This window comes from Adiantum capillus-veneris, chromosome 30 (genome assembly GCF_014529385.1).
Source record: "Adiantum capillus-veneris isolate H3 chromosome 30, ASM1452938v2, whole genome shotgun sequence".
Taxonomy (NCBI): domain Eukaryota; kingdom Viridiplantae; phylum Streptophyta; class Polypodiopsida; order Polypodiales; family Pteridaceae; genus Adiantum; species Adiantum capillus-veneris.
In genome coordinates this window covers 60,378,990-60,523,168 of record NC_140960.1, presented here as the reverse complement: position 1 = coordinate 60,523,168, position 144,179 = coordinate 60,378,990, and the positions used below count along the sequence as shown (strand labels likewise).

Below are 144,179 nucleotides of genomic sequence, written 5' to 3'. Positions count from 1 at the left end.
TCTCCTTCAGTACTTCTACCCGCTCTTCTTCTGGGTCAAATTGTAACTCCACGTCTCCTACATCTTCCTCTTGTGCCAATGGGCAATGCAACTACCAAAATTTGATGATTAGGAAGTCTCTGACTCACCATCCGTCCCAGGTACAAGTAACACACAAACCCATGGTTGAATTCCACTAAAGGGACACCTTTTAAAGTGCTTAGGAAATATTTCTTTGACAAGAGTGTATTGGAGGGACACTTTTCCAGACAGTGATTCAACCTTCTTGCAACACGCTTCTCAGGATCAAGATCTGTTGGATGCACAAATTTCTTACCATCAATTGATAGGGAGCTATCACAAAAACTGCTTCGTACTGTTGCAAATGCATTTGTAGGTACTCCATTAAGAAATCACTTATCCGTGGATACAAAACTCTACATTAAAAATTAGTGATAGCTCTGGTGCACGGTCATGAACACGGGCGCTGTATAGGAACGTGAGCAATTTTTCTTCACATGTATCCTCCCCTACATCGTCCATCTCTAGTATAATGTTCCGCATGTCTGAAAGAAATAACAAGACAAAGCTACTGTTACATAATGAACGTGACCGACATGATCATCTTGGTGCTATGCATGTTGTACCCACTCCGATTTGGGGTCATAACCAAGCGAATAGAGGGCTTGAACAATTCTTTGGTCCTTCTTTGCTTGGTTCTGACCCAAAAGAATCAATACAATTCACGGTATCTTTGTGTCCATTTGGCAAAGAGGGTTAGAACCAAGTGAAGGAGTCCCTTGTGAGATTATTGAGACCCCTATTCGCCGGGTTCTGACCCCTGCATTTAGAGGCCTGGTCAAAACCATGCAAGAGGCTTAGTTATTCCTTTAATATTCTAAAGGTATTTACTCGCTTGGTTTCGACCTCTTGTTTAGTAGAGTCGAGGATGTAGCAATAGTCAAAACCAAGCGAGTAAGGGCGTAAAGAATCCCCTAGGGCCCATATTTTCTTGGTTCTGACCAAGGTGATTGTCTCGTTACTATCCACGCATATTTGGGTTCAGAACCAAGTAAGGATAGGGCTTGAAGGATTCTTCAGACCCTTCTTTGCTTGGTTCCGACCCATGAGAATATATTAGTACAATTCACGGTATCTCCATGTCCATTCAACACAAAGGGTCATAACCAAGCGAAGAAGGGCCTAAAGAATCCTTAGTTTTTCATTTAATACTCTTTGCTTAGTTATTCATTTAATACTCTGTCTGAGAATAGTAGGCTTAGTTATCAATAACTGATAACAAAGCCTCGTGTGCCCATAGCCTATCTTAAGCCCACTCACTCATGATTCCCAAATAGAGAATTATTTATGAGAAACCAATGCCTTACATGGTCAGACAAGGGTTCACTATTCCACTATGCTTTGAGCCTCACAACTATGAATGGAAAATCTCAACCCATTGTTATCATGCTCCGACATTAACGACTACTCCACCCCTGTGTCCTAACCCCGTGACAAAGAGGCGCAAAAACATAAAACACATAGGCTGAGGAGAGCTAGTCGCGGGGGGGGGGGGGGGAGAGAGAGAGAGAGAGAGAGAGAGAGAGAGAGAGAGAGAGAGAGAACCTTTCTCTGCAATATCCAATGGCACCGAGGTGGATGGGGATGGGGCAAGTAATAGCATACGCAAATCTTTGGAGGTTGTTGAGAGCACGATCATGAGAGGTGGCTGAGAGCAAGATCGCAGAAATGCAAAGACAAGGGTGATGGTGACCTGGCAGTAATAGACTCAAATCTTTGGAGGTTGCTAAGAGCAATATCAAGAGAGGTGGTTGAGACCAAGATTGCAAAAAAGGAAAAGCCGATCTGTTCTCTATTTGGAGATGGTGATGCCAACCCCTAACTCTAAAAGGACACATGGGTTGGCCATCACACAAGGACAACTAGTGTAAACACAATAAATGGACTCGTATTCTCATGCAGTACGGTCCACCAAATGTCATGAAAATAGAAATGATGCTCATTAAGGAGGCACATGGTCCAAAGTTTAGAGTTAGGAACCCCGCCTTTGAGCATCAACCTGCTCCCAGCTTGCATTTCAACTCTACCCCCATCTTAGTTGAGCCTTTGCGTAGTGTGCAAACAGTAAAAGGACAAGTACTCCCGCCCAACTTGCCACATCCTCTTTTGCCTCGATTGGTTGACGCAGATCTATCTCTACATAGTGCTCAGGTATCCTATCATTCTTTTCTGTTGATCAAATTTGAAAGGTCAATACCAAGTGAATAGGGGAGGTAGAACTATGTTTTGGGCTCTGATTTTCTTGGTACTAATCATCTTCCTTGCAGTTGTGTTTTTGTTGTGCTATTTGTAGATCTTTTATTCTTTTCTTTGCCTGTAATTTGCAAGGTTAGTGCCAAGCAAATAGGGGTGTCATTACTATATTTGATGCTCTGGTTCGCTTGATACTGACCATAATTTTTGTAGTTGTGTTTGACACGTGGATCCCCTTATGTGAAAGTAACATTCGCTCACATAATGTGGTTGTTTCTTCGTTATGTTGTTTGTAGAGATGGCTCGTGGAAAGGCCACCCCTAGAAGGGCGACAGGTGATTCCTTGCATGATCAAGAAAGAAGACACCAATACAAGGTGCAAAGATGCATCCTACACGAGCTGTGTAGGATCAAAAGGCACATGCAACTAGATTCAACCAGTGGTGTGAGAGATATGCGAGAATTGAAGAGTGGGCATGCAATGGGCCAACAGTTCTCTTCTCTGCCTGCAGGAGATTGCAGAGGATTACCTCGCTAAATCTTTCAATGATGGCTACATCCTCGTGGCCCATGTGCATCGTGTCACGATTATGCCGAGGGATTTTGACACCCTCCATAGGCTGTGTTTCCGCTATGATGGGCTGCTTCAACCAGTGCCAATCCGGGACAGTAGGATAACACAAGGTCACGTGTCTAGAGGGAGGAGCCTAGGCAAGTCACGGAGGAGCTTGCACAGGTACAGAGATAGATCCCGAGCCCGCACAGGTAGAGACAAAGACCACTAGGAAAGAGCAACCTGGTTTAGAGCCTAAGCCAATGAGAGAGGAACCCGCAGAGGTAGAACCAGAGCCCAGCAGGGAGGAAAGAGAGGATCCCACAACCCTTAATCGAGATTCCAGCAGGGAGAAGCCCACCAATTTAGACCCAAAGCCGATAAGAGATTATCCCGATGAGGTAGAGGCAAAGACTTCTCAAGAGAAGAAACAAGAAAGTACCTCTTCGCAAGGGCCAATCAGTGAAGAGCAAGAATGTGTCCAAGAAGACTAGCATATTGTAGAGATAATCAACAAAGAAAACAAAGAGGAACTACAAAGTTTTATCAATTCAGCACCTCTTTGAGCACATATTCCTCTTCTCGGATGATCATAGGAGGCCTCCATTATCAACCTCAATCGACACAATTTTCTCTGCATGCACAACTTCTCCAATGCCAATGCAATGAATGTAGGTGTCCACACTACTATGTGGTAAAGATAAGATTCATTATGTGACGTTGTCAAGGAATTAGGAAGAGGATGGGGTCTAGGAGGGCCTCTTTGTTTGCCATGAGATCATGGAGTTGATTAACATTTTGACAAATACACGCACGCCATGTGTGCAATAATGGTGGGTGTGTAAGAGAGGTGTAAGAGTGGTCAAAGGATGCACTTTTCCCCCAAAAAAAGGGGGTGGACAACTTTATGATTTTTGGCCCTCCATAACTCCTACATACGATCTTCAATTTGAGTGGAGATTATAGATTTGTAATCTACATGCCAAGATTTTTCCATCGATATGTTACGTGATATGGTTTTGTCCGCCGCCGCTAAATATTAAATTTCATTTTGGGGGAAAATTTGAATTCAAATAAACTAGTCGTTTTGCCCATTTAAATTCAAAAGTTGTCTTTTGATTGCTTTCTTGATAGGAGAGGTTTGACTCCCTTAAGCTGCCAAATAAAGAGGCCCTCCTAGACCCTTTTCTCTTCCTAATGGTCAGTACCAAGCAAATAGGGACCCTTAAAAATTTACAAGGTTGTTATTCGCTCAATATTGATCATAGTTTGAGGTCAGTGCCAAGTGAATAAAGACACTTGGATATCTTTAAGGAAACTAATCACTTGGTATTGAACCGGGTCAAAGACAAGCGATTAGGGACTTAGATGACCATTTCAAGATCCATATTCTATTTGTTCTGACCTATCTCTATGTGTCCAGTAACCAATCTAAAGGATAGTTATTTTTCATGTAAGGCACGCTATCTCGCTTTTGTGCAAGACAAAATCTATGTAATAGACCCGCTTATATCACCTATGCTTCAAAACAATGGAATGTCATTTCTGACACTGTTGGACTCGTTCAACACTCTAAACTAGGATCTAGCCCGCTCTCTGGTCACTCCCTACAATCAAAGGTGAGTTTTGTGTTGATATGCAAAGCTATGTTGGATTTAGGGTCTTTCTATTTCTCATCATTGATAGTTTTTATGTTTTCTTTTTGTCTAGTGAACATTGGAGTCTGGTGTTATTCAACATTAAAGGGAAGGTCGTCTACTACGGAAACTCGGGGTAAAGTAGAGGATTCCATGGGCGTGTAAAGGCATAAGGATTATCTTTACGCTTTTGCATCTAGTGTTTGTTTCTAATGCCCTACTGAACAAGTGCTTATGTGTGTACGTAGTTCCAGGAGAAAAATTATTTGATGTGTGGAGCACATTTTGTTAGAACATGATCTAGGTGTTGCCACTGAGCATTGACAGGTTAGCATGCCCACTCAGATTGATGATTTCAGTTGTGGCTGGAGGACATGTATGAATGCTATGCTCCTTCTAAGCCAAATTTTGGATGTACCAAACGTAAGTACGCATATTGTTTAAGTGCTTATATCATTGCATATGAAAAGAAGATACTTCTTTACTTACTTTCTTATTGTCACGCAACTACAACCCCTATGATGTGCACAATTTTTTTGTGATGGCCATTCAACATATTATAATTTTGGTTCATAGTTGGTCAAGAGAGGAAAGCGCATGAGCTGAGGAGTTTGAACAAGCCCACATCCAAGAAATGACGCAGAGATACCATCAGACTCAAGATCAGTTTTGAGACATAGAAGAAGCAATCAATCAATATTATGCGGACACCACAAAAGTAGAGGATTGGGTTGCACGTCAATGTCAAGAGAGAGAACATAGTGAAGCTTCACAGGTTCAAGATGCATGGGACGCCATGGACGAAGCCCAAGCATTTCAGAGACATGAAAGGGCACCTGAGACCAGTGTCCCCCGAGGGAGAAGGAGCAGCAACCGAGGGAGAGGGCAAGGGAACAGTGGTAGCAATAGGGGCAAGGGGTAGGCGAGCGGTGGTAGCATCCAAGGGAGGGGGCAAGGAAGTAGTGGTAGCAACACGAGCAGGAGGAAGTAATCATCACCCCTTTGTATAAATTTTGAATGAAAAATTACAATGTATAAAGCCTTGAGACAATAGAAAGTTTGTGATTTTGAGATATTGTATCAATGGCACAAAGTGTCTTTGTATTAATCATTTTGGGGTGTACATCTTGGGTGCACTCATTGCGTGCACAGGGTTTGTGACAAGGGAGTCGCACAGGGACTCGACATAAGATGAAGAAGTGGAAAAGGGACATTAGAAAAGGTAAGGAAAAGCTTCAACTAAGGGAGTTTTTGACAGGTTTGAGTTGATCTCAAAGGATAGAGAGGGAAATCCAATTTTCAAATATGGTGTCTAGAGTGTGAGATTTCTTAATTAAGAGAAAAATTTAGTCAAGGATTTCTTTTTTTTTTTCAACAAAATAATAGGGTTAGTACACATAAGATAGGGGGGCTTTTGGAAGTACTCAAAAACCCATATGTAGAGGTTTATGTAATTTATATGATCTCCGTAGATAGGGGCTAGGTCAGTAGGGAAGTTTTGTCTTGAGGGTTGCTTACAGGTGACATCTCCTCATAGGTAATAGTGAATCCCTCGGGCTTGCATAGTGGGAAGGACTATGACAAAATCCATGTTGATATATTCTCACTTCATTTGGGGTATAACCACAATAGCTGCATTTTCCTAGCATTTTGATTCTTTCAACCTTCATTTGTTGACATGAAAGAAATTGCTTGACATATTGAAGACTTATTTTATTTGCCCCTATCCATAAGTAGCTTCTTCCAAGGACATTAAAAGTGTTTTGGCATAACCTAGACACCAAGATATAGGGTTATCAAGGGCTTTATACAAGAATTCCTTTTGAAGAGAATGATCCTTAGGGATGTACAACCTTTGCATATAGTAAATACATCCATCATCAATTGAATAATTTTGTATTATCGCATTTTCTTGCTGACCAAAAGTATCAGAATCTCCCCCTTGAGTCAAGAGTATGAGGCTTTGATAGTCAAGATCAAGTAGTGCTACACTTTTGACTCCATCAATAATTGGATTATTTGGCATAGATATTATATTCAAAAAATATATTTTTGGCTAAGTACGTTCTCCTTTCTTGCACTATACTTGATATCAAAATCATATTCTTATAAAATCTTTGTCCATCTTTGTTAGCACATATATCTTGATCCACCTTCATTGGAGCATGTTATGAGTGGGTTGGGTTTATAATCTTATGGCCACACATAAGTTAATTTTTTTGTCTCAAAATATAATGTATCCATAGCTTGCTTCAATGAAGTATAGTCAAGATAATTTTGGCTAACGTAGTTAGGCTTAAGCTTTTAGGATGTGTCAGCCCCTCATTCTTGAATGTTGAGATTATTGAGATGTCAAGCTCAACATGTACAGCCCTTATGTTTTGTAGACCTCTTATATTGTGTTTGTGAAGAATAAGAAGTACATTCTTTTGCCCCCATAATTGTGTGTGTGTTTGATTGCAAGAGCTCTCTCCCTCTTTATCACTTGACATGGTATCAGAACCTAGTTGTGGCTGAGGAGCTTGGAGCAGCAACAAGCAGGAGGAGTCTAGGAAGTGGCTTTGGTATTCTCGAGAGCCATTGTCAATGATCTTTGATTGAGGTGATTTCTTTTGGAGAGTGTGCATCTCTCGATTCTATACAGACCTAACTATGATTGTGCATCCAAATTTCCATTCCGGGCACATTTTGACCCTCGTTTTGGAGTTAGAGTGCATTTGCATGTAGAAACGCTAAGGTTCGAGATTTTATAGATCTACATATAGGTGGTGTAGAAAGCTTTGGCTTGGATGTAGTGTGCACAGACACTATTTGGTATATTGAAACATGTGCATGTTTGCAGATTGTGGTTACAGGTGGTAATCGAGCAGGTTGCTTGAAGACTATGTGAAGGGTTGGAAACATGTCGTCCAACAATGATGGGTTGAACTAGGTTGTCAGTGAGAAGCTGGACAAGAACAACTCCATGCTTGGAAGTTCAAAATGACCAATTTCCTTATGGGAAAAGGTTATTGGGACGACATTGATAGAGAGCATGAGGTAGCACCACTACTGCCAGAGGAAGGTGCAAGTGCTGCACAAATTAATACATTCAAAGATTGGAATCAGGGAGCTTGGAAGGTCATGTATTGACTTTTTGTTAGTGTATAGGACACTATGATTGGGTATATAGAGGATGCTCAATCTCCTAAGGAGTCTTGGGACACTTTGTTGTCATTGGATATGACCAACACAAAGGCAAGGAAGCTGCAATTGTTGAAGATTGAGCTGAATACTTTTCAAAAGAAAAGCCTACCCATCAATGGCTATTTGTTAAAAATAAAGAACATATGTGAGTCACTTGCATCGATTAGTGTTACAGTCAATGATAATGATAAAGTAGAAGTTTGTCTGCAAGGTTTGGGTCCTGAGTACAAACAATGAAAAATTGGCATCCATCTTTGAGAGAACATTCCCTCGTTTAAATATTTAGTGTCCTTATTGATTGTGGAAGAGAAGGAACTGAGGCAGACTCCTCTGCGCAGGGTGGAAACAATTTTGAACAAGTCCTTTTCAACAACAGAGGAAGAGAAAGAGGACGTGGTATAGGTCATGGACGAGGACGAGGAAGAGGCAACCAGCAAGCACAACAGCAAAACAAAAATCATGGTCAAAACACATGTGGCGTTGAGGAAATTTTTAAGGCAGGAGGAATCCAAGAGGTCGAGGAAATACATAGCGCAATAATGCAGGTCAACACGAAAATGTAGTATGTTGGGGCTGTGGAAGACATTATCACTTTGAACGTGACTTTCCAGACAAGAGGCATCAAAACAATTATGCAACTACTAGCAGGAATGTAGATGAGCCTTAGAGGCTATTTGTGGTGTAACACATGCTAAATACTATGTCTGCAAATGTGGCAAAATCCAATGATAATGTCTGGTATGTGGATCCTGGTGCATCCAATCACATGACCAGCCATGGTGAATGGTTTAAGGAAATGCAGACTTTACAAAGTCCTGGCTATGTAGAAACTGGGGATCATACTACACATCCTACTATGCATACAGGAAATGTGCCATTGTCTATCACACAGATGGTAAAGTGAAGTACCTAGTTGATATACTACATGTACCTAGCATCACAAAGAACTTGGTTTCTGTTGGGAAAATGGTTGAGCAAGGTTTACAGGTCAGATTCAACTCCGATGGTCTCTTTGTCAAAGAGTATAACAAGGATGGAAGCCTGATTGCACAAGGAAAAAAAGTGGGTTGAATGTTTACTTTGGATGTAAATCTGCTTGGGTGAATGCTTCCATGTTTGCACGAGGTGCATGTGTTGTTCTAGATATAGAGATTTGGCACAAATATAATGGTCATGTAAATTTACAAAGGCTGAAAATGATGTACACTAAAGAGATGGTAAGAGGTTTACCTACATTTTGAGTTGCTGAAATGCAAAAAGTACGTGAAGCTTGTCAATTTGGAAATCATGCAAAATCATCCTTTCCTCATGATAAGCATGTAAGCATGAATGCATTGTTGGGATTAAAGCCCAAGTGGCCTCTTATGTGGATATGGCTGGCCGCCCGCCTAACTCACTTCCCTCTAACTCTTTGTATATACTAACTTATACTTTGTGAATACTAAGGGAATTGGGAGATAACCCTTCTAACAGTTCTCTGCATACTGTACTGTGTAAGCTCACTGTGTGTGTGTGAGAGAGAGTCGACCCACGCTCCGCTCCGCGACTTCAATTGGTATCAGAGCCTTGGTTCGGTGCGGATTTGCGCAATCGCGCGCGCGCGCACTTTTCCGGCAGATCCTGGATCCGGAGTTCAAAAATTCACACTCGGCGTTCCGGGAGCGTTTCCAGTAGGTGACCTGGGGTTTTACCCCCCTTTCGAAGCCGTTTATGCCCTCAGAATTTCGTTCTGAGCACTATAGCAGAAGATAGATTTCAGCCGCAAAGAAATCTGTCTTGTGTAGATTGGCAAGCAGGAGGTGGCCGACATCAATATCAACATCGACATACATCACTCATTAGTCTTCAGAGCATCATCTATAGACCAGGTACACATATATATCATCAGATATATATATTGCAGTCTGCATTGTTACTTCTTGTGCTTGCCAGGTTCCAGGGGAGGTGTGGCCATACGACGGCTTGACACCACTGGCATGTATTGCAGATTGATGTACTGTGATTGTGGGTCTGCTAGTTGTGAGTCACGCTAGCAGACAGACCGCCACAGCGGTCATAGGACAGTGATTGGTCTATTATAGGATGTATGCTAGTTCTGGGCAGTTTGCTGAGCCATCTGAGAGGGTCGTGTGTGAGGTTTTTTGAAGCCAAGCACTGGGGGCTGGGTTACCCAGTGTGAGGTGGATTAGGTTGCTGGAGTTTCCCTCTACACGCATCCTCTTCGGCGACTTTTATCCCTTAGGATGTATGACTTTGTGTAGACACTGGATTGCATCTTATGCGTCAGGCCGTTGAGGCATTGTTCAGGGTTCAGTCTTGAGACAGATACAGGTTCTGTCATCGCCCAGAGAGGAGACAGTGTATGCTTACAGGACAGCATATTACAGAGATTTTTTAGATTTGTCACTGGTCAGCTATTTATGATTGTTTTTTGAGCTATCTTTTGGTTCCCAGAGCTCAGTTTACAGGGGAGACTCTGTCAAAAATTTTCAAAATACTGACAGTTCTTGAGGAGAGGTGTTCAGCTTGTTGATTACAGCTTGTTTACTGTGTACAGAGGCCAGTTTACAGGGGAAACTCTACCGGATTTTTCTCAGGAGTAAACAGTTTGGCAGATATGGCATCTTCTCAAAGTGAGACTCTTTACAACATAAAGAAGCTGGATGGCACAAACTTTCCATTCTGGAAGAAGCAGATTTGGCAGGTTTTGGTGCAGAAAAAACAAGTGAAGCCACTGAAGCTCAAAGGGGAGAGACCAGAAGGTATGGCTGAAGATGAGTGGGAAGAGCTTGACGAGTTAGCTTGTTCCACAATCATGCTGACACTGGCAGAAAATGTTTACTTCAACGTAGCAGAAGAGACTACAGCGTATGGCGTATGGCAAAAGCTATGTGATATGTACGAGAAACAAAGTGCTGCTTCTCAGATTTACTGGCTCAAGAAATTGGTGGATTTGAAGATGAAGGAAGGGACAGCCATGTCAAATCATCTGAATGAATTTCACTCAATTTTCAGCCAGTTAACAGCACAGGAGATAGTCTTTCCAAATTCAGTGAAGGCTATGTTTCTCTTAATCACTTTGCCAGACAGTTGGAATACTTTTCGTACAGCGTTAAGTAATTCTGTCGCGCCAGAAGGTCTTACAAGTGCCAATGTAGAAGGCAGCTTGCTCGCAGAGGAAGTGAACAGGAAGAACATTGACAAAGGCAAAGGCAATAGTGCTTTGGTCGTTCGAGGGAGACAACAGTTTAAAGAGAAGAAGGGTAAGAAGGCACGAAACCGAAGTAAGTCTCGTGATTCGAAGTCAAAGGATGACATAGAATGCTACCATTGTGGCAAGAAGGGTCACATGAAGCGAGACTGTACGAAGTGGAAACAAGAAAAAGGAAAAACAAAGAGCTCTGAGCAAGATGAAAAGAAGAGTTCAGTGAAGATTGAAGAGGTGAATGTCACAGGATCTGGTTCAGACAGTGATTCTGGTATAGCAGCTGGTGACATCTTCCTTACAAGCAATCTTGATTCTGTTTTCTTGACTGCAGAGGATGGACATGCTATGAGTGATTGGATTATCGACTCAGGGGCATCTTTACATGTTTCTCCGCACAAAGAGTGGTTTACATCATATGTGGCTACTAAAGATTATGTCAGACTTGGCAATGAGCAGGTTTGTGACATACTTGGAGTGGGAGATGTGCAGTTGAAGTTTCAGAATGGCTCTTCTTTATGGCTCAAGAATGTCAGACATGTTCCAGCAATCCGAAAGAGCTTGATTAGTACAGGGAAGTTGGATGATGCGGGTTATGTGACAGTTTTTGGGAACAACGCTTGGAAGATCTCCAAAGGTTCGATGACTGTAGCACATGGCAGCAAGTCAGGAACTCTGTACACTTTACATGTTTCAGAGGTTAAAAACCATGTAATTAATGTGATTGAGCAGCCAAGTGTGTCACTGTGGCATCGTAGGTTGGTACATATATCAAAAAGAGGAATGGAAATACTTTCTCATTATGGTTATTTTCCTGGCTTTTCATTTCAAGATTTCGAGTTTTGTGAGCATTGTGTTTATGGTAAGCAAACACAGGAACCGCACAGATCAAAGAGGAATCGTAGGGACGAACGGTTAGCTCTTGTACACAGTGATCTATGCGGACCAATGCCTAGTTTGTCACTAGGGGGAGCAGCGTACTTTTGTACATTAATAGATGACTATTCTCGCAAAGTATGGGTTTACTTCTTGAAGCACAAGGATGAGGTGCTCAAGGTCTTTAAGACATTCTTGCAGTTGGTGGAGAATCAGAGTGGTCAGAAGCTGAAGTGCTTGAGAACTGACAATGGTGGAGAGTACGTTTCCAAAGCTTTTCAAGACTTTTGTGAAGCAAAAGGGATTAAGCGGGAACTTACTGCACCATATAATCCTTCACAAAATGGGGTTGCAGAACGTATGAATAGGACCATACAAGAGAAGGTCAGAAGCATGTTGTCAAATGATGAGTTGCCTGATGGATTTTGGGCGGAAGCAGTGGCTACAGCAGTCCATTTGATCAACAGGTCTCCTAGTAGGGTTCTGGATAAGAGTGCAATGGCCGAGATGCTATGGACAGGCAAGGCACCTTCGTATAAGCATCTCAGAGTCTTTGGTTGTGAAGCTTATAGCCATATTCCTAAGGAGTTCAGAAATAAGTTAGAACCAAAGAGCAAGAAGTGTATATTTCTTGGCTACGGAGAATCGGGCGAGATGGGTTACCGGCTTTGGGATCCTGAATCCAGAAAGCTTATTCGTAGCAATGATGTGCATTTCAATGAAGCCAAGTTTCACGCTAAGCCAGAGAAGACACAGGAGATCAGAAGAGTTGTCTTCAGGGAAGATGGACCTAGTGCTAGCACATCAAGACAGCATGGTCAGGCTCAGGAACAGCCTATAGTGGCTAGAGAGGCAGAATCAGTTGTGGTGAGACGTTCTGAGCGTGTCTCCAAACCACCTGATCGTTATGTGCCATCTCTAAATTATGTCATGCTCACAGATTGCGGAGAACCATCTTGTTACAAGGAAGCATTATAAGTGGTTGACTCGAAAAAATGGCAGTTGGCCATGCAGTCAGAGATGACAGCTCTGCATAAAAACCAGACATGGAAGTTGGTTAAATTACCACAGGGCAAAAAGGCTCTACCTTGTAAATGGGTTTACAGGTATAAGATCACCGCTCATGATAGTCAGCCAAAGTACAAAGCAAGGCTTGTTGCCAAGGGCTTTAAGCAAGAACAAGGCATTGACTTTGATGAAGTCTTCTCTCCAGTGGTCAAGATGACTACATTGAGATGCTTTCTTGCATTGGTTGCTATATTGGATTTGGTGTTGCACCAAATGGATGTCAAGACAGCGTTCTTGCATGGTGATTTAGATGTGGAAATTTACATGCAGCAGCCAGAAGGGTTTGTTGAGAAAGGCATGGAACATTTGGTATGCCAGTTGTTAAAGAGTCTTTATGGCTTAAAACAATCACCGAGGGCATGGTACCATAAGTTCCACCAGTTTATGCTTTCTCAAGGCTACAAACGTAGTGAGTTTGATCACTGTCTATATACAAAGAAGGCTAACGATGGTAGTTGGCTGATCCTTATTTTGTATGTGGATGACATGTTGATTGCTGGCAAACACTTGCAAGAAATTTCAGCTTTGAAGTCAAAGATGGCAAAATCGTTTGACATGAAAGACATGGGTGAGGCAAGTCATATACTTGGTATGCGCATTGAGAGAGACAGATCAAAGAAGTTGATTTGGTTATCTCAAACAGAGTATATTGACAAGGTTTTGCAACGTTTCAATATGGAGAAGGGAAAGGCATTGAGTGTTCCATTGCCACCATATGTGAAACTTAGCAAACAAGATTGTCCTGTGTCTGAGGAAGAAAAGGCTGAAATGGATAAGATTCCATATGCGTCTGCAGTGGGTAGTTTGATGTATGCAATGATTGCTACACATCCGGATATTGCATTTGCAGTGGGAGTGGTTAGCAGATATATGTCAAATCCCGGCAAGAAACATTGGGAGGTAGTGAAAGGTATCATGAGATACTTAAAACATACAAAGAGTATGCGCATATGCTATGGTAGTCAGGATTTGAGTGTCAGAGGATACACTGACTCAGATTATGCAGGAGACTTGGATAAGAGGAGATCTACATCAGGCTATGTCTTTACATTGGCTGGAGGTGCCATATCATGGCGATCTCGATTACAAGATTGTGTTACGCAGTCTACTACAGAAGCTGAGTATGTTGCAACAAATGAGGCATGCAAAGAAGCTATTTGGCTTGGTAGATTGGTTGCAGACTTGGGAATCAAAGTAGATATGCCAGAGTTATATTGTGATAGTCAAAGTGCTATATAATTGGCAAAGAATCCAGTGTTCCATTCGAAGACTAAGCATATTGATGTCAAATATCACTTCATTAGGGAAGTACTTGAAGACAAGCAGATACAACTGCTGAAGATCCACACCAAGGACAATCCTGCTGATCTACTCACAAAGGGACTTCCAGGAGAGGGATTTGTGCATTGTCATGAGTTATTGGGCATTGGATAGATGGCAGCCATGTAAATCTTTGTACATTTATGTTCATAGATTTACAGTTACTTAAAGTGCCACATTGGACTTTAAGTGGGAGGTTGTTGGGATTAAAGCCCAAGTGGCCTCTTATGTGGATATGGCTGGCCGCCCGCCTAACTCACTTCCCTCTAACTCTTTGTATATACTAACTTATACTTTGTGAATACTAAGGGAATTGGGAGATAACCCTTCTAACAGTTCTCTGCGTACTGTACTGTGTAAGCTCACTGTGTGTGTGTGTGTGAGAGAGTCGACCCACGCTCCGCTCCGCGACTTCATGCATTGGATTTAGTGCATATAGATATATGGGGTCCAACAAAGGCTGCATTTGTGGGTGGATGTAGATACTATGTGAGTTTCATTGATGACCATACGAGGAAAGTATGGGTCTACTTCATGAAGCAAAAAAGTGAGGTGTTTATGCATTTTCAAAATTTCAAAGTTATGGTTGAAAAACAAACTGGGAAACATGTAAAGTGCCTAAATTCAAAAGGATGGGGATAATACTTCTCCCATGAATCCAATGATTTTCTTAAAAATTATGGAATTCAGAGGCAGAGTGCAAGGGTGTTGCAGTGGCGGCATGTTAGGTAGCATGGCTAGGATTGCTACTTCACGACTTTGGAGTACACGTAGAGAGGTCGGTTGTCATTTATTGTGCCAACCTTAGCAGCATACATTTGGCATGAAACCCACTGTCACCATGCCAAGACAAAGCACATTGAGATGCACTACCACTTCATCATAGAGAGGGTCTTAGCAGGAGACATTGACATGGAGTACATGGCAATGGATGAGAATGTTGCAGATATCTTCATGAAGGCCCTTGGAGCGGCAAAGCTACAAAATTTTGAGCAATTCTTGGCATACAAGAGATGGTGTTGAGCTTGAGGGGGAGTGTTGCGATGTCAAGCTCAACATGTATGACTCTTGGATGACTACCACCGACAGTCATCATCATTGGCATGCCTTGGTGGATACGCATATCTTCTAGTGATACTATAGCTAGACTACACCGAGCTGGTCTACCTACCGAACTGATGGCATACTTATCTACTCACCTCACTCACTATTGGTTTAGACTAGACCATTGTACTGGTTCCCCTTTTATGTTTTATTTTCTCTTATGTTTTGTAGACCTCTTATCTTGAGTTTTTGAAGAAGAAGAAGTACATTCTTTTGCCTCCTTCTTTGTGTGTGTGCGTGCGTGCTTGCAAGATCTTAAGCTCTCTCCTTCTCTATCTGTTCATAGAGATAATATACCTCCAAGAGCAAGACTACTCATATTCCTTAGTGAACTTTGGGAGATTTAAGACTCATATTGAAGTAAGGATGAACTTTAAGTGCTCATAACTTTGTCTATGAATAGGTAAATATTCTATCTTGGATTCCTTCTTAGGGAGATCAATCACAGATGCAATTTGTGTATAACCTTTGATGAAGATTCTTTTCCATCCAATGATTCCTAAGAATCCAAAAATCTCATTGACTGGCCTAAGAGTTTTACATTCTAATATATCCTTCAATTTTGCAGGATCTATTGAAATTCCATCCTTGGAGACAATGAATCAAAGATAATCTATTTTGGGTGTGAAAAAGTTACATTTACTCCTTTTAGCATAAAGCTTGTGCTCACATAAAATTGCAAGAATAGTACGCACATGGTTTTCAGGCTCTTTCTTTGACTTGGAGTGAATAAGTATGTCATCAAAGAATGCTTCTCTAGAGGTTGGAAGAGTCTTTAGTTCTCATGGAAAACATATGGAATTCTATAATCCATGGGGGGGCACACTTAGTGTTGGATTCCTCTACTTTGATGAGATAGATGTGTTGTCCCTTCCTTGCTCCCTTGAGAAGTTAATTAGCTTTGCACAAGGTGGGATTTTCTTCTCCGTTTCACCATAAACTATCACCCTATTTCCCTCTTGTTTTCAAATGAGATACTTGCCTTATAGTTATGAATATGTCCCTTTTTCACTAGCCAATCCATCCCAAGTATCCATCATAAATCCCCAAGGGTCTTTGTCAATGATGAGCATCATGGTGTTGTGGAAAGTGTAGCTAGGAGACCTACACAATCTCAAAGATTATTCAAGATAGCAAGAAGCGCAAAGACCTGCATACAGTCTCAAACATGAATACGGATCCAAGTGCGCTTTGAATTGTACACAACATTACTTAGAACAATACACATTACAAGAGACTATTGGACACAAAAAATTTCTATCATTAATTTGTATCCAAAATATGCACAATGTGTTTTTGGCCTAGATCCTATCTTGGTGTTAAATAAACCAAAGCATTAAATTCAACAACATCTATTGTCCTATAGTGGGGAGGATCCTTAGCTACTTCCAAAAGGAAATAGCTTTCTAAAAGAGGTGGTAGTCCCCTTTGATTATGATAAAAAAATGGACTAAACATCTCACGGCACTACTTGATCAGCTTCATTGTAGACCCAAGAGTTGTGGAGCGATTGTTGGAAAGCTCTAGAGAACGTATACTTAAACACCCAAAATTGTTTGTAGTAGGCATCCTGTCTTCATCCTCCTATAGATAACATAGGTTGTCTCAATCCTCAATCAAGAAAAAAAACATCAAGAAATATTTTTTAAACAATATGTTATGCCCTAATAGCAGTATAATGGCTCCTCTCAATATGCACTAAGAGGCTTATTTTGGTAGTCCACTAGGTCCAAAATTCCCCTTATGCATGCAGTTCAGCTCTCGTTGTCAAAATTTGCACCCACAAAAAAAATAGAAAAAATATAGCTCTACCTTACAAGGAAATGTGGCTACAAAAAGTCCCAGATTTGTCAAGGTCCTAGTCATCTAAGAGCAAGTTAAATAGTCTACTCAAATAATGAACACTTTTTCCGCCACATTTAATAGTCACAACTATCAATTTGTTTTGCAAACCAACCTTGTCTTAGACTCCAAATACCTAGCATCTAGCTACTGGAAAGTTACCCAACTCATTGAGTCCACTCGTCCAAAGGATGCCACTTTCAAGCATCCATCAACCCACTTTCCAGCTGCTTTCAAGCATCCACTCACTCGCCCAATAGTTTTGTTTTCTAAGTAACCTACCACACTATTGTGGCACACATATAAATAGGTTGCTTAATCAGGTAATTCCACAAGCTTGTTAAAATATCCTTAAACGCAATAGACATTGAAATGAAAACATAATTTGCTATTACCAAAATATTTTTACAAGTGTTTGTACTTGGGTCTAATTGGCCTCATCTAAGGCTACAAATTCTACATTCGTTGTGTATCCTAAGCATTTCTAGCATTATGGACTCTCAACTAAAACGTGTTCTACCTAATAGACCATACTGCCTCTTCTTAGGTAGTCAAGGGGGCTAAGCTACCTTGTCATTCATCCTCTAAGGGTCCGTCTCCTTAAGTGGTCCGTCTCCTTAACAGGTGGGGCTCCAACCCCACTAGCATGTGCTCATACAGTACTAGGCACCCTCTGGACACCTCAATCCATGAAAGGATGCCAAAAAACCTAGCAATGTGAGAGGGAAGTTGACTAGGGCCCCGCTCTTGGTCCTACTATTGTCCTCATTACCAAGTCATCTATGAAGGGGGAAGAGTACATGTTTACACATTTTCAAGCATTGCAACAATACAAAATATCAACATTTTCTCTTGATAAACACCTCCAAAGAATGATTATTCATACTCCTAGTTTTAGACGAATCCTAATTTAGAGGCAATGAGCTGCAAATCTTTGTCTATATGCAAACTAAGTGTGCACTTTGACGCGTTTTAGCATATTCTCTAATATCTATCTCAATCACAACGTATTTTGTTTTAAATTGTTTTTTACGTGACTTATGTTGCTTATTTGCACAAATGGGAAGATAACCATTACGCAATCAACCTCACTTGACAAAACAACACATCAAACAAAGCCTTTTTTTTACAATCTAGCATTGCTAATTTAAGCATTTCATAGTCTACGATAAGTGTATGTAGTTAATTACACAAAAGACATGCTAAATGCGGAAAAATGCCATGATATTCAAAGTATGGTAAAAAAAGAGAAAACAACAATTAAAACTAGCTTGACAATCATTTTGAGGATTGTTTTGGATAGCTGCATTCCTGAAAATAAGAGGAACATTTTGAATCTCACTGCTCATTCTTGCATCCTTTGCATCACCCTTTTTGTGCCATCTCAAAATTTGATGTTGTAAGTCAACAAGATATCAACAGATCTGTATATAGTGTAGTCTTGTAGAGCTCAAAGAAACAAATTTGACACACCAATAGGATTGTAAAACAAGCTTCGCTAGCTTGTGAAAGTGAGATCAAACTAAGGGCGACATTGTAATTTTTGTGCCATCTCAAAATTTGATGTTGTAAGTCAACAAGATATCAACAGATCTGTATATAGTGTAGTCTTGTAGAGCTCAAAGAAACAAATTTGACACACCAATAGGATTGTAAAACAAGCTTCGCTAGCTTGTGAAAGTGAGATCAAACTAAGGGCGACATTGTAAAAGGCATATCTAGTCATTTCTTATAAGGTTTAAGGTCTAAAGTCTCTTTTAATCTTCATGTCTGTGTGGCTATCTTGGGAGTCTCATGTGATCTTGAAAGCTACGTTGTTCAGTTTCCTAGATAAAGTTTTTGTTATCTTGCTCCACACAATCAATGAATAAGAAGGGTCTTGTTTTGTCTCATCTCAATTATTGTGTATGTTCCGTTGTCTATGTGGTTAATTACTTATGTATCATCATAGCTAACTATTAAGTATGGAGCCTGATTTACCCTTGTAATTTTCTGTGGTAAAAGCGCACATTTGTAAGGCCCCCATTATGAGGAGAAGCCATCGTGCGTGAAGGAAAATCACTCACCGGAAACCAAAATTTTCACGGACAAGAATCAGGGGCAACTTTAAAGGGCTCGGGGGCGGAGGCCCCCGAGACTTGTTTTTCGCCGGAATATTATGGCCGGACGGCGGCCAGAAAGTGGTCGGAAAACAACCGGTCGGTTGGCCGGTGGCCAGTAGTCAATGGCCGATGGCCGGTGGTCGGAAGTCAATGGCCGGTGGCCAGTGGCCGAATTCAAAAGCGGACTTGTCTTCTCAAGGGCGGCCACACATAGGCGGATTGGAGGGTCCGATTTGGACTTATTCGCACAAGGGCGGCTACACATGGCTGTCTCTCATAAGAGAGGGCAGCCCTTTTGGCCTATAAAAGGAGGCCATTTCTACACACATTTCATAGTGTGAAGTTGATGCAACAAGGTGAGTGTGAGGTGGTGAGAGTGAAGCAAGGTGGGAGCTCCATTAAGGGTATAATCCCTTTGTAAACTACTTCTTGTTTTGAAGTACTAAAGCCATTGAGTGGCTGCTTTCCCGTGGACGTGGCCCACATTGGGTGAACCACGTATATCGTGTGTACTCTCTCTCACCCTCTCTCTACTCTATAATCTCGTGTATATAAATCTGTCTCTCTCCATTAAGTAATCTACTCAATTATCTATTTAGCTACGTCTTATTTCCTAACACTAACATTGGCGATCCTACGGGTTTTTGTTTGTTCAAGGAAGATTAAGAACAAGCTCCAAAAAAGAACTAATTGAGAGGAATGTATGTCCGATAGGGAATCAATAAGTTTAGTGGATGTGTATTTCATGCACTCTGTAGCCCAAAAGCTGGTAGAAGGGGAAGAGGATGACTGTAGATGGGAGTAGCATAACCATCCATTTGATCAACCTGCCCCATTAAAATATGATAGGGATGATGGAGAGCAGACACCAATAAACAAGGAGGTTGAAGATGATTTGGAGTTTGGAATGAAGGAGAAATTATTTTTTAAAGAACAAAGAGCAAGGCACCATGTTCTTTTTGCCCAGATTACTAGAGAAGCGGTACTTACAACAAGAGGGAAGTTGGTTTTTAATCCAATAGTTTTAGGAAACCAACCTGTACCAAGGAGGATGGTTGTGGCACCAAACCGAATCTCAAATTTGATGGTCAAGTTCAGGACATTCAAGGGAAAAAAGAATGAAGACCTTGATTGTCATATAGGTCAGCTCCAAATAAAATGGGTTGTCGACGGATACAGCCTTCTGTATGGGGATCCGGAGAAATTGCAACAGTTTACAAGCAATCTTGGAAGGGAAGGCCATGCAGTGGCTTAATGGGTTTTCAAAAAATTCTTTTGTAAATTTTGTTGCACTAAAAGGTTGCATTCTTGGGATGATAAGACGCCCAATGAATTGCAAAGGAAGATCAGAAAGATAAAGCAGAAGAATTTGAAAGTGGAGGATTATGCCCAAAAAATTTAACCAATCTTGAACAAGCTGGAAGTGGATGAAAGACCAACCAATGAGATGGTGGCAGTGTATTTTATGTTGAGATTAAGAAAGGAGTTGAAGAATGCAGTAGCAAGTTATAATGTGTCCAGGGGATGTGATGGGTTGGTTGATTTGGCAATCAAGTAGAAAAGAGGCTAAGGCTTACGAGAGTAGGGGGATCAGATACGGAATTAGATTTGGATTCAAAAGATGAGGAGGATGATTTGCATTTAAAAAGAGATTCAAAGGAAGATTTTGAGGATGAGGATTCCAAAACATCAAGAAAGAAAGAAGAAGGGAAGGAAGCAGGATAAGAAATCCAAAAAAGATCTCAAGAAATTAAAAAGGAAGAAAGAGGAAGTATAGGAGCTTACTTTTTTGGTTCAACAATTGAAGAATGTGAGGACCATGCCAAGGAACACCAGTTGCACCATCTCTAAATGGATACACCACGATTCTTGTCATCCCTTCCGCTTGAGATGGACACCAAGACAGGTGTCCTCCTGCTCTTTCATGCCAACTCAACGGGGTGATAACATTCACTTTTTCTCATATGGAACCCTTAACCTCAAAATATCTTTTCTTATTGATTCAAAACTTTCCAATTGAATCCATTGAACTCTACCTTCCAGGTTCAAATAGTGAGAGTTCTTTAATTCACCCTTGGTTCAAGGTCACTGACGCTTTCTTCCTGGTTATGACCAAGCACAACTGCCACTGTGTTCCCTAAGATGAGTGTATTGACAAGCTACACAAATCCCTCGCTCTCAAGTTTGATCCCCACTTCGTAGATCGAAATCCCTTTCCCCCGTTCTTCACTTAACTTAATGGACAACATAAAATGGGGTTCAATTTTTTGGCCACCAAATTAACCCTCCAAAATCCACCCTCTCACTAAACCAATTTGTTAATGCACATTTCCAAAGTAGTCTATCATACTAGAAAAATAGTATTCCAAACAAGTTCAACCAAGAATACATTTCAAACATTTGAAAACAGCATGAAAACTATTGCATACCCTTGCAAGTGTGCATTTATCAAGTCGTTCCCACTTTTTTTTCTTTTTAGAATATTTTAATAAATTTTTATTTTATTATGTAAATGTATCTAGCTATCTTTCAAGCAATCACATATGATTCTTCAAGCATGTCCCTATTCTTGTTCCAAGACTCTGGGTATCATGTCTCCTCTACCATGTGTGGAGGCGGCACCTTTATACAATTTTCAATTCTTATTTTTCTTGTTTGGGAAAGGCTTACAAAATTGATATAGTCTAAGTTTCTTTTAAATAAATATTTCAACAAGAAAAGCAAAGATCCGGCTGTTGAGGATAATTGCGGAATAGCCCATTTAAGCTCCTAACATTTCCAAGGTTTAGTTTTAGCAAACAATTAGAAGAGTTCCTTAATTAAATCACATCCTCCTCCCTTATCTAATCCCTTCTTGGAATCCCCTTTTCCCTTCTCCTTTTTTCATCAGCATCAATCCTACCTGGACTAGGTCGATTTGCATACTCTTCCGCGGGTCTCACCACCCGGCCAGAACACACTCCCATCCAATCCCAATACTATTTCCTTGAATGAACTCGAGCTCAAAATATAGACTAAATGTTATTAGTCCTAGATATAAAGGACCATCCCCCGTTGCATCCCACAGGTAAACACCCATGTTGGCCTTTTTCCCATCATGTAAGACAAGTTTCACACTTCAAACTTCTATGTTATGCTAGGGCTATCCATGTCAAATCTTCTCAATAAAGTTTTTAATCCTAGTTGAAATTTAGGGTGAGTTTCTTGAGTTATAATCCGCTAGTTCCTATTTCCTTTTAATGTCTACTCAAACAAGACCTTAAGAAATACAACGAGTCTCTTGCAAGTTTAAGGTTTTGTCTCGAAGTAAGTTTCAATTTAACCACGTCTTGGGCGAATCCCATTTGTTTTTCTTGCATCATTTACCATCCATGGGGCATCTCCATAGAAGTGATGGGAGTTTTATGTTCAAGAAACACGGTTGTCACTTCCGTGAATCTATCCCCCTACTCCCCCCTTTCTTCATCATTGCAAAACAAATTTTAAAGTAGAAAAACTTGAAATGAACAATGTATATACTCTCTACAATGATCCTTTCTTTAGTATGAACCATAAGTTGTAAACACAAAACTTTAGAATGCACCAACTTGTAATGTTAAGGTAAATATTCTCAAAACTTCCTCATCTTCAATTGATTGTGCAAGAGTTGAGTGATTGATTATGCAAGAATAGAACCCTTCAATGAATGGTAGTGCAATAGTCAAAATGCAAAATTCCTAAGATTGGACATGTTAGTGTGGTGAGAAATATGCATGCAATGAAGTATGAATGATTAAAAAGTTCTTCTTTCATATGGGATTTAGGCATACCTCGCTACCTTGGAGAGAGGTATTTACGTAGCTAGGAGTGGTTTAAGGATTTGGGATTTTCCAATTGACAAAGGGGAGGGAGGATAACCTACTTGGAAGGGAAATCCTCTTTCAAAGAGAACTCCTTTGGTTATGATAAACTTACCCTTCAAAACTCAACTCCTTCTTGAAAGAAATAGATATTAACTTAAGTATGTCACTAAAACTTTCACACACATAATTCATGCAAATCAAGAAAAATTTATGGGCCTTTCATGAGAGCATTATGATTCCTCTTTTGGAAAATAAGTTTAGTTTGAACGACAGTTCCATTATTTAGTTGGCTTTGATTTATGGCATTTATCTTTATAAGAGTAACTTAAGTAAGAGAATAAAAGTAAGTTAAAAATCAATAAAAAGGGTTTTTTGTGGAAGATTAAGTAATAATTAAAGATATTATTCACCATTCATCATGGATACTATTTAGGTAAATATGATCTCCAATCACCTATGGTTAAAGAGAGTGTTTTCTACTCTCTCTATGGCATATTAGTCCGGTAATCTAAAGAACTTGAAATTACAAAACTTGAATAATATCGTGGCTAGTTGTTAACAATGTGGTTATTTATGATTAGTAAACATAATTAGAATATGAAAAAAACATTAAGAAGTTGTTCCTCTTCCCAAGCAAGCAAGGAAAAGGCTTGCTTGTAAGAGCTTAAGCATGAATTTAAGTAAGCATGAAAGGTAAATAAGGGAGATTCAAGCTATGGAAAACTTAAGGGTTAGGAGAAAGGAGAGGGAGAGTGTAATGGCAAGCTTGATTACGGTTTTGGCCATGGATTCTCTTGGAGAGAGGTGTGTGTGTCGGAGGTATGTGTGAAAGAGCTCTAGTTATGGCTTTCCCAATCTTACTCTTAAGCTTGCACTTTCAAAAATGAGAACAAAAGTGTTGAACGAGTAGAGAAGGCCTACTTTTATGCTTAATTTGCTAAGTCCTTAACTTATCTTGATAAGTTATTTTTACATATCTTGATAGATTTTCTTACTTTTCAAAACTTCTTCAACAAGCTACGTACTCACCTCATCCTTATCCTTATCTTGTCTTTCTTTTTCCTTTGATAACTTCCTTGAGAGGAAAAGGTAATTTCTCATGTATTGGTTATGTCCCTATCCCCATGGTGTAGGTTGGAGATGACTCATGGGTAAACTTTGGAGCTTGTATTTAGCATGATTGTATATGAATATTTTTATTATTATTATCATTATCTTTTTAATTTTCTTCCTTTGAGTCATGGCTTAGATGTGTTTGCCATGCATAAGGGCTAGGAGGAGGCCATTACAAACTCCCCAACAAAAAGAAAGAGTTGTCCTCATCTCGGAACAATAAAGGAAGGTTGTAAATCCTCAATTGCAAAGTTACATCTTTAACTACTAAGTAACACTAATTCAATTTTTGCTAGCTGGCTCATCTATATAAGGCACAAACTATCCCCAACTCTCACAATATGCTTACCTTCATCTTTATCTTTTCTTCCCATTAAATTGTCTCTTTTGGTCCTTTAGGGTGGCTCATTGCTCATTATCTTACTTTATGCATCGGTGGAAAGAGCTAGTTTTATTTGTAAACATTCCTCATCTTCAACAAGTAAGTGAATTTGTAAGGAGAGATTTTATAGAGATCTTTGAGCACGTGCTCTTCCCTCACTTGGGACTTTAGCAGCACAAACCAAATGGTGGACGTTTTGTGGCATAACAAGGGTAGCACTTTGGGGGTAGGATCACTTTCGCAACAATGTCGGCTTGGCTATGGTAATTGAAGCTATGGGTTTGGGTCCTCAGTAGTACTGGGTGATGAGATCAATGCATCAGGGGTTTTTTGAATGAGTCTTTTTGCTTAAACAATTCCTTTCTCATAAAAGGTTATATCTTTACCCTCACTTTGGTTTACCTCTTAGAGGGACCTTGAACTTCTCGCCTCATACTAGAGAGATCAGCAAATTCTTCCTATGGATGAAAGGCTTAATATGTGCCATGCTTGCGTTAGTTGCATGTGTGATCATGTGATAGATGGGTTTATTGATTTGTTAAAAAATCTATCTTTATTGTATCTTTTAACAACAAGTTCATCGTATATTAAGATCTTGGTTCTTGTCTTGAGTCCTTTCTATTACCATATACATGTGGTACTGATGTGTGTGAACACACTTAGGATCCTAGGGCATTTTTTCCCTCACTAGGAGGTTTTTTCCCCCATGCATTGTATATACGCCCACCATTCTAGGGCTATCTTTCATTCCATTGCACACTAAGTAATACACTCTATGTTGTATACCTTGAGCTTCCTTCGTCTTCTCCAAGTTGTGTGTTTTCCTGCAATCCTAATTCCAATAATTGGTATCAGAGCAGGTTGCATCCCCCTGAGTTTAGTCGCCAAAAGCTCCAGCACACACACGCCTGCTCACTTTATTCAATTTTGTTAAGCTTTGGTGAGTGTTTGCAGGTCAACAAATTAATATTTTGGGTGAGTGCAAAGAGCATATTCTTCTCAGATTTTTGATTCGGGCTCATTTTGGCCTCCGTTTCCACTATAGGCGTAGTACTATGTAGGCTCTTTTGTTCTATGTGCCATTTTTTGGGTCCATTACAGTCTTCTATAGTGTGTGCTACATAGCATGTGTTGTTTCCACTTTCTTTCTCCTCTTTTTGGGAAGTGTTCACATCGAGTGCAGCATTTACCATGGTTGACAACAACACAGATGTGTTCAAGATGTTTGTTGTTGAGGACAGATTGGATGGGGAAAATTATTCTTATATGATGCAACATGTTCTTGTGTTGAAGGGAGTTTGGATCATTGTGCAGGGCATTGATGTACGTCCTGGTTCTGAGGATACAGGCAATGTTGAGGATGTTTTAGGTCTTGCTCCAAAGGTTGTTATTGTTAGAGATGTTTTTTCTACAACTGAGCAAACTCGTTGGGATGCAAAAGATGCACAGGCTCATGCATTGATGTATTGTCTGTGAAGTGCACTATTACTCCCCCAATTTGTTCAGCAAAATTTGCAAAATAGGCTTGGGATATTTTGGTTGGGTTTTATGCAAGCTGCAATGAGACAAAAATTGCATTGCTAGTAAAGAGCTGGAGTCGAAGATTATGCATGAGGAAGATGAAATGGACACTTTCCTTGCTAGTGTCAAGGATACCAATGAGAAACTTATCTCTGTAGTTGAAGTCATTTTAGATAGTTCCCTTGTGCAGAGTGTTCTCTATGCCTTGCCAGATTCTTACCAGATTTTTGCTAATACTTGGAGACTTATGACCCAAGGAAATTCTAAAGTTGTCAAGTTTGATGCATTGTGCACATTGTTGTTGTAAGAGTCACTTTCTAAAAAAACAAAACTAGACAGTGTGCAGTTGAACAAGCTTTTATTGATGTTCAAATAAAAGGTGGTAACAAAAATGCAGCCACTTCTCATGGTTCTTCTACGAGTGGAAAATCACATGTTTCTAATTCTTTTGCTGACATCATTTTGTTTGAGAATTCTAGTGATAAGGGCAAAAAGAAGATGTGTTTCCATTACTATAGAGCTAATGATCACTTGATCAAGCAGTGTCCTAAGTTGAAGGCCAAAGAGGCAAAGAAGAAAGAGGTTGGTTCCACTACTAATGTTGGTTCCACTAAAACTGCAGTGAGGCAGTCCAGGGCGGGCAACAAGAAGAGCGGCCTCTAAACACCCTTCGAGGCTCCCATGCTGCTCAATTGGGGCTGGGGCAAGCACAATCAGAGACAACAACAACCCATAGCTAGAAACCAAACAAGAAAAGGGCACCACCTAGTTGTAGATGCGAACTAGGACGCACGTGATATTTCCTTGTACTCAAACGCACAAAGAGAGGGGAATGCAAGATAGCCACACACACCAAACACAAACATTCACCACGCCAGAGAGAGGTAAAGAGCACAAATCAACTTGAGCAACTCAGTCTTAGCCTTAAAGACTAGATGCACACAAAGCTCAATGAGAAATAGAGAGACAACACAAAACTTGACCTTGTTGCCAATACACAAATTCTCTTAGGGTCACGGGAGCCCTCTCACCGAGCACCCTCTTACAATTGACCTTTTAGGCAAACAATTCAACAAGCCCTCAAACCACCAAGGATGAAATGGCACAACAAACTTCAAGGACAATATACCTTCAACCACCTGATTAGCCAAATTATCAAGTCAATTTGGAGAGAAGAGTCGTAGTTGCAGCATACAATTGCACCCAAAACTATAAATCTTATTTATGCATAAGAGTAGGCTACAAGTGTGGTGAAGAGTATGGCATACACTCCATTCCTCTAGATGGCATAAATAACTTCAAGCTTCTCCATGCACCTATGTGTAATGATGGAATAGAGCACTCGCGATGCACACACTCTACATAACTAGGCTTGAAGAGTGGTGTGTTATGTGTTGAGAATGGTGTGGTGTAGTGTGATCACGTGATCTTTTACAAGGGAGAGAAGGGCTCTATTTATAGGTTTTAGAAGCCCCGATTAGGATTAGACCTAATCAAGTTTATTTGAAGGAATAAAAGATTATGCATTTTTTTATTTTTTTATGAGGGTGGGTCTCTCTTGTCCTTTGAGTCACATGGATGTGGGCTCAAGGGAAGAGAATTATTGAGGATGAAAAGACAGAGAATTGAGTGAATAATTGGGGAGTGCCCACTCTAGTAGAGAGTGCATTTTACAATAAGGTTAGTGGTTAGTAGTTAGTAATTATCACTAAAAAATATTTACAAAAGCATTCACCAAATGGTGAGATATATGATGAGAAAAGTTAGAGAAGGGATGAGCTTGTAAAGAGAGGTTGAAGCTTTGGAGAAGTTGAAGCTTTAGAGAAGGGATGAGCTTGTAAAGAGAGGTTGAAGCTTTGGAGAAGTTGACATTCACCTCTTTACAGCACCGGAAGAAGAAGCAGTCAGCATGGCGAAGCAGCGCGTGTCGATGAAGCTATGTTATTTAAAACCTTGGAAAATTCATGATAAAAGCCTTCATTTGCAGAGGTTATCCTTGGATTTTTGCTAATTTTTTGAAGTTCTTTACAAAGCTGAAGAGAGTATGGTAATATGGACATATATGTAGAGAGAAAGGGGGACACATAGGCTGTAGAAATGGAGGATGAAGGCTATGGAGGTGTGAGAGATGTGGCAATGGTGAAAAGGGTGAATTAAGACATGGGAGTTGCAGGTTTGGGAGTGGGAAGGAGAGGGAGGAATGTGTGTGAAAAAGGAAAATGATAAAGTGGAAGAGGGAGTGTGGCTGCATAGCATGGGCAAACTAGGATCCACCAATAAAATCGTAGCTCACAGCTCGTAGCTCAAAAAAATATGAAAACATTTGAGGTGCAAGTTCAGCTCACGAGCTACAACTTTTGTTTGTATCACCTTTTCAAATTCAAGGAGCATGTGATCTTCAAAAATTCAGCAAAACCGACTGTTTTTTTCACGGCACAAAGTTCTTGTGAGGTCCTTCTTTGGATGATTCTTTTGAATACCTCCAAGAGTGAGCTCCCCATGGTGCATGCATGCATGCCACATACCCTTGACCTTATTTGGTAGGTCTATAATTGAAGATATTATTGAGATCATGATATAAGTGAATAGTACAACTAAGAAAATCAAATATTGAGGGGTCTAAAAAAATATGTACATGTCAAATATAAATAATATAGGTAGAAAAAATATAAAGGGGTCAAAATAAATCTCTCTCATTATAAGTCTACCATAAAAAGATGAATATTTTTGGTGGTCTAATTTATGAGAGAAATAGAGAATAGATGTAGGAAGGAAAAAATCACAATAGTGAAAAAATATACACATAAATAGAACTAGTTTTTTTGGATTTTTGTTGGAATGGAGTTACACAAAAAATAAGAGAAGCTTGCATGAAATTATTTTTATATGGAATAAAGAGTATGCAAAATAATAAGAAAAAATATGGTAATGGTGAGTCAATGTACATAGCATAAATAACACACCATAGGTAGAAATATTTAGATAAATACCAAAACAATTATGAAAAATCCTTTTATTTAGACCCTATATACAATGAAATATTTACACACAAATAGGCCATAATATACTTATAATTTTATTTTATTTTTATTTTTTTTCTCAACTAACCCAGTGACTAGCTAATTGAGGGTTTTTAAGAAGATATGGGAAAAGTCCCCTAACTCACACACGCCTATGTACAGTGAAATGGTAGGGATAACCAAAATGTTTGAGTGATTTGATAGGGTGAGGTAGCTTACTATGCCAATTATGGAAAGCCGAAAAACGGCTATCAGCAGCTATTGTTGACTCTTCTGTGAAAGAAAAATGTGATGTTGATATTGATGTAGAATGGGCTTTTAGTGCAAAGTGTACCTATAATCCTGGTGTCCATGATGCATGCATGTCAGTTGTTGTTGTAGATTCACATGTGTGGTATTTTGATAGTGGTGCTACAAAGCACATTACCTCACATCGTGATTTGTTCACCTCTCTTGAGTATATCCCTCGTGGGGATTCAGTTACTTGTGCCAACAATGCCTCTTATTGGGTTTAGGGAGTTGGAAAGATTGTGCTTACTGCTGCAAATGACAGTTCTTTCACACTTGTTGATGCACTTTATGTACATGAGATCAAGAAGAACCTTTTGTTTGTATCTACACTTGCTAGACTTGGAATTGTAGTCAAGTTTGTGGAGGATAGATGTATAGTACATGATCTTAGTTTTGGTGATGAAATTGTTGCATTTAGCATTTTATACCGTGGATTGTATAAGCTCACTTTGTATGACAAGTGTGGGCAAAATTTTGCAGTTGTGGATTCTAAGGCTTTTTCAAATGCAAAACTTTGGCATGCACGTTTTGGACATCTAAATTTTGCCAGTTTGCAGTGTTTGCATAAATCTGATATGGTTGCTTCTTTACCACCTCTTGAAGCACCTGTGAAACATGTTTGTGAAGGATTTATTTTGGGTAAGATGCAGCATTTAAAGTTTCCAAATGATGGTTCAATTAGGGCAACATGCAGGTTGCAGCTTGTGCATAGTGATGTTTGTGGGCCCATGCAAACTCCGTCCTTGGGAAATTACCTTTACTTTGTGAGCATAGGTATATCTGCTTAAAGCAAAGTCCAAAGTATTTATGTTCTTTAAAAAATTTCTAGCTATGGCTGAAAATGTCTCAAAATGTGTTATGGGCACCCTCCGTTCCGATTGAGGGGGGAGTATATGTCTTATGAGTTTAATGCATTTCTGGCTAGTCATGGGATAAAACACCTATGTACATTACCTTATACGTCTCAGCAAAATGGTGTTGCTGAGAGATAAAAAATAGGTCACTTAAAATCATGGCACGATGTATGGTCAAGAGTCAAGCTTTACCGCATTCGTTTTGGCTTGAGGCCATCATGTGTGCCACTTATGTACTAAACAGGTTTCCTACAAAAACTTTGCAGTTTATGACTCCATATGAAGCATGGCGTGATAGAAAGCCTTCTATTGAGTACATGCATGTTTTTGGATGTTTGGCATATGATTTGGTTCCACAAACGCAGCGTAGGAAATTGGATGATAAGGTTGTCAAATGTATTCTTATTGGTTATAGTGCTAAAATCAAAGGTTATAGGTTGAATCATACGCAAACAAGCATATCTTGGTCTCACGGGATGTTGTGTTTGTGGAAGATTCTGTTCAATCCTTCCTGGCATGTACTAGAGATAGTAATGTAAGCTCACAAGACATTTATGATACTTTGTTGCCACTTTTCAGTGGTGAAAGTTTGAATGGAATTCCAATGAGGTAAATGTACAGCCTATGGGGGTTTCTGAAAATATTACAGAGCAGCCTATTACTGAAGCAGATGTACATGATGTACTTGATGAGGAAAGGGTTAAGAATGAGCAAGCTAGAGGTATGCCTAAATGGCTAGTGCATACTTTGTGTGACAGTAAATTGGATGCATCTTTGTCTATTTGTACTCATTTAGGTTCTTGCCATGCATCTTATGCATCAAATTTTTATGCTTTGGCTGTGTCTAGCTTACATGATGTTGAGGAACCTCTGTCTTTTGATGAAGCACAAAATTCAAAAAATCGGATGGCTGCCATGCAATCAAAATATGATGCACTTCTAGAAAATGACACATGTGAATTTCCTCCTAGCAAAAAGGCCATTGGTACAAAGTGGGTTTACAAGTTGAAACACAAACCGGATGGTGAGATTGATCGCTATAAGGCTCGATTTGTTGCAAAGGGTTATGCACAGCAAAAAGGCATAGATTATGAAGAGACTTTTGCTCCCACTTGTTGTTTGACTAATGTGCATTCTCTATGTGCATTGGCACCTCATTTTGATTGGGATGTACATCAATCAAACATTATTACCACTTTCTTGAATGGTGACATATTTGAGGAAGTCTATGTAACGCAGTCTCGCAATTTTTTCAAGAAAGGACAACAGAATAAAGTGTCTATATGTAATAAATCTTTGTATTGGTTAAGGCAATCTTCTCGTGCTTGGTATGAGAAAGATGACACTCATTTGTTCAAACGAGGCTTTTGTAATAGTCCAACAGAAAGCACATTGTATGTAAAGCGTGAGGGTGATGTACTTCTCATTATGGTTCTTTAATGGATGATTTGCTAATCACTGGACCAAATGAGAGACATACTACTGATTTAAGGCTGATTTGAATGCTACATTCAAGATGATACATTTGGGATTGTTGCATCATTACTTGGTTACACAATTTAAGTAGTGTGATGATGGTATTGCCTTGTGTCAAAAAAGTTACACAAAGACATTGAGGATTGCAAACCTATTTCCACTCCCATGGAAACATGTTTGAAATTGAGTCTTCATTATGTTGGTGATCCTGCAGATGTCACTCTTTAGCAAACTGTTATTGGATGCCTCATTTATGTATGCAACACGAGGCCAGATATTCAGTTTGCAGTCTCACAGGTCATCAGATTTATACATAGCCCCTTATACATAGCCCAAGGTCTAAGAATTGGCAGGCTGTCAAGAGAATTTTTTGCTACTTGAGTGGCACTTTACATCTTGGCTTGTTTTAAACCAAGGGGAGATCATTTCCTCCAGAAATACATGCTTTTTTGGACTTCAATTGGGCTGGTTGTTTTGACACGTGAGTGTCCACAAGTGAGTGTCCACAATTGGGCAGGTTGTTTTGACACGTGAGTGTCCACAAGTGGTTTTTGTTTCATGATTGACAGTCACATATATCATGGTTGAGAAATAAGCAACCTACTGTTGCCACTTCTCGTTGTGAGGTTGAGCATAGGGCAGTCTTCACAACTACGGTTGAGTGTGTATGGATTAGATGCCTTATGGCTGATTTTGGTGTTGGACAAGACATTGCCAACACTATCTACACTGACAATCAGAGCGCATTGGCAGTTGTGAGAAACCCATTTTTTTATGTTCGCACAAAGCACATTGAGGTGCATTACCATTATGTCAGGGAGAGGCTCTTCGTAGGAGAGATCAGCTTGGCTTATGTGCCAACACAAGACAACCTTGTAGACCTTTTCACAAAGGCATTGTCTCATGAGAAGTTCGAAGCTTTCCGCAAAGCTTTTAACTCACTCCCCTTTATGGACTGATCATGTCCTCAGGGACATGGCACTTCCCTTTACTCTATGTGGCAACTCTCGTTCACTGTATCACTTCCAGGGGGGATTTGTTACCATATACATGTGGTAGTGATGTATGTGAACACACTTAGGACCGCCGGGGCTTTTTTTCCCTCACTAGGAGGTTTTTTTCCCGGTGCATTGTATATACACCCATCATTCTAGGCTTATCTACCATTCCATTACACACTAAGTAATACACTCTCTGTTATGTGCCTTGAGCTTCCTTCGTCTTCTCCAAGCTGTGTGTTTTTTTGCAACCCTAATTCCAACACTTCCTTCTTTGATTTCTCTTTACAGATACAATTAAATTTGTTCTCAATTTCCTATATTTTGTATTTTGTAGAAATCTCTGAGATGTTTACAAACGTGACAAAATTTACTTACATATTTATTTTGCAATTCAATACAGTGATCTAAGCTATAAAATTTTAAAGGATAACACTAATCTTGTTATTATGTAACAAAAATAGTTAGGTTACATTGCTTGAGTGACACAAAATGGTAACAAGATGGAGCTTGTATTCATCAATTACATCGGTAGGGAAGATTAATATGATCACAAAAGGAGATATCACATTACAAAAGGTGAGGAAATTGAGAAATAAGATGGTTCTAGTCCTCCTAGGAAGCATCTTGAGTGGGATAGCCCTTCCATTAGACCAAACCTCCTAAACCATTTTGAGTAGAAGCTTCAGTTCCTTCGTGTCTGAAATTTTCTCTAGCTCCATCCTCATACTCTATCTTAGTCTTGAGAATGGGAAATTTTTTATTTCAATCATTAGCATTCAAGGCAACATCAACATTGGCTTGTTCATCTATCTCATCCTTTATTGAAACAAATTTTACTCTTGCTGACCTGGGTGGGTTGATGGTTGGCCCATGAAAATGAGTTGTAGGGGGGGTTCTTGCTTTGATTGGGTTTCTTCCTCTGGCTCTATGGTTTTTAAATTGTTCCCCTTGATTGGGGTGATTTTGAAAGTTAACATGGGGAGCCAAATTATTGGGGTCATTTCCTTGAGGGCATTCGGTCTTTTTATGACCAAATTATAGGCACTTGTAGCACTGGATTTTCCTTCTACTTTGAGTGACTGAAAGAGACTTCACATGAACAAAATGTGATGGTGGTTGGGGTTGGGCAGTTGGCTTCGGCATAAATGGCACTTTGGCTGCTCTAGAGGGCTGATTGGGTTAAGAAGGGAGTTCATGTTTCCTATCTATTGTAGTACCTCCCTTAAAAATATTCTTATACTTTGACTTGGATCGGATTAGAACGTCCGCCAATGAGACGGGTCGAAGGGACTCTACTTTAAGAGCCAAAGTTTCTCCAATCCCAAGGATGAAACGGCTCAACTTTTGTTCCTTTGTCATGAGAGGAGCATACCTTGAAAGTCGAACAAGCTCTTCATAGTAAGCTTCAACAAACATGTTCCCCAGCTTGCAAGAAAGAAACTCATTCATCTTAGTGGTGGAGTAGTCTGGGGGAAGATATCTCTCCTTGAGACCATGCTTTAACTCATCCCAGCTTTGGGTCACCTCTGCTACTTGAGGAGATTGGCACTTGAGCTTCCACCATGTTTTTGATGGTCCCTCTAGCTTAGCTCTCCCCATTATCCCCTTAGCAAATGCCTTGTAGCTGGCAAGAGAAAAGTAGTCATCCATTCTTCTAAATGAGTAGGCACATCATCACATGTGCCTAAAAAAGAACGTAGTTGCACAGATTTGAGTAGAGCCTTCAGATCCTTGCCACATCCAAAATTCTCTATGAGTGTTGTGGTAAGCGGCATTTGATTTGGTACAGGGACAACTTAGGTGTTGGTGGCATCGTGTATCAGGAAGCACCAAATATGAAGTGTTAGCTACAGGTGAGTCCTGAGAAGCTCTATCTTTTAGGAGTTTATGTGGCATATTTTATGGCTGTGGCAAAAAAAATCACTTCCTCTCAACGATAGATTCATAAATCTCACAAATATCCAAGGGTAGATTTAAACCTCTTAAAAGTCGACATTTCAAAAGATGGATTCTCTTTATCACATCCAAAACAACATTTGGGAGAATAATTAACGATCGAGAAAAAGCATTTCTTTAGCATGTTGTAAATGCTAATTTCTTCAATTTCATGTTTTTGAGAGCACTACCCTTAAAACCCTAGGGCTAACAGTGATGAAAAATACAATATTATAGACTTGAATAAAGTTTTTTTCTCATTTATTTTTGTGAATATACCTTGACTTCTTTTTGGATTCTAAGCCGGTGATTCCTTCTTGGGCTTATTTAAGTTGATGAAATACCTGAATATACCTTTCTTAAGTCTTTTGATTGACTGATTAATATTAACCACTCTTAGATGATCTTTGTCCATTCTGCTTTGTATTTGTATCTTGTTCCCTTTAATTATATGCAAATGCTACATTCTCTTGATTGCAATAACTTTATTTTTGCTCAACCACTTCATCCCTAAAATTTCTTATATATTACTATGATATTAGGAAAATAGTATTCCAAACAAGTTGAACCAAGAATACATTTCAAGCATTTGAAAGCAGCATGCAAATTTCTGCATACCCTTGCAAGCATGCATTTATCAGGTCGTTCTCACTTTTTTTCTTTTAAGAATATTTTACTTCCTTTTTTCTTTAGTATTAGTAGAATTATCTAGTTATTTTTCAATCAATCACATAAACTTCTTTAGGCATATCCTATCCTTGTCCCAAGACTCGAGTATCCTGTTTCCTTTTATTTTTCTTTATCACTTATAAAATTAATCTACCTTAAGTTTCTTTTAGATAAATGTTTTGACAAGCAGAGCAAAGGTAAGGTTGATGAGAGGACAATTGCGGAATAGCCCATTTAGGTTTCTAACCTTTTCAAGTTTCAATTTTACCAAACAATTAGAAGAGCTCCTTAATTAAATTGCATCCTCCTCCCTTATCAGATCCCTTCTTTGAATTCATTTTTCCTTCCTCCTTTTACCGTCAGCATCAAGCCTACCTGGACTAGGCCAATTTTTTTACGCTTCTGCGGGTCTCATCACGCAGCTGGGACACACTCCCATCCAATCCCAATTCCAAGGCCTTAAATGATTCCGTGCTCAAAATATAGACCAATGGTTATTAGTCCTAGACACAAAGAACGATCCCTCATTGCATCCCACAGGTAAACACCCACGCCGGCCTTTGTAAGATAAGTTTCACACTTCAAACTTCTATGTTATGCTAGGGCTATCCACGTCAAATCTTCTCGGTAAAGTTTTTATCTTAGTTGAAATTTAGAGTGAGTTCCTTGAGTTATAATATGTTAGTTCCTATTTCCTTTTAATGTCTACTCAAACAAGACCTTAAAAAATACAACGAGTTTTGGGAGTTTAAGGTTTGGTCTTGACGTAAGTTTCAATTTAACTCCGTTTTGGGCAAATCCCATTTGTTTTTCTTGCATCAGTTGCCATCCATCGGGCATCTCCATGGAAGCAATGGGAGTTTTAAGTTCAAGCAACATGGTTGTCACTTGCGTGAAGCTATCCCCTTACTCTCCCCCTTCTTCATAATTGCACAAAAAAAATAAATGAAAGTAGACAAACTTAAAATGAACAATGTTTATGCCCTCTACAATGATCCTTGCTTTAGTGTGAACCATGAGTTGTAAACACAAAACTTTAGAATGCACCAACTTGTAATGTTAAGATAAATATTCTCAAAACTTCCTCTTCTTAAATTGATTGTGCAAGAGTTGAATGATTGATTATGCAAGAACAAAACCCTTTAATGAATGATAGAGCAATAGTAAAAATGCGACATTCCTAAGAGTGGACAGGTTAGTGTGGTGAGAAATGTGCATGCAATGAAGGATGAATGATTAAAAAGTTATTTTTTAATATGGGATTTAGGCATACCTCGCTTCCCTACTTGAAAGGTAAATCCTCTTTCAAAGAGAACTCCTTTGGTTATGATAAAATTACCCTTCAAAACTCAACTCCATCTTGAGAAAATTAGATATTAACTTAAGTAGGTCATTAAAACTTTCACACACATAATTCATGCAAATCAAGAAAAAATTATGAGCCTTTCATGAGAGCATTATAATTCTTCTTTTGAAAAATAAGGTTAGTTCCAAAAACAATTCCATTACTTAGTTGCCTTTGATTTATCGCATTTACCTTTATAAGAGTAATTTAAGCAAGAGAATAAAAGTAAGTTAAAAAGCAAATAAAAAGGTTTTTTACGAGAGATTAAGATATAGTTAAAGATATTAGTCACCATTCATCATGCATATTGTCTAGGTAAATATGATCTCCAGTCACTTATCGTTAAAGAGAGTGCTTTCTACTCTCTCCATGGCATATTAGTCTGGTAATCTAAAGAACTTGAAATAATGGAACTTGAAATAATCTCGTGGTTAGTTGTTAGCAATGTGGTTAGTTATTATTAGTAATGAACCATAATTAGAATGGGACAACAAAATTAATAAGTTTTTCTTCTTCCCAAGCAAACAAGAAAAAGGCGTGCTTTGTAAGAGCTTAAGCATGAAATTAAGTAAGCATGAAAGGTAAATCACTTTCAAGAAAATGCAATAGCATAAAGAGAACTAGAATGCTTCGTTAGCCGCAGAGTCCGAGGGTAAGAGAAAACAAGAACCTCTAGAAGATAAAAACTTGGGGGACGAGGGGGGGGGGAGAGAGAGAGAGAGAGAGAGAGAGAGAGAGAGAGAGAGAGAGAGAGAGAGAGAGAGAGAGAGAGAGAGAGAGAGAGAGAGAGAGATGTATATTTTTTATTATCTCCACATAGGTCTCTAGCTTGCTGTCAAATAAGCCTGACCGATTCCCATTCCAGAAGAATGTAACATGTCCAAACTTTATTGTCTCGCTGTCTCAAGTGCCCAAAAAGATTAATTTCTAAATATACTGCATAGCCCTCCTTGGCATGAGGATTAACAACAAAAAGCTGACTCGTCAGGCCTCTTCCAACTGTACCTGCATGCAAAGGTTTGGAGTCCTTTCTTTGCAAATTATTCACCTGATGTCCGGTCAATTTCAAGAGGGATCACCAAGTACTTCCTAGGGAGCTTCAACTCACCATCATATTGAAGCATACCCGCATAGTGAATTTTGGGCACACACACCCTATCAAAGTTATCAAAGTTTACATACTCAAGAGCTTTTGCCAACATGATCATTCTGTCTACTCTAAAGTTGAAGGTTACAACTGCATCACCATCAACAATTGGACCAACAGATTTGTCATTTTTGTCCACAATCACAAATGGAGGACAATATTGGTCATTGAATTTTGGATTAATATCTGCCTTCAATTGCATAAGAGCTTCTATACCACTCTTGAACTTGTGAGGAGCTTCTCCTAGAACTTGTGCATCTCGTCCTCTTTTTACCAGATTCCACTCATTATATTTCACAAAGTCCCAACAAAACTAACTCTTCAAGACTGCATTGCAGACCCAAATCAAAGTGAAACAATCAACAGCGACAATTCCTATTGATCCTGTCTTGGCTCTTAAGGTGTTTTCATGGATGCATTAAGAACCATATTGAAATCTTAGCAAGCTCTTTCTAACCAAAAGGCAATTGTCGGTATTTGGTAATCACAAGGTACCTCATAGTGATCCATAGAAACATGCATACGCCCCCCTCCGAATGCCAGTGAGGCATCCACTCCTTGTTGCCATAACTCTTCTAGTTCTTTCTCGAGCAAAATATGTGTCATGACTAGGAATATACCAGGTTTTATGCTTATTTAAGTATGTTTACCACATCAATGTTAGGGTCAGTTCTCAACCCCAACTTAATACAGCTTAACGTATTTTGGGAGTTAGTTGGAATGTGTTCCTATCTATTAGTAGGTTTTTGGTTTGCTAGGTCAAGTGCCACAAATGCTTGTCAAAAAGCTTTTGTTACCAACCGCATAGGAGATTTTGGATTACTTTTAGGTATTCTAGGTATTTACTGGACAATTGGTAGTTTCAATATTTTCGAATTGTGTGACTGATTTGCCAAATGAAAGGAAATTGGATTTTCCAATCCAATCTTGACAAATATCATTGCTTTTTTACTCCTTGTAGTGTCAAAAATGTCAAAAATCACAGAATGTAATGCTTACTCACCCCGCAATTGAATGTCTGTCCTTGATGCACCTTGCATCAACGATGCTGGGCATCTCCTGCTCTTAACCCGCTGCAAGAGACGACAATGAAGGAGATAGGCTTGTGACTATTTGGGTGGAGAAACTTTAGGAAGATGCGGGAATTTTATTATATTTCAATTTGTGTCAATTCAGAGCCTATCAAAATTCGCTCGTTGCTTCATACGTCCAAATCTGGTGGAAGCAAGAAGGATGGTGCTCAACTGTGAAAGGCACATTAACAGTGGGCGATCAATATCAACTAGTGTAAAGAGTTCAAACTAGACTATTTTCTGCCATCTACACTATATGTACTCTTGTTCTGATTAGTTCCAAACTGAAAGTTGAAAACATCATAGAACAAATCAATCTCGTCCTTCATGTGCATAACTTGCTAACACCATAGTCCATGTTGTCAAGTAGTGTTTTGGACTCATCAAGATTGCCACATTGCCAAGCACAAAATGTTTCTTTAATAACAGCCCCACAATAGCCCCTAATTTCATAGGTGATTGCATTTGAAGAAAGTCCTTTCCTTCGCATCTGCTAAAAACATCTCAATGCTTCATTGCCACAACCATGTTGTGCATATCTCATGAAAACATCCTAGCCATGAAAAAGCGCCTTTCTTTTGCATCTGGTGAAAAATCTGATTACTTTATTATTGCCATATCCATGTTGTGTATACCCTATAGTGCACCACATTTTGCATACGTATCAACCAAGGCAATGTCAAGCACGACATCTTTTTCCAACAGCCTCTGACTAATAATATAATTGTGATTTTTCTTGTTAGTATCACTGTTGAAAAGCATACAAGCATGACTTCTTTTTTCAACAGCCCTTGACTAAAAATATCATCAATAATTCTTTTGCCCATATCAGTGTCTTGCGTAATGCCACATGCCTTCAAGATACTGTAAAGAAAGAGGATGCAAGAGAGCTACACAAGACAAGCACACACCACACAGAGATGGAAAGCTTCTTCTTCTTTTGCACAGAAAAGAGAGTACAAAATGACTAAGTGCTAAAACTAAAAAGTAGCACATATGTACATGCGTTCACTAAGTGTGAACTCGCTAAAAGCATACTAGGCTGGCACTATAAGTGTAGTCCAGCTGTAGAATCACTGGCAGAGATCCTCCGTGTCGATCACCTAACGCGCTGAGGCGGTCCGCGGCGGGCAACAAGAAGAGCAACCTCTAGACACCCTTCAAGGCTCCCGTGCTGCTCAATGGGGCTGGGGCACAGCACAACACAAACCAAAACAACAAACCCACAGCCAAATCCCAACTACACAAGGGGCACCACCTAGTTTAAGAGCGAACTAGGACGCAAAAGAGGAGAATCGTTAGAGCAACCCACAAACAAGCAAGGAATTTACACTAACCCTAACACCACTGGAACACTCTCACACACTAAAACACGAGAGAGAGAGAGAGAGAGAGAGAGAGAGAGAGAGAGAGAGAGAGGGAGAGAGATAGTGCTCGGGCTGCTTTGAAACGTATCGCCAATGATCAAGCAAACACAACTATATATTTAAGAAAGAGAGAGAAAGGGGGAGGGGGTGCTTGTTGCATTAATACCTTCTTACAAATCTGTCATGACAAATCAAAGTGAGATTAGTATTTGTTCAACATAGCTTGCGTAAATTTCACCACAACACATCACAAGAAAAGCCACCCCAATCACTGTCTTAAAGCCAGGGGAGTCCTCTCCACCCTGTCGCCCTCTTACAGTATGTGGGATTTATGGCTAGATTGATGACAACACCAGAGACAAGCTATCAAGAACTTAACAAAAAACACCAAGACACCTACGCATCATTGTTGTCCATTACTTCACGTTGGAAGGGAGACAAAGTATCCAAGCTTAGTCCAAATCCACCCTCCTTGATTCAGCAAATGTTGGGCTTACACTAGTAGGAGAAATGATAGATTTCCTACTCTCAATTGAATGATCACTCTCTCTCTTACAATGGCATAGAGTTCCCTTGCTAATCCCCTATTACAACACATGCACATGCATAAGACAATGAGCTTCCACTCAAGAGCTCCTTCTAGAGAGGTTGAGCTTGGCTTCTCAAGCTATAGCATAGTGCTCTTGCTTATGGCTCCCCCTTTTTGTGCTACCTACACCCTCCTTTTATAGCAATTTTGAAGGCTAGGGTTACTCCTCTAACCATGGTTGGGTTAGATTTTCAGCAATTTATCTAATTTCTTTTGCTTGGAATTATCAAGAAGTTGGTGGGGAAAGAGAGAGGAGAGAAATGGAGGTGATAGGACTTTTCATAGTGGGTTAGTGTTAGTAGAGTTAGTATTAATTTACAAATGGAATTGGATATTTACAATGGGAGTATCCATGTAGGATACAAATAAGGAAGAAAAAATCTTAAGAGGTAAGAAAAGGTGGATTTCTTACAAGGTTGATGCTCCAAGTGTCTTGAGTAGGGCCAATTTTGACGCTTGTTGATGGTCCACTAGCTTTGACGGTACATTTTTTCTCCACTCTTGACCTTCCTTGAGAGACAAGGTAATTGAAGCTGAGTAATCAACCACCATGATGCTGTCTTTTAAGAGAAGAGGCTGAATTTTGTGGTTTTTTTGATAGATATGGGTAAATTGGAGGAGGAAAAATGAGACTAGGTGGTCAATTTTGGAATGGAATTGTGTGTGGGAGGTATGAGTTCACCATGGTTTCTCTTATTCTTCAAGGTTGAGGAGAAGGTGAGTAGGGTGCAGAGAGGAGTGGTGAGAGAGGTGGGGATGATGAGTGGAGAAGTGTGTGTGAAAGAGGAAAATGATAAAGTGGAAGAGAGAGTGTGGCTGCATAACATGGGAAAACTGGGGTCCACTAATAAAATCATAGCTCACAGCTCGTAGCTCAAAAAAATATGAAAAAATTTGAGGCAAAAGTTCAGCCCACGAGCTACAACTTTTGTTTGTATCACCTTTCCAAATTCGGAGAGCAAGTGAACTTTAAAAATTCAGCAAAACCGATCGTTTTTTTCCACTGCACAAGGTCCTTGTGGGGTCCTTCTTTGGATGATTCTTTTGAATACCTCCAAGAGTGAGCCCTCCATAGTGCATGTATGCATGCCACCTACCCTTGAGCTTATTTGGTAGGTCTATAATTGAAGATATTGTTGAGATCATGATATAAGTGAATAGTACAACTAAGAAAATCAAATATTGAGGGGTCTAAAAAATATGTACATGTCAAATATAAATAATATAGGTCGAAAAATATAAAGGGGTCAAAATAAATCTCTCTCATTATAAGTCTACCATAAAAAGATGAATATTTTTGGTGGTCTAATTTATGAGAGTAATAGAGAATATACGTAGGAAGGAAAAAATCACAATAGTGAAAAAAATATACACATAAATAGAACTAGTTTTTTTGGATTTTTGTTGGGATGGAGTTACACCAAAAATAAGAGAAGCTTGCATGAAATTATTTTTATATGGAATAAAGAGTATGCAAAATGATAAGAAAAAATATGGTAATGGTGAGTCAATGTACATAGCATAAATAACACACCATAGGTAGAAATATTTAAATAAATACCACAATAATTATGAAAAAACCTTTTATTTAGGCCCTATATACAATGAAATATTTACACACAAATGGGCCATAATATACTTATAATTTTTATTTTTTTGGCTCAACTAGCCCAGTGACTAGCTAGTTGAGGGTTTTAAAGAAAATATGGGGAAAGTTCCCTAACTCACACACGCTTATATATAGTGAAATGGTAGGGATAGCCATAGTGTTTGAGTGATTTGATAGGGTGAGGTAGCTTACTATGGCCACTATGGAAAGCCAAAAAACGGCTATCATTAGCCCTCCCCCAGGATGATGGTATATTCATGTACCATCATAGAGCATCTTTTCCAAAGAGAGTGCTTCAGAGTCCTTGACGAGATTTTCATTGTTTGGCCCCTCACAATTTTGGCTGGAGTTACACTCATGCTTCATGTAACAATACTTACATGAGACAGCGGCCTTTGGACAGATCTTTGGTAGATCCTTTGGTAGAAGGCGACTCAAATAGGGCTTCAAGCGATACCCGTTTACCTTCCTGGAGTGCTCTTTACCATTCAAGTCCATAAGCTGATAGTAACTAGAATTGAAAGCCTTCTTGACTATGTATGGCCCTTGCCATCTAGTTTCAAACTTGGCATCAAAACGATTGTCAAGTCGATTGTCATACCTTAGCACAAGCTCTCCTTCCTTGATGCCTTTGTCCTTTAGTTTCTTGTCGTGCGTTTCTTTCGCTTGTGTGGCTTTCCTCTTGTAGCACTCATATGCTGCTTCTCTTTTCTACTCAAGCTCCACTAACGTAAGAAGTCGATCCATCCATACCTCTTGATCATCTTGTGCTCCTTTGCCATGAAGTCGCATTGTTGGAATGTTGAGCTCGATAGGCTGCAAAGCCTCTTGACCATAGACCAAGTGAAATGGTGTGAACTCCGTGGCTTCCCTATATGTGGTTCGATACGCCCACAAGGCACCATCCAAGAAGTCATCCCACAACTTTGTCTTGTTTTTCACCATCTTTCTAATGATGCCTGCAATGACACCATTAGCTTTTTCTACCAAACCATTTGATTGGGGATAGTAGGGTGTACTGTGACGATGTAGAATGTGAAGTTCTTCACAGACTTCTGTGAGCAATCCCTTTCTAAACCCTGGACCATTATCAGAAACAATCTCCAAAGGTGTGCCAAATCTACAACAAATGTGAGTGTAGACGAATTTGTTCACTGTCCTCTCATTTACCTTTGCCACACTTTGTGCTTCCACCCACCTAGTCATATAGTCTACAGCCACTAGAATGTAGAGTTTACCATTTTTTGTCCTAGGCAGAGGACCCATAGCATCAATGCCCCACTTTTCAAAGGGTCCATTTGCAAGTACGATTTTCCTTGGACCATAAACTAATCTTCTATTCCCATTTACCTGACAATTGTGACAACTTTTACACCAATGTTGGACATCCACATGCAGACTTGGTCAAACATACCCCGCAAGCAAAATCTTCTTCACAGTTAATTCTTGGGCAAAATGACCACCACATGCTTCTTCATGCAAACCTTTTAGAATGGCTGGAATTTCCTCAATAGTTGGTACTCTTCTGCATACTTGATCCCTCCCTCTTTGATAGAGGGAGCCTTCTAGGAAGAGATATGCGCTTGCCTTCTTCATGAGTCTCCTCTTCTGAGCCTTCGTGAAGTCTTGTGGAAACTCGCCCTCCAAAATGTAGCTAATAATGGGAGTCAATGACTCCAATCCCTGGTATCTCGGTTGCTTGACAGTTGCTGCCACCATGATGACCTGCACTTCTTTCTCAACACATGTAACTACTTGTTGTGCAAGTAAATCGGCATCTTCATTCTGTTTCCTAGGAATATGATATAGTTGCACTTCTTCAAATTGATTAAACAATCTACGAATGGCATGAACTTTTGTCCGTAAGCTTTCATTCTTGCATACCCAAATGCCTAAAATCTGTTTAACAATGAGAAGTGCATCTCCTTTTACCATGAGACGTTGTATCCCTTGGCCAATGCACATCTTCAAACCATGAAGTAGTGTGTCGTATTCTGCTTCATTGTTGCTAGTTGAACCTGGTAGATTGACCTTCTCTTTCATGACCACCTCTCCACTTGGGTTGAGCAACACTAGCCCTCCCCCTGCTTTCCCTGTGGCTCGTCGAAAAGCTCCATCAAAAAACAAGGTAAAAGAATTGGGAATACTTTTTGGTGGTGGCAATGGTAGGGTCTTTACTTGAGGCACCTTAATTTCCTTCTCATGTACCCTATAAGTGAGAATCCCTGCCAATTGTGCACGCACACTATCTTCTACCTTGAAAGAGTATTGGAACTCTTGCAACTCCATAATCCACTTTGAGATCCTAGTACTAAGATTCATTTGAGATGACACCCAAGGGAACAAATTTTCTGCAGTGAGAATTACAAAAGGTTTTGGTAGCAGGTAGGATCTAAACTTTCTCACCGCAAACATGAGAGAAAGCATCATGAGTTCTGCTTCTGTGTAGTCTCTCTCCAAAGCATTCATGACCCTACTAGCAAAGTAGATGGGTCGCATCCTTGTACTGTGGGGATCTTGTTGTAGCAACACAGCACCAATTGTTTCCCTTCCAACACTAGAGCTAACAAAGAATGTGTACTCCCAACAAGGAGGCATGAGTGTTGGTAGCTCTGACAAAATGACTTTAATGTTACAAAAATACTCTTCAAGCTCATCAGACCATGCAAATTCTACTTGTTGTGTCAACTTTTGCAAAGGATGAAGCAACTCCGAGGCTAAGTGAATGAAGCGTGACATATACTTTGTTGAGATGTCGAGCTCTACACCTTGAGCTGGCATCCACTACGGGTCTTGGCCGCTTACGGCATTTACTCACTGGCGCGTTAGGTGACCGACACGGAGGATCTCTGCCAGTGATTCTACAGCTGGACTACACTTATAGTGTCAGCCTAGTACGCTTCTAGAGAGTTCACACTTAGTGACCGCATGTACATATGTGCTACTTTTCAGCTTTAGCACTTAGTCATTTTGTACTCTCTTTTCTGTGAAGAAGAAGAAGAAGCTTTCCATCTCTGTGTGCTTTGTGCTTGTCTTGTGTAGCTCTCTTGCATCCTCATTCTTTACATGGTATCAGAACTTGGTGCAGGCAAGAGAGGCTAAGAGAGCAAGAGCATCACAATCCCTTCGTTCGCAATCCACGACCAGATGGTTTTTCGCACAAGTTTCTGAACAGGTCTCCAAAGTGCAGTATACAGAGATTTACTGTACAAGTACAGTGGTTGTATGTACGCTTGATTGTGGACACTCGTTGAGTGTAGAAAGCGTTATAGGAACCACGATAGCAGGTTCAGCAAATTTGCAGGTTTTTGCAGATTGCAACTATTTTGTCTTAGTGCTTCAAGATGTCTGACGGTTTCAGTCAGATTGTTACTGAGAAGCTTGAGAAAAATAACTACCCTGCATGGAAGTTCAGAATAACAAATTTCCTAAAAGCAAAAGGTTATTGGGACTATGTAGAAGGAGACAATGAAAAGGAACCAGAGATTCCCGAGGCAAATGCTACAGAAGAACAAAGGAAAGCTTTGAGGGACTGGCAACAAGGCCAGATCAAAGTGATGTATTGGCTGTCTATGAGCATCACAGATGGTATGATGGGCTATCTACAGGATGCTGAAACCCCCGCCATTGCATGGAGAAACTTAGGCAGAGTGTTCGAGGTGAACACCAAGGCCAGGAAGCTTCAACTAAAGTCGGAGCTAAATCAGGTTAAGAGGAACAACCTCTCAATCAATGATTATGCCTTGAAGATCAAGAGTATCATTGAGGCTCTTGGATCTATTAAAGTCTCAGTGGAAGACGATGACATTGTCCGTGCATGCTTGGATGGTCTAGGAGATGAGTATGTACATTTTAGGTCTTCCATGAATACAAGAGACGACATCCCCGTGTTCCAAGATTTGATTTCTATGCTTATTCTTGAGGAGAAGAACCTTGACACATCTTCTTCTCATGGCAGAAATAATTCTGAACAGGCCTTCTATTCTAACTCCAACAGAGGTAGAGGTAGAGGTCGTGGTCGAGGCCCAAGGGGTTGCAGGGGCCAATTTCTGGAAGGTCAATCAAATCAAAACAATACAGGTGGCAGGGGAAACCAGTCTCAAGGCAGGGGGAGTCAAAGAGGTCGTGGTGCAGGATCAAGCAGGCAGCAACATACTCCAGATAGTAGAGAATGTTGGACTTGTGGTGAAAGAGGTCACATGTCACATGATTGTCCAAAGGGAAAAGCAAGTAGAAAGAGAGAACAGGGCAACTATGCATCTACTAGCAGAGATGCAGATGACAGCAAAAATGAGCGCATGTTTGTTATGCAACATGTAATGAATACAATGACTGCAGAGAATTCCACCCAAGATGATGTTTGGTATGTGGATTCAGGTGCCTCTAATCACATGACGTCTCGTGGAGAGTGGTTTAGAGATATGCGCAAACCAGATGTGTCAGGTTATGTGCAGACAGGAGATGACACAGCTCACCCCATTGCTCATGTAGGGGACATACCTCTAAATACGAAGAGTGGGAAATCAAAGTACTTAGCAGATGTACTTCATGTCCCAAACATTACAAAGAATCTTGTTTCTGTTGGACAAATGGTTGAGCAGGGTTTGCAGGTTCGCTTCAATCCAAATGGCTGTTATGTAGAAGATTTCCAGAATGGCTGTAAGCTGATCACAGAGGGCAAATGTGTGGGCAGAATGTTTACGCTAAATGTAGACATGCCTGAGGTAAAAGCTGCATTATTTGCACAGGGCACAGGTGTTGTGGCTGATGTTGACATTTGGCACAAACGCATTGGCCATGTCAATGAGCAGAGATTGCGCAGCATGCAATCAAAACAGATTGTAAAAGGGTTGCCCAAATTCAAGGTGGATGGTATGCATAAAGTGTGTGCAGCATGCCAGTTTGGAAAACAGTCAAAGGGCTCATTTCCACATGAGCACAATGTATGTAAAAAGCCACTTGAGGTGGTGCACACAGATGTTTGGGGTCCAACCGATACTGCAAGTATACATGGTTGCAGGTATTATGTCTCTTTCATTGATGACCATACAAGGAAAGTATGGGTCTACTTCATGCGTAACAAAAGTGAAGTGTTTGGTCACTTTCAAGACTTCAAAGTCATGATTGAGAAGGAGACAGATATGCAAATCAAGACATTGAGGTCAGATGGAGGGGGAGAGTACTTCTCCAATGATTTTTCAGATTTTCTGCGAATGCATGGTATACGCAGGCAGTTTACATGCAGATATACTCCACAGCAGAATGGGGTCGCAGAAAGGAAAAACAGGCACATTGCAGAGGTTGCATGTGCATTGATGAATGAGAAGAACATGCCTCATCATTTCTGGGCTGAAGCTGTAAATACAGCTGTGTACATTATGAACAGGACACCTACAGCTGCGGTGCATGATGTAACACCGGAGGAAAAGTTTACAGGTACAAAGCCTGATTTGGCACACTTGAAAGTGTTTGGCTGCATAGCTTACGTGCATGTACCAGATGAGTTGCGTAGGAAATTGGATCCTAAAGCAGAGAAATGTATTCTTGTGGGATATTCCCTTGAACAAAAGGGGTACAGGTGCTACAATCCTACTACACAAGAATTACGAGTGAGCAGAGATGTAGTCTTTGATGAGATGAGCAGCTGGTACAGTAATGCACATGGCACTATTGGGGCTGATGTAAAAGATGATGTGGTTGTACAAAATGTGAGGCCACAGTCACAGGTTTTGAGTGGACCACAAGAGTCCTCTTCTCGTGGCTCTGTTGAGAAACCATGGAATGGTAGACTACGTACGCAGGTTACTCCACCAACAGGTACAGGGAATGTATCACGAAAAGGAAAGGAAAAGGTTGATGAACCTCCCTTTATGGTTGATGCATCATCAGGTTTTTCACATGTAGACATGGATTCAGATGGTTCTGAACAAAGTCTTGATGAGGAATTTGGAATTCCGGCTGTCAGGACACCTGGTGTAAGGAAAGTACAAGAAGATGCTAGAGGGCAAAGGAGTGACCCAGGACCGCGCAGATCTAATAGAGTCAGAAATCCAGTTCATAAATTGACTTATGATGGGTATCTAGCGCATCACCAAGCCTACATGGCTAAGGTGATACAGGATGTGGAGCCCACATGTTTTGAGGATGCAGTTGGAAATGTGCATTGGGATGATGCAATGAATGAAGAGATGGCTGCATTGGAAGCAAATGACACATGGGATTTGGTGCCATTGCCAAGTGGCAAGAAAGCTATTGGCTGTAAATGGGTGTATAAAACCAAGCATAAGGCTGATGGTAACATTGAGCGTCACAAGGCAAGGCTGGTCGCAAAGGGTTATACACAGACGTATGGCATACACTATGAGGAGACCTTTGCTCCAGTGGCAAAGATGACGACAGTGAGAGCTGTCATAGCAGTGGCTGCATCTAGAGGATGGATTATGCATCAAATGGATGTAAAGAATGCCTTCTTGAATGGTGAGTTGCAAGAGGAAGTGTATATGGATCAGCCACCTAGTTATGTCGATCCAGGTTACCCAGATTATGTATGCAGACTTCTCAAAGCTTTGTATGGTTTGAAGCAGGGCTCTAGAGCATGGTATGACAGGATTGCCAAGTATCTTGTCAGTATTGGTTTTAGGAGAGCTCATGCTGATCATTCACTCTATGTACGTGAGAGTGATGTGGGGATTGTGGTCATTACCATATATGTAGATGACCTTATTATTGTTGGTGGCAATGCTATGGAGATTGACCATGTGAAGGGTCTTCTCAAACAGGAGTTTGAAATGAAAGATTTAGGCGAGTTGCGCTACTTTCTTGGCATTGAGGTGATCAGGACTCCAGAGGGTGTATGGCTATCACAGAGACAGTATGCTTTGGACATGTTGTCAAAGTATGGTATGGCTGATTGTAAGCCAATTTCTATTCCCTTGGATGTGAATGCAAAGCTGAGTGTAGAGAAGGGTGATGTTGTTGAGGATGTCAACATGTACAGGAAGATTGTGGGTAGTCTAATCTACTTGACTATCACGAGGCCAGACTTGAGCTACACAGTAGGCTTGGAGAGTCAGTTCATGCAACTTCCGAGGAAGCCACATTTGGATGGAGTACGACGCACACTTAGGTATGTGCAAGGTACTCTTGACTACGCATTGTTCTATGCAGCAGATGCACCATTAGCATTGTATGGGTATACAGATGCAGATTGGGCAGGTAGCATTGTTGATAGGAGATCTACGAGTGGCTTCATGTTCTCTTTTGGGAGTGCTGCTGTTACTTGGAGCAGCAAAAAGCAGCCTACGGTTGCTTTATCGAGCACAGAGGCCGAGTACAGAGGTGCAGCAGTTGCGGCGTGCGAGGTAGCTTGGCTACGCACATTACTTGAGGACTTGGGAGTGCAAGTGGACCAGCAGATTTTCATCCATTGTGACAACCTCAGCAGCATGCAGTTGGCTAGGAACCCAGTGTTCCATGCCAGGACCAAACACATAGAGGTCCATTACCACTACGTTTGAGAGCGAGTGTTGGCGGGCGACATCGACTTGGTCTACGTCAGCACAGAGGAGCAGATAGCGGATATCTTTACCAAGGCCCTCGGAGCTGAGAAGCTTCAACGTTTCCGGACTATGCTTGGACTCTGCGACATGCAGAGCTCGAGGGGGAGTGTTGAGATGTCGAGCTCTACACCTTGAGCTGGCATCCACTACGGGTCTTGGCCGCTTACGGCATTTACTCACTGGCGCGTTAGGTGACCGACACGGAGGATCTCTGCCAGTGATTCTACAGCTAGACTACACTTATAGTGCTAGCCTAGTACGCTTCTAGCGAGTTCACACTTAGTGACCGCATGTACATATGTGCTACTTTTCAGCTTTAGCACTTAGTCATTTTGTACTCTCTTTTCTGTGAAGAAGAAGAAGAAGCTTTCCATCTCTGTGTGCTTTGTGCTTGTCTTGTGTAGCTCTCTTGCATCCTCATTCTTTACATACTTCACCTTCTGAATGAAAGAGATGACCTCCTTAAGACTCTTCGGTGATGGGAGCTCAATAAGAGCCTTTGCCTTTGAAGGATCCACCTCAATGCCTTTATAGGAAACCTTGTGACCGAGCAAGATCACTTCATCCTCACCTATGTGGCACTTGTCGGGGTTGAGTTGACCTCCCATGTCATAGAGCTTCTTTAATCCTTCTTCTACCCTTTGTAGATGCAATGATTTTGAGCTATAAATGCAAAAATCATCAATGAACACCCTAATTGACTTTCCAAAAAATGCTTGAAACACCATGTTCATGAAACGTTGGAATGTTGCAGGAGCATTTGTCAGACCAAATGGCATGACTCTAAAAGCATAACAACCCCAAGGAGTGATAAAGGTTGTTTTCAATTGATCTTCCAATGCGATACCTATTTGAAAGTAGCCTGAGTAGCCATCACACACAGTGTACTTCTCATGACCAACTACCTCATTTAGTATCTCATCCTGAAATGGGAGGGGAAAGTGATCTCTTTTTGTTGCCTCATTGAGTGGGCGGTAATCCACACACACCCTCCACTTTTCGTTTTTCTTAGGAGTGACAACAACAGGAGAGACCCACTCTAAATTCTCCACTGGATAAATGAAACCTGCTGCTAGAATCTTTCTTACCTCCTTGAGTAGAGCCTGCTCCTTTATAACTCCTAGCCTTCATAGCTTCTGAGCTTTAGGTGTGGCCTCAGGCTTTAACTCAATCTTGTGTTGAACAACATCTACCCCACGCACGTTGGTGTAGTCTTTAGCGAAAAGCCTAGGAAACTTCCTTAGCACACATTTGAACTCCTCTCTTTCATCCTTTGTAAGTGTTGTTGATAGCATACCTTCCAGCATCCCTTCATCTTGAACACCTTCGTTCTCTTGAGGACCTACCTCCTCCAAGCCTTGACAAGAGGTCTCTTGGTTGCTTGGCTTAAACCTTACCCCCATGACTTCGATGGAAGACTCCTCTTCCGTAATGTTGCCGCTACTTTCTTCTTCTAAAGTGCTATCGGTCCAACCTTCTTCCGTCTCACTTTGAGATGATTCTTCATGGAGCTCCTCTTGGCGTTGCTCCTTCATGTCAAAGACAACCTTCTTATGATTGTCATTCTTGCAAATTAATTTCCCACTCTCCCAATCCTGCAAAGCTCGCATTTTCATTAGCCATGGTCTTCCTAGGATAAATGGATAACCACTTCCCTTGGTCGACATAACATAAAAATCCACCGCTTTCTTAATGCCAAAGGCCTCTACAAAGACATTTTTACAAATGCCTACACACCTAGCCTTGCTATTGTTTGCCATCGACTTTGATTTCAGGTGTCTCATGGATGTGCATGCCTAGTCTTTGCATGAGTCCCTCTGTCATGATGCAAATTTGTGCACCCCCATCCACTAGACCTTTCCTAACCAATCTTCCTTTGATGTAACAGTCTAGCACCGGTGTAATGTCCTCATTCATTTCAGCTTGTGCAATTTTTACAACAGGCACACTCTCTTTTACCTTTCTCCTAGTGCTAACTGCCCTTGTTAAATCCCTCCTAACTTGTGGACATAATGCAAGAAATTGAGGCCATGAAATATCAGGACCCTTACCTCTCATGTCTTCCAACAAGTTGTACGGAGCCATACCATGTCCAAGAGGGAAGTCTTGGAGGTTGATATGACGTCGAGTCCTCTTGGTTTCCTTGGTTTCCTTTGCCTTCTTGCCTTGTCCATGGTCACTCTGTGATGTGACTCCTTCTTTCTCTTTACCTTTTCCTCGGCCACGCTTAATGCCATTGGCTTCCATGTCAAACTCATTTGAATTTGTCACCTCTACCACATGCACATTTGGATCTGGCAAAGGTGGAACTCCTTCTACCCCTTGTGGAGGTGGTCTTGGTCCATTTGGCCTTTGTAGAAGCCTTGGTTGTTGACCAGCTCCTTCTCCTGCATTCATCACTGGGTAATTCAAGTTAGGTCTCCCTGGCTCTCCACGGGGCCAAGGACAATTATACATCCCATGTCCAGACTCTCCGCTATTCCAACATTGCAAGACTCTCCTAGTTCGTGGCTCTCTCTCTCTTCTGACTTCTTTGCTTGTCCCTTTGGACCTACAGCTTGTGCAAGGTGAATTGACAGGTTGCTTAAAGATTCATTTAACTTCTCAATCACTTCAGCCGTTACCTCAGGAAGCTCCCTCGATGTTGATGCTTGTGACTTACCTTTGGGTCTAAGACCTTCTATTGGAACCTCTCCCCTTAAGCACTTGAGTTTCCTATATTTCTCAGCAGCCCTAGTTTCAGCTGCATCAAAGGTAGCAGGTGCACCCGCCTCAACTTTTACCTTAAGGTCAGGAAAGAGTCCGGCTATGAACCTCTCCTTCTTTAGAAATTCTGCACCATCACCAGGGTTAGCAACATTTCGTATCCATAGAGCCCAAAGACGTAGAAACTCTTGCTTGTACAAGTAGTAGTCATCTAAGTCTTTTTGCTTATGAGAAACAATGTCTTGCCATAATTTTTGAGTGTTTTGGGGATCAAAGAAGTATTTCTTGAAACGATTCAAAACTTCTGTGTAATTCCCCTTAACTTCCTCAGGCAAAGAGTCAAACCAAGTGCTAGCATCTTTCCTAAGGACCACCTCAAACATTTCTACACGTTCTTGATCAGTTATTATCCTCTTGATACGGCAAGACATCTTGAAATTCGCTAAAAATAATTCTGCATCCTCTCCAGGCTCTCCAAAGAAAAGAGGATACCCAGACATTTGGCGTTGGCTTTCCATTGAATTGATTTCAAAGTGACACCCGTTTTTGTTTTTCTTTCTTAAAAAGATTTACACAATAATGTTTTCTAGCTTGCAATCTATTCTACAACAAAATAAAGATATTCACATCAAACGACCTATGATAATCAATAAGAGGTAGGATGACAGGGTTTGGTGACGTGAGAATTTCTCCTACTCTTTGGGCACCAAACATGAACACCATACGTTGTTGAAAATGGATTTTCCTACTAATTGCAATGTTTATTCTAATGTGTGGAGTGAAATGGAAGGGGAAAACCTCTATTCCTGGGCCATTATCCATGGTCTATGCATGACCTAATGCTTAAAACAAAACAAAAATATAGACGTCCAAACTAAGGTCGTACCTAATGAGAGGCAAAATAAAAGGATTTACTGAAGCGTTTATCTCGGCCAACCTAAGAGGACCCCAAATTCTACGAATGACACGTTGAAATTGCAACTTAGTACTAACAATTATGTGTACCTTTTGCCTTGCAATGGGAATGAAGGGATCATACAAATTTTCGTGATTCATGCAAACTACTTGACTATGCTAAAGGTTGATTCTACACAAAAATACACAAGCCGTCCTCCGTGGGGGCACCAATTTGAGGCGGTCCGGGGCGGGCAACAAGAAGAGCAACCTCTAGACACCCTTCAAGGCTCCCGTGCTGCTCAATGGGGCTGGGGCACAGCACAACACAAACCAAAACAACAAACCCACAGCCAAATCCCAACTACACAAGGGGCACCACCTAGTTTAAGAGCGAACTAGGACGCAAAAGAGGAGAATCGTTAGAGCAACCCACAAACAAGCAAGGAATTTACACTAACCCTAACACCACTGGAACACTCTCACACACTAAAACACGAGAGAGAGAGAGAGAGAGAGAGAGAGAGAGAGAGAGAGAGGGAGAGAGATAGTGCTCGGGCTGCTTTGAAACGTATCGCCAATGATCAAGCAAACACAACTATATATTTAAGAAAGAGAGAGAAAGGGGGAGGGGGTGCTTGTTGCATTAATACCTTCTTACAAATCTGTCATGACAAATCAAAGTGAGATTAGTATTTGTTCAACATAGCTTGCGTAAATTTCACCACAACACATCACAAGAAAAGCCACCCCAATCACTGTCTTAAAGCCAGGGGAGTCCTCTCCACCCTGTCGCCCTCTTACAGTATGTGGGATTTATGGCTAGATTGATGACAACACCAGAGACAAGCTATCAAGAACTTAACAAAAAACACCAAGACACCTACGCATCATTGTTGTCCATTACTTCACGTTGGAAGGGAGACAAAGTATCCAAGCTTAGTCCAAATCCACCCTCCTTGATTCAGCAAATGTTGGGCTTACACTAGTAGGAGAAATGATAGATTTCCTACTCTCAATTGAATGATCACTCTCTCTCTTACAATGGCATAGAGTTCCCTTGCTAATCCCCTATTACAACACATGCACATGCATAAGACAATGAGCTTCCACTCAAGAGCTCCTTCTAGAGAGGTTGAGCTTGGCTTCTCAAGCTATAGCATAGTGCTCTTGCTTATGGCTCCCCCTTTTTGTGCTACCTACACCCTCCTTTTATAGCAATTTTGAAGGCTAGGGTTACTCCTCTAACCATGGTTGGGTTAGATTTTCAGCAATTTATCTAATTTCTTTTGCTTGGAATTATCAAGAAGTTGGTGGGGAAAGAGAGAGGAGAGAAATGGAGGTGATAGGACTTTTCATAGTGGGTTAGTGTTAGTAGAGTTAGTATTAATTTACAAATGGAATTGGATATTTACAATGGGAGTATCCATGTAGGATACAAATAAGGAAGAAAAAATATTAAGAGGTAAGAAAAGGTGGATTTCTTACAAGGTTGATGCTCCAAGTGTCTTGAGTAGGGCCAATTTTGACGCTTGTTGATGGTCCACTAGCTTTGACGGTACATTTTTTCTCCACTCTTGACCTTCCTTGAGAGACAAGGTAATTGAAGCTGAGTAATCAACCACCATGATGCTGTCTTTTAAGAGAAGAGGCTGAATTTTGTGGTTTTTTTGATAGATATGGGTAAATTGGAGGAGGAAAAATGAGACTAGGTGGTCAATTTTGGAATGGAATTGTGTGTGGGAGGTATGAGTTCACCATGGTTTCTCTTATTCTTCAAGGTTGAGGAGAAGGTGAGTAGGGTGCAGAGAGGAGTGGTGAGAGAGGTGGGGATGATGAGTGGAGAAGTGTGTGTGAAAGAGGAAAATGATAAAGTGGAAGAGAGAGTGTGGCTGCATAACATGGGAAAACTGGGGTCCACTAATAAAATCATAGCTCACAGCTCGTAGCTCAAAAAAATATGAAAAAATTTGAGGCAAAAGTTCAGCCCACGAGCTACAACTTTTGTTTGTATCACCTTTCCAAATTCGGAGAGCAAGTGAACTTTAAAAATTCAGCAAAACCGATCGTTTTTTTCCACTGCACAAGGTCCTTGTGGGGTCCTTCTTTGGATGATTCTTTTGAATACCTCCAAGAGTGAGCCCTCCATAGTGCATGTATGCATGCCACCTATCCTTGAGCTTATTTGGTAGGTCTATAATTGAAGATATTGTTGAGATCATGATATAAGTGAATAGTACAACTAAGAAAATCAAATATTGAGGGGTCTAAAAAATATGTACATGTCAAATATAAATAATATAGGTCGAAAAATATAAAGGGGTCAAAATAAATCTCTCTCATTATAAGTCTACCATAAAAAGATGAATATTTTTGGTGGTCTAATTTATGAGAGTAATAGAGAATATACGTAGAAAGGAAAAAATCACAATAGTGAAAAAAATATACACATAAATAGAACTAGTTTTTTTGGATTTTTGTTGGGATGGAGTTACACCAAAAATAAGAGAAGCTTGCATGAAATTATTTTTATATGGAATAAAGAGTATGCAAAATGATAAGAAAAAATATGGTAATGGTGAGTCAATGTACATAGCATAAATAACACACCATAGGTAGAAATATTTAAATAAATACCACAATAATTATGAAAAAACCTTTTATTTAGGCCCTATATACAATGAAATATTTACACACAAATGGGCCATAATATACTTATAATTTTTATTTTTTTGGCTCAACTAGCCTAGTGACTAGCTAGCTGAGGGTTTTAAAGAAAATATGGGGAAAGTTCCCTAACTCACACACGCCTATATATAGTGAAATGGTAGGGATAGCCATAGTGTTTGAGTGATTTGATAGGGTGAGGTAGCTTACTATGGCCACTATGGAAAGCCAAAAAACGGCTATCAGCGCCAGTGAGTAAATGTCGTAAGCAGCCAAGACCCGTAGTGGATGCCATCTCAAGATGTAGAGCTCGACATCTCAACACTCCCCCTCGAGCTCTGCATGTCGTAGATTCCAAGCATAGTCCAAAAATGTCGAAGCTTCTCAGCTCTGAGGGCCTTGGTAAAGATATCCGTTATCTGCTCCTCTATACTGATGTAGACCAAGTCGATGTCGCCCGCCAAAACTCGCTCTCGAACGTAGTGGTAATGGACCTCTATGTGCTTGGTCCTGGCATGGAACACTGGGTTCCTAGCCAACTGCATGCTGCTGAGGTTTTCACAATGGATGACAATCTGCTGGTCCACCTGCACTCCCAAGTCCTCAAGTAATGTGCGTAGCCAAGCTACCTCGTACACTGCAACTGCTGCACCTCTGTACTCGGCCTCTCTGCTCCATAAAGCAACCGTAGGCTGCTTTTTTCTGCTCCAAGTAACAACAGCACTCCCAAAAGAGAACATGAATCCACTCGTAGATCTCCTATCAACAATGCTACCTGCCCAATCTGCATCTGTATACCCATACAATGCTAATGGCTCATGTGCTGCATAGAACAATGCATAGTCAAGAGTCCCTTGCACATACCGAAGTGTGCGTCGTACTCCATCCAAATTTGGCTTCCTCGGAAGCTGCATGAATTGAATCTCCAAGCTTACTGTGTAGCTCAAGTCTGGCCTCGTGATAGTCAAGTAGATTAGACTACCCACAATTTTCCTGTACATATTGACATCCTCAACAACATCACCCTTCTCTGCATTCAGCTTTGCATTCACATCCAAGGGAATGGAAATTGGCTTACAATCAGCCATACCATACTTTGACAACATGTCCAAAGCATATTGTCTCTGTGACAGCCATACACCCTCTGGAGTCCTGATCACCTCAATGCCAATAAAGTAGCGCAACTCGCCCAAATCTTTCATTTCAAACTCCTGTTTGAGAAGACCCTTCACATGGTCAATCTCCATAGCATTGTCACCCACAATAATAAGGTCATCTACATGTATGGTAATGACCACAATTCCCACATCACTCTCACGTATATAGAGTGAATGATCAACATGAGCTCTCCTAAACCCAATACTGACAAGATACTTGGCAATCCTGTCATACCATGCTCTAGAGCCGTGCTTCAAACCATACAAAGCTTTGAGAAGTCTGCATACATAATCTGGGTAACCTGGATCGACATAACCAGGTGGCTGATCCATATACACTTCCTCTTGTAACTCACCATTCAAGAAGGCATTCTTTACATCCATTTGATGCATAATCCATCCTCTAGATGCAGCCACTGCTATGACAGCTCTCACAGTCGTCATCTTTGCCACTGGATCAAAGGTCTCCTCATAGTCTATGCCATACGTCTGTGCATAACCCTTTGCGACCAGCCTTGCCTTGTGATGCTCAATGTTACCATCAGCCTTATGCTTGGTTTTATATACCCATTTACAGCCAATATCTTTCTTGCCATTTGGCAATGGCACCAACTCCCATGTGTCGTTTGCTTCCAATGCATCCATCTCTTCATTCATTGCGTCATCCCAATGCACATTTCCAACTGCATCCTCAAAACATGTGGACTCCACATCCTGTATCACCTTAGCCATGTAGGCTTGGTGATGAGCTAGATACCCATCATAAGTCAATTTTTGAATTGGATTTCTGACTCTGTTAGATCTGCGCGGTCCTGGGTCACTCCTTTGCCCTCTAGCATCTTCTTGTACTTTCCTTACACCAGGTGTCCTGACAACCGGAATTCCAAATTCCTCATCAAGACTTTGTTCAGAACCATCTGAATCAATGTCTACATGTGAAAAACTTGATGATGCATCAGCCATAAAGGGAGGTTCATCAACCTTTTCCTTTCCTTTTCGTGAAACATTCCCTGTACCTGCTGGTGGAGTAACCTACGTATGTAGTCTACCATTCCATGGCTTCTCAACAGAGCCACAAGAAGAGGACTCTTGTGGTCCACTCAAAACCTATGACTGTGGTCTCACATTTTGTACAACCACATCATCTTTTGCATCAGCTTCAATAATGCCATGTGCATTACTGTACCAGCTGCTCATCTCATCAAAGACTACATCTCTGCTCACACGTAATTCTCATGTAGTAGGATTGTAGCACCTGTACTCCTTTTGTTCAAGGGAATATCCCACAAGAATACATTTCTCTGCTTTAGGATCCAATTTCCTATGCAACTCATCTGGTACATGCACGTAAGCTATGCAGCCAAACACTTTCAAGTGTGCCAAATCAAGCTTTGTACCTGTAAACTTTTCCTCAGGTGTTACATCATGCACCGCAGCTGTAGGTGTCTTGTTCATAATATACACAGCTGTATTTATAGCTTCGGCCCAAAAATGATGAGGCATTTTCTTCTCATTCATCAATGCACGTGCAACCTCTGCAATGTGCATGTTTTTCCTTTCTGCGACCCCATTCTGCTGTGGAGTATACCTGCATGTAAACTGCCAGCATATACTGGATGCATTCGTAGAAAATCTGAAAAATCATTGGAGAAGTACTCTCCCCCTCCATCTGACCTCAATGTCTTGATTTGCATATTTGTCTCCTTCTCAATCATGACTTTGAAGTCTTGAAAGTGACCAAACACTTCACTTTTGTTACGCATGAAGTAGACCCATAATTTCCTTGTATGGTCATCAATGAAAGAGACACAATACCTCCAACCATGTATGGCTGAAAGCATGGGTTGGTGGTGCAAAAAGTAATGTCCTTGACACCTCTTGTGAGGCACTATTGGATGGTGTTTTGTTGGCAGTTTTCAAAAGCCAAAAGATAAATATTTAATATTTCTAAAGGCGTTGTGCCAACAACTTTAACGGTTCTTGATTTAGTCGAATGCAAGACTCTCTACCTCCCCTTTCAGTAGTCTACGATCTCTCTCTCTCTCTCTCTCTCTCTCTCTCTCTCTCTCTCTCTCTCTCTCTCTCTCTCTCTCTCTCTCTCGCAAGAAGAAGGAAAATTGCAGCAGGAACTTGTGGAGAATTTTCATAAGGTGTGGAGACTAAAGGTCCAGGAGATCGAGATGGAGATGTTGCAGTAGGAGATTGGCCAACAGGATGTGTCTGAGCAGTAGCCTCCAATCGATTGTCACCTTTTGTGGAATGTCGATTTCAGCAGCTTGGGAGAGCACGTTCCGCACCAGCAACAACCTCCACAAAATTTGCCGGCCATTGCTTGTGGTGTCGGATGTTTTGAAGAGAGGATTGTGAAAAATGAGCCACCTCCAAGTACACTGCAGATCTCTGAGTACTTTCAGGAGCATGTGCAATACAATCCACTTCATGATGACATGACTCACAATTACCACAGGGATGACTCAGTCACAATTCGCCATGAAGGTAACCATCGGATGCGAGAATATTGGTCTATGATGAAAAGAGAGAGCCGTAGGAGACAACGAGAAAGTGATGCATCAGGTTCAAGGTCAACAGAAGATGTGAATCAGGTTTGCATGAAAGTCTCAAAATGCTGGCAGGAAGCAACAAAAGGCATGACTTGTGATGCTAAGAAAACCGCCTTTCAATGTCTTTTAGGACTGCCAGCTTTTAGACGTTTGCATCATGCATCTGAGAAGTCAATACTATCCAATATTCGAGGCACAATTACTAAAGTCAAAGCATCCATGTCTGAAGAGGAGCTGAAGATTAAAAGAGCTGTTTGCATGATGTTGGTGAATAGTGAAGGAGATCCATCAAGGTCTATTTGCAACTCCAAGATGGCCAGATTTACTGGATTGCATCGACGAAACTTTGCAGCATCCAATTGAAGGTTAAAACAGGCTGAGGTTGGCGCATTTCTTTTGCAATTATGTAGTCGTCAAATACCTCAAAGTTCCACCATCACACAAGCGACAAAAGACCTTGTTTTTTCCTTTTGGCAGACAGAGACAAGAGTGTCGCCAAAAAAAAAAGATGTGTGTCGAAAACGATTGGGCAAAAAATCTTACATAAAGCATCCAATACATTTGCTTGATGATTCACAGGTATGCTCCTAAATTTTCATAGGTATGAACTTTGGATGTAGAGAAAAGTCATAGAGTTCCTTTCAAAGGTAGTCATGGAAGTACCATGATAGTATAAAAGGATCTTTAGGTACTCTGGATCTTTGAAAGAGTCTAGAATACCTGGCAAAGGTGAAGAAGTACGAGCGGAAGTGTGACGCGAGAGAGAGTGCGAGAAGAAGAGCACGACGATATGGTGAACTCGCTCTACTGTAATGTGTAGAGCATAGTGAGTTCTTATTAGGTTTTTACAAAAGAATATGTGTACATACCTGGCGGCCCGCCCACTTACCTAGGCGACCACATTGGGCTTTATACCCCAACAACCTCCCACTTAAAGTCCAATGTGGTACTTTAAGTGTGAGAGAAGCTACTATACAAGCTAATATACAAGAGATGTAGAGAAGTGATGTACTACCCTATACCTAACTGCTTGCAAAAATGCGCAAAGCTCTCTGAGGGAAGTCCTTTTGTAAGTAGATCAGCAGGATTTTCTGTGGTGTGAACTTTGACAAGCTGAAGTTGCTTATCCTCGAGCATTTCCCTGATGAAATGATACTTCACATCCACATGCTTTGTCTTTGAGTGATAAACTGGATTGCGAGCCAATTGTATAGCACTTTAAACTATCACAATATAACACAGGCATCTCTTCTTTGATTCCCAAATCTATTACTAGTCGATTAAGCCAAATTGATTCTTTGCATGCCTCTGATGCTGCAACATATTCAGCCTCTGTAGTAGACTGAGTAACACAATCTTGTAATCTAGAACGCCATGTTACTGCTCCACCAGCCAATGTAAAGACATACCCTGACGTAGACCTTCGGTTGTCTAAGTCACCTGCATAATCTGAGTCTATAAAACCCTTTACACTTAGCTCCTAACTCCCATAGCATATACGCATACTCTTTGTAGCTTTCAGGTATCTCAATATTCCTTTCACTGCCTCCCAATGTTTCTTGCCTGGGTTTGACATGTATAGACTTACTACTCCCACTGCAAATGCAATGTCTGGGCGAGTAGCAATCATTGCATACATCAAACTACCCACTGCAGACGCATATGGAATCTTATCTGTTTCAGCCTGTTCTTCCTCAGACACAGGACAATCTTGTTTGCTAAGTTTCACATATGGTGGCAATGGAACACTCAGTGCCTTTCCCTTCTCCATATTGAAACGTTGCAAAACCTTGTCAATATACTCTGTTTGAGATAACCAAATCAACTTCTTTGATCTGTCTCTCTCGATGCGCATACCAAGTATATGACTTGCCTCACCCATGTCTTTCATGTCAAACGATTTTGCCATCTTTGACTTCAAAGTTGAAATTTCTTCCAAGTGCTTGCCAGCAATCAACATGTCATCCACATACAAAATAAGGATCAGCCAACTACCATCCTTAGCCTTCTTTGTATATAGACAGTGATCGAACTCACTACCTTTGTAGCCTTGAGAAAGCATAAACTTCTGGAACTTATGGTACCATGCTCTCGGTGATTGTTTTAAGCCATAAAGACTCTTTAACAACTGGCATACCCAATCTTCCTTGACTTTCTCAACAAACCCTTTTGGCTGCTGCATGTAAATTTCCACATCTAAATCACCATGCAAGAACGTTGTCTTGACATCCATTTGGTGCAACACCAAATCTAATATGGCAACCAATGCAAGAAAGCATCTCAATGTAGTCATCTTGACCACTGGAGAGAAAACTTCATCAAAGTCAATGCCTTGTTCTTGCTTAAATCCCTTGGCAACAAGCCTTGCTTTGTACTTTGGCTGACTATCATGAGCGGTGATCTTATACCTGTAAACCCATTTACAATGTAGAGCCTTTTTGCCCTGTGGTAATTTAACTAGCTTCCATGTCTTGTTTTTATGCAAAGCTGTCATCTCTGACTGCATGGCCAATTGCCAATTCCTAGAGTCCTTCATTTGCACTTCTTCCTTGTAACATGAAGGCTCATTGCAATCAGTCAACATGACATAGTTCATAGATGGAACAAACCTATCAGGAGGTCGTGTGATACGTCCAGATCTATGCACAATAGGTGGATCAGGCTCAGCCACAACCTGTGGTTCCACTCTATCATGTCCTTGCTCCTCTTGAGCCCTGACATTTTGTCTTGCACTGGAAGACAACTCTTCTAATCTCCTCAACCCTCTCTGGTTTAGAATGATATTTGGATTCATTAAAGTGAACATCATTGCTGTGGACAACCTTTCTGGATTTGGGATCCCAAAGTCTGTACCCCATCTCACCAGAATTACCATAGCCTAGAAAGATGCACTTTCTGCTCTTTGACTCAAGTTTGTTCCTAAATTCCTTTGGAACATGAGTATATGCCTCACAGCCAAAGACTTTGAGATGCTTGTATGAGGGCATTTTTCCTGACCATACCATCTCTGGCACTGAATCCTTCTGCAAAACCTTGCTAGGAGATCTATTTACAAGATGAACAGCTGTTGATACAGCTTCAGCCCAAAACCCATTTGGCAGCTGTGCATTAGACGACATACTTCTGACCTTCTCTTGTATGGTCCTATTCATCCTCTCAGCAACACCATTTTGAGGAGGATTGTAAGGAGCAGTAAGTTCACGTTTTATACCTTTTGACTCACAAAAGTCCTGAAAGGCCTTTGAAACATACTCTCCACCATTGTCAGTGCGTAAGCATTTAAGCTTCTTGTCACTCTGATTCTCCACAAGTGTCACAAACGTTTTGAAAACACTAAACGCTTCATCCTTGTGCTTGACAAAGTAAACCCATACTTTTCTCGAGTAATCATCTATAAATGTCATAAAGTAAGAAGCTCCCCCTAGAGATAGGTTAGGCATAGGTCTACACAAATCACTATGAACAAGTGCCAACTGTGTATCTCTTCTACTGCTTCTATGCTTATGTGGCTACTGTGTTTGCTTACCATACAGACAATGTTCACAGAATTCAAAATCATTAAATGAAAAGCCAGGAAAATAACCAGAACGAGACAAGATTTCCATTCCCTTCTTGGACATATGTCCTAACCGGCTACGCCACAAAGAAACGTTCGGCTGCTCGGTTACATTGATTACATTTTTAGAGACATTTGATACATAAATCATGTAAAGTCCTCCAGACTTTACTCCATGTGCTACTGTCATAGAACCCTTGGATATCTTCCACATGTTCTGTCCAAAAGTGGTGACGTAGCCAGCATCATCAACTCAACTTGTGCTGATCAAGCTCTTTGTAATTGCGGGAACATGTCTCACATTCTTCAGCGTGAAAGAAGAGCCATTCTGAAACTTCAATTGAACATCTCCAACACCTAAGATCTCACATGTCTGCCCATTGCCTAGCCGAACATGATCTTTAGTGGTCACATAAGAGGTAAACCACTCCTTGTTTGGAGACACATGAAGTGATGCCCCTGAGTCTATAATCCAGTCACTCAGTGAATTTCCATCAGATGCTGTAAGAAGAGCTGAGTCCATTGTATTATTCAAGAAGTAGATGTCTCCTGACACTAGACTGTCATCCTCTGCAACAGTGTTTGTCACATTTATTTCTTGAATCTTCACTGAGGACTTGTGCTTCTCACCATGGTCTTCAGCTTTCTCTTTGCCTTTTTCTGCTTTCCATTCTCTGCAGTCTCTTTTCTTGTGACCCTTCTTGCCACAATGGTAGCATTCTATGTCACTCTTGCCTTTAGCACTGTGAGACTTGCTACGAGACTGATTCCTCTTTCCACCTTTGTACTTTTCTTTGGTCCTTCCCCTGACAACTAAGGCTGTTCCTTTGCCTTTGTCCATTGTCTTTCTATTGGTTTCTTCAGTAAGCAGACTTCCTTCTACACCTGCTATGTTCAAACCATCTGGAGGTGCAGAATTACTCAAAGCTGTGCGAAAAGTGTCCCAACTTTTCGACAATGTGATCAACAGGAACATAGCTCTAACAGGTTCATCAAACTTGACACCTTGAGCTAACAACTGACTATAGATTGTGTTGAATTCATTCAGATGATTGGACATAGGTGTCCCTTCTTTCATCTTCAAGTCAACAAGCTTCTTAAGCCAGTATACCTGTGAAGCTGCACTCTGCTTCTCATAAAGATCACTCAGCTTTAACCATGCTTGATAAGCCGACATCTCGTCTGCTACATTGAAGTAAACGCTTTCTGCCAAAGTCAGCATAATGGTAGAAAGTGCCAATTCATCCATTTCGCTCCATTTCGTCCATATCTTTTGGTTTTATCTCCTTGAGCTTTATAGGTTTTATCTGCTTCTTTTGTACCAACACATGCCAAATCTGCTTCTTCCACAATGGGAAATTGGTTCCATCCAGCTTCTTGATATTGTAAAGAGCAGTGTCCTGTGATCCAGCCATAGCTACGCTTCACAGTAGTTTACTTTCCTGGGAAAAATTCGACAGAGTTTCCCCTGTAAACTGACCTCTGAACCAATATCAACCTGTCAAATGAACCAAGAAAGCTTCAGATTCTGCAGAAATTTTGGCAGAGTCTCCTTTGTAAAATGGCTCTGGTGTACTAAAAACAGACCAAAAAACAGCTCAAAAAACCATTGTCTCTCTAACACTGTAAGCTGTGGGTAAACCTGTCCTGCACCTATACTGTCTCTGACTGTCCTATCACTGTCCTGTAAGCATAGACTGTGACAATGCCTCAACGGCAGTAAAGCAAAGATGCAATCCCAACTGTCTAACTCACAGTCAATACATCCTAGCTGCCTATCTAAGGGTGCTCGAGGGATCGCTCCAAGACCTGTATCACCGAAAGGATCTCAACATTCGAGAATCCCCCAGGTCAATAAAACCTCACTCGACCCTCAACAAAGGCTGCAGTAAATCTGACAATACATAGACTTCCCACAAAGTCATACATCCACAAATTTCCCACTGTATGTTGTAACCGTTGCGGCGGTTGTTTGCTGCGTGACTCACAGCCAGCAAACCCTCAACAGACATACATCATCTCTGACAATACATCCCATGTGGAAGTACCTGCAATGTCAGGATGAAATCTGGAATATCAAGCAGCAAACACAAGCTACCTGATGAACTAGTGGATGTCACCTACAGACTGTGTGTAGATGCGCCCGTGTCGTATGTGACACGCCTCCAAGAACTGTGAGCCGTCCTTCGATGTGTAGACAGCCACAAATCAACACTCTGGGAGTGTCGATATCCTCAACACCTGCAGTCGTAGGCCGAAAAGCCCAAATTTGCAGAGTCGGATCTGCACCCGTCGAGACCACGTAGTCGAAAATGGTCTGCGCAGACCTTTGTCGAAGCCGAACGGTGGTCGAGATGACCTCAGAATGAAATTCTGGCAACACCCAGTCCTTCGGGCTGTCCCACGAGATTTGGGGCCGTGTCTTCGCCTGTCGAATTTCACTCCAATCTGAGCTGGTGGCTCTAGCCTCCTGCAATGCTGCCCCGAGCCTTGATCTGAGCTCTGATACCAGTTGAAGGAGTACGAGCGGAAGTGCGACGCGAGAGAGAGTGCGAGAAGAAGAGCACGACGATATGGTGAACTCGCTCTACTGTAATGTGTAGAGCATAGTGAGTTCTTATTAGGTTTTTACAAAAGAATATGTGTACATACCTAGCGGCCCGCCCACTTACCTGGGCGACCACATTGGGCTTTATACCCCAACAAAAGGTAGTCTTGAAAGTACCATGCGAGTCTAAATGGGTCCTCTAGGTACTTTGGAGGTAGAAAAAGTTCATAGAGTTCCTTTCAAAGGTAGTCATGGAAGTACCATGACAGTAAAGAGGCTCTTTAGGTACTCTGGACTTTTGAAAGAGTCTTGAAAGAGGCTCTTTAGGTACTCTGGACCTTTCAAAGGTAGTTATTTACCATGAGAGTGAAGAGGTTCTCTAGGAACTTTGGAGGCAGAGAAAAGTCACATAGTTCCTTTCAACGGTAGTCATGGAAGTACCATGATAGTATAAAGGCTCTTTAGGTACTCTGGATCTTTGAAAGAGTCTAGAATACCTTGCAAAGGTAGTCTTGAAAGTACCATGTGAGTTTAAATGGGTTCTCTAGGTACTTTGGAGGTAGAAAAAGTTCATAGAGTTCCTTTCAAAGGTAGTCATGGAAGTACCATGACAGTAAAGAGGATCTTTAGGTACTCAGGATCTCTGAAAGAGTCTAAAATACCTCACAACGGTAGTCTTGAAAGTACCATAGAGTTCATTCCAAAGGTAGTCATGGAAGTACCATGATAGTAAAGAGGTGCTCTAGGTACTTTGGAGGTAGAAAAAATCATTGAATACCTCACAGAGCTTTTACTTTGATGGGTTTTACTTTGAAAAAAATATGAGCCTCTGATGGGTTTAATTTTTTCTTGCACAGGGTGAGCTTTACATGAGGTTCCAAATGCAATATCCACACATCAAGATCTCACTCAGATGTTTTGAGGGATTGAAACCTTGGTTTGTTCGTAAGTTGAAGGACCGTTACACGTGCTGCTGTATTGCTCATATTCAGATGATATATCTCAAGGAAGCATTCAACCACATGAGACATAGTAAGACAGGCATGCACGGCGATGGGTGTGGTTGCATGTGTGCTATATGCTTGCCAAAAGAGGCTCCAAGTAAGTGTGAAGCTGCCACGTACACATACACCAGTGTAAGCACATTGACTGAAAGTGTGTTATGTGAAAAACCAATGGACTCCGTATTTGATAAGTTGACTTGCTTAAAGGGAGAATGTCCTCAATGTGGGTCGAAGAGATTATTGCTTTGTCCAAACAAAACACTTGAAAGTGCAGCCCAAATTTCTGTTAAGGTGTTTGAAGATGTTGCCTCAACCCATTCTCAAGGCAAGAAGCGCAAGGATCTTCTGGTGAAGGAAATGGGATGCAAGGATTTCACAACTTTTCTTAAAAAGCATCTGACCACTTACATCCTACACAATTTTATTGCCCAGTGGCAATCTCAGCAGTTCAAGGATTGCATTCATAGGTTTCCTAGAGATGTAGTGGTCTCTGTTATCGAATTTGCGGGAAATTACTCATTTAAGGAGCAAAATGAAATCCAGTCAATGCATTGGTACTCTTCACAAGTCACCATCTTGGTGCACATTACATACATTCGAGACGAGAAAGACTAGGTGTTAAAATATACACATTTTAACATTTCTGATGACAAAGATCATGACACGCTTTTTGTGCAACATTGCTTGCAACTGCATAGTGTTTGGCTTCAAAATCAGGGATTCAACTTCTTGAAGTGGCATTGGGTGTGGTCAGATGGATGTGCTGCTCAATTCAATTCATCTAGACCGTTCTTCTTTGTGTCAAGGTACGCCAGGTTTTATTCCACCTCTGATGAAAAGTTTCCAAAAAAAAAATTCTGCCCAGCATTGAAGGTGGGTCATTGTTTTAGGTACTATGGTTTGACTGGCATTGAAATGCTGTGAAGTTTCTTTGCCTCGGGCCACGACAAAGGGGAGCATGATGGGGAAAGGGTAGTTGTTAAGAGGGCTTTAACACATGAGCAGTTAAAGGCTCATGCATGGCACATGAAGTGTGCCAAGGATGTTGTTGGCTTCTTGAAGCATAAATTTAATGATGAAAGTGGTCACACAGGGGTGAACAGGATTTTTTGGGAGGTCCAAGCAACTGAGGTGCCAAGGGAGAAGAAGTGGAATTGCAAGTGAGTTGAAGGCTCACGATCAATACACAGTGTCAATGGATATTCCAAGAGCGACAAGTGTGCACTCCGTTCTAGACTTCTCACTTTTTTTTGTGAATTTTGTATGTCCCAGCGTTGGAGGCGATGCTTGAACAACACACATGTTGAGTACTGGGAGTATCTAACCCTTGAGGCATTTGATGGTAACAATGCAGAAAGTGAATATTTTAGCAATGACGAAGGATCAGATCTGCCGATGTATGGTGGGCACCATGATGCAATTAGTGATGCTCTATGCATCGGTGATGCCTTTGCCACCAATGCCAATGAAGATGGAGCTGACTTCTACCTTTTGAGGTGCTCATAGGAGAAATACAAAACAGCAAGAGACTTGAGTGATTCCTGGGGAAACACACTTTCTGCAGGGATCTATTTGGTTGAGGGGTACTATTACGAGATAGTGGAAGGTGCTAAGCATATCTATTACATGCCTGCTAGTCAATCAAAAGTGCTTCTTGCATCACACTTGGTTAGATAGATTAAGATACCCTTGGAACCCTTAGAAGGAGAGCCACATAAGGTCAAACTCGCTGCAGAAGTATATGAAAATGTGTACAACAGTATGCCAATAGTGATATAGGTTGTTGCCCAAGTAACTTGTAGAAGTACCAATAATTAGCTTCAAAGTACCATGCAACTATTACACAGGTGGTTTTTGTAGGAGCCTATCGTAGGAGTCAAAACCTCTTGCAGGCCAGTCCAAACAAGTACTTGTAAACTCTTTTGTCTACTTGAGTAACAAAAATAGCACTTCAATTCTTGAACACAAAGTACCTGTCTGTCAGCCTACAGTACCTTACAGGTAGTTCACAAGCACCTCTAAAAGTTTATCTACCGGCCCAAAGTACCTTTAAGGTAGTCCTGAAGTGGTTTCTGTATGTTAAGTAACAAGCACTTGTAAAACCTTTTGTATGCCATCCCAAAGTACCTTATAGGTTCTTTACAGGTCTGACAACCAAAAGTACCTTACAGGTAGTTCACAGGTGGAAACTGTATTAAACTATGTAGGAAACAAGGACTTGTAAAAGTTGTTTTATGCCAGCCCAAAGTACCTTATAGGTTCTTTACATGTCTGACAACCAAAAGTATCTTACAGGTAGTTCACAGGTGGAAACTATCTTAAACTATGTAGGAAACAAGGACTTGTAAAAGTTGTATGCCAGCCCAAAGTACCTTATAGGTTCTTTATAGGTATGACAACCAAAAGTACCTTACAAGTAGTTCACAAGTGGAAATTGTATTAAACTATGTAGGAAACAAGGACTTGTAAAAGTTTTTGTATGCCAGTCCAAAGTACCTTATAGGTAGTCCCTGGGTGGTTTCTGTACACAACAATCTATTAAGTTTTGGTATGCCAACCCAAAGCACCTTACATTGTAACTGTTTTAAATTGGGAAACAATAACAGAATCAGAAAAATAACACTTCAATGCTTGGACACTTGAACAGTCTTAAACTACTTGAATCAGAAAAATAACACTTCAATGCTGGGACACAAAGACAACGCATCCAACCAGTTGGAATATATTTCATCTTCAACAATTTGACGAAGAGTCATTACATCAGTTATAATGACAATCAAAATGAAGCCAAAAAATTGGTTTCCACATGGAAAGTAGTATATAAATATACAAGGTTCTGGCACGGGTTTAGTTTAGTTACAAAAAGGTACATAGAGGATCTGTCATCCTAAAAAAATCAAGGGACGTCATCGTCGCTTGCACTCTATGGGCATGAGCTGTGGCCCACATAAGTACGCATCATACGATGTCTTTTGAAACACTTTTGCAATTGCTGTGAATACATACTTGTCGTCATCAGTAGGTTTTGGTTTGCTGAATGTGTCCGCCAAGGCACGACGATCCGTAGCATGCTGCCATCCTTCTAGCCAGGCCTTTAGATCTTTTGACAAGTATTGGCTGGAGTGGTGCTCAATACCAGGCACTATGATGTAAGTACCTCTGGGATTATAATGACATTTATAGGAACTGTTGTCAATTAAAAGGACATTGCTGGTATCATACCGCTGCAGCTTCGCCAAAAAATTCTGCAATAACTTGAAAAATGCTGGCCTTCCACCACCAAAACAGTAACTACCCACATCACATAACTATTGTCCAGCCCATCCACTAATATAACTGTGAACCTGGGGAAAACATCTTCGAATTCTTGAGCCCACTCTGCTTAGCATTGCACTTCTCCATATGTAGACATTTGCCCATGTCACAGCCCATGCAATAAAATCCTATGCATCTTTCGGAACAAACAGGTACCTGCCATCTACCTCCTCATGCTTGACAAATGATGTAGCTTCAATATCGGGGACAGACGAAGGGTCATGCTTATTAGGTGTACATGTAAGACAAAGTACACCATTAAGATCTAATATGAGGGCTGATCGGGTTGGATCATCATATGGCAAGGAGGAGATAACTAGGGGAATGTACTTTGGGGGATCTCTGATAATGATGATTTCCTCTACGGTCAGCTTGAGGGTCCCCTTTTCCTTTGGACACTCTGTAAAAGACAGCATTCAACATTGAAAAATAAACACGAGGCAATATTTGACATAAAAGCGACAAAAACATAGAGGCCGATAAAAACATAGACATTGTGCTTATGAAACATAAAAGCGACAAAAACATAGAGGCCGACAAAAAAGTTTCTTTTGCATTCAAAATCAAGAATCATAGATTCTTGTATTACAATTGAAGAGTCGCAATTTCTTGCAAACTCGACGCTTGGGGGGGTGGGAAACACTAGAAGGATTGCGGAGGGGAGTACTCTTTCTGGGAGTCTTCTTCACGGCAGGAGGTGAGCTGGGTGCTTCCCTCTCTCCCATATCTCCATCTGCATGATGAGCATGGTGCTTTGAACGTGTGGACTCCGAAGGTCTATTCTTTTTGGAAGATCCACCTATGTCATAAAACAAGACATCAGCCCCACGTAGACAGTGCATAGAAGTTGACAAGTCCAATACCATTACCACTTACCATCACTGTTTTTCTTGCGCTTCTTTGACACCTTCACCATGTCACTCAGAAAGATGGGAGAATCTGGATTCTCATCACCAGCTACCATGCGCTGCAGCTTTAGTTATGGATTTCTCAAGCTTACTCTTAAGCTTGCACTTTCAAAAATGAGAAGATAAGTGTTGAACGAGTAGAGCAGGCCTACTTTTATGTTTAATTTGATAAAGGCTTTAACTTATCTTGATAATTTATTTTTACATATCTTGATAGCTTTTCTTCCTTTTCAGAACTTCAACAATAAGCTACTTACAAACCTCATCCTTATCCTTATCTTGTCTTTCTTTCTCCTTTTAAGAATTTCCTTGAGAGGAAAAGTTAATTTCTCATGGATTTGTTATGCCCTTATCCCCATGGCATAGGTCGGAGGTGATTTGTGGGTAAACTTTGGAGCTTGGATTTAGCATAAATTTATTCGAATATTTTTATTATTATCATCATTATCTTTTTCTTTTTCTTCTTTTGAGTCGATGAGTTAGACGTGTTTGCCATGCTAAGGGCTAGGAGGATGCCCTTACAAAGAATCTGGGGACTCGAGATAATAAGGATACCAAAGTGTTTTGTGAGATTTGTGATAAGCCGGGACATGCGATGGCACATTGCTGGTATGATCCAAAGTTCAGAGGAAATTTATCACAGAGATCTCAACTAAAAGTCCCTCGGCGAATCGGGTGGACACAGAAGTGCAAGAGAGAATGAACCAAAATTGGTACCCACATGATCAGAGGAGGAATTGGAGACCTCTAACTGGCATGGGAAATTTTTTAGGGTATCCACTAAGATGGGATAACATTCCACTGCAATATCAACATGGTAGAGGAAGAACGGGTTTAACACCATGGTTGAGGAACTATGAAAATCAGGTTCCACCATCGAGGGGGGCTCCTAATTTTAATCCTCCAATAAGGCAAAAAGATCCACCGATACCACAAGCAAATTTGTTGTTTACGGAGATATGATGGGGAAGAGCTGGGAGCACAACGGAAGAAGAATACGCACTCACACACACACCACCATCCATTGAACCTTATCATTGGCTAGCATAGCCTCTTTGTAACAAGAAGGCTCACCACTATCTATCAGTAACACAAATTCCACACCTGGAACAAACCGTTATGGTGGATGTGAGACTCTTTGAGATCTCCTCAGCTGATCAGAGCTTGTACTAGCCTGTGTAGTAATTGGCTCTGGAGCTATCTGTACAAGAGGTGATACATCAGAAAACGTCACTTTCCGGAATTCAACCTCTTTTGTTGGCTGCCTATGCATCTTGGTCTCATTGAAGAAAACATCACTGCTACGGATTACTGATCGACTTTCTGGATTCCATAAACGATAGCCAAATTGACCATCTACACCATAGCCAATAAAGATGTATTTCCTGGACTTAGGGTCAAGCTTAGCACGCAACTCCTTGGGTACATGTGCATAAGCTTCGTAGCCAAATATATGGAGTTTTTCATAAGACAACTTATGTCCTGACCATAACTCCAAAGGTACACGAAATTGTAATGAAGCATGTGGTGATCTATTGATCAAATACATAGCAGTGTATAATGCTTTAGCCCAAAACTCTTGCGGTAAATTAGCATGCGATAGCATAGACATAATCCTCTCTTGGATGGTCCTATTCATTCGTTCGGCAACACCATTTTGTGCAGGGGTATAAGGAGCTATAAACTCGCGCTTAATTCCCCTACTTGAACAGAAGTCTGCAAACTCTTTAGAGACATATTCTCCACCATTGTCTGAGTGTAAAGCTTTCAACTTATGTTCAGACTGAGTTTCCACACTAGATAAGAACTTTTTGAAACAAGAAAAAGTCTCATCTTTAGACTTCATGGCATAAACCCAAACATGTCGTGTTGCATCGTCAATGAATGTAACATAATAAGACGCACCACCATGGGATTTAGAAGGCATAGGCCCACATAAATCACTATGCACAAGCTCTAAGGGCTTTCTTTCTTTGTCAAAAGATTGTGTACGATGTGCTCGTGTTTGCTTACCATATTGATAGTGTTCACAAAAGGGAAAATCAGAAAATGATAAAGACGGTAAGTAGCCCAAACGAGAAAGAGTTTCCATTCCCTTCTTTGACATATGACCTAACCGGCTATGCCACAAAGCAACAATTGGTAGCTCGGTTACAGAAAGAACATTGTTCTTGTCAGATACATAAAGAGGATAAAGTGTACCAACTTTAGAACCATGGGCTAAAATAAGATGACCTTTCGCAATACGCCAAGACTGCTGATGAAAAGTGACTTTGTAACCCAAGTCATCAAGACGTCCAACCAAAATCAAATTTCGTGTCAAAGCTGGAACATGACGCACATTATGTATGGTAAACCTCACCCCATTTTCCATAATCATAGCAATATCACATATGCCCACAATGTCACAAGAGTAGCTATCACCTATCATAACAGTGTCAATGGTTTCCTCATATGTAGTAAACCAATGCCTATGAGGTGTGACATGCAACGAAGCGCCCGAATCAAGAATCCATGTATGGGACACTTCACCACTAACAAGTAGCTCTGCTGGCATAGAACTCTGCAAAGTAGAGTTTCTTGTGCATCATAAAATACATCATTATTTTCAATCAACATATTGATGTCTTTTGCATCACAATCATCTTGCACTATGTTCAGTTCTTCAATCTTAACCGAACTCTTTGGTTTCTCCTCTTTATCATCATTGTCTTTGCCTTTGCCTTTACCTTTATCACGCTTCCAAGCATAACAATCCTTCTTTATGTGACCAAACTTATCACAATAATGGCATTGAACATTGCGACGACCAGGAGACTTTGATCGACCCTTTGAATCATCTCTATTGCCCTCTTTCTTGGATTCACGATTCCAAGAACGACCTTTATGCTATTTTCCATCCTTTTGCACATAATGAGCTTCGCCATGATGCGGGCTATCCATAGCCTTGCGACGCATTTCCTCTGATAAAAGAGAACTAGTGACATCAATGTACACTAGCGTACCATTAGGAGCAGAGTTACTGACAGCTGTGCAAAAGATATCCCATGAGGGTGGCAACGAACAAAGTAAGAAGATTGCTTTCATCTCGTCATCAATATTGATCCGTTGTGCACGAATCTAAGCAAATAGAGAATCAAAGTCATTAATATGACTAGTAACATTGGCTGACTCCTTCATGCGAAGGTTAAACAGTTTTCGCATCATGAAAACCTTATTACTTGCCGTATCTTTTTCATAAGTGTTGCATAACTTTTGCCATAAAGCATAGGCAGATTCACATTCTAGCACTGAAAAGTACACTGACTTAGCAAGGTGCAATCTAATAGTAGATCTGCATAGCTCATCAAGCTCCTCCCACTGAAACTGAGTCAAATTCATCTCTTCAGTCCGTGTCGCATAAATAATAGGCAATTTCTGTTTCTTTTGGACAAGCACATCTTGTATCTGATTCTTCCAAAGCTGAAAATTAGTGCCATCAAACTTCTTTATGTCATAAATGTCACGGTCTTTGCTAGTAGACATGGTGACAAAACTACCAAAAGATTCTGGAAAAATTTCGGCAGTCTCCTTTGTATTTGGGACTATGTCAACCAAAATACGAGACAAAATGACCAAGCATGGCACTCATAAAGCATAAAAGAGAGCAATGTCTCTCAAAAGCACACTGTATAGAGATCAACTGAGGCGCATAAACATTCAAACTCACCATAGACCGCCAACTCGGCGTCAAAAGCACCTATACCACTGTATACATTTCCTATGGCGAGGCCTAGTAAGGGATGCTCCAGCTACCTGTATCACCGAAGGTATCTCCACATTTGAGAATACCCCAGCTCAATGAAAACCTCACGCTATCTACCCTCAACAACGTAGGTTATGCAGCAAAAAACGTATAGCCAAGTTCTTAGAAATGGCTATCTTCCGGACCAAGTCTCAGAAATGGCCAGGACTGCCGTACTAGCCAAAAGATGGCTCCACAAAAGCGTACAATGGCAGTATCCACAAAGACGTACAAGTCTGTCAAGACGCTCAAACAGGCGTCAAAAGCATGTGCCTGCAACTAAACATCCCTGCGGAGAGTCAATCTGCTCTCAAAAGAGCTCAAACACTGTCAAAAGTGTCAATATATGTATGTACGCATAAACAACTGCTCCCACTGGAACCATAATATCGCAAGAACTGAAACCTGGAGCCTGTACCTGTACCTGTACCTGTAGTCGAAGAAGACAATGCTATCAAGCTCCCACTCTATGTGTGTGTATGAGGCCACTCCGAAAGAGGCTACACACTCCTAAATGAGCCGTGGGCTCTCGTAGATGGAAGAGACTGCAACAATGGTACCTGTAACCGGCTATGGAAGCACTGCAGCACAAACTACCATAAGAGGACTGAAAATTTCAGCTCTTGAACCGTATCTCGAATGGGGTTTCTGATGGCTCGAATGGCTCCGAAAGGGGGGTAAAACCGCAGGACATCTGCTGGAAACGCTCTCGAGAAGCTGAACTTGCCAATGGCGAAATCAGAATCCTGTTCGCACTCTTGAAAATGCGCGCGCGTGGAAACGATTTCGGGAATGAAACCGCTCTGATACCAGATGATGGGGAGGAGTTGGGAGCACAACGGAAGAAGAATACGCACGCACACACTCACGCATACACCACCATAGCCACACACAATTTGAAGGGGGAGAGCCAACGTTACTGTATGCCCCCTTTCTTTCTTCTCTTATCTTATGCACTAATGCACAATACACATTGTACTTAGTGTTAGTGGCTCACACAAGTGTATAGTTGTACACTTAGGGTTAGCGGTAGTTAGTGATGGGCAGTCGGCCACATGGCCATTAAACCTAACAAGATAATCCCTGAGGAGAAAAGCGGCATTGAGGAAGTCGTGGTATCCTGTGACTGTTCCGCTTGTATAACAAAATGTGTTGAAGGGCAAGCTATGGTAGTGACGAGATCTAAGGCTAAGCTCAAGCCACCATTGAGTTGGGAAGATTAGAAGGAGGTTCGGGAGAAGGTTACATCATTAGGAAAAGGATGGGGTGTAGAAGGGCCTTTTTATTTGCCATGAGCTTATGGAGGTGATTAACATTTTGACGAATAGGTGTACACCATGTGTGAAATAATGGTGGGTGTGTAAGAGATGTGTAAGAGTGGTCAAAGGATGCACTTTTCCCCCAAAAAGGAGGTGAAAAATTTTATGATTTTTGGCCTTCCATAACTCCACGTATGATCTCCGATTTGAGCGGAGATCATAGATCTGCAATCTACACGTCAAGCTCCTTCCATAGATATGGTACATGATACGGTTTTACCCGCTAGATTTGTAATTCCATTTTGGGGGAAAACTTTGAATTCAAATAAACTAGATGTTTTGCTTGTTTGAATTCAAAAACTGTCCTTTGATTACTTTCTTAATACTAAAGGTTTGACTTCCTTAAACTACCAAATAAAGAGGCCCTCCGAGACCCCATTCTCTTCTACAACAATATGCTCATCCTTTTTTTGAACTTTCTGCATCTTTTCATTAGGAATGGGCATACTTTAGCAAGAGAAGGCAGATATTGTCTTATGGATTGGAAGCAAAGGATGTTGATTTTTGGGTACCTATTGTTTAAGTGGAATACGAGAATAAGAAATTTGACAATGTTCTTTTGATGGAGGTTTAGGGGTTAATATTTTCTGAGAGTCGGAATACAGGAAAATGAAGGATGTTTCGTTGGATCCTGCTCCATTCCAGGTAAAGATGACGGACCAGCAAAGGATTCAACCAATTGGGTTGGTGAGAGGACAACACATTATAATTTTGGTATTGGCCTTTAAGGTTATTTTATTGTCTTAAGAATGATGGATATCGGGGGGGCCTATTCCACGTTACTAGGGAGACCTTTGTTCCAAGTTGAGAAGCTGAAGCATGATTGGGAAACTAATGAGGTGATTTTTTAGGAACGGAAAAAAGTCAATCAAGTGTAGCATGAAGAATGAAATCAAAGTGGATAAAGCAATTAAACCATTATACACAGAGTCCATCTAGTTGGCGGGAGATGTTATGAAATATAACTCCGAGTTGGGGCCACATCCCGATAAGATTAAATTATGATACATTGAACCGTATCGGATCATTGTGGATCTGGGGCAAGGTTTAGATTGAGAGATTATTTTGGGACGGATTTATTGAATCTAGTAAACGAATTCGGGCTCAAGTTGTTTATAGGGAGCATACCCAAGGAGGGGTATCAGTAGGGGGAGTTAAATCCAACGGAAGTGGATATGCCGTTGGTGGGAGAAATTCTTAAATTACAGGCTATTTCTAATTTAGGGTTGTCGTCATTTCATTTGCCTAGAAAAGATGGCACATCATTATAAGTATCCTACAGGTGATATTTTGCATGGGAGTAAGTCATATCACCCACTACACTCCTGTGTTTGTATACGTTACTCTCACAAAGGTACCATGCAGCTATCACCGCTAGAGAGGTTAAAAAAGCTAAGGGTGCAGCTTGCAGCGTTAGAATCAGAAGCTGATGTAGCATGTGAGACTTCTGCAACAAGTATGCCTTCTCCCATGGAGACACCGCACAAGGCAAAGGAAGAGGCTATGGTGAAGATGGGTATTGCAGTAGCATTTGTGACGGTAGTGGTCTTAGACGTAGATGAAGAGGGTGATGAAGCACGGGTAGCCTGGTGGAGTCGCAAATTGATATGGCTAACCCTAGTACAGTTGCGCGGCTGAAGCGTATTGGCTTACCGGAGTTCGCAACAACCAAACCATGGAAAGCTTGGGGGGGCAGTAGAGACTGCAGCAAAAATTTTGGGTTTGTTGCAGCAAGGAGAAGGAGATACATTAGAGGTGTGAAGATAAAACATGAGGTAGTGTCCAATGTGGTTGGCTTGCCTTTGGTGGAAGATTCCCCAATAATGAACGAGACTTAGCTGGGCAAAAACACAGCCAAGCAAGGTGTAGATTATTGAGATAGAGGATATTCAACCAAAAATGGAATATGTCGTTCTGCATGTAGAGTATATTGAGGGAAAGAAGCAAATGAAGAAAATTAAGTTGGTCTAGAAGAAGAAGCAACCTCAGGTTGTTAAAGCTCACGTGCAGGAGCTAAATGTGGTTAAGAGCGGATGGCCTACCCCGATGTGGGTCATAACAGATCTAGAGGATGCAATGGGTTGTGCTCGGTCTATTCAGAATTTCATTTTGAAGCAAGAGGACCTAGAGGCTGCAAAAGGGAAAGCAAAACAGAATACATAAACAGAGGAAGTCCTGCAGGTGGCGGATCAACAATATAAGGAATTGCAGAAGTATACATTGGAATTGTAGGGGGAGATTAAGCAAATGAAGTTGTCCAAGCTTGAGCAGTTATGAGAACTCCAAGTAACCTTGGATGAATTCAAGGTGTGGACTGATGTTGTTGAGGCTGACGTGATGGCACAGATGACTGAGTTGCAAACAGAGTTCAGAAGGTGCAAGCGGAGAATACACTGCTGCATGATCGGGTATAGGCTTTAAGTGCTCTTGAGAAAGAAGTTTTGGAGGAAACTGTAGAGATGCAAGGGTAGTTCTTACTACAGATAAGGTTGAAAAATTGAAGCACCGCTTGCAAGAGAAATCAGAAGAGTTGTGGGATGGTTTGAAAAAGGCACTTAGCAATTGGATACAAAAACCAATTAAAGACGTGGAAAAGCAGTTTGACAAAATAGACAACAAGGAGTTGATGTTGGAAGCAAAGGAATTGCGTGCCCATGACAAAACTTTGAAGGAGCAAGTTGTGAGTATGGAGGCAAAACATGCAATGTTGGTGAATCAAATAGTGATTTTAACCACTAAGACAGTAGAAGAGAGTATGGAAGTGGGCAGTCCAATGGTACTTGTGGAGAAGCAGACAGAGTAGTTGGTGGTGAAAACAGGGGAGAGTACTCCAGCCATGGGTGGCAGTCCGGTAGCAGCAAATACTCTGGTCAGACTCAGTGCTTACGATTTGAATTCGCAAGGGCACAGTCCACCTAACACACCTTTGATTTTGGATCAATGGATTGTGGGAGTCGAACCAAATTTTGGGAATTTTTCAAGCCATCGGTCAGTGCCTGTGTAAAAGGAATATCTAGCCATTACTTATAAGGTTTTAAGGTCTAAAGCTTGTTTTGATCTTAATATCCATGTGGCTATCTTGGGAGTCACTCAATATCGGAATTTACGTTGTTGAGTTTCCTAGATAAAGTCGTCGTAATCTTGTTCCGTACAATCAATGAAAAAGAAGGGTCATGTTTTGTCTTATCTCAGTCTACGCGTATGTTTTGTTGTCTGTGTCTTTTGGGGCGGGGGGGGGGGGGGGGGGAGTGATATGGTTAGTGCCATCATGGCACAGTAGTATGCTTTGCATGGTGTAGATATGAAAGGATGTAGTGCTATGGTGTAGTCTAGATAGAATAGGGTGTGATCTCAATCAGATGGGTGTGGTCTTGGCCACATGGGATCCGTGTGGACGAGATAAAACATGCATTCCATAAGGAGATGTTCCCACCTGGTCATGCAAAATAAAACAACCAATTATTAAGAATAAAATAGTGATGTATATCTCAAATAAGGTTTGGGGTGATACATGAGACTTGTGCTTGTCATCTTGAGAGCATCATGGATCTTTAAACACATTGATTTACAATATCAACCATTGTGCTTTCAACTCAGTGTTGTATGCTAGTATTTCTCTCTTCAATATTTAATCTACTTTTGGCATGCCTTTTAAGCAATTATTATTAGTAGATTAGATGTACATTGCAACCCCTCCAAACTTGACACTATCATGCATATCTTTGTAAAGACAAACATGTAAGAAGTTCTAATGCACTACTCATATTATAGTATATTAATAAAATATATTGTAAAATAAGCAGGCTTGTAATTGTTATGGGTCTATATCCATCAAATATATATATATATATATATATATATATATATATATATCATTCAATCATACTTTACCTTGCTTTTCGGTAACATCTGAGTTACAACCCTTCTTTACATTTTTCATTTACAATCAACTCCTTTGATGGTTACATGCAATCAATACCTTTGTTACTCACTTTGCATTGTGGAATTTTCAAAACATTAACCCTTATTCGATTACACGCAATCCTTTGAAGGGCTTTCATGTGAACCAAAAGTTTACTTTAAACATGTCGCATCTGGTCTAAATTTGTATGGCTAGTTCAGTCTAAATTTGTATGGCTAGTTCAGTAAGGACATAAAATAGCAAGCTGGATTTTTGAAGAAAAAGATAGATGCTTGTAGAGAGGAATAATAAGTCTTCATTAAATCTCCCACGATTGACATTGTTGGAGATGTTTAACACAATCTCGAACTCTCATCTTTGTGTGCTTCTTCCTTTACTAATTTTGCATCAATAGAAAGGCCTTGTGATTTTCTCACATGTTTCATGTCTTGTACATGGCATGGTTGCACGCGCACACACACACACACACACACACACACACACACACACACACAACTTGAGGATGGATTGTTAAAAGTGGATTGTGTTCCTGGGCGCACACAAGTTGGAGGAAAAGAACAATTAATTCCTCTTGCCACTACTGAAGGTGAAAGATGAAACTCTTACCTGCAATACTATGAATATATTATAATCTATAAGTTCAAGAAATGTTACTGCATTGCATAATTTGAGGAAGGAAAAATGCATGGATCATGCATTATCGAGGACATCTCAAAACGATTCAAATTGTCGTCAACTTCTACCTTAAGCTTCAAAAGTTGAACAAAATTACAACAGGCCATGCACCAGGTGACATCATGTTCCTCAAAGTAAGACCCCACCAATAACGGGTAGATTCAAATGTTTTATTCTTGACGTCAATGCTTTGGTATTTTGAGAATCAAGTGACCTGTCTTCATCAAGGGAAAGCAACCTATGTGATGTGCCAAACGTTGTCAACATTTTGATGTCAACGCAACATTCCCATGTGAATATAGATGCTTGTCAAGGTAAAATGTTCGCCTTGTCATGGCTTAGGTATGAGAGGAGTCTCTTCACAAGAAGACATCTACATTCAGTTGTACATTGATCCACAAGCAATATACTGTTCCATTGAAACAGTTTAAAAGCAACCACATGACACAACATTTCCCCCTCGTTCGAATTAAAATACTAAAATGTACCATCTTTCTTTTGACTAATGCTTTCAGAAAACATACATCAAGTGCTCATTTCTCAACAGCAAGCCCATAAACACTGTAGTAACCTCTCGAAATAACTTTTAACAATGTTTTAGCTTCTCTTATGTTTCCAAAACCCTCGAGAGTTGCATTATGGCACTTATAGCTTCAAGACAAAATCCATATATGGATGAGAAAGATCATTCCACCAATGGAGAGATGAGTCGGGTTTCTTCATAATAGAATCACAGCCTCGCTCTTGAAAACTGTTTGCATCAGCCACGAAGAAGAAGAGAGCTCATTGCCCTCATACACACTAACGTTGACAAAAAGCAAGCAACCCCCCAAAAAATAATAAATGAATACAATAATGGGAAAATTTTGCCAGAGCCGTTTCGGCCTCAAAACTCTGACGCAAGGAATGGCTAAGCATAACAGCAAGGGTCACTCGACTAAAAGTAAGAAGACTACACAGAAACATACAAGACTTGTACCCCCTCATTTCTATTATGTTACAATTAGGTTGGCTGAGCCAGGGGCACGTAAATAGATGTGGCAGAGCCTCTTTATAGAGGCACACATACAGCTTTCAAAGGGCCTACTCCATCCATTTTTGTGTCGTCAAAGCAACACCCACTAGCTTCTTGGCCAGGATGACAGCAAATAACAAATCAAGCAATTTACTGCCATAGGTTGTGCATCGGCATGGTGTTGAAGCCGAATGGTGCAGCTCTTTCTAATAATGTTTGGCTCTGTTGGTTAGCAACCACATTCTCTGTAGAGGAAAACGAATATCAGTCTTACAAGGCCTATACATAGGAAGTTAGGAACTACCATGTTGCAAACCATAAATGACATACCAGACCCGATCACACTCCCAAACTGCGGTTGAAATTGGGTTTGAAGTAATCCAATGGCACTCATCCGCCCCGTCCAATATTCCAGACATTGGTGTCGCCAATCCAACAATTCCACAGCCTGCACATCATCATCATCATCATCATCATCTCTCTCTCTCTCTCTCTCTCTCTCTCTCTCTCTCTCTCTCTCTCTCTCTCTCTCTCTCTCTCTCTCTCTCTCTTTGCGTTGTGCCATTGGCCAGATACGCACGTCCTCACATCAGCTCGAGATTGAGACTGGCAGATTCAGAGGGACACCAGCAAATAACAGGATATGCCGCTTATGCCATCTAGAGCCAGAGACAGAGGTACATTACATATGTCATTGCACAGTGTACTATGAGATACGAGGCCGCTTTCATTGTCTATTCAGAGAAGGTTTTGGGCCTCTATCTAGGGTCATGAGTTATGAGGATCAGAGATGTCTTGGGCTATATCTACTCGAGTTACACAGGCATAGAGAACTGAGGAGAGCCGAAGAGAGACAACCCCAGAGACAGATCACAGATTTCTTTACACTGGATAATGTACACCCAGAAGAACAGACAGCCAACAATGGAGAGGTCTGCCCGCACTACTGGCATTCTCATAGACCGAGCATTGGAGCTAGGGAGATCTAGACGACCCCGATGGAGAAGAGGAGCTACACAATTTCGAAGGAGGCTACAGCAAAGAATTCGAGCCATACTTTTTCGTAGACCAAAGCGCAGATGAAGATGAATCTCTATGAAGATGGATCTCTACTTCCCTCCCATATTGTCTACACATTGTACTGCTTAGTTCACACATTTCACGCCTTTCACCTTTCACACCTATCAGCTTAGTCTAGGATTCCGTAGTATTTATACTTTGTTATCCTAGTTTAATTTATTTTTTTGTCAATCTTACTTTGTATCAGAGACACCGCATTGTAACTTTCTGGTCTCATAGGTCACTTTGGCCTTTTGAAGACGTTAATATAACATTTCATTTCTCTCTCTCTCTCTCCTCTTTATGGAGTTGAAGTGTGGGGCGGAAGCATCTCAAAGTCTACTTGAAAAGAGTTTGAGAATATCCAAAAGCGTTTTCTTACAAATTTTCTCCAAGTTAAAACGCAAACACCATATATGCTCCTACTTCTTGAGTCGGGATCTCTTCCTATTGAGGTTATGGGCATGAAAAGGGTTGTGGAGTACATGATAAAGATGTGTCAAAACCCCTCACGTCCACTTCCTACAATTGCATGGGAAGCAAGAAAAAAAGTTCAAAAGATGCATAAAAGCAAGATCTTGAGCACGGGATGGATGCAAGACGTAAAGAAGTGGTTTGGGAGATGGGATGCATTATGTCACGAGGATGTGGCAACTGCTAACCCCTTTTTGAGACCCTCTTTTGAAGTTGCAAATGGTCGGACATTGTATGGCCAATGTGAACGGTAGTTTGACCCGCAGACGGGAAGTTGGTCGGCATTGGAACTCATAAAGTAAAAGGATGTCTAGGCTCAGTTCAAGATCATGTAGGTCCCCTCGTCGCACTTAGCAAGTTGCGAATACTAGGAAGTGAACTCAATAAAGGCATAAAGTCAAGGTGGGATCACCAACAGAAAGTATCGGAAAGTTGGGCCACATTGCACTTTTGGATGCGGTCCCAATGAGGATAGATGGTCTGAAGACTAGTGGGAGCCCAACAAAAGCATCTCCTAAAAATTAGGGAACTGCTATTTTGGGCCTTGAAATGTATTCGCGTCATTAGCTTCAGAATGACAAGGGAAACATTTTAGTACTCTGCTGCAAAGTCAATTGATGCACCAGTTGAGAGATTTTTAAGCGGGAAGCCCAATGCGGGAAAATTGCATGTATGAGTGCCAAGTGGCACTTTTTGGTCAATTTACCAAGTTTGGGAGAACAGAACTCGTAACTGACTTTCTGGAGCAGTTTTGGAGGCTGATAACGCTGATTTTCAGCCATTTCTCTCCATTTTTGAGCTTCCCATGACTTTACCTAGGTCCAAGGAGTTCATTTTCAGCATTGGAAGGCATCAGATGCGTGTTTGCAGGGCTGTCTTGCTGCGTTTTCAACGATACGCAGGTTTTGGAATCTTTCCCTTTTTGCATCTATTTGTTCACAGATGTATTACAGGTCGAGGGTAGAAGAGAGGGCGCTCGATTTATGTTGGGGGATGCTTCATTGAGAACCTGTCACAGGTTAAGAGCTATGGAGTGCTTTCTTTCCCTCCCATGTACAGTGTGGTGCTAGGAGTGATGCCCTGCACGCTACACATTGCTCTCTCTCCCCCCTACGTGCAGTTATATGATGCCCCACAAGAGGGCTCTTCATTTGACTGAAGTACTGCTATGTGGTTTCATGCTTTTCGCTGAGGCAAGAGCCTCCTTGAGCAGGAACAGGGGTAGCTGACTGCTACTCCAAAGCAGGCACCGGTGAGGGTCATAACCTCACCGTACAGGTGCGTTTTCAGCGCTGTGTATGCGCTGTAAATTGACTGTTTTTCAGCCATACGGACACCAGAACTCTTGGGAATCGTGCCCCACTAGCAAAGGACAGTTGGGTGACTGTTTGGGGCTGAAAACAGGGCAAAAACCAATAAATAGAGCGAGCTGAATTTACTGTTTTTTGGGCAGGAATCAGAGGGTTTACGCCAGTGCAAGTGAGATCCAGCACGGGAATTGATTTCGCGCAAGTTTTGGGGCTGTTATGCTGTCAAAATTTGGCCAAATCAGGTAGTATCTAGTGTGATACAGGTACAGGATTCCCAGGACCTTACTTTGTAATTTACCCTCTCAAAGAATAAAGAAATACAGAAAGGGGCGCCAATTTTGGGGCCTACAGATGTCGGCGTCTACTCGGGGCATTCTAGCTTCCGAGCCGTGTGTGTATTCAAGTGTTAATTCCCGTCACAGGTTCCCTTTGCAAAGTGCTCTGTGTGTGTGTATAAAGTAAAGAATCTCGGATAAAAGCCAAAGCCTACCGCCCCACGGGCAGGTTTCAAGGTTCCATTGCCGGAATATCAATCACATTTTCCTCAAAGAGTGAGCCTCGATTGTTTTGGGTAAAGACACAGAGTACAGGAACGCAGGATTACACTATGGCCGACAAAGGGAATGGCATTATGGAAGAGGGTTCCTCTTCACAGGAGGACAAGAAATTCCACATATACGCTCTGCCAAAAAGTGGTCAAATTAGGGCTGATTTTCTGCTGCGTTTTTAGGGTTTGCAAGGATGAACCAAGATGAGATAGGGAGAGGTCTCATGGTGGTAGATTGGCCACTAGATCTCCTACGGGAGTGACGAAGGTCTGCCAGGTGACACACTGCTTGCCGATTCTCTGAGACGATTGCTTGGATTCTATGACGCATTGGTAAATCATCTTGAAATTTGAGCTTGCTTAGTCATGGGTGGTACGTCAATGTTGTGGAATTATGCTCGTTTGCAGAGGCAAGAGCCTCTTGCACAGGTAAAAAGTTAAGGGACAGGTTGCAAGATGCTATGTGGTGAAGTTCAAGAACTATCCACCTATGGATGCAAAGTGGATGGAAGAGCATGAACTGTCAGAGTCACCAAATGTATTGCAGCTTTATCTTAAAGTCTTTGGGTTACAGCCTACGTATGCCCCAACCCAATGTCTGCAAAGGAGGGGTAATGATAGAGCTAGCACATCAAATGTACTCATGGATTCAATGCAATAGCAGTGTACAGTTTAACAAAAGTATGAAGGTCTCATTAAGTTATTTGTACATATGTTTTGACAGTCTTTCTTGCGGATACATGTGATGATAAAAGAGTGCTAACAACACAAGATCATCAGTGCATGTATTTATGGTATGCAATCGAGAACGTTTGCAATTTCAAGAGGGGGGTATGTCACGAGGACGTGGCAACTGCTAACCTTAGTTGTTGGTTTCTTTCCAATGATTTTTGTTTGATTTTTGAGACCCTCTTTTTGAAGTTGCAAATGGCCGGACATTGTATGGCCAATGTGAACGGTAGTTTCACCCGCAGACGGGAAGTTGGTCGGCATTGGAACTCATAAAGTAAAAGGATGTCTAGGCTCAGTTCAAGATCATGTAGGTCCCCCCGTCGCACTTAGCAAGTTGGTGGATACTAGGAAGTGAACTCAATAAAGGCATAAAGTCAAGGTGGGATCACCAACAGAAAGTATCCAACAGTTGGGTCACATTGCACTTTTGGATGCGGTCCCAATGAGGATAGATGGTCAGAAGACTAGTGGGAGCCCAACGAAAGCATCTCCTAAAAATTAGGGAACTGCTATTTTGGGCCTTGAAATGTGTTCGCGTCATTAGCTTCAGAATGACAAGGGAAACATTTTAGTACTCTGCTGCAAAGTCAACTGATGCACCAATTGAGAGATTTTTAAGCGGGAAGCCCAATGCGGGAAAATTGCATGTATGAGTGCCAAGTGGCACTTTTTGGTCAATTTACCAAGTTTGGGAGAACAGAACTCGTAGCTGACTTTCTGGAGCACTTTTGGAGGCTGATAACGCAGTTTTCAGCCATTTCTCTCCATTTTTGAGCTTCCCATGATTGTACCTAGTTCCAAGGAGCTCATTTTCAGCATTCGAAGGCATCAGATGCATGTTTGCAGGGCTGTTTTGCTGCGTTTTCAGCGATACACAGGTTTTGGCAGCATTGGAAATCTTTCCCTTTTTGTATCTATTTATTCACAGATACATTACAGGTCAAGGGCAAAAGAGGGGACGCTCGATTTATGCTGGGGGATGCTTCATTGAGAACCTATCACAAGTTAAGAGCTATGGAGTGCTTTCTTTCCCTCCCATGTACAGTGTGGTGCTAGGAGTGATGCCCTACACGCTACACACTGCTCTCTCTCCCCTACGTGCAGTTATGTGATGCCCCACAAGAGGGCTCTTCATTTGACTGATGTATTGTTGTGTGGTTTCATGCTTTTGTGCTGAGGCAAGAGCCTCCTTGAGCAGGAACAGGGGTAGCTGACTGGGATAGCTGACTGCTACTCCAAAGCAGGCACCGGTGAGGGTCATAACCTCACCGTTCAGGTGCGTTGTCAGCGCTCTGTATGAGCTGTAAATTGACTGTTTTTCAGCCATACGGACGCCAAAACTCTTGGGAATTGTGCCCTAGTGGCAAAGGACAGTTGGGGGACTGTTTGGGGCTGAAAACTGGGCAAAAACTAGTATATACAGCGAGCTGAATTTACTGTTTTTGGGCAGGAATTAGAGGGTTTACGCCAGTGCAAGTGAGATCGAGCAGGGGAATGATTTCGCGTAAGTTTTGGGGCTATTATGCTATCGAAATTTGGCCAAATCAAGTAGTATCTAGTGTGATACAGGTGAAGGATTCCCAAGACCTTACTTTGTAATTTACCCTCTCAAAGAATAAAGAAATACCAAAAGGGGCGCCAATTTTGGGGCCTACAGGTTGTCGGCGTCTGCTCGGGGCATTCTAGCTTCCGAGCCGTGTGTGTTAATTCCCATCGCAGGTTCCCTTTGCAAAGTGCTCTGTGTGTGTGTCTAAAGTAAAGAATCTCGGGTGAAAGCCAAAGCCTACCGCCCCACGGGCTGGTTTCACATTACACTTGCTACATGATGCCTCAATTGACTCCCAAGTGAATGAAGCTTTTCTACAACGCCAATGTATTACGGCTTGGGAGGAATCCGGGTGGGTCACGCTTCATACATTACACCACCCATATTGCCCCCAACTACATGTTCTTTGTTGAAAGAGGAAACCATACTCACCTTACATGCTTGAGCCTATCCCCTCGTCAATGATACGCACTATTGCAGCCATTCGACTTAGCTCCCACTCCCTTCGATGCAAGACACGGTGTTGGGACAATGGAGAAGAGTCAAATCGATTGTGCACATTATGCTCACTGCAAGTTCGAGAGTCTGAGTACCACACACTACTAGAGTGCTCGACTTTTGGTCACATCCGAACTTGCTTTCTCACATTTTTAGCCATGACTTAGACCTACACACTTTCCTCTCCCAACCATAGTGTGGGCTATCCATTGCGACTCTCATCACCGCAATTTTGGAGCATCGAGAGTCACTCATCAACAACACAAATACTACATCACATGTAGCTTTGGTCCCACGGGTCATATTTGACCTCCGAGAACGATACTAAAATCAATCTCTCTCTCTCTCTCTCTCTCTCTCTCTCTCTCTCTCTCTCTCTCTCTCTCTCTCTCTATATATATATATATATATATATATATATATATATATATATATATATATATATATATATATATATATATATATATATGATATTGGATGAGGACATATGGGAGTTCTCTAGGGATGGAGATGTCATTCTTTTGGGAGACTTTAATGCCAAGACGGCCAGTCTTAGATAGCTTTCTACGATACCCCAGAGGAAATGTTGAGAAAATTGGATGTCAGTGATATGGGATTGGCCACGTGTTCACAGGATAAAGAGCACACTGCATACATCTGACAGATTCGGGGACTGCACATGGATTGGCCATCTTGAATGGCCTCCAGAGATTTCCAGCGTCGAGTGGGTTCACTTGTTTTCCTCATAGACATGGGGCTAGCACAATGGAGTTTTGTCGGGCCTAGGCCTATTGGGGTAGCAGTAGACCATGCTCTCCTCATAATTATCGTCTCATTCTAGTTTAGCACAGCTCGATTGGCACAGACATCTATGCATACCAGATACACTTTTACTTCGGAGACTGATTCTGTCTACATAGATGGTATCTATGTCTGTAGATGGTATCTACAGACACGTATGCACAGAGGATCTGGGGATACCTCTAGGGGAGCTCACTTATACATTGACAGAGACACTACACGATGTAGCAACAAAGGCATATCCACCCACTGAGTCTTGGCACCGACGACGTTCTAGGAGCATACCCCGAATAGCTGGTATGATGAGTGCAGAGAGACCAAAGCCCGACTTTAGAGGGAGGTACTTCTAGGAGTCATTACTCATAGGCAGTCATGAACTGCTTCTCGGTGTTTGGTGCAACAGAAGAAGAGGGTGTTTCTAGCTCGACTAGAGCAAGATTTATATCAGTTGTTTTTGAGCCAAGATTTCGGCCAGGCATGGCAACTCTTCCATGAGCACTCTCCCCACCTGTCATCACTTCTACGGAGGTATGGGGTCAATATGCATCATCCCTCTACACAATCTCGGGGCAACCACCTCTTCCAAATCCGCAAGAGCCATGCCCACACACATGTGCTTTCTTTACCACCGAGATGGTAAAGAAATCCATTGACAGGATGAAGACCAAGAGAGCATGTGATCACGCTGGCCTGGTGTCACGTGACACATCCAACCCTATGTGTCCATGGACAAGCTACAGCATGACCAGGGTTCAGTTCAGTCAAGTCAGTTTAGGATAGGAAGTGATCTGGCACCTTTGTGAGTCTATTCGCAGACCGTGCATGTCCAGACACTTACAATAGATGCAGATCCTCTCGTTGCACACAGCATGATCATCAAATTCCCATCAGGAGCATTTTTACAGTGCATAGACCTATTTTCCCTATTTTTGACATTTTTCACTTATTATTTTAAGGGACTTTTGTTGGAAACTGGGTAGGGCAATTTGCATAAGATAATATATAAGGAAACCAGAGCTAGCACTTTCTGGCAGAAGAGACAGCAGAAGCATTGCTCAATAAGCACCTTCTCAAGCAAGATTGCCCCAAGAACCTGGCGTTTCCAGCCCAGAAGCCCCAGCATTTTTAGCATGGGAAGCCAACGATTTTACCCATCTTCTGCAGCGTTTCCCAAAGCAGCAAAACCAGCGTTTGTGAAGCTTGCAAGTCAGCATTTCCAGCCTTGAAGACCTGGCGATTTCAGTCCCCATAGACAGCGTTTTTCAGCCTGCTGCCGCCGTGCCGTGCATTCAGCCCCATGACCAGCGTTTTTGAACAGCATTAACAGCGTTTTGAACCAGTAAACATCAGCGTTTTGGCCAGCTTTAGGGCAGCGTTTTTCAGCCAGGGTATCAGCATTTAGACTCAGCAGATCCAGCGTTTTTAAGACAGTAGATTCAGCCATCATCGTCGACAATTGCAGATTCGCCAAGCATTTCCAAGCATTCAGTTTTCAGCCATAGTCTCGTCATCGTCGGCACCACCGTCGGCCTCGAGATAGCATCATTTAGATTTGCATCAGCATCTTGTACCAGATTGTGCAATCAATAGCATAGACCACTCTCACCATCGAGAGTGGGGCCCTTGGAGGAGGGTTTGACAACTTCCCGGTGTCATATTCTCTTCTCTCTCTATCTCTCAGTCTCAGCACCTACACGCACACTGTCTATTCACTTTGTTTGTGATCACTTGCACTCTCTCGTTAAGAAAACGGAAGGCTCTCCCTTCAAAGGTAAAAGGAACCCTTGAGCACAGTTCGGAGCACTCATCTTGAGCAAAGTTCAACATTCACTTCCGCTGCACCTTACATTGGTATCAGAGCTTTGGCAGTGTTCTATATCACTCAAGGAAAGAACCACAAGAACCACAGAATTTTTTTGCTTGTTGCGGTCGCAAGTCAACCAAGTCCTCTTGCGCGTGTCGATTCCTAATCGTGTCTTTGAAGAGTGACAAGAAACCCAAGAAAGAAGGGCTTGTCCAGCCTCCCCTTATGCCTCTTTTCACTCATTGAGAGCGGACCGTGCACTTAACGGCCGGCCAATCGACATGAGGTGGGAAAAAGCAAGCTTGGTGTGAGCGCAAGGCCGCCAAGGGGTGCGCCCGCGGAAGAGAGAAGAACTCAGGTGAAGAGAAGATCCTTCTCTACCACAGATTGCAAGCGAAAGAAGAACCGTAAGAACTTACGAAACTCAAGAACCTCAAGAACCAAGACCCACAAGAACCCAAGTTCCTCGTGAACTTAAGAACCCAAGACTTCAGTGGACCCGAAGCGGAATGGATACTTCGCATGGAGGTGGTGAGCATGGGAGTGGGGAAGAAGAATTTTCCCCACCAGGAGGTTTTTCTGACCTCCCCCTTCCCCATCTACGCCAAGGATTGCACTAACTCCTATGGAGGCTTTCGACATGATGATGGACATGAAGTTAGAACGTGAAGCAAGACAAGCAAGAAGAAAGGCCGACTTTGAGCGTGAGCGTGAGCGTGAGCGTGAGCGTGAGCGTGAGCGTGAGCGTGAGCGTGAGCGTGAGCGTGAGCGTGCCCGCTTGGCGGCCGAACAGAGAGCCCAACAGATGCAAGAGTTGTTCCGACTCTTTTCTAGTGTGCAGGCACAGATTGCAAAGGATCAGGAAAAGGAGACCCTCTCAGTCTCTTCTTCTCCAAATCATGACACACACGATTTGCATGATGATAAGCATGATGAATTGCATGATAAGGACAAGCACGATGATCAAGATGTGATTTCTCACAAGCATGATGATTTGTAGGAAAAAGATGTGATGGTTCACAAGAATAATGGGTTAGTTGATATTGTTTCTAGTGAAGCTAACCTCATTGCAGATTCGATCAATCACGAAGAGCTGATTTGGCTCTCGAGCCTAGGTCCAAAGAACCCCCTCAGGAAGAACGGATCTTGGCTCTCAAGCCTAGGTCCAAAGAACCCCCATAGGAAGTATTATATGTTCGAGTGATTAGTCAGCACGCATTGTACGAGTGTTTCATTCGTGATCGTCTCCTGTATTTTAGTCAACGTCTTTATGTGATCCTTTCATAGGCATGCCATATTGTACGTTGAGCACCATTCACTCATGAATGAGCACGGATGTATGTGGATTTCTCATGAAAAGATGAAATGTTTGCATTCAAGGAAGTCACATTCAATGTCTGTTCCTAGACACAGTCATAGAAAGAGCACGAGAAGAATTGAGCATCAAGCATCGGCATGTCCATTGTGATTTGCCACAGTTGATTGATTTAGATCAGAAAGACGAGTTTGGATTCCATGTTTTGCATGTGTTTGATGAACGGTTTGACATCTACATTGCATGCACAGTCTTTTAGGAAGATTAGATTTTTTCCATTCACTTTACATGGAATGGGTATGTTCATGTTTTTGTGTTGGAAGTGGTTTCAGGAATTTTCAGCCTTGGAGATTCTTGAAGAAGGTGGACCTACGTCCATAGACAAAGTTGAAGCATTGAAGGAGCTTCATAAGACTTTGTGTCGCTTTCGGCGCGGCCCAAAGAAGCAAGCGTTGTAGACCTTTATCAGAGTGGGCCGACGAAGAATCCTTCATAGGATTCCAGACGTTGTTGGCGATCTCCCTCGATGCCATACGGTTCGGTACCAGTACCTCATTTTGAAAAAGAGGGGATGTCACGTGACACATCCAACCCTATGTGTCCATGGACAAGCTACAGCATGAACAGGGTTCAGTTCAGTCAAGTCAGTTTAGGTGTAAGGTGCAGCGGAATGAATGTTGAACTTTGCTCAAGCTGAGTGCTCCGAACTGTGCTCAAGGTTCCTTTTACTTAGGGAAGGGAGAGCCTTCTGTTCTTAATGAGAGTGCAATGAACACAAACAAGTGAATGGACATTGTGCGTGAAAGTGTATGAGACTGAGAGATAGAGAGAGAAGAGAATACGACACCAGAGATGTTGTAAAACCCTCCCCATTCTCGTCAGCGAGAGTGGTCTACTATTGATTGCACAAACTGGTACAAAGTGGATGAACGAGAACTGATGCAAGTCTAGGCTATGTCGATGTCGACGACAGGGATGACGAGACCGACTCTATGGCTGAAAAACTGCGTACTTGCTCTGCTGTCCAAAAATGCCAGAAGGCTGAAATCTGACGAAACCAAAAACGCTGGTTTAGATCTGCTGGCTGAAAACGCTATTTAAGGCTAAGGTCTGCTGGCTGAAAATGCTGTTTTAGGCTCAGATCTGCTGGCTGAAAACGCTGTTTTAGCTTGTCAAAAACGTTGGTCCATGCTATGGAGTGTGGCGATGCTGCTAAGTGATGGAAACGCCAAGGTACTGGAGACGAGGCTAATGCTGAAAACGCTAGGGCGCTGGATCTGTGGCGATGAAGCTTTGCTGAAAAACGCTAGGGAGATGGGGGTCTTGCTTGGAGGAAAAAACGCCACCAAGAGGGAAAGGGTCTTGCCTGAGAGAGAGAGGGGGAACCTGCTGCCTATGGCCTGTGTTCTCCTTGCTCTTCTGCCAAATAGTGCTAGCTTAGGTTTGCTTATATATTATCTTACCCAAATTGCCCTACTTAGTTCCCAACAAAAATCACTTAAAATAATAAGTGAAAAATGTCAAAAAAAGGGAAAATAGGTTAAATGCACTGGAAAATTTCCCTAAAGAATTCTGATGGATTTTGATGGGAATGCTTATGATCATGCTATGTGCAACCGGAGGATATGCATCTACACTAAGTGCCTGGGCATGCACGGTCTGCGAACAGAATCACAAAAGTGCCAGAACACTCCTAAATTTGGACTGACTGGACTGACTGAACCCTTGTCGTGTTGTAGCTTGTCCACGGACACAAAGGGTTGGATGTGTCACGTGACATTAGGATAGGAAGTGATCTGGCACTTTTGTGACTCTGTTCGCAGACCGTGCATGTCTAAACACTTAGATTAGATGCATATCCTCTGGTTGCACACAGCATGATCATCAAATTCCCATCAGATTCCATCAGGAGCATTTTTACAGTGCATAGACCTATTTTCCTTATTTTTGACATTTTTCACTTATTATTTTAAGTGACTTTTGTTGGGAACTGGGTAGGGAAATTTGCATAAGATAATATACAAGGAAACCAGAACTAGCACTTGCTGCCAGAAGAGGCAACAGGAGCATTGCTCAACAGGCACCTTCTCAAGCAAGACTACCCCAAGAACTTGGCGTTTCCAGCCCAGAAGCCCCGGCGTTTTCAGCATGGGAAGCCAGCGATTTTAGCCATCTTCTGTAGCATCTCCCAAAGCAGCAAAACCAGCGTTTGTGAAGCCTGCAGGTCAGCATTTCCAGCCTTGAAGACCTGGCGATTTCAGTCCCCTTAGACAGCGTTTTTCAGCCTGCTGCCGCCGTGCATTCAGCCCCATGACCAGCGTTTTTGAAAGCATTAACAGCGTTTTGAACCAGTAAAGATCAGCATTTTGGCCAGCTTTAGGGCAGCGTTTTTCAGCCAGGTTATCAGCGTTTAGACTCAGCAGATCCAGCGTTTTTAAGACAGTAGATTCAGTCGTCATCGTCGACAGTTGCAGATTCGCCAAGCATTTCCAAGCATTCAGTTTTCAGCCATAGTCTCGTTATCGTCGGCACCACCGTCGGCCTCGACATAGCATCATTGTTAGGTGCAGCGGAATGAATGTTTGCGCTTTGCTCAAGATGAGTGCTCTGAACTGTGCTCAAGGTTTTTTTTTGTTCTTATGGAAGGGAGAGCCTTCCGTTCTTAATGAGAGAATGCAATGATCACAAACAAAGTAAATGGACACTGTGCGTGCAAGTGTATGAGACTGAGAGATAGAGAGAGAAGAGAAATACGACACCAAAGACGTTGTAAAACCCTCCTCCAAAGGCCCCACTCTCGTCAACGAGAGTGGTCTACTTATGATTGCACAATCTGGTACAAAGTGAATGCATGTGACTGATGCAAGTCTAGGCTATGTCGGCGATGACGACGGGGATGGCAAAACCGACCTAAGGGCTGAAATCTGCAATCTTTTGTCTGCTGTCCAAAAACGCTATGGGCTGAAATCTGCTGTTGCCGAAAACGCTAAGGAAAACGCTGATTTTGCTGGTATTTAGGGCTGAAAATCTGCATCTACTGTAGAGCTGAAAACTGAAGTTCTTTGGGCTGAATCTGCTGTTGTTTCATTGTTGAAAAACGCCAGGCCAGAAGTGGGCGATGTGGGATTTTTACTAACGCTAGGGCTGAGGGGTTCTTGTGGTGAAGATCTGCTGAAAAAATGCCAAGTCTGGAGTCTGCTAGGCGATGCTGTCCTGCTGAAAACGCTAGGCTGAAGCTGACGAGGGTGATGACCTCCTGCTGAAAACGCTAGGCTGATGCTGATGAGGGCTATGACCTCCTGCTGAAAACGCTAGGCTGGGATCTTGCTTGGAGGGGAAACCACCAAGGTTCTTGCTTGAGAAGTTGCCTGTTGAGCTTGGCTCATGTTGCCTCTTCTGCCATTTAGTGCTAGCCTAGGTTTGCTTATATACAAACTTACTCAATTTGCCCTACCTACTTCCCAACAAAAGTCACTTAAAAATAATAAGTGAAAAATGTCAAAAATAGGTAAAATAGGCTAAATGCACTAAAAAATTCCCTTGAAGGATTCTGATTTGATTCTTATGGGAATGCTTATGATCATGCTGTGTGCAACCAGAGGATATGTATCTACACTAAGTGACTGGGCATGCACGCTCTGCGAACAGACTCACAAAAGTGCCAGATCGCTTCTAAATCTAGACTGACGGGTCTGACTGAACCCTTGTCGAGCTGTAGCTTGTCCACGGACACATAGGGTTGGATGTGTCACATGACAATCATTTAGATTTGCATCAGCATCTTGTACCAGATTGTGCAATCAATAGCATAGACCACTCTCGCCATCGAGAGTGGAGCCCTTGGAGGAGGGTTTGACAACTTCCCGGTGTCGTATTCTCTTCTCTCTCTATCTCTCAGTCTCAGCACCTACACGCACAATGTCTATTCACTTTGTTTGTGATCACTTGCACTCTCTCATTAAGGAAACGGAAGGCTCTCCCTTCCATAGGTAAAAGGAACCCTTGAGCACATTTCGGAGCATTCATCTTGAGCAAAGTTCAACATTCACTTCCGTTGCACCTTACACCTGGTAGCAAAGCATTTTATACATGCCAGAGCTCTCCTTGCAGAGCTTCTAGCAGTGATGTTCGATCGTGCCATGTGCAAGGGCCTACCTGATACTTGGAGTTTTTCCACTATCGTACCTATCTTCAAGTTAGGGGATCCTATGGAGCCTAGGAACTAAAGCACTATCATGTTTGGACACACATTGGCACGGTTGTACGTATCCATCCTTGAGCAGCAGTTGAGTAGATGGGCAAAGAGCGAGGGTGTACGGGCAGCAGGACAGGCGGGTTTCAGAAGAGGTTTCTCTACTCTTGATCATATTCTGACACTCAGAGCCATTATTGAGGGGAGATCACGTGGGAGACGGCTCTATTGTTGCATGGTGGATTTCCACAAAGCCTTCGATACAATGCCCAGAGCTAGATTGATGTGCAAACTGTAGGGGATGGGGGTACCCAAAGAGTTACTTTGGGGGAACATGGCTCTATACAAGTCAGTAGTGGGCATGTACGCACTCCAGAGGGGATTTCTGATTTGGTTCACTCCACTATTGGGGTGAAACAGGGCTGCCCGCTATCTCCTAGACTATTTGGCATGTGGGATCAGTTTTCCCAATAGGAACACGAGCGAGTCAAAGCAAGTAGTGGTTCACTCTTGCCAAGGTAGCTCCACTCTTAACCCTCTCTGAGGAAGGAAAGATGAAGAACTTGTCTGAATTTTGTAGACGCATCCGCAAGATCTTTTGCAGCGGATGGTGGAGTCAGCAATACAAGCTGAAAGTGAACACCTCACTGTACATAGAATCTAATCCCCGCAGTGGGACGGGAACCATTGAACATAGAAACATCAAATTTTTGTTAGCCCTCCTCGACGGATATGTGGCTATCTGAAGAAAGTTTGGAGTAAGGGAATTCAAACCGACTCCTAAGATTTTGAACAGAAGACCCTCGAACTTTAAGTGAGAGAGCAAGTCTTTAATCAAAGTTAAATATTTGAGGAACTCATAAACTGTGTATTGCTTTTATGCACGAGATATGCATGTGTCTAACCAGGACAATCACTCTCGAGTATTTATGAGAGTGGTTTTCAACAGACCAATAGAAGCATGGTGGCGTGAACGCGGTTTGCTAATCATCCAAAAGGTCAATAATTGATATGGTATCCAATAGCTCTCCAACAACTTACTCGCTATTGCAGGTAGGACATCAGAAAGGAAGGAACCATTCCAAGATTTCAAGCAGAGTAAAATCTTTCGCTAAGCTTGAAGCCTAAACCAATTAATGGAAGCTATGGTAGTGCTTTTCGCACCAGTGAATGAACACTCTCTTTATGAGGGAAGGAACAAGCGACGACTACGGCCTGTGCTCGAGGAATCCAAGGATTGAAATCCTAGTTTATTTGATGAGCCGGTTTTGCTCTAAGATCGAGCCAAGGGATCATCAGGTTGAGCGTCTTCGCTCTAAGGATCTTACAATGGGAAGGTAATTTCCCACGTTCACCGAAACTCTTAACACAACTTAAGAATTATGTACACCTTTGGGTACATGGATAACACACGAAGATGCAAACCTATGCCTAGGTGGGTCATCTATCAGTCGAACTTTTTTTCTGCTGAATGGAATGAGATGAACCAACTTTCTTTTCAGGAAGTGGACGAGAGTTTGTTATACTCTCTTGAGCGCCTATTTGCGTGCAAGGATAATCCGACACGAGAATCTCTATTTGAGATGTGTTCGGTAGAAGGAATTTGAGTTTCTCTATGGAGAAGAGGTTTTCTAATGATCGTTGATCATTGAGTACACTATGTGCTTTTACCATTCCAGTAGCAACTTTTGGTTGCGGTATGTGTTTCTCCATGAGCAAGTCAAGTAGCATTTACACGCTATTGTAATAAATTCAAACTATTATGTTTGTAAGAGTATAATTTGCAAACCGTTTTAAAATGGTAAGAATTACCTTAACCACATATGGGAGAACATCATTGAGATCTAAAGCGGGTTTTCCCATAAGTGGACCGAGTTTGAACTTATGTTCACGGAATAGTATGGCTAGAATTTTATTTGCCTAAGATTTTGCAAGTCGTCATTGATGCTTGCAAGGTGAATCATTTTTTATGATTTTGCACGGGAGAGACGCTAATGCGCGTGGGGAAAACACTACTGGAGGTAATAACTCGCAAGAGGAAAAGATTGGAAAGAAGTGCCGCCGTACACAAGGAATCTTCGGATTGGAACTGTCTGCCTACGTTGAGCGACGGCCCGAAAAAAGAACCTTCTTTAATGTGATCGCAGACTCTGTTTGTGAATGAAAGACATTGAGTTAATGCTCTATGACTTGGGCATTCCCTATGCGGGAGGACACAAGAGGTTTAATACCCTCTAGACTAACAGCGCAGGATTACGCGCAAGAAAAGATACCTAGATTGATTTCTAGGAGGATTATTTTTCTCGAGGTTGAGGAGGCGAAAGTGAGTTAGTAGATTCTCAAATGAGGAAACTTCCGATCTGTTGGAAAGACGCGAATGACGAGTTCTTACATGCCTCATAAGTTTGATGATTGGTGAAGGATATCCTTGAGATACTAGAGGAACGACATGAACTGGTAAGGTAAGTATTAAAATTATCGAATTTTTGTTTGATTTAATTTTTAAGTTCTCTTTTGAGAAAGAACTGGCTCAACTCACCATTGAGCAAGATTTGGAATCTTTCCTGTTTCTCCCCGGCAGTTCAGTTGGACCTCTACAATTGGGGACAACTGTTTATAAGTGAGAGCGATGTTGCTAAATTGGCTTTATCTGACAAGAAAATAATTCTAAATAAATTATTGGATTTATAAGTGAGGATTTTCTCGCTTGGAACACCAAGATTAATAATTCTAAATGAATTATTGGAATGAGAGGGTTTTTCTCACTGGAGACATCCGAGTATAGAGTATTCCTAGTGCGTCATTCAGAGTAATAACAAGAGCACTGTGAAAGGGATATCTATAAGGCCACCAGGAACGGGTACTTCTGATCTGTCACATCGGATGGGTGACAAGGAGCATCGGGAAGAAGTATTCGACCACCTGAGAACGGACATCTCTGATGCGTCATAGGATGGGTGACATAGAGCATCACGAAGGAGATTGTACCGTAAGTTTGGTAGGAAAGGAATAGGTGATGGGTATTCCTGATGCGTCACACGGTGGGTGACGGGTGCATCGGAAAGGGGATATCCACACTTGAGAGGAAATTCCGAACTGTGTTAAAATTGTACACAAGGAAAAACAAGCACCTGAATGAAGATGGGTTCAGAGGAAACTTTGAGGAAAAACGGATGCTTTCTGAGAAAGAGGGATTGCTTTTCCAAAAATCAGATGCTTTCCCGCGAGGAAGTCTATGTCTACATTGCAACTGTGCATGTGATTGCATCCAGGGACGCCTGGGAAGTACTGTGAAAGCATTGTTTTTAACTCATAAGGCTTTATTGAGTTTTTTGGGCCAAAGAAAATGCGTCGCGATCTCTATGCGGGCAGCCTACACTCAGCTATTCTTGTCGTGGCCAGAGAGATATAAAAGCATCACACGCCCTCTCTCAGAAGAGGAGTTGCCAACATCACCAAGAGAAGACTCTGCAGCGAGAAGACGCAAGAGATCACGAGACTACGAAGCACGGAGGTCGCTTTCCCCGCGAAAAGAGCGACAGGCATCAATTGTGGATTGGTCATACGAATTGTTGTCCCGTGTTTGTGTGTGTTTGCAGGTGTACTACCTCTTCACGAGGGAGTAGGAGCAGAGGAAGGCATGAGCCTTTGCAGGAGAAAAGCGCTCTGAGGAACTAGAGCCAGATCAGCCCAAGGGTTTCGTACCTGAGTTTGGGAAGTAGATCCACAGATCCGAGAATGGTAGTCTCTTGAGTTGTGATCCAGAAGTGGGGATTCCCAAGTAAGGACTCTGTGTCCGGGAAAGCAGAGTTGTCCTGCCAGAAGAGGACTCTAGGAATAGAGTCGGAAGAGAGTTACACGGATGCCATGCCTTGAGTCTGGAAGGTGAGATCCAGAGGCGAGAACCTTGGTTCTCGAGGATTTGGAATAAGGAAAAAAAGTTACTTGGAATAGGGTTTTACCCTAGGAATAGGAAACTGAGGCTTCCGGGAACCATCAAGTCTTATTCTAGAACGAACGTGGTAATACATTCGGTTCAAGTGCTTGTATAGACTTCTCCTCAGTAATAAAGATACTATTACTGTTGGGGGGGGGGAGGACCAGTCCATCTTCTGGTCCCTAGTAATGTGTCAATCTTCTCTCTCTCTCTCTCTCTCTCTCTCTCTCTCTCTCTCTCTCTCTCTCTCTCTCTCTCTCTCTCTCTCTCTCTCTGACTACTAACCATGGAGGAGATTGATGAGATCCACCAAAGACCGATGCTAGATCTCCTCTGATTCAGCTATCCCAGCTAGCTGCTTAGTTCACACCTAGCAGTTTAGGATTCCATAGTATAGTATTTTATTTTGTCATTTTGTCATCTTGTTACTCTGACTTTGTATCAGATCCACCACATTGTAACTTTCTGGTCTCATAAGTCACTTTGGCCTTTTTGAAGACGTTAATATAACATTTCATTTCATTTCTCTCTCTCTCTCTCTCTCTCTCTCTCTCTCTCTCTCTCTCTCTCTCTCTCTCTCTCTCTCTCTCTCTCTCTCTCTCTCTCTTCTCGGACATTCTGCGATCGCACCTCTGCAAGCTCTTTCTTGAGTAGTGCGATTTCCTCATCTTGGGCCTTCACGCGATCCTAAAGTGTATGTATCGTGCTTTCCTGTGCGGCCACGCGCGCGTCGAGTATGTTGATAGTACCTAGGAGGTGGCGGTTCATTATGCTGATGGACTCGCTCAGCTCTTCTTTGCATTTTTGGATGGCGTCCTCCATCGGGTCATCTTTGCCATTCTGCTTCCTCATGGTCGGAAGGCCGCCACAGGAGGGGGAGAGGGATATAGGAGTGAAGGGAGAGGCACGCGGCTATTTTTTTATTTTATTTTTTCCTCTCTCTCTACGCGGCTAGGCTTTCTCTTTCTACGCGCACAAGAGGTTTTTTTTTTTCCTCTTTCTCTCTCTACCCTCGCAAAATTTCTCTCTACGCTTCTCACCTCTCGCTCTCTACGCTCTGCCCTCTTTCTCTCTCTACGCCCTTTTCCCCCACCCCTCTCTACGCGGGGATGGGGGTACACAGAGAGAGAGAGAGAGAGAGAGAGAGAGAGAGAGAGAGAGAGAGAGAGCTCTGGACGGGGGCAGGAGGTGGGGGTGCAGGGACAGCGCGGGGCGGGGGGTGTAGCAGGAGAGAGAGAGAGAGAGAGAGAGAGAGAGAGAGAGAGAGAGAGAGAGAGAGAGAGCTCTGGACGGGGGCAGGAGGCGGGGGTGCAGGGACAGCGCGGGGCGGGGGGGTGCAGCAGGCGAGAGAGACGCATCAAGCCCCTGGGCAATCCATGCCACATGTGAGCGGGTATAGATGGGAGACAGCCTGCAGACAAGAGACCAGATCGAAACACCGAGGACGAGGCCCTCCGACGGTTGTAACTGTGATTTATGGATATAAAAGAGAAATACCAAAAGGAGGTGTCTCCTTAAACAAGAAAGTAAAGATGTCTCTCTTTAGAAGTGAGAGTAAAAGGTATCTCTCTCTCTTTGGAAGTGTACAAAAACAGAAACCAATTGACAACAAGAAGGGGGGTCCTCAAGGCTCACTTGCATCCGTACAAACAAGCAAAATATTTTATATGGCTCGAATGCATGTTACAGTTGGAAGTGTACAAAAACAGAAACCAATTGACAACAAGAAGGGGGGTCCTCAAAACTCACTTGCATCCATACAAAAAAGAAAAATATTTTATATGGCTCGAATGCATGTTACAGGTGTCTACACACCCTATCAGTTGTTGTCCATGTCCCCATGTTCCCGTTAGACCTACTATGTACACATGATTAACTAGTCTATGTAGCTCCTTCAGCCTCGCCCTCTTGGACATCTGTCAGCTTTGGACGCCCCACTCTGCGAGTGCATCTAGTTCTCATGTGTCTTATTCTACCACATACAAAACAGTGTCCATGTAGCCCAATAAAGACAAGTCTTTGTGTTGAATATCACCTTATCATATTGTGGGAAGCAAGATGGACCAAGGAGAATCTTTTCATGAGAGAGGGGTAGAGAATTAGTTGAAGAGTGGAAGTGTACATAACTTTGGATTGTGCTCCAGCCTCACTCAACACCACAGCAAGAGTACTTAGAGATTGTGCGGCTAAAACTCTGGTAATGGACACGAAATCTAATTGTAACTAATAGAACCTCGCCCAGGCTAGCTATATTGTTCCCTGTCTCTGTAATGCTCCATCCAGCCTCACTCAACACCACTCCAAGACTACTTAAAGATTGTGCTGCTAAAACTCTGGTAATAGGATGGGTGTCTGTGGTTGGATGGTCTAAACTCTATGAGCTTACTCCACTCCAACCCGCTTTCAACCTAGTTGGTTGCCTCCACTCTATATCGAGTATATGGCTAGATACTCACTGGTTGAGTCATAGTTTATCGTCAGTTGTGGAAGACTGTCTGTAAGTGGTTGGGGGAAAGTCCCTCACTCTTACTGCTGCTATTTATCCTGTGCTAGATGGGCAACTTACAAGTATTTTTCTAGTGCTAAAGGATCTGCTAAGAGCATACATTAGCACAAAGCATTCTGAATGGGAGATTCTCTCCCTATTGTAACTGCTAGAACCTCACCCAGGCTAGCTATATTGTTCCCCGTCTCCATCTGTATGAATAGTAGTAAGCTCCACCAAAGTCAAAGGGATTTCATGATAGACCGTGGCACTGTTGTTGGGTGGGTGGGATTAATGCGGCACAGAGGCCACCTCAGAAAAAGATGAAGGATATGCTAGAGAGAGTACTTGAAAAAATGGGAATAACATGAAAAGCTTCAGGACCACCTTACAATAATATGATGACAGACAACCCCTCATGGCAAACATTGCCTGAAGTGCGGGACAAACTAGGCAAACTTCATAGTCAGACAGAGGAAGATCTTGGCCCACATAAAAGCACAATGGACCACTCAAGCTCACAAAAAAGACAGCAGGGAAAGATGCCAGAGATTTTCTTCGAAGTTATTTTGCTAGCAAAAGCATGCACCATGGATTGCACAACATAGATAGCAAATAAGACACGTAAGGCATACAGTAAAGGTATGGTCTAATTTATTAGAATCACCCACATTTCCTCTTTTAAAACCTTGTTGAAAAGGAAGAAAACCTGGTGGCCACTTTATGCTGGATGATTGACGCCTACCTTAATAATATGGGGTGAAGTAAATCCAAATAATTCCAAGCCCCGAATATCATCAGGAGAACGCAAAGGCGGCAACCCCACCTTCCCAAAACTGCGATGCAATTGGATCACAATGTTCACTCTCTCTTGCACCATTTGCCAGCATTTGTCAATGGAACCATGCACAAAAACTTCATTGGGATGATCTTCCATGGTAACCTGACGGCACAATAAAAGTAGGAAATTTGAAATGGACCCTCAAGCAAAATTTGAGTTATCCTTCGCACAACGCACTACCTTGAAAAGAGGTTCTCCACGCCCATAGTCCAAAACTTCTGAGATATAGAAGCACATTTTGCAGGGATCTAAAAAACTAGTAAAAAGCACCCGACTCCGAAAACCTGACAAAATAACAAGCCACAGCACCCAAAAAGGCTTATTTGCTCAATCAAAATCATATTTTTCTTTGGCCATCTGGCACAAAATGCTTTAGTTTCTAACTAACCTGCTGGGAAAATTGCATTCTTGTTACACCAGGACATTCCTAAGACAAGTCTCCCGGTGCTTAGAAGATCCACTCTGACTTCTTGTCGCTGATGAAGAGGCAAGCAATTATGCAGACTGCCTCTTACAGAATCAATATGCCCTCCCAAAAATTTTCCCTCATTGATGGAAGGGTTAAGTGGAGGCCCCATCACTGAAAGATCATGCCCCTTCTGATCTACAGATGTTGTCTGGAGACTTCCAAGGCGTAGCCAATCCTTAGTTGAAACTGTCTCTTTCGCACACTCTTTGAAGCTCGTATAGAAGCTAGGTGAAAATGAAACAGGCCCTGTTTGCTGCAGTGTGGAAGCCTGCAATCTGTTATCCTCAAAAGTGGTGACCAAGGGTTGAATACTTTGTGAATTTAAAACATTCCAAGCAGCCTGGGTTATTGGCTTGTGAAATATTGGTGGAAGCTCTTTTGATGAGTTCAACTCTTCTGTTATATCACGTTTCTTTGCCATTGCATGTGAAGTGTTGATTGCATGTGCAAAATTTGATAGACACTGACTGCTGGTAGCAGCAGTTGGGAAAAAATGTATGTTGCCTGAATTAGACCCATTTGATATTGCATGTGGAGCGTTCACCGTGGATAAGGGAGTAGGTACAGAATTACTACCAGGGCAGTCCTCATCATCACTGAGCACAATTACCTCCACGCTTTCCTTTCTCTCTCCTGGTCCCGTTTCACATGGAAGAGGATGGCCATTCGATTGTATGCTATTATTTTTTTCTCCTGGTCCTGTTTCACATGGAAGAGGATGGTTATTCAATTGTCTGCTATTACAAGAGACAGGCTCAGCAGGATTAAGAAGCTCTGAACTTCTTGCCTGACTTCCCAAAACAGGAAGTTCAGGATTTTTAGAGCCTGCAAGTAACAGCTCATAATTTTCAAAATCCTTCAGCAGAAAAGCACTCATTGCCTTGAATCCCCCATTCCAGATGGACTCTGTAGGTGCACAGGCTTTTGTTGTCTGAAGGCATGCACCCGAATCATCTGGAAACGTGTTATTATGGCCAAATAAGGCAGAGGTGGAGCCAGCTCCTGATGAACTGGAGCCACTCTGCTCAATAATAGAACCTTCCTGCTTTATTATCTCATCACATTCAACCTTGGAAATCTCTGATCCTGTGAGGAGCTCGAGTAGCTTCTCAACACCACTCATAGAATCATGATGTCCTTGCAATGCTGCCATAATAGCATCTAGTTCTGATAGTTCATATCGATATAGGGCATGTTTTTTTGATTTGTCACACCCACATAGCTCACACACGTGCTCCAAACAGGTGTATCGGTCCTGAGCACATTCACAACCAATGGCAGACAGATGCAAATCATAATGGCAAACTGAGCATTCCTTCGCATCAGTTACATCAAAGTTTTTGTCCATCCTCAGAGTATGAACAAGGCCTTCAATTTTACAACGCCTGGATCTTTCCAAATCCACGCGCTCCTGCAGAGCAAGAACAGAAAAAAGTTGGTCACAAACTACCATGCTACCAACATGCTTGCTGAAACTATGGCAGCTTGCAAAGTACCTTAAAAACCATTGAGAGAACATTATGCTGGGCAAATAACTCTTGCCATGCAATTGAACTTGCATCTGCAGGGAGTCGGGATAGTTGGTGTGATAATACAGATAGATACTTGTTGACAGTTCCTAGCAAGAGCTTGTCATGGGAAACTGTGCTTTTGCGCTTTTGTTGACTATAGAGCTCAACTGCGTTTTGACCAGCGGGCAACCAATCAATAGGGGCCACATTAACAGCCTCTGCACAGTTAAATCCACAATTAAACCCAGCATGATAAGCTCGGGGGAATGTCACAACAAACTCTCCAGGCTTCTGAACAGCTCTGTATACTGGAACTCCTTCTGCCTTCAGAACAGATGGTGATAACTGAGTGACCTGATGCAAAAGACAAGAAAAACCCCTGGTTAACTGAAACTGAGGCAGATTGTGCCTGCACCTTGTCTAAAAGAACAAGAAAATTACCAGTTTGTGCAGCAAATCTGGTTGCTCTTCAAACAAGGCTGGTAGGTGCTTCTTCATGGCATCCTCTAACTTCTGCGCTGCATTTCCAGGGACACCATACCATACTTTTGGAGAACCAAAATGCATATAATTCAAGGAGTAGAAGTGGTGATCTTCCACATGCTGCAAATTAAACTCATAGCATTAACCAAAGGCCAAGCATTCAAAATCGAGTTAAATCATAACCACAATCATGAAGGGTTCAAAGCATCTAACATATTACTTTGAGCAACCATTTATTTCGTTTGGGGAAAGTTTTTGCACGCAGCGGAAACAAGTATGGAAATGTACCTCTTCTATAGTTGTGGGAAGCAGTTGTGGAACTAATAGCTATTTGAGAATCACTAGAAACCAACTCAACCACTCACCCAGCAGAAAGAAGAGAGGCACATTCCCACGTACAACCAAGGAACCAGTACTCCAGAAATTTCTTCTTCTTCAAAGGACAAGATTGACCCTCCAAGTCGAGCAATATTATTCAAATTCCAACCAGAAGTCTCATACAAGCTTGGGCTCATTCCAGAATTGGCCTTGGGAAAACCACTCCCAAACTTTCCAGTCTCAATGTCAGCTCCATAAAGAACCTGCCAAGGCAAAAAATTTGGGAGAACCCAAACAAGCTGATTACAACGTTAAAGACCTGCTTATAAGCCAAACAAACACAAGAATTGAATGATCTACCTCCAATTGCTCAGTCGCATGCTCGACTATTCGCCAATACTCCCCTTCTATGCACTCAACAGAAGGCTCCTCCTTTGAGGAATCACTAAAGGGCTCGTCTTTCAAGCCAAAATATTCATCTTTGAACTGTTTCGCATAATTTTCAAAGGTCTCTAACGTGAACAATGGACCTGGCTCAAAACCAAACTTGCCTTCCTCGTCAGAAGAATCGCTGCAAGCATCACCTTGGTTTCGTGGTGGTCGACCTCGTCTTCGTTTCCTCTGCTCTTTCTTGACTTTAGTCTCCCTAACTTGCAATTTGTCCAGCCGTTGCACCCTTGTAGGGAACTTAGCTGTCTTCCTTTTTTCACTATCTTTCAAAGGACAAGGAGGCCTCCATGAGTGTGGAGGAACAATACGGCAGATCCCATATGGCTCCGCTTCAGCAGCAATACTGGCTATGTATTTTACCGTATCTTGAAACTCCTGCATAACAAACTTTGTCAGTGGCTAGCAAATAAAAGCTATATTCAAGCAGCCAGTTAACCATACTCAAATAGAAACCAAATGTATGCAACTCATTTACTTCTTCTAGAGGAAAAAATACAGGAGCATCCTCAAGCCCTGGCTTGCATCCTGCTTCTGGCCTCCATCTTGCAAGAACCTGTGTTTGCAACAGTTTAGCACCCTAGGCAATGAAGCAAAAGGCATCTTTTATTTAAGAAAATGTTGTACCTTTTGACAGCCCTCACAAGAGTTGCAACCTCTAACAACGCCTACAGGCAAGGACGATGACTTCATAGCAGGATTCATCTACAACATTATCATCATCAGCAAACGAGCTGAAATAAGCCTGATGATTCTAGACAGTTTGATTACCTTTTCATGATCAGACTCCTCTTCAGAGCTACTTTCGAAATGGTACATTAACCACGGCTTGTTTCTAATAGCTTTAAAGAGGTTTTTCTCATCATCGCTGCCAAAGTCCAAGTGTTTTTTTACCAACCTTCTTTTCACCGTCTTTGATGGAGTCTCACTAGTAAGTGTTTGATCAAAATCTTCACGAACTCTCTTCAAAGAAAACTTCATGTCTTCAGAGGAGAGATTCGTATTTCTTTGAATGCAAAACTTCCCCAGGTCATCCACACAACTGCCAAGACCCATTACTGTGACATAAAAGCACACAAATGTAAACAAGAGGTCATAATTTTTCATAGCTTTGATGTAAGATTAAATTGTCCCCTTGTACTGTAAAAATTGTAGCGTCAAAGAACAAGATACTAGGACAGAAGCTCGTCACTTTAAAAGGAAAGGTAAACAAAGAAACCCACATCTCTGTCTTTTTAATCCTTAACCACTACCGGTATGACCAAAAGACAACATAAACTCAGAGAAACTGGGGCTAATAGCAAGAAACAAAAATGTTGCACAGTTTTAAGGTGCTACATCAAAGGGGTCAAACAACAAGTGCACCTCCAAACTATTATGGAGCTTAGATCGCTCATAGAAGACAAAGAAAGAAGAACGAAAGCGTCACTGACATCTTGTAAAGGGCGAAAGCCTATAGGATATATCAGAGAGAGCTTTGCTTGTATTTTTTACTTGTTGAGTGCCATAGCTGACACACCCTTATTGAATTCTTATAGAACTAACCATTAACTGCCTTGAGTGTCGCACATATCCCCCTAGGCCCAGCAAAAGGCGGTTTAGGGCACTCTGTCAACACTTTCTACCTCAAAGCCTGCATTACACATAACTTGGCTTTCCACATCGAATAACTGTCTTTGAGAGAATATCCAGAAGCTGTCTCCCAACTTTGTTCTCTATCAAAAATGATGCCACGCCAAACTCTTGATCGAAAGCGTACTTGCCCTCATATCATTAAAGTCATGATGAAATCTTGTTGTGATCGCGGAAATGTGTGGCTTGCGAGATAGCGCATTTGCAATCACATTCTTCTTGCCCTCTAGATACACGATCCAGAAGTGAAACTGAGACGGGATATTTGAGTCAAAGTAGAGAGAGAGAGAGAGAGAGAGAGAGAGAGAGAGATGAAACGAAATGAAACGTTATATTAACGTCTTCAAAAGGCCAAAGTGACCTATGAGACCAGAAAGTTACAATGTGGTGGATCTGATACGAAGTCAGTAACAAGATGACAAAATGACAAAATAAAATACTATGGAATCCTAAACTGCTAGGTGTGGACTAAGCAGCTAAACAGCTAGCTGGGATAGCTAGATCACAGGAGATCCAGCATCAGTCGCTGGCGGATCTCATCAATCTCCTCCATGGCCAGTAGTCTGACCGGGCGTCGTGCATGTCGAGCCAAAGTGACCAGAATCCTTTGATGCAGCCTCCGTCGATGCTATGTAGTCCTCCGCAGTCATGGGCATCTGGATCTCCCCATCTCAGTCACTCGGCCGATCAGTTTCCTCTGGTGTAAAGCGACGAGCTCTGCTGTGGTAGTAACTCCTCCGGGTGTCCAGTGGCAGCTCTAAAGAAGTCTGTGATCTGTCTCTGGGACTAGCTAGCCTCTCCTCTCATCAGGCTCTCTCTGTGTCTGCGGCAAAAACAAACCTAGGCATCTCTGATCCTCGTACCGCATGACTCTAGAGAATGTATATACCTTCATAAGTTCAGAATAGTCTGAACTCACGAATTATAAGAGGGAATAAAGCACTCGTAAAACTATAAAAGCAAGGGACAAAAGAAAAGAAAAACAAAAACAAACTAACTAAATCACTTTGTTTGCTACGAAACAAAACTAGATAAAACAAAAACATTATTAACTTAAAAATGTTTTTAAAAAAGCATGTGTAAAATAAGTTGACACAATGTATTTGGCTTAAAACAAGTACTCAACTTTAAGCAAAAAAAAAAAAAAGGATAAGACATCTTAAAAACTTAATCCTAGAAATCAAACTTCACAAAGCCCTCTCTGAACAAGCAATGGAAGCGGCATCGTATCTCGTAGTACACGAGGCAGTGGCATGTGTAGTGCAACTCTGTCTCAGGCTCGATGTCACACAGGGGGCATGTCCTGGCCTCTGCTGGTACTCTGCTGTATTTCTCGGTCTCGATCCGCAGCTGGTGTGAAGATGTGCGTATCTGGCCAATAGCACATCGTATCCCATGAGGCAAGTGGGTGTCCATGTATCTGGGCCTCGTGACAAAACCATCCTCCGTAAGCAGGAGGAGATGCTCTCTGTAGAAAGCCATCTTCGTGCCCAGCTCCTGTGCTGGCTGTATCCATGTCCTCTTGGTGTCTAGCTGAGTCAAGTCCTAGCGAATGAGCCTGGTGATCTCGGACTGTGTAAGAGTCAGAGAGGGTGCATCCTGTGAGTACTGAAAGGGAGGGAATCTGTCTATGCTAAACCAATGCGCCCGAAACCATGATGTCATCTCCCCATACCAGCATGTTGTATCTCCCTGCATGGCTAACTATCGAGAGGACTCAAGTGCAAGGCGTGCATATCTGTCTCTAGGAAGTTCCCACATGCAGTGTATGAAGGAGACAGATCTGGTGAGCGCCTCAACCACCAGTTGGGGGGCAGCTAGCTCTGCTTGTACAATAGCACGTGGTATTGAAGCCTTGGCTCTAATGAGCCGCGAGATCAGAGAGACCAGAGGCTTCTCCATGTCCCCCCATCCATCACTACGGCCTGTCCTCCCGTGATGATCCAATGAAGGTCCCCAAATCTCAGCTCCATAAAGCAATGCAGAAGCCACCAAAGTGTCAAAGAGCCAAAGCTTCGTCCGAGGCTCCTCAAACTGAACCTTTGAACACATCCTTTCCAATCTACCCAATGCTGCATGGGCTCTAGTCAATCTAGTCTCTGCTGCCCTCCTCAATGAAAATGTTGGCCCACTAAAAACCACTCCAAGGTAAGTGTAAGCATCTGTATACTCCACCTTCTCCTGGCCGTATGTGAAGGCGGGCGTTGACCTCCTGATCCACTGTGGGGTGGTATTAAATATCATGACCTTGGTTTTACCAAGGTTAACGGACAAACCGCTTTCCTGGGCAAACCTATGCAAAGCATCCAAGTGACGTTGCATCCCCTCCGGAGAGTCGGAAATCAACACAATATCATCAGCATATAACAATAGTGGAATCCATGTCCCTGCCAGCTGTGCACCTCTATCACCATCTCTCTCAATGTAGTCAGAAACCTCATCTACATACATACCAAATAGAGTAGGTAGGAGAGAGAGAGAGAGAGAGAGAGATGAAATGAAATATTAACGTCTTCAAAAGGCCAAAGTGACCTATGAGACCAGAACGTTACAATGTGGTGGATCTGATACAAAGTCAAAGTAACAAAATGAAATGGCAAAATGACAAAAGTAAAATACTATGGAATCCTAAACTGGTAGGTGTGAACTAAGCACCCAGATGGGATAGCTAAAATCACAAGAGATCCAGCATCGATCGCTGGCGGATCTCATCAATCTCCTCCATGGCAAGAGTCTGACCAGGCATCGTGCATGTTGGGCCAAAGTGATCCGAATCCTCTGATGTGGCCTCCGTCGATGTTGTGCAGTCCTTCGCAATCGTGGGCGTTTGGATCTCCCCAGCTTAGTCGCTCGGTCGATCAATGTGCCTCTAGTGTGAGGCGACAAGCTCTGCTGTGGTCATAGCAGCTAAAAAACGACGTTTTAAAACGTTCAGTACGTTGCTTTGTTAAAAAACGTGGACAATTTATAAGCTTTAATAAAAGTCGGCTTGCCTTAGAGTTTAGGATCTATAGATGTCAACTTGCCATTTAATTATGTACAACATTTGACTTCAATAAATTATATACCTTTGTGTTTACCCATATAATATAATACTTGTAAAAAATATCTATTTGAAAAAAACCGATGTATTTTATTTTAGTACACGTATTAAACACCCCGTATAAAATGTCTTGTCCCGTATCTTAGCTGCTATGGCTGTGGTAGTAGCTCCTCCAAGTGTCCTGCTGTCTACTCTAAAGAAGTCTGTGATGTGTCTCTAAGACTAGCTAGCCTCTCCTCTCATCAGGCTCTCTCTGTGTCTGCACAGCTCGAGCAGAAACAAACCCAGGCATCTCTGATCCTCGTACCTCATGACTTTGGAGAGTGGTCCAACGCCCTCTCTGAACAAGCAATGGAAGCGGCCTTGTATCTCGGAGTAGACAGGGCAGTGGCATGTGTAGTGTAACTATGTCTCAGGCTCCATGTCACACAAGGGCATGTCCTGGCCTCTATTGGTACTCCATTGTATCTCCTAGTCTCGATCCACAATGGTGTGAAGATGTGTGCCGGCCAATAGCACATCGTATCCCATGAGCCAAGTGGGTGTCCATGTATCTGGGCCTCGTCACAAAACCGTCCTCCGTAAGCTGGAGAAGATGCTCTCTGTAAAAAGCCATCTTCGTGCCCACCTCCTATGCTAGCTGTATCCATGTCCTCCTTGTGTCTGGATGAGCCTGGTGATCTCGGACTGTGTAAGAGTCAGAGAGGGTGCATCCTGTGAGTACTCAAAGGGAGGCAATATGTCTATGTTGAACCCATGCACTTGAAACCATGATGTCATCTCCCCATACCAACATGTTGCATCTCCCTGCATGGCTAACTGTCGAGAGGACTCAAGTGCAAGGCGGGCATATCTGTCTCTGGGAAGTTCCCACATGTGAAGAACACTACTACTAAGTGTGTTTATTCATAACTGTACTTAGATGAAAACTGAAAACTGAACTAGACTAGAAACAAAGACACAAGAGAGGAATGTGTGTTTGATTGATTGAATCTGTTACAAGAGGGTTCTTATATAGAATCTGAAAAGACACGATCAAAAGACATGACCATAGGCCAATAGACATGACTCTAGGCCAATAGTCATGTCCCTCTGCTGTAGAGTTGTAACCCTTCGGCGTAAAGGTGCAGCCATTCGCTCAAGAGGCATGGCTATTCGCCGAACAGGTGCAACTCTTGGTCGAAGAGACGCATCCTTTCAAGAATAGGGGTCTCTGATCTGGTACGTCTTTGTATCTGCAAGAGAATCACGTAAAGAAGGTAAAGAATACGTCACGATCGTGACATTCCCTCCCATTTAAAATAAAACCCTGTTATTAAATAATTGTCATGCGTTTATCAAAAAATTCTTGTAAAAGGTTAGGGTATTGTTGCATTTCTTCATCCGTTTGCCAAGTAGAGTCTGACTCTTCAAGGTCCATCCACTTGACTAGAAACTCAATAATAATTTTCCTTCTTGTCTCCTTTTGTCGAACATCAAGAATAAGTTCTGGGACTAAAATCAAGTGTTCTTCCTCAATTTCTGGAACATAGGATGAGACATCTGGAATAATTGAATCTCCTGGAATATATTTCTTTAACCAAGAAATGTGAAATGTTGGATGAATCTTTCCTCATGCTATTGGAAGTTCGATTCTGTAACTAACTGTAGAATACTTCTTCAAAATCTTGAAAGGACCATAATACTTAGGCTGTAACTTGGGAAAAACAGACTTTACTGTTTTGTATCGATGTGAGGCAACATATAGTAACACCAAATCTCCTTCTTGAAATTCTGTATGGCGACGGTGTTTATTTGCTTGCTTTTGATAAGTCTATCGAACATGTGCCAATCTGTCCTTGATCTGAAGAAGGATATCTTGCATTTCATTTACCAATTGATCAAGCAACTTTATGTTGAATCACAAAGTTTGCAGGAATCAATGGAGTAAGTCCAAATGTTGCTTGGAAAGGAGTCATTCCAATCGCTGAATGAAAAGAATTATTGTAAGCAAACTTCACCAAAGGCAAATATTCTTCCCAAGAATTTAGGCGGGTTTGTATGTAATGTCGCAACATTTCCTCCAATATTTGATTCGCTCGTTCAGTTTGTCCATTAGTCTGTGGATGATAAGCTGAACTGAATAAAAGATTCGTTCCCAATGACTTGAATAAGGAAGTCCAAAAATGTCATGTGAACTTGGGATCTCGATCTAAAATTATTGATTTTGGTAGTCCATGGATTCGAAATATATGTTGCACAAATAACGAAGCAATATCTGGTGCTGCAAGCAGTAGTTTTGCAAGGTATGAAATGTGCCATCTTTGAAAATCGATCCACAATCACCAATATCTGAGTATTGCCTTTTGATGATTTAGGCAACGTTGTAATGAAATCCATACTAATGCTTTCCCAGCGTTCATTTGGAATTGGTAAAGGTTGTAATAATCCTTGTGGTAACTGTCTTGAGGCCTTCATAGTTTGGCAGGAGTGACAAGCTTTAACAAAGTTCACTACGTCTTGCTTCATTTGAGGCCAATAAAATACAGTTGCCAATAATTTATACGTTTTATTGATTCCAAGATGGCTGTATAAGGAACTTCATGATGTTCTTGAATAATCATCTTCCTCATGCGTAAATTGTGTGGTACACAAATTCGGTCTTCATAATATAACAGATTATCTTCTAATGTATATGCTGCAACCAGATTCATTTCTACTTGTGTGGGAGTATTTGTGCGAAGTACTCGAAATACTTCAGCAAAATCTCGACCTGTCAAATATTCATTCTTGAAACAATCAAGAATATCAAAAGTAACTGTAGATATTGCCATGTTTGTAGCTTGTGGCATTCGACTGAGTGCATCTGCTACCGAATTCTGAAGTCTGGAACATATTCAATAGTCATGTGGAAATTTGCCAAGAATTCCACCCATCGACCTTGACGAGGATTCATGACTGGTTGTGTAAAAATATACTGCAATGATTGATGATCCGTTTTGACAATAGAGTCGGCTCCCAAAAGGTAATGTTTCCATGTACGATAGGCATGGACAATGGCGAGGAACTCTTTGTCATAGACTGGGTAACGTATCTGTATAGCAGTAAACTTTTTACTATCAAAGGCAATAACTCTTATCATTTTGCATTAATACTCCACCAGAAGCACGATCTGAAGCATCTGTCATTACTAAAAATGGTTTGAGAGGATCTGCAATGGCCATGACTAGAGTAGTAGTCAAAGCCTGTTTAAGATCATTAAAAGACTTTTCTGCTTCTGAGGACCGTGTAAGCTTTTCAAACTTCGTCAACTCTGAAAGAGGAGCATCAATGTCCGAAAACTTGTAAACCTTGGTATGGTAGAAATTTGCCAAACCCAAGAATGAGCGAACATCAGATATTGTTGTTGGAAGAGGCCACTCGACAATAACTTTGATTTTCTGAGGGTCAACTACTATTCCATCAGCTGATATAACATGGCCAAGATAGTCGATCCGATCCTTGAAAAATTCGCTCCTTTTCTCGTTGATATAAAGCACATTAGTCCCCAATATTAAAAACACCAAACGAAGATGTTCTTTATGCTCTGCAATATTCTTGCTAAAAACGAGAATGTCATCCAAATAAATTATAACGAATTTATCCAGATATGGACCAAAAATCTCATTCATCAATGTCATAAACGATGCACGAGCATTGGTTAGTCCAAAAGGAATTACCAAAAATTCATAATGCCCATATTTTGTTCTAAATGCAGTTTTATACTCATCACCTGCTTTAATTCTGATTTGATGATATCCAGACTTCAAATCAATCTTCAAAAATATCTTAGCACCCAAAAGTTGATCAAAAAGTTCATCAATCCTTAGAAGAGGAAATTTATTTTTGATTGTCAGCTTATTTAACGCGCGGTAATCTATGCACAAGCGCATAGAACCATCTTTTTTCTTTACTAACAAAACTGGAGCACCAAAAGGACTTTTACTTGGACGGATATGACCTTTATCAAGCAAATCAACGAGTTGTTGCTGAATTTCCTGAGATTCGAAATATGAGACTCGATATGGAGCTCGTGTAGGCGGAGCACTGCCAGGAATTAAATCAATAGGATGATCCACCGGTCTACGAGGAGGTAAGGTGCTCGGCAATTCATCAGGAAAGAGGTCCAAGTATGGTTTATAGAATGGTTGCTCAAGATAAGCTGCTGGATTGGGTTTTAGTGTGGATTGAATTGTATCCAATGAAGCATCGTCTGTGCTACGTATCATTAAGAGTGCTGTAAAATTGTCAGATTTTCGTACCATCCGCTTAACTTGCAAAGCAGAAACAACAGCTACTGGTTGTACTTGAAATAAGCCATTCATCGTAATGAGTTGACGATCCTTGTAAAGTGTTATTGAATGTCCTCGAAAACTGATAAGAGGATCATATTGGTATAACCAACATTGGCCAAGAATCATATCATAGGTGGATAATGGCATTACTTAAAAAGAAAGGCTGTCTTGATAATCTTGGACGTCAAATGGCAAGTGTTGAACAATTGTGTTACATGTCAAAAATGAACCATCAGCTAATTCAACATCATATGGTTGAATACTTTGAACTGTAGGCAATTTAAGTCGATGCACTATGTTGGTGCTCACAAAGTTATTAGAACAACCGCTGTCGACCAATATGTTAATTGGTTTGCCATGTATGAAGCCAAGAAGACACCTCGTTAGACAAGGTGTTCGGAACGGGCTTAGCATTATTGGCATTTTTCATAAGAAATGTAGCCACCTTAGAAACACGAATTGTACTAACCACACGCTTGCCTTTATCTTGCTGTGGTGTAGATTGCTCAGAAGTGGAAGGTAACATTAAAGGTGTCTCTGCATTAGCATTGCGTCACAAATTGGACGGTTGAGGTCTCTTATCACATTGGTACCATCTGTGTGGTCCACCACAAATTGTACACAATCCATCTTTGGACTGTTGTGAAGTAGACTGCTGAGGAGGAGCGGCAGAAGTTGAAGCTTGATTGCCATACCAACGCCTGTCTGAATATGAATTTGGCCGAAAAGTTTGACGGCTTCGACGACGTCGATTGAAAAGAGACCGATCATTTTGGAAATTAGGTCTACCGTTCTGCGCTCTAGAACTCCAAATATTAGACCTGGATAAAGAACTAGCAGTTGATTGTGACTGCATAGAATTAGGGCCATTTTGTTGTCTGCAGCCTGAATAAGAGATTTCTCGCTGGTTGCGAAAAGGAGCACGAGGTCCGCGACCAGATGGGCGATCACCGGCTCTACCAGACTGAAAATTTTCTCTACGATAGTCTCCTAGTCTTTCCACATAACTGATGGCTTCTTCAAGTGTAGAGGGATTAGCCTTATGTACATCATCACGTAAGGTGGGCTCCAATCCGTCGACAAAATAGTGTAATTTGTCGTCGGGATTGAATGTCATTACCTCCAAGTTCAACCTTTGGAACTGAGATACATATGCAGCCACTGAGCCTGTCTGGCATAGGTGACGCAAAGCAAAGCGTGCATGGAAATCGGCACTAGCTGGCACGAAAGCCTTACACAACGCTCGCTTGAATTTTGCCCACGTCGATGTGTGTTTGCCTAAGGTTACCCGATTTTGCCACCATAGGAAGGCGCTATCTTTAAGGAGACTAGCAGCTAAGGCCACTTTCTTGTCATCCGGCAATTCAAGATTATTGAAATACGTGTCCATTTTGAACAACCATTGGTCAATGACTCGCTTATTACGACGGCCATCAAAGGGTTCTGGCGGTTTAATGTGTACTTTCTTTTTATTAGATTCTGTGTGTAAGCGAAAAAGATATTGGAGTTCAGGATTATTAACTTGTTCTGGTTGATCTGGCATCGGCCCTTCACGGAAGAAGCTGCACTAGAATCGGGCGGAGAAGTCGATTGCTTCAATGATTTGACCTCTGTTGATAAGGAATGAAGTAGTGTTTCAAATTGCTCTTGACGTGACGCTTGGACTGCAAATTGCTGTTGGATAGCAGCCAAGAGTGTAGTAGCATCCATCTGTCCCTGTCATGGGTCTGTCTCTGACATGATGAAGTCAAAGTTCGTATCGAGGCGAAGCTAAAAAACTCCACCCTGTAGCCAAAGTTGACGGTGTGTGAATTGGCTCTAAGAACTCTGCGAGATCCTCGACCTCTGTGAGATCCTCGACCTCGTCGGGCTCGGGGGTAAGAGGAGTATAATCTAGCACAATTTCCTCCGAATGAAAAGGAACCAACGTGTGCGCAGTCTGAATCTCCGAAAGACTATCAACGAAACAAGATGGGATATGGTGTGCCAAGTGCGGAAAACGAGTAAGGATGAACTCGTAATGCTGTAACTTGTCCTGTTGACACTGAACGGTCACTTTCCAAATCGACCAACGCTGGAAGCCAAAGGCGCTGACAAATGTGTACCAAGTATTCACGTTCCAGCGGGTTCGGTGGTTCAGGAGAGTACAACAGCGATGGAATGGCTGCGGGAATTTCCGGAACTGGAATGGGTTCGGAAACGGGTGCAGAAGCAGGTTTTGGCAGAATGGGAATCTCTGGGAGAATTTCTTCTGGCACTTCGTCTACGTACGACAAGTACAGAACGGGAACATCGTAAGCGTCATCCTCCATGAGGAATGCGAGGCTGGCGCGCAAGAATCACCACGAGGGAGTGTGTGTGCCGAAAAGCCAGCGCTGGAGATTTCCCGTAAGAAGATTGCGCTGCTGTCCATTTTATTTTATTTTTAATGTAGCCTTAGGTAAATTAAACCAAGTGAGTTTTTGATCGGCCGGTCAACTTTTGGGCGGGCAGAAACTTTTAATAAATTTAAGTGGTTATAGGCTTTCAGCCAGCGTAATGGTTTTATTGCTGTAGCGTGGATTTCAGCCAGCGAAAACAAATTCAGCCAGCGAATAAATTCAGCCTCGTAAAGATGAAACGCTACAAGGATCAAGCGCTGGGAACAGTACTAGCGCTTGGGGAGAGGTATGGCTCTTGGTGCCCTAAGGGTGTGACTGTTGGTAAGCCCTTTTATGCGAAAGGGTACGAGCGGCCAATTTGAGCAAGGACTCGCAAGTTGCCGGGTACGTCGCACACACACATCACTATATGTTGTAGTATAGTATAAGTATGAATTGGATAAAACACTTAAGTTACCTCATACTCAGATTCGTGTGTGTACCACCGTTCTTTTGCTGCCATACAACACGTAGATTGTCGCGGGTAGGGTGAGCAACGGCAAAGGTAGGTAGACGCCAAGTCAAGAGGCCCGGGAAAAAATTGCTCTGATACCACTGTGAAGAACACTACTACTAAGTGTGTTTATTCATAATTGTACTTAGATGAAAACTGAAAACTGAACTAGACTAGAGACAAAGACACAAGAGAGGAATGTGTGTTTGATTGATTGAATCTGTTACAAGAGGGTTCTTATATAGAATCTGAAAAGACACGATCAAAAGACATGACCATAGGCCAATAGACATGACTCTAGGCCAATAGTCGTGTCCCTCTGCTGTAGAGTTGTAACCCTTCGGCGTAAAGGTGCAGCCATTCGCTGAAGAGGCATGGCTATTCCCCGAACAGGTGCAACTCTTGGTCGAAAAAGACGCATCCTTTCGAGAATAGGGGTCTCTGATCTGGTACGTCTTTGTATCTGCAAGAGAATCACGTAAAGAAGGTAAAGAATACGTCACAATCGTGACACCACATGCGGTGTATGAAGGAGACAGACCTGGTGAGCGCCTCAACCACTAGTGGGGGCAACTAGCTCTGTTCGGATAATGGCACGTGGTACTGAAGCCTTGGCTCTAATGAGCCGCGATATCATAGAGACCAGAGGCTTCTCCATGTCCCCCATCCATCAGTGCGACCTGTCCTCCCGTGATGATCCAATGAAGGCCCCCATATCTCAGCTCCATAGAGCAATGCAGAAGACACCAAAGTGTCAAAGAGCCAGAGCTTCGTCCGAGGCTCCTGAAACTGAACATGTGAACACATCCTCTCCAATCTACCTAATGCCGCATGGGCTTTGGTCAATCTAGTCTCTGCTGCTTTCCTCAATGAAAATGTTGGTCCACTAAAAACCACTCCAAGGTAAGTATAAGCATCTCTATACTCCACTGCCTCCTGGCCGTATGTGAATGCGGGCACTGACCTCCCAATCCACTATGGGGTGGTATTAAATACCATGACCTTGATTTTACCAAGGTTGACAAACAAACCACTTTCATGGGCAAACCTATGCAAAGCATCTAAGTGACGTTGCATCCCTCCAGAGAGTCGGAGATCAACACAATATCATCACAAGAATCCATGTCCCTGCCAGTGGTGCACCTCTATCACCACCTCTCTCAATGTAGTCAGAAACCTCATCCACATACATACCAAATAGAGTAGGAGAGAGCGGGCAGCCCTGCTTCACCCCAATAGTGGAGTGAACCAGTGTAGATAGACCCTCTGAGGTATGTACATGCCCTACTACTGATCTGTACAATGCCACGATCCCCCAAATGAGCTCTGTGGGTACTCCCATCTCCTATAATTTGCGCATCAATCTAGCTTTGGGTACTGTGTCAAATGCTTTGCGGGAGTCCACAAAGCTACAATAGATCCGTCTCCCATGGGATCTGCCCTCCTCAATGATGGCCATGAGTGTCAAAATATGGTCAAGAGTAGAAAAACCTCTCCTGAACCTTGCCTGTCCAACTGCACGCACTCCCTCCCTCTCTGCCCATCTACTCAGTTGTTGCTCAAGAATGAATGCGTACAACCGTGCCAATGTGTGTCCAATCATGATAGTGTAATAATTCCCTGGCTCCATAGGGTCTCTTGACTTGAAGATAGGTACAATAGTAGATAGACTCCAAGTATCAGGCAAGCCCTCACACATGGCACGGTTAAACATGACTGCTAGAGGCTCTGCTAATAGATCTCTGGCATGCATGAAATGCTCAGCCATTAAGCCATCATGATCATATGCTCTCCCAGTCCTCATCCTGTCAATGGCCTTCTTAACCATCTCAGCGCTAAAAAAAGCACATATGTTTGGGCATGGATCAGGGGGGGGGTCGGGCAAGGGCGGCTGTCCAGGAACTGTGTACAAAGATGATGCATACTGACCCAGGTCTCTGTAGCGGTAATGGTCGGGGGGGGGGGGGGGGGGGGGGGGGGGGGGCTGCTCATGAAAGAGTCGCCATGCCTCACGTGAGTCCTAACTCAAGAATAGCTGGTATAGATCCTGCTCTAGTCGAGCCAAAAATACCCTCTTCTTCGGCCGCACTAGGCGTCAGAAATCTATCTGTGAGGGATGTCCCCCAAAAGCACCTCCCTCTGAAGTCTAGCTCTAGTCTGGCAGCATTCCTCATTATACCAACTGTTCTGAGGTATGGTCCCAGAACGGCGTCTTTGCTCAAGCTGGGTGCGTGGGTATGCCTCTACTGCGGCATCATGTAATGTCTGTGTCAGAATAGTAGTAAGCTCCTCCAGAGGTCGCCCGGGCTCCTCAGTGCATAGGTGTCTGTAGATCTCGTCTATGTATACACAATCCGTGTTGATGGCTCGGTCAACAACACGACATAACTCAACAAAGTCTTATTTTTTGAGAGTTATGGAATGCTGAGGATTATGGTCATAAACATCATTTGTAATAAATAGCTAGTCTAGTTGCAGAAGCCGGGGTGCAATGGCAGTTCCAGATTGTAAATATCAAGCCATTTGACCCCTCGAACTCTATTTTTGGTTAACCTAAGGTAGCCTTAGTATATAAGGTAGCCTTAGTATATAAGGTAGTCTTAGTATATAAGGTACTAAGTCACTTTTGTAAAGACAAACTTTACCATAATCATAGTTTTAAGTTGCCATTGATTGTGTGTGAGAGAGGAAGAGAGAGAGTGTGAGCTTCATCATGGCCCTTCTCCCCGCTCGTTCATCACATTGGAGATCCGACTGCACCATCGCACTAGCCTCGGCAAGAGCTACGTGACAACGCCAAGCATACCTCGTGGAACGGAGCATACGCGCTCGCGCATCTACGAGCTATTTGCGGCTGTAAGTATATCAAACAATGTCTGTTTTCTGCGTGCAAGTAATCATTAGAATCGTGGAGACATAAGCTACGCATAGGTAATAGATTTCAGTTTCGAACACTTTCAGAATTCAGCTCAGTCTTTATATGCGTTTTCTGCAGATGGGTCTAGAGCTAGGATTTTGAGTGTGGAGGCTTGGGACAGGTGTATCCTAGTGAGAGGATGGTGTTTGGTGTTTCTTAAGTTTCGTACGATTCTGGTATAAATTGATGGATGTCCTTCCATTGTGTGTATGTGGCTTGGGTGGTGTAGTTGAGAGTAGTGAGATTCTAGATTGTGGTTTAGTTGGCCTTCCAGAGTGTTGTATGTGTAGGATGGTCTTAGCCTGACAAGCTAAAGAGATTTCCTCCGTGTGCCTATCGTGTCATCTCTGTCCTCGATTGACGATCTAGGTTGTGTTGCATGCACTTTATGGGTGGTGTGATTCGCTCCTGCAACATTGGCGCCGCTACCGGGGATACAAGGACTTAGGTAGGTATTCCTACTAACACTCGTGTGATGGTTGCTTGCTTTAGTTTCGGCTAAAGAAAGCATTTTTCTTAAGTGGATCCGGAAGAGGTTATTCCGAGATCACTTGGATAGCCAGGAAGCGTGTCTTGTCGAGGGTCTGCGACTAGGTAGATTTAGTTAGGATTTGTAGATTAGAGTAGTAGTTGTGGTGGTCGAGTGGTTTGTGAGGTGATAAAAGCGTTTGCTAGTCCGTATATGGCATTGAAGCATTTTCTACTCATAGATGCAAAACCCCGTATGATTTGTAGGAGTAGCTTTAGGTAAGTGATCTGATTCTAATCTAGAGCTATTTATCATTGATTTATATGCTAAAGTGCATGGGTACTGACTGTAATTCTGATGACCATGCTATGTGCAACCAGAGGATATGCAACTACTCTAAGTGCCTGGACATGCACGGCTTGCGCACAGGCTCACAAAGGTGCCTGAACACTTCCTAAGCTAACCTGAACCCTAGACCTAAAGTAGCTTGTCCACATGCACATAGGGTTAGATGTGCACTTGACATCCCCTCTTTTTAAAGTGAGATACTCGTACCGAGCTGTAGGGCGTCAAGGGAGATCGCGAACAATGTCTAGAATCCTGGAGAGGACTCTTCGCTCGCCCACTCTAATGCGTGGGTCGTGCGATACTTGAACTTCATAAAGGTCTGCAATGCTTGCTTCTTAGGGCCGCGCCGAAAGCGACAAAATGATCTGTTGTAGCTTCAATGCTCCAACTTCGGCTATGGACGTAGGTCCACCTTCTTCAAGAATCTCCGAGGAGGAAAATTCTAAAACCATTTACAACACAAAATCATGAACATACCCATAAAATAGAGTGATTGGAAAAATACTATGCTTCCTAAATGACTGTGCATGCAATTGAGATGAACCAAGTGATTGAGTGTCAAACCCTTCACCAAACACACGCAAAAAATGGGGTTGAATCTTCACTTTCTGACCTAAATATATTAACTGTGGCAAATCACAATGGAAATGCCGATGCGTGATGGTCAATCTTTCTTGTGTTCTTTTTGAGACTGTGTCATGCCAAGGAAGAGACATGGAATGTGAATTCCTTGAATGCAAACTTTTCTTCCTTTCGAGAGTGATCCGCATACATCCGTGCTCATTCATGAGTGAATCATGTGCATCGTACAATATGGCATGCCTGTAGAAAGGGAACACATGAAGACTGTGACAAAAATACAAGAAACCATCACAAATGAAACACTCGAACAATGTGTGCTGACTAATCATGCGAACACACAAAACTTCCTGAGTTGGTTCCTTAGATCTCGAATCGAGAGCCAAGATCGGTTCAACGTGATTGATCATATCTGCAACGAGGTTAGCTTCACTAGAAAAAGCATCAATTAAACTATCATCCTTGTGAACAATCACATCTTTATCATGCAAATCATGTGTGTCGTGCTTTGGAGAAGAAAAGACCGAGAGTGTAACAGACTTGGACACTCCAAGTCAAGAATCAATCACGACAACACCAAATAACCACTTCAAAACAGTTCACAGTTCACAATAGATTTGCACTGGCCAGGCGGAGTTCCGTGCCTAGAGATATTGGCCCCAAAGATTGGCGCCCCTTTTGGTAATCAGTTCAAAGTACAGGAGAGTGGTTAGGGTTTCACTCTCAAACTCTGCGTCCAGATGCTCTACAGAGTGTACCCAAACCACTTATTTAAAGTTTTACAAGGGATGCCAAAAGCAGAGCCCCAAAAGCTTCAGATCAAAAGCCTAAAAAAAGCAAAGGCTATTTTCTCTCTCAAACTCACTTGAGTTTTAAAATAAAGCAAGGGAATTCTCTCTCTCTCTCCCTCTATCTCCAATTGCGTAGAAATAAAGCAAAAGCTATTCTCTTTCTCTCTTGAGTAGAGCAAAACTGTCGCAAATGCTGAAGATTTACGCAAATTACGAGACTGCCGCACTGCCACGTCAGCATGCCAACGCATTTCACGAAAATTCAGCTGCTGCTTTTTAGGGTTGTTAGGGTTTTTGGTAGAAATTAGGGTTTGCACGTTTTAGGGTTAGGGTTTCCAGCAGCAGTCAAGCTTTTCTCTCGGGCAGACACGTCATCACTTTGTGACATACCCCCCACTTTGTCACTTTGTAGGCGTAATCGAGGGACAGAGGCCATAAACCGTCTTAGCAGACAGTGACTGTTAGTACCTACGTACTAGGAACACACATCTAGCACATGTACCAAATCGACAGTCACATCACAGGACATCACATGACATTCAACATTCATTCGGATCTTAGACCATGATTTATCGGCAATGTAGCTAGCAATTGCATCTAGATCCAATCGGGATCTCATCGATGTTCGATTAACTAACCCCTATTGCAACCATGTCTATTCGAGATCAATCAGACCAAAACGTTGCAGTCATTTCGTCTATCAATTCCTGCACTTAAAAGAAGTCAAGAACAAATCAGTATCATAATCAGGAATTCCATTTCATGAAGTCATATAGCAGAATACTGTCAGCTTTCAATATCCCTGAAGCTCAAAGAGACATCAGTGACTCTAGTATCTAAATCAAGGCATCTGTTGACAAAGGAGCGGAGTGACTCCCCTCTTGTGCATCCCACTGCACTAGATCTCCGGCCAAGCTGAATTCTGGGTTCCATTTGGAGTAGACTATGCTAAACCAAAAGCATCGAGGTAAAGTTTCACAATCTGAGGAGTATAAGCCAGGTCCTCCTCCTCCTCCTCCATCCACTTCGCAACTAATGCAAGATAGTTCTTGAACTTAACCAAGAACCACCTTCGGACTTTACCTTTATTCTTTGTATCCTTATGTGCCAAAATCTATTCAGGAACAAGGACCTCCTCGTTTTCTTCCACTTCAGGTTACTCATCAGGCTCCCCATCATCAGGCACGTCACCTTTAAAAGGTTTCAAGGGACTCACATGAAATGCATTGTGAATCCTCCAAGTATCAGGCAGTTTCAGTCGAAAGGAGACATCATTTATCTTTTCAATGATCTGAAAAGGTCCGTAGTATCGCATACTAAACTTTGGAAAAAGCCTCTCCTTTCCCTTATTCTTTCTCAGGCGTGCCTTCTGAAAACGTAAAAGCACCCAATCATCCTCCTTCAATTTCAAGTCGCGACGATGGCGATATGCTTCCTTTTTCTGTCGTTCTTGAGATTTCTGCAAAGTCTCGCGAGCCTTGGCAAAAGCCGTATCTAAGTCTCGCGTATATTCATCCGCTTCAAAAATCTTCTCTTTCGTGCTTAGGAAGGGTGGAACCTTCGCAGCACCTTCAACAATCTCAAATGGCGCCTTCCCCATCGAAGAGTGTATCGTGTTATTGTAGGCAAATTCCACCAAAGGTAAATACTTTTCCCATTGAGTCTTCTGATCCAAGATATAAGACTTCAATAAATCTAGAACCACTGAATTGGCACTGTCAGATTGCCCATCAGTCTGCGGGTGGAATGATGACGAGAACTGCAACCGCGTGCCAATGTTCTCCCAAATTGCCTTCCAAAACAAACTCATAAATCTGGAGTCTCTATCGGAGACAATCGTCTCAGGCATGCCATGTAATCTGAAAATCTGGGCCAGAAACAGTTTCGCTAAGTGATCCGACTTGACTGCTTTCTTCACTGGAATGAAATGAGCCTGTTTGCTAAATCTGTCAATAACAATCCAGATACCATCGTGACCACTCTATGTTCTCGGGAGATCAAAAATGAAATCCATTGCAATACTTTCCCAGGGGCGGGTGGGTATGGGTAAAGGCTGTAACAATCCCTGTGCTTTATGCCTGTCAAACTTGACCTTCTGGCATACTAAGCAACTACGCACAAACTCTTCCACATCCTTCTTGAGTCTCGACCAAAAGAAGTATCTCTCTACCTCTTTCATGGTGGTAGCAATGCCGCGGTGACCCGTAAAAGGTGGACAATGGCATTCAACCATAACCTTTTCCCTCAACGGCTGTGTAATGCACAACATGGTTTTTCTCATCAAGTAGACATCCCGAATGGAATATCCCGCTACTGTTTCCCTGTGTGAAAACGTCTGCAAAATCTGTATCTGTGGCATACTGGTCGACCATATCCTCAAAGCTCCTATGATGTATCGCGGAAATATCCAGAACCAACGGCTTCCGAGACAAATAATCTGCCACCATTGTCACGTGACAAATCCCAACCCTATGTGTCCATGGACAAGCTACACCACAACAGGGTTCACTCAGTCCGATCAAGTTAGATTAGCAGTGATCTGGCACTTTTGTGAGTCTATTCGTAGACCGTGCATGCCCAATCACTTAGCATAGATGCATATCCTCTGGTTGCACACAGCATGATCATCGAAATTCCCATCAGAATCCATTAGCATCAGTTAGGAAAATTTTCCAGTGCATTTAGCCTATTTTCCTATTTATTGGAATTTTCACTTATTATTTTTAAATGACTTTCCTACAAAAGTAGGTAGGGCAATTTTGCTAAGTTAATATATAAGCAAACCAAAGTTCACACTTTCTGGCAGAAGAGGCAGCAGGAGCTTCCCGCTCAACAGGCAACTTCTCAGCAGTACCCCCCAAGCACCCCCAGCGTTTTTGGACATCCATCCTCGCGGGCAGTTTCCAGCACTTGGCGTTTCTTTCCATTGCAAAGCGCCAACATTACCCTCAGCATCCTAGCAACTGCAGATCCCCATCATCGCTGGAATCTCAGCCTTGCTAGCGTTTTCCATTGCTGCCATTTCAGCGTTTTTGGAGCAGATTCAGATCAGCCTTTGTAGCGTTTCCATCAAAGATGCATTCCAGCCCTAGCGTTTTCCTGTTTCCAGCCATCGGCAGTAGAAGCAAGGTACATCAGCGTTTTTGCTAAGCAACGGACCCAGCCAGCGGTAGTGTTTTTTCAGCCCTAATCTGCATCAGCAGCCAGCGTTTTTGACCTGCAATTTCAGCGGTAAGAAAACACAGTTTTCAGCCTAAGCACAATAGCAGATCATCCCCCAAGGAGGTTGCAGATGGATCCCCATTTTCAGCCATAAAAACACAGCCCAAAACAGTCATTTTCAGCCTGGAAACAATCCAAGAAATTCAGTATCTAGAAGATCTCAGATTTCAGCCAAGTCGTCGTCGTCGTCGTCGTCATCGGCATAGACCAAGTTGCATAGTCCATTGCATACGCATTGTACACCTTTGTGCAATCAAAGAATAGACCACTCTCGCCGACGAGAGTGGGGCCTTCGGAGGAGGGTTTTACAACCTCTCGGGTGTCGTATCTCTTCTCTCTCCTTCTCTCAATCTCATTCACTTGCACGCACAATCCACTCACTTTGTTCGTGATCATAGCACTCTCCATAAGACGGAAAGCTCTCTTTCCCTAAGAACTAAAAGGAACCTTGAGCAATAAAGATCACTAATCTTGAGAAAAACAACATTCATTCCGTTGCACCTAACATTGGTATCAGAGCTTTGGAAGTGTTCTGCATTACTCAAGGGAAGAACCATAAGAACCACAAGAATTTTTTTGCTTGTTGCGATCACACGAACCCAAGTTTACTTGGGCGTGGCGATTCCTAATCGTGTTTTGTTGAAGAGTGACAGGAATCCCAAGAAAGAAGGGCTTGTCCAACCTCCCCTTGTGTCTCTTTTTACTCATTGAGAGCGGACCGTGCACTTAGCGGCCGGCCAATCGACGTGAGGTGGGAAAAAGCAACCTTGGTGTGAGCGCAAGGCTGCCAAGGGGTGCGCCCGCAGAAAAGGGTAGAACTCGAGTGAAGAGAAGATCCCTTCTCCAACGCGATTTGCAAGCGAAAGAACACCTCAAGACCCTCAAGAACCCAAGTTCCTCGTGAACTTAAGAACTCAAGACCCCCAAGAACCCAAGTTCCTCGTGAACTTAAGAACCCACAAGAACCCACGATTGCAGAATGGTCATCACTCAAAGCGGAATGGATACTTCGCTTGGAGGTGATGAGCATGAGAGAGGCGAAGAAGAAGATTTTTCCGACCCTTCCCCATCTACGATAAAGATTGCACCAACTCTTATGGAGGAGTTGAAGCAGTTGTTTCTGGAGAGGAAGTTAGAACGCGAAGCAAGAAATGCAGAAAGAATGGCAGAATTTGATCGTGAATGCAAAGAAAGAAAAGCAGAAATGGAACGCAGACAAGCAGAAAGAAAAGCAGAAATGGATCGCAGACACGCAGAAGACCAAGCAGGAAGAAAAGCAATATAAGAACAAAGCGATCGACAAAACAAAGAGTTCTAGCGACTCTATTCTCAAGTTCAAGCACAGATGCAAGAGATTTGGGGAAAGGAGATTGTCTCAAGACTCTTCTTCTCCAAAGCATGATACACAGGATTTGCATGATTGTGTGAAGCATGATGATGATTTGAATGACAAGCATGATGATTTGCATGATCAAGATGTGACTTCTCACAAGCATGATGATTTGTAGGATCAAGATGTGATCTCTCACAAGCATGATGAATTGCATGAAGATGATGTGATTGTTCACAAGGATGATGTGTTAGTGGATGCTTTTCCTAGCGAAGCTAACCTCGTTGTCGTCGTAGATTCGATCAATCACGAAGATCCGATCTTGACTTTCGAGTCGAGGTCCAAAGAACCCCCACAAGAAGATTCGATAGATCCCGAAGAAGCGATCTTGGCTCTCGAGCCTTGGTCCAAGGAACCCTCACAGGAAGTATTGTGTGTTCGCATGATTGATACGCACGCATTGTTCGAGTGTTTCATTCGTGAAGGTTTCCTATATTTTAGTCAGCATCGTTATGTGATCCCTTTTCCTAGGCATGACATATTGTATGTTGAGCACGTTTCTCTCATGGATGAGCACGAATGTATGCGGATTTTTCGTGAAAAGTTGAAAAGTTTGTATGTCAAGAAGTCTCTTCCTTGGCATGACACAGTTTCCGAACGAGCACATGATTGTATGAGCACCAAGCATGGGCATTTCCATGGTGATTTGCCACAGTTAATTGATTTCGATCAAACAGAAAAGATTCAACCTCATTGTTTGCATGTGTTTGATGAACGGGTTGTCACTCCATTTCTATGTTCATCTACATTGCATACACAATCTTTAGAGAAGACACGATTTTTTTCCTTCACTTTACATGGAATGGGTATGTTCATGGTTTTGTGTTGGAGATGGTTTCAGGAATTTTCAGCCATGGAGATTCTTGAAGACGACAGAAGCAGGACTCTAGACAAAGTTGAAGCATCAAAGGAGCCACAAAAGACTTTGAGTCGCTTTCGGCGCGGCCCAAAGAAGCAAGCGTTGCAGACCTTTATGAAGTTCAAGTACCGCACGACCCACACGTCAGAGTGGGCCGGCAAAGAGTCCCTTCCAGGATTCCGGATGCTATTGGCGATCTCCCTCGACGCCATACAATTCGGTACCAGTACCTCACTTTGAAAAGGAGGGGATGTCACGTGACACATCCCAACCCTATGTGTCCATGGACAAGCTACACCACAGCAGGGTTCACTCAATCCGATCAAGTTAGATTAGCAGTGATCTGGCGCTTTTGTGAGTCTATTCGTAGACCGTGCATGCCCAATCACTTAGCATAGATGCATATCCTCTGGTTGCACACAGCATGATCATCGAAATTCCCATCAGAATCCATTAGCATCAGTTAGGGGAATTTTCCAGTGCATTTAGCCTATTTTCCTATTTATTGGAATTTTCACTTATTATCTTTAAGTGACTTTCCTACAAAAGTAGGTAGGGCAATTTTGCTAAGTTAATATATAAGCAAACCAAAGTTCACACTTTCTGGCAGAAGAGGCAGCAAGAGCTTCCCGCTCAACAGGCAACTTCTCAGCAGTACCCCCCCCCCCAAGCACCCCCAGCGTTTTTGGACATCCATCCTCGCGGGCAGTTTCCAGCACTTGGCGTTTCTTTCCATTGCAGAGCGCCAACATTACCCTCAGCATCCAAGCAACTGTAGATCCCCATCATCGCTGGAATCTCAGCCTTGCTAGCGTTTTCCATTGCTGCCATTTCAGCGTTTTTGGAGAGCAAATTCAGATCAGCCTTTGTAGCGTTTCCATCAACAGATGCATTCCAGCCCTAGCGTTTTCCTGTTTCCAGCCATCGGCAGCAGAAGCAAGGTACATCAGCGTTTTTGCTAAGCAACAGACCCAGCCAGCGTTAGTGTTTTTTCAGCCCTAATCTGCATCAGCAGACAGCGTTTTTGACCTGCAATTTCAGCGGTAAGAAAACGCAGTTTTCAGCCTAAGCACAATAGCAGATCATCCCCCAAGGAGGTTGCAGATGGATCCCCATTTTCAGCCATAAAAACACAGCCCAAAACAGTCATTTTCAGCCTGGAAACAATCCAAGAAATTCAGCATCTAGAAGATCTCAGATTTCAGCCAAGTCGTCGTCGTCGTCATCGTCGTCGCCACCATCGTCGTCATCGGCATAGACCAAGTTGCATAGTCCATTGCATGGACAATCTGGAAGTGAAACTGTGATGAGATGTTCGCCCACCGCATCTGCTTTTCCGAAAGCTGCTTCTGTGACAAGAAGTAGCGCAAACTCTGATGGTCTGTAAAGACAGTAAAATCCACTCCGAGTAGGTAATGCCGCCATTGAGTAAGAGCATGGATAACCGCCAAAAGCTCTCTCTCATAAATCTGAGATATCATCTCCGGCCTTGAGAACAATCGGCTCTCGTAAGCAATGACATTGGCCTTCTTGCATTAAGACCGACCAAGACTACCACCACAAGCATCACAATATACTTCAAATGACTTTTGCAAGTCCGGCAAAGTCAAAACTGGTCCCGTAGTCAATTTCTCTTTCAATGTCTGAAAGGCAGTCACCTCTGTGGATCCCCACGAGAAAGGGACTCCTTTCTGTGTCAAGATATGCAAAGGGAAAGCAACCTCTGCAAACTTTCGAATGAACCGCCTGTAGTACGAACACAGTCTCAAGAAGCTTCTAACTTCATGGACATTCTTCAAATCAGGCCAATCACGTATAGTCTCTACCTTGGCCGGATCCATTTGCAATGTGTCCCAAAAAGTGTATCTCTGGTAGGAAAAATTCACTTTTCTTTGCATTAATCACTAACTTGTGATCTCGTAATGCCTGAAAGACCTGAAGTAGATCTCTGTGTTCTGCCTCATTCTTGGAGAAAACAATGATATCATCAAAGAAAGTGCCAACAAATAGCCTATACTCTCGAAAAATCCTGTCCATCATCCGGTTAAATATCGCAGGAGCATTGGTTAAGCCAAAAGGCATCACCAAAAACTCAAATAACCCAAAAAGTCGTCCGAAAAGTTGTCTTGTAGACATCTCCCGACGCGATCCTGATCTGATGATATCCACTCTTCAGATCAATCCTGCTAAAGCACGAGGATCCCTATAATGTGTCGAGTATATCATCGATCCTAGGAATCGAAAATCTGTTCTTGATGGTGATTTCGTTGAGATCTCTATAATCGATGCACATTCTCCAAGATCCGTCTTTCTTCAAAACCAACAACACTGGAGAGCAATACAGTGAAGTACTAGGCTGGACAAGACCCTTTTCCAAGAGGTCTTTCACTTGGTTCATAATCTCTTCATTATGTACTCGGCTCACACGGTAAGGTGGCCGGTTCGGTGGTGTGCTTCTAGGTATCAGATCAATGGTATGATCTTCCGGACGAGCAAGTGGTAACTCGCCTGGTAGGCCCTCTGAGAAGCAACTGGGAGAAAATCTTGGCGTTCTTTATCAAGTTTAGACATATTTGTCCTATCCTTATTGCTCAATTCTTTCATAAAGATCGAGTAAACAAACAGACTGGATTTCATTAATTTAGAAATGGCCGAAGCCGATACAATAGGGACAAACTCGCCCTTCAGTTTAATATCAAGTACAATGGTTCTGCCCTTCTCTGTAGTCAATGTCGCTTTCCTCGCCCGATAATCGACCACGCAGTTATTCTTGTGGTACCAGGGAATCCCTAAGAGTGCCAATGACAGGTGTAATGGCTACGTCCCTGTCGGGCGCCGCTAGAACTACCTCCGCAAGTGATCCCATCGATCGGGAGTGATCTCGAGCGGCGCCGCCAATTCAAGTGAAATGAAGTTGGCTTTGACTCCTCCATCAAAGAAGATCAGCGCCTCTTGGTCTTTCACTTTGCCCCAAGCTCGGCAAAGTTCTGTACTCTCGTCCATGGTGTTGGGATCGGTACCCACATAATCTAGTACCAGTCCTATTTTCATCTTGCCTTTTCTGCCACGTTCCTCAGCTGCTCTCAAACTCTCAAGCCTGTCGTCGTCCTTATCATTTTGTTCTTTCTGTGCCTTTTTAGGGCACTTCGCGGAGATATGTCCATGCTCCCTGCATCCAAAGCACTTCCCCTCTATAATGAAGCAAGCTCTCTCCTGAGGAGTAAGCTTGGGGGTGCATCCTTCTTCTCTAGGTTGCTCTTTCTCTTTCTACTTTCATTCCCAGAAGTCTGTTCGGCTCATTGTGTCATGACCTCATCGGTAGGGTAAGTCAGACTGCCAGAGTGAATGGCACAGCCCCGCTTCGCATGACTCATCAACTCTTGAATAGAAGTTGACTTCTGTTCCAAGCAGTGATCTCGGATCTCTGTAGATAGACCCAAGGTGAACCGCTCAATCTGTTCTTTGAACGAGATCTTCTTGAATGAAGAGGACAGTAGAAAAGAGCTCCAGAATCTCTCACAGTAAGCATCCATTGTATCTCTCTTGGTCATCTTCGGATGGTTCCAAGCAGCTCGTATATCGCGTTCATACTCTTGCATCAACCAAGAAGAAATAAAAAGCTTCTTAAATTTCAGCCATTTAACTGGCGTAGTCTTGTTAAAAAGAAGCGTCGACCACCAAGTTCGAGCATTCTCCTTAAAGTAAGAGGCAGCTCTCTGGATCTTGGAGTGCTTTGAGTAGCGTCCTCCCGCGAAAGCGATGTCAAACTGCTGTATAAAAGACAAAGCCTTCGAAGCATCTTTGTATCCTGAAAAAGTGTCAAATCTGTCCACCTTCCTTAAACTCTCGGACTTTCTTGCTTTTATCTTCCAGAAAGTCATACTGATTGGCTTTATAAAAATTCTTCTTGTTCACATAAAATTTTCCGTCATCGGAGTCTGAACTGTTTGTAGACGAGTCCTCTGTAGAACTGTCACTCACTGGGCAAATTTTAGACTTCTTTGCCTTTTTCTCGCCCTTTCCTAAGCGTTGTTTCTTGCTTCGCTTTTTGCCTTTTCTGTCTTCTTCGCTCGAATCTGAAGAGCTAGAAGAACTGTCAGAAGAAGAAGAACTAGGTACTTCTTCAAACCAAACACACTTCTTTTGTTTCTTTGCTTTGTCAAATGTCGACTGACGACCCAAATAACCCGGGAAGTCGGTGCCTTTCTTCTGCTTTTTGCCGTACTTTTTAGCTTTCTTCTATGCGTCAAAAAGCTGAGCAATCCGTGCATCAACCACCTCTTCTAATTCCTTCTGTGAATATTTCTTGTGATTAGAAGGTTTCTTGAGAGCGGGTTTCGGGGGTGGTCGTGTAGTTTTCTGCCACTGCGCATGCACTTCTTGAAAAGAAGTCTCGCTCATATATTTTGCCAATTTCGGATCCTTCGTAAAACTGAGCATCATCTTCGTTGCATCGCCAATCAATTAACGATGCTTATCTCTCGTTGCTCCGCCTGAGTAGACCGAGGCGGGCCATACTCTCTGCCAGAATCTTCGTTGTGATCCCTGCCCGCATCTTCGGATGCAAAGGGAGTCGACTGATCCTTGCGCGAAGCCATAGGTGCCACGGAAAAAAAAATTGGGATCTAATTTCCCGTAGAAGAGAAATCGGCCGTGCTTTGATACCACTGTAACAGACTTTGACACTCCTAGTCAAGAATCAATCACGACAGCACCAAATAACCACTTCAAAACAGTTCACAATTCACAATAGATTTGCACTGGCCCGGCAGAGTTCCGTGCCTAGAGATATTGGCCCTAAAGATTGGCGCCCCTTTCGGTATTTCTTTATGTGTTAATCAGTTCAAAGTACAAGAGAGTGGTTAGGGTTTCACTCTCAGACTCTGCGTCTAGATGCTCTGCAAAGTGTGTCCATACCACTTATTTAAAGTAAGGAGTGATACAAGACCAAGAACAAAGAGCCCCCTAGGCCACATATATATTGAGCCAAGGTAAGGTTAGACAAATCTCTCTCTCAAAAACCACAACCAAAAATAACACAATAAAATGTCCAAAATAGGCCCGAGAAGGGCAAAGCGCCAATGCAACCGCTAAGTGTGCCTGAAATCCCTGTGCGACATATGTTCATATGGCCAACGCACAACCAAGGGCTAATGCACGTGTGATAAGAAGCATGTAAGCAGGAGGAAAAGCATCTGCAAGGTGAACATAATACTGTGTTATTTTGACACTTGAACTTCTAAAGCAAGTTGGCCTATCAACCATCCCATCATAGGATCAGGATAATGAGAATGTGAAGAAGAGTAGGGAAGCTATGCAATGCATGACACGCCAAAGTCCCTCACCAGACACTTTTGCAAATTTTTGGCAGATAAGGATACAGCAACCAGCATTCAACCTTGGACTTCTTGTACATGGTAGCAGTGTAGCTTTAAGTAAACTTTTATAAATGCTCTTCCCTCTGTTCTCTTGTCGTGATGATGTCCTTGGAAGTAAAATTGCTATAAATGACACTCCAAAGGAAGCATCATGAATTTGCTTTCACTGTACATTACAAAAAGTGACTCCAAGACAGTATACGCCTCCCAAACTTTCGATCAAACTTGGGCACCGCTACTCTTGCTGATCAGTGCATGTAAATCACAATCTAGTGAATGGAAAAACACTAAGAGCACTTGAAGAATACATAATCATCTTCCCATCTCCATCTTTACATCCGAATGGTCTCAGCGATCAAACAACCGTTTTGCATCACTTATGCTGCTTAAAAGACAAAAGCATCCAGCGACCCTCGCCCATACACCCTCCATAAATGCGAATATACGCATACACGAATTGAATTTCCTTAAATCAACTATACAAGAACAGGAGATAAAACAGACAATCTGCAGGAAATGAAAGAAAAAAGTTCTTTTTTGGACAGCAAAGCACAAAGAAACACACAGTTTCATACACACACACACACCTCCCCTCCTCCCACACACTCAAACACACGCACGAAGATTGACAACCTCTAGGCGCTACAGATATATAATTAAAAGGGGTACGAAAATACCTGGAGTGGATGATGCAGAGGTAATGGAGACAGATCCAAAGGAGGAAGCCCAAAGCTATATACATACATGCATATACACGTAGGATGTGTATGTATGCATGCATGTATGTAGAAAGTAGCAATAGGGCAGCCTTTTCTGTCAAAGAGTTTCTGGTCAAAAATCATTAATATTGCAAAATCCTGTACTTTTGACGATTCTTCGATTTTAAATGGCTTTTCTTTTTTGCGCGTCCCAGAAACCGCTCGTTTTCACCGACCCGCTCATTCGGAAGTGCCAGAAAAACCGCTGGTATGCCCAAATTGCTATGGACGGAACGAATGCAGCTAAGGCACTGCACACACCCACCGGATGAAGTGAGATGTGGGGTGCGGTGCTTACACATCAAGTGGCTTATTGGTTAAAATTGTCATTAATAGAGGCGTCTACGGTTCAAGCCATTTGGGCATCACCTAGCATTTTGGGCAAAAGTTGAGGATCATTCAAAGCTTTGGCATCCCTATGTATTTAAGGGAGACATTCCATTTAACATCCACCTCAACTAACGAACCTGTGTGCCATACTTGGGTGGGTAGTACCCCCTTATATTACAAACTATTGGCCGTGACATTTTCCTTTTAAAATCAGGTGAAAACATCACGTGGGAATTGTAAAAACAAGGGGTCACTTAAATTTCTTTACGCTTGCCGTCCATGTCAACTCACAAATGTGAGCACTGTTTTTGGGCGCATAGTGTGTAAAGAACCTAAGTATCAAGACTAGAATAACGTGAAAATAAATCTCTTCACACATGAGGCCATTAAGGACACTAACAGATCTGATTGTTTCTTGCTTTAATAGGTGTCAAAAATGGTTGGTTAGCCTCTACATATTGGAAAGATTCCCCCCGCACCCCCCAAGGCTCCCTTTTGGATCGCACATGCACACCCCTTTGCATGAGCCTTCGTGCTCAATAGGTTGCTCTATGTCTACGCGCGGGTGCGACTACCTTGCCCTTGCATCTCCACTGTCTTTGCACCTTGCACTAGTAAAAAGTAAAAGAGCAATTGCAACACTAGATGGCAATTGACCGTGCCAAATAGTCAAAACAATTTGTTGAAACTACCTTCGATGTCAATCACGACTTTAAAAAACCACCAAATAACATGTCCTAACCAGATAATTAGGAAACTCATCCAAATGTGGGAAATAATTGCGAACTTAAGAAGGTCCTTAAGGTTTCTAAGAATCAAAAGTTTGTGGAAACGGTCCAAAATAGCTGGCGGATAAATTGTATCACAATTCAAAAAAAATCTTCAAAGGTTGTTGATTATGCAGCAAATTTACTACCTGTTGGAGATTGGGAAGATTCAAAAATATTTTTGGAAAACCTCTCGGAGTACTTTGCAACGTTCAATTCTCAAGCTCCCTTAATTGGTTTCGATGATCAATCTCTTCACCTTGGCAAGGATTGGGCGCCCACGCATGAAGGGAAAGCGTTGAGCAGAGCCACGGAGAGAGAGAGAGAGAGAGAGAGAGAGAGAGAGAGAGAGAGAGAGCACTACAAGGCTCGACGCATGGTGGTATAGGAATGAGAAGTCTCCCCTATGGCAACACAAACCCATTGAGGACACCTGATCGCATTTTTGTGCAGGTCGCCTATTTCCTTATCCATGGCCAAGGGGCCTTGCCCACACTTTGCACTACGAGATGTGCATGCTTTGCACCACGAGGTCTATACGGTTCTCCACAACATGAGCATGCAAAGACCTCACCCTCCCTCCATATACAAATAGCTATGTTACCACTTTAAAGCATAGAGCAATGAAACCTTAGCTCTCCACCCAGTCATATGACATTATATAGGCAACCCTTGAGCTAGACTTCACACTGGCCCATGACCTTACAATTATACTTATTGGTGTGTATCTCTGCTAGTGTACTTAGAGCCTATGTGGTAATTTACCATGTATGAGGACAAGTGAAGTGGTGGTGAAGCCAATTTAGTTTCCTATAAAGAAAGGTCGACGCACTTTCTAAGAAGTTGATTGTGGAGTTCATAGATCCATATGCATTGTTTTACACACTTGATGCCCTATATAATGTGCAACCTTGTATGCACACCTACTGGGTCTAGAGCCCTTTTAAACCGAATCTAGTGAGATACCTTCCTCCCTCCGTCCCCAAAAGTAAAATTGCATGTCTCTCTCTCCTCTCTCTTCCGTCGGCATCGCTGTCCTAACGTGCTTCGCCATCGCTGTCCTGAGAGCCCCGCTTGCACACCAACTTCCCCCCCCCCCCCCACCCCCCCCCCCCCCCCCCCGCCCGCCTGCAGCCCTGCTTCTGCATGCTCGGCCCAGCTCCTTCGTCGTTCACCACCTTCGCCCGCTCGCTGATCCTGGAAGCCATTGCCCCCTTCCCCTCATTGTTTGCACACCCGTCTCAATGGCGATAAGCTGAGGCAATGCAATGCGTATCAGCGCGTCTGTGCACTTCTCCTAACGCATGGCCCGTCTTTTCCTGACAACAATGCAGATGTCTCTCTCTCATAACGGCTCTTGAGTTCAACTCTCCTCATCGGCTAGATCTTTAAGGTCTCTTGCACAGTTTCCTACGATGTTAAAACTCTCTTCTTCTCCTTCTTCCACTTGGCTCTAAAACATTTAGCTTTTACTTTAGTCCCTTTGAGCAAAGGTATCTCCTTGGATTCCCTCAAAACTAATGAATCCAAAATTGGGGTCTCGTACATTTAGTTTTGTTTTGTTTAACAGTGTACTCTATAACATGAATACCTCTTTGCTATATCCTCCCTAACCCTACAACAATGGGATCATGGAAGGAGTTAACATGCGGGGGTCCATTTTCATTATGCAATAAATGATGTAACTACAACAAGCTAGGGTGCTTACACATCAAAGTTAGGGTAGCCCCCTCCTTTCAAGGACCCTTATTGGCATGCTAAAAAAACATGCCTCATAGAGCCCCATCCCGCCTAGCCTTCGCATTGTAAAAGCATTCCTGTTCCTCGATAATGTAAGTGAAAAGTCACGATCCTCCATCGAGTATAGTCAATTGCCGCTTGTGCACTAAATGTGTTGCAAATCCGACTTAATATTACATCACTTGCAGCACAACGACCAAACGTTGTAGCCCCTCCAAGAAATTCATGTGACGGGAAATTTTGCAGCACGTGAGCCATTGTAGCTCCTGTAGGTGTTGGGCAGGACAGGGCTCATAGGAGAAGAGAGAAAGGCATACAGATCTATCTTAAGGTTATTCTAGCCTCGAGACTTAGGTCCTTTGCACACTATGCGCCTAAAAATGGCACTCACGGTCCTGAGTTGACATGGATGACAAGCGAACGTATTTGAGAAAAAAGGGTCGTCATGCCTTTGGATAGTCCCCAGCCCTTGCCCATAACTATTTCCAGTGCCCATACGGTCCGAACCGTGGGGGTCCTACAAGAACACAAACTTCTCCACCAAAGTAAGGGGTACCTGCTGGGATTAAATCGAAAAATGGGCTCAATACTTGAGTTGGAAAAGGGAAAGGTTGAAATTGAGGAAAATGAAAGGGTTGAACTTAATCTCTCTCTCTCTCTCTCTCTCTCTCTCTCTCTCTCTCTCTCTCTCTCTCTCTCTCTCTCTCTCTCTCTCTATCTCTCTCTCTCCCCCCCAAATCCATACACGTGGTAGGACATGGACCTCCACAAATGCATGATTGTCTAGTAGGGAGGTTCTCCGCTGCAAGCATGTAGGCAATAGCGGGGTGGAAGCGATGGGGGTGTCGACAACGAGGGTGGTGGGAGTGTTGGGTTAAAGGCCCATGTGCCCGGCTGCCCGTTGTTCAGCCGCCCATGTACAGCCATTCATTTACTCATTCATAATAACTATACTCATAACTACACATTGTAGTGTGAGTACCGCCCCGCCACACACTGTGTCTATCTCCTTCTTCGTGTTGGCTCTCTGTGTGTGTGCTCTCCGATCCCAACAAGTGGTATCAGAGCTTGGTAGTGAGAGCATTGAGAGCTTCATCATCATTGTAGAGTGTGTTGAAACTTGCTGCTGTTTCATTGCCGTTTTTCGGTTTCGCGCACGCGCGCATTTCTAAAGAGCAGAAGGTTTTTCTGAGCTTGGCATTGGAAGGTTCAGCACTCCGCGAGTATTTTCAGCAGGCGTCCTGGGCTTTAACCCCCCTTTCGGAGCCATTCGTGCCATTAGAAATCCCATCCGAGCTACAGACTAGGAGCTGCGTTTTTCAGCTCTCTTTGGTAGTTTTCTGTTGCCAGAGCTTCCATAGCCATTACAGGTGCCATTGTTGTAGTGTCTTCCACTTACGTGAGCCCACAGCTCATTTGAGAGTGTGTAGTCTCTTCTTGGAGTGGCCTCATACACACAGATAGAGTGGGAGTTTGGCGACATTGTCTTCTTCGACTACAGGTACAGGTACAGGTGCAGGTACAGGTACAGGTACGGGTACAGGTTACAAGTTACAAGGAGCTTTGGATACAGGTTTCTTCTGTGGTTACAAAACATGTATTTTGACTATGGGACAGCCATGTATATGGTTGTGGTTTGAGTGGGAGCTTCTACTCTTCTGGGCAGTCTGTTTATGCGTGTTCTTAAGCTACAGGTTTACATCATCTATGTATGTTGATGGATGTGGATATGGCAGTTTGACAGACACTCTTTATGCATGATATTGTGGAGATTTGGTTCACTTATACATAGAGCGGGTTTGCTCTTGCTTGCAGTGTTGCGGTTTGAGTACGGACAGGTACTTGGTTGACAGTAGAGATTGGACTTCGTTGAGCTTGTGCATTGGTTATATGCTCACTTGGATCCATTTATGCTCACGGATTTGTGTAAGCTTGGTCAGCTTATGTCTCTATTGTGGTTATTCAGACATGCAGTATGTTTATGCCTCTATGGCAGCTCATTGTTGATGCATTTTGTGGCACGGTTTGCCTAGGCCGGTTGAGTTACAGGTGTCACGGGTTTATGCATTTGTTTGTGGATTTCTACGTACTTTTTTTGACCATATTATGGGCTGATTTATACTCTGTGCGTTTGCTCTTTGATTGAGCAGCAGGTGTTGTCAGATTTGCAACACTACTTTGTTGTGGCAGTTTGTTGGTTGGTTACAGGTTTCTCATTGTTGCATTCTTGTTGTAATGGGCACTAAAGAGGACACAGTTTTCAATATTGAGAAATTGGATGGTGCTAATTTCTCATATTGGAAAGATCAGATTTGGGATGTCTTGGTGCAGAAAAAACAGATTCGACCTCTAAAGTTGCAGGGAGTTAAGCCAGAGAACATGGAGAGGGATGATTGGGAGGAGTTGGATGAGATGTGCAGGTCTACCATTAGGCTTTCCCTTTCAAAGTCTGTTTATTACAATGTGAAAGATGCACAGGGTGGAGCTTATGAGCTATGGCAGCGGATTTGCGATATGTATGATAAGCATTCGGCTGCTTCTATGGTGTATTGGATTAAAAAGCTTATTGATTTGCGAATGGAGGAAGGTGCTTCCATGAATGCGCATTTGAATGAGTTCAATACAATTTTCAGCCAACTTGCTACGCAGAAAATTACGTTTGAGGACAATGTAAAAGCTATGTTTTTACTTGTCACGTTGCCTGAGTCATGGGACACATTTAGGACAGCCATAAGTAACTCGGTTCCTGCAGATGAGTTGACAAGTACTAATGTGGAGTCTAGTCTTCTCACGGAAGAGATTAATCGAAAGAATAATGCAGGTAGTAAGTCTTCTAGTGCAATGGTTGTCAGAGGCAGGACTATGGACAAGTATAAGTCCAATAGGGGTAAATCTAGAAGCAAGTCCCGTGCAGGCACAAGTAAAAAGGATGTGGAATGTTTTCATTGTGGTAGAAAAGGCCATTTCAAAAAGGATTGCTACAAGTGGAAAAGGGAAAATGGAGATGGTAAGAAGAAAGACCATGATGCTAAGGACAAGCCTAAATCCAATGTCAAGATTGAGGAGTTAAATGCAACACAGGGAGAGTGTAGCTCTCAAGATGACCATGTATGTGCTCCGACTAGTGCTACTAGTGAAGAGCTTGGTGATGTGTTGCTTGCATCCTATTTTGATGACGCTTTTCTTCTCACTCATGAGCGTAGTATGCCTATGGATTGGGTCATTGACAGTGGTGCTTCTTTTCACGTTACGCCTCATAGGTCATGGTTTCATGACTATGATGCTTCGAGCACAGGTACTGTCAGGATTGCCGATGGGCGTTCTATGCAGATTCATGGCATTGGGGATATTCATTTGGCTATGCCAAACTCTACTACGTTTGTCTTGCAGCGTGTGCGTCATGTGCCGGCTCTTGCAAAAAGCTTGATTAGCGTGGGTCAGTTGGATTCACTTGGTTTCAATGTATCTTTTGGTGATGGAGGTTGGAAGCTCACTAAGGGCAGCCTTGTTTTGGTTAAAGGTGCTAAGAGGAATACGTTGTATTCCCTTTGTGTAGCTAGTGTGGCTGATCACATTGTGGGGATCACTGAGCAACCTCCTGCTTCTTTATGGCATCAGCGTTTGGGGCATATGTCACTGAAAGGTTTGAAGTTGTTGGCACGTGCGGATTACATTCCCGTTTCAGATTTTGGTGGTTTTGAGTTTTGTGAGCATTGCCTTTATGATCGACATGCTCGGTCTTCTCATAAGAAAAGTGTTCCACACAGATCTTTGGAAAAGCTAGCTTTGGTGCATAGTGATGTATGTGGGCCGATGCCCAATGCTTCTCTTGGAGGTGCTATGTACTTTGTTACGTTCATTGATGATGCTAGCAGGAAGGTATGGGCATACCCCATTCGTAAGAAGGATATGGTGTTTGATATATTTAAGCAATGGTTGGCTCTTGTTGAGAACCAATCAGGTTGTAAGTTGAAGTGCTTACATACGGACAATGGGGGTGAATTTATGTCTCATGCTTTCACAACATTATGTGTTGAGAAGGGTATACGGCGTGAGCTTAGTGCTCCCTATACACCTCCTCAAAATGGTGTGGCAAAGCGCATGAACAGGACTATACAGGAAAAAGTCCGTAGTATGCTTTCTATGGCTGGTTTGTCAAATGGATTTTGGGCTGAAGCTGTTGCCACTTCTGTGCATTTGATAAATCGTTCACCTAGTGTTCCTTTGGGCTTCAAAGTGCCTGAAGAGGTATGGACAGGTTTGCCACCTTCATATGGTCACCTTCGTGTTTTTGGCTGTGAAGCTTATGTACATGTACCTAAGGCAAAACGCAGCAAATTGGATCCAAAGAGCAAGAGATGTATCTTCTTGGGTTATGGTAGCTCTGGTGAGATGGGTTATCGATTGTGGGATCCTATTGACAGGAAGATTGTGCGCAGCCATGATGTTGTTTTTCATGAGGACTCTATGTATAGAGCATCACCGCGAACTGTTGAGGTTCGGCGTGTGATATTTGAGGAGGATGGTCATCGGTATGATGGTCCAATGGCTGCTCGTGGGCAGCCCATTGATCCTCAAGTGGGAGATCAGCCCTTGTTGGGAGATCATGTAGATGTGGGACAGCCAGATGCACCTCCTGCACAGTCTTTGAGGCGTTCAGAGCGGCGTGCAAGACAGCCTCAGCGTTTTGTGCCTTCTATGGATTATGTACTGTTGACTGATTGCGGGGAGTCATCATGTTATGATGAGGCCATGTCTAGTGTTGACAAGCTCAAGTGGGAGCAGGCTATGCAGTCAGAGATAGATTCGTTGATCCAAAATGAAACGTGGGAGCTTACTCCTTTGCCAAAGGGTAAGAAGGCACTACCATGCAAGTGGGTTTACAAGATAAAATTGTGTTCAATGGATGCAAAGCCTAGGTACAAAGCAAGGCTTGTGGCTAAAGGATTCAAGCAACAGAAGGGCATTGATTTTGACGAGATCTTCTCCCCAGTGGTGAAGATGTCTACTTTGCGTATGTTGTTTGCCTTGGTAGCTACAGAAGACATGGAGTTGAAGCAAATGGATGTAAAGACAGCTTTCTTACATCCGGACTTGCACGAGGATTTGTACATGGAGCAACCAAGTGGGTTTGTTATTCATGGTTCAAAGAAGATGGTATGCCGGCTTCTTAAGACCTTGTATGGGCTGAAGCAATCATCTCGTGAATGGTATCGTAAGTTTGATGCATTCATGAGTTCATTGGGCTATGTACGCAGTTATGAGGACCCATGCCTCTATACTCGCAAGGCTGCAGATGGTAGTCTTATTGTTTTGGTTTTGTATGTGGATGACATGCTGATCGCAAGGAAGTGTATTTCTGATGTGGATGCCTTGAAACATAGGCTACATGAGACCTTTTCCATGAAGGATCTTGGGGATGCCAGTCATATTTTGGGTATGCGGATCACTCGTGATCGTTCTGGCAAGATGCTCTCTCTTAGTCAGAAAGAGTACATTGACAGGGTGCTTGAGCGTTTTCATATGAAAGGGGGGAAGGCCATTAGTACCCCGTTGCCTCCATATGTAAAACTCAGCCATGATGACTGCCCTCAGACAGATTTGGAGACTACAGAGATGTCTCAGATTCCCTATGCGTCAGCTGTTGGTTCCTTGATGTATGCCATGGTGGCTACGCGTCCAGATCTTGCTCATGCAGTTGGTGTGGTTAGCAGGTACATGTTTAACCCGGGCAAGCGTCATTGGGATGCAGTGAGAGGTATTCTCAGATACTTGAGAGGGACTTCAGAGTTGTCCCTATGTTATGGTGAGAAGGATATGTATGTTTGCGGATATACAGATTCAGACTATGCAGGGTCAGTGGACTCGAGGAAGTCTACTAGCGGCTATGTGTTCACAGTTACAAGTGGACCGGTTTCGTGGGCATCACATTTACAGCCATGCGTTGCTTTGAGCACTACAGAGGCTGAATATATGGCTGCCACTGAGGCTGCCAAGGAGGCCGTATGGCTCTCACGACTAGTGGGAGAT

At 42.4% G+C, this 144,179-nt stretch overlaps 1 protein-coding gene across 1 annotated transcript; it reads right to left on the bottom strand.

Moving 5' to 3' along the window:
* Positions 1 to 81,535: 81,535 nt before the first annotated feature.
* Positions 81,536 to 135,616, bottom strand: LOC147418052 (lysine-specific demethylase JMJ18-like). Its single transcript, XM_086506621.1, has 13 exons — positions 135,232 to 135,616; positions 107,511 to 107,797; positions 107,367 to 107,444; positions 107,218 to 107,295; positions 106,653 to 107,117; positions 106,340 to 106,555; positions 105,933 to 106,094; positions 105,477 to 105,845; positions 103,900 to 105,391; positions 103,692 to 103,795; positions 103,416 to 103,613; positions 82,301 to 82,418; positions 81,536 to 82,215 (listed from the first exon to the last, which is right to left on the bottom strand). Exons 2-13 carry the CDS (start codon positions 107,793 to 107,795, stop codon positions 82,121 to 82,123), a joined length of 3,660 nt encoding a protein of 1,219 aa, XP_086362747.1. The 5' UTR covers positions 107,796 to 107,797; positions 135,232 to 135,616; the 3' UTR covers positions 81,536 to 82,120.
* Positions 135,617 to 144,179: the final 8,563 nt, after the last annotated feature.

Excerpts from the sequence above, each read along its gene's own strand:
- LOC147418052 (XM_086506621.1), bottom strand. The coding sequence starts at position 107,795 with ATGGGTCTTGGCAGTTGTGTGGATGACCTGGGGAAGTTTTGCATTCAA. Across the intron at positions 107,118-107,217 it reads TATTTTTTCCTCTAGAAGAA|GAGTTTCAAGATACGGTAAA; the intron begins GTAAATGAGTTG and ends TTTGTTATGCAG. Across the intron at positions 105,392-105,476 it reads TTCTCTCAATGGTTTTTAAG|GAGCGCGTGGATTTGGAAAG; the intron begins GTACTTTGCAAG and ends CTTGCTCTGCAG.